The 141,072-nt window shown below is 44.4% G+C and overlaps 5 protein-coding genes and 3 long non-coding RNA genes across 17 annotated transcripts in view; 5 read left to right on the forward strand and 3 right to left on the reverse strand.

The window, feature by feature from the left end:
- The first annotated feature begins 8,250 nt into the window (after positions 1-8,250).
- Positions 8,251-21,103, forward strand: LOC140256638 (uncharacterized). The gene is made up of 3 exons (XR_011904824.1): positions 8,251-8,266; positions 20,803-20,875; positions 20,965-21,103. It is a non-coding gene; the product is annotated as an uncharacterized lncRNA (long non-coding RNA).
- Positions 21,104-29,581: 8,478 nt separating this feature from the next.
- Positions 29,582-33,973, forward strand: LOC140257015 (uncharacterized). Of its 2 annotated transcripts, none has more exons than XR_011904901.1 (3): positions 29,582-29,646; positions 31,371-31,483; positions 32,785-33,973. It is a non-coding gene; the product is annotated as an uncharacterized lncRNA (long non-coding RNA). The 2 variants fall into 2 exon arrangements; XR_011904902.1 differs by having other exon boundaries at positions 29,590-29,650.
- A 4,763-nt stretch (positions 33,974-38,736) lies between these two features.
- LOC140257016 (uncharacterized) lies at positions 38,737-61,170 on the forward strand. 2 transcript variants are annotated; one of them, XR_011904904.1, is made up of 8 exons: positions 38,737-38,800; positions 44,486-44,624; positions 52,245-52,355; positions 56,967-57,079; positions 58,538-58,651; positions 59,683-59,835; positions 59,937-59,990; positions 60,890-61,170. It is a non-coding gene; the product is annotated as an uncharacterized lncRNA (long non-coding RNA). The 2 variants fall into 2 exon arrangements; XR_011904903.1 differs by lacking the exon at positions 38,737-38,800 and having other exon boundaries at positions 44,493-44,624; positions 58,523-58,651.
- Positions 44,572-62,487, reverse strand: MTHFS (methenyltetrahydrofolate synthetase). 2 transcript variants are annotated; one of them, XM_072345992.1, is made up of 3 exons: positions 62,128-62,487; positions 58,584-58,848; positions 44,572-44,795 (listed from the first exon to the last, which is right to left on the reverse strand). In XM_072345992.1, exons 1-3 carry the CDS (start codon positions 62,269-62,271, stop codon positions 44,572-44,574), a joined length of 633 nt encoding a protein of 210 aa, XP_072202093.1. In that variant the 5' UTR covers positions 62,272-62,487. The 2 variants fall into 2 exon arrangements, with proteins under 2 accessions (XP_072202093.1, XP_072202094.1); XM_072345993.1 differs by lacking the exon at positions 62,128-62,487 and adding an exon at positions 61,792-62,067.
- A 1,762-nt stretch (positions 62,488-64,249) lies between these two features.
- BCL2A1 (BCL2 related protein A1) lies at positions 64,250-66,470 on the reverse strand. Its single transcript, XM_072345764.1, has 2 exons — positions 65,969-66,470; positions 64,250-64,481 (listed from the first exon to the last, which is right to left on the reverse strand). Exons 1-2 carry the CDS (start codon positions 66,386-66,388, stop codon positions 64,377-64,379), a joined length of 525 nt encoding a protein of 174 aa, XP_072201865.1. The 5' UTR covers positions 66,389-66,470; the 3' UTR covers positions 64,250-64,376.
- Positions 66,471-89,202: 22,732 nt separating this feature from the next.
- Positions 89,203-121,826, forward strand: ZFAND6 (zinc finger AN1-type containing 6). Of its 5 annotated transcripts, none has more exons than XM_072345882.1 (7): positions 89,203-89,359; positions 91,344-91,438; positions 110,524-110,693; positions 111,888-111,996; positions 113,910-114,010; positions 120,059-120,172; positions 120,796-121,826. In XM_072345882.1, exons 3-7 carry the CDS (start codon positions 110,543-110,545, stop codon positions 120,942-120,944), a joined length of 624 nt encoding a protein of 207 aa, XP_072201983.1. In that variant the 5' UTR covers positions 89,203-89,359; positions 91,344-91,438; positions 110,524-110,542; the 3' UTR covers positions 120,945-121,826. The 5 variants fall into 5 exon arrangements, with proteins under 5 accessions (XP_072201983.1, XP_072201985.1, XP_072201982.1 ...); XM_072345884.1 differs by having other exon boundaries at positions 89,208-89,359; positions 111,885-111,996; XM_072345881.1 differs by lacking the exon at positions 89,203-89,359 and adding an exon at positions 89,577-89,676 and having other exon boundaries at positions 111,885-111,996; positions 120,796-121,820.
- A 2,774-nt stretch (positions 121,827-124,600) lies between these two features.
- Positions 124,601-135,392, forward strand: FAH (fumarylacetoacetate hydrolase). The gene is made up of 14 exons (XM_072345696.1): positions 124,601-124,745; positions 126,185-126,295; positions 126,629-126,750; positions 127,242-127,291; positions 128,080-128,170; positions 128,657-128,754; positions 129,008-129,060; positions 129,589-129,688; positions 130,389-130,519; positions 131,188-131,263; positions 131,833-131,879; positions 132,921-133,022; positions 133,669-133,786; positions 135,133-135,392. The coding sequence occupies exons 1-14, from the start codon at positions 124,665-124,667 to the stop codon at positions 135,210-135,212; spliced, it is 1,260 nt and encodes a 419-aa protein (XP_072201797.1). The 5' UTR covers positions 124,601-124,664; the 3' UTR covers positions 135,213-135,392.
- Positions 135,393-138,961: 3,569 nt separating this feature from the next.
- The window catches only part of CTXND1 (cortexin domain containing 1), a 32,915-nt gene continuing 30,804 nt past the window's right edge, over positions 138,962-141,072 (reverse strand). For all 3 annotated transcript variants that reach the window (XR_011904893.1, XR_011904891.1, XR_011904892.1), the window contains one exon: positions 138,962-141,072. This exon is cut by the window's right edge and continues 1,304 nt beyond it. The gene's annotated coding sequence lies outside the window, so the exon portion shown is untranslated.

The raw sequence follows: 141,072 nt of genomic DNA on the forward strand, positions 1-141,072 counted from the left end.
TGACAGCTTGAAAGTCAAATGGTGCCTTTGACACAGCATTACTCCCAGGAAAAATTTGCCACGCTGAGTGCAGCAGAGCCAGGTGTGATCTTGCCCAGATAAAACGTGTTTTATAAGGATTTGATGTTCTCTAGAATGGAAAAATTCAAAATGTTGCTAGAGGAACTGAGTACCTAAATCTTATAATGAGCAAAAAAATTTATCAGTGCTGCTACTATGGCAGGCAGGAAGACATCGTCAGACAGTAAATCTGTCGTGGTGGTTATTGCCATTTAATATTGAGTCAATATAAGTAATGTCTTGGAGTCTTTACACATAAACTGATAAAGCAGCCAGGACTTGGGCTGCTCTCCAACAGTGAGTAGTTTGAACTTGAGATTTCTGCAATAATTTTTCCTCACTCAGTGCTGAGGAGGAAAGGGGATGTTTAGGGCTAAGAAATTAGCTGGAGGTTTGGGTTGGACTCTTGGCAATGGCTTTGGCTTCCTGCGTGACCTTGGGCAAGTCTTTTAATGGAACTGAGTTGCTGTACAAGGCAGATGGCATTTCTGATCTGATGGAACATCCACTACATCTCTGGGCAACCTGTTTCACGGAAGACCCTGCTAAAGAGTGTTCCCCTCTTTCTTACAACCCCTTTAGATGCTGAGAGGCTTCTCTCATGTCTCCCTGGAGCTTTCTCTCCTCCAGACTGCACAGCCCCATCTCTCAGCCTGTCCTCATAGGAGATTTGTTGCCTTAAAAGTCTTTGCACTTTCCTTTGCTCAAAATGTATTCTGACTCAGTACAACAAAGAGCGCTAATAGGGCAAACATGGCAAAGCACCCAGATAAAACTGTCCCAAAGGGAAATCAGTCTGAATCTGTCTGGTTTGAAAAAAAAACTCAGTCAAAGCTTTTTGCTGAGATATTAAATTGATGCAGCAGTTTAAAAGTTATTTAATATTTATGTATTCATGCCTTGCATTCAAATAGGTCAGGGCCCTATTGTGTAATGGGATACATCCACATGCGCAGCGTCTCCAGCGTACTCTGAAACCATCCATGTTACCTCTCTAGCTGCAAATGCAGGTGCTCAGGTTGTGTTCATGCTCCCGTACACAGCATGCACCAGGAGCTACACAGTCTCCTGTGTTTGTGCACAGATCTGAATAATGCTGGGCTCTGAATATCTGGATGCTGTTATGTCTGGACTTTAGCAGCTTGGACCTTATTGGTCTTTGGGTATCTGGAGACAGGTTTGGCCCAAAGGGAGTTGGAAGCATGCAAAAAAATCCTGGCTGAGGGGAGAGGGAGAAGAATGAAGAGAAAATGCATCTGGTTGCAGCCCCTCTGCTTGCAGCACAGCAGGTAGTGGAAAGTTATGAGCCAGCAGCTCCATGAGGCATAGCACAAGCCCAGAAAGAATAAAATGAAGAGAGGAGGGAAAGAAAAAGGAATTTAAACATATTGTCATGTCACTTCTCTATTCCTGCTACTGCTTCTACCTGCAGCAGTAAATTAGTCACATAATGTCATGTAAAGCAAAGCTGACCAGTCTCATCCAAAAATGGCTTTATCTCTAGGGCATGGGTGAACCAAACCTCAGAGGAGTGATGGGGCTGCAGCAGAGCAGCTCACACAGACAGCAAACAGGCTCGGGTTCATCCCATCAATGCATCTGAGAAGGAGAAAAGAAGAAAAAGTGCTGCAAAGCCAATACAAGGAGATGCAGCTCCCCTAAGGTTTGTTGGCTTTTGCTGGGGCAGGCTGTAAGGGAAGGGGACCAGTCCAACAGAGCTGTGAGTCAGTGGCACCTGTTTCACAGGGGAGCAAATGGACCGTTCTCTTAATTGCAGATTTACAGCCAAGATGGGTACAGAGGAGTCCATATTTCTTCATAGGAGTTGGATGACCGTGGAGAGAAGGCTCCCCAGAGAGACATCTAGGATGTGGATGGACGTTACACATAAATACAGTGAAATAAGTTTCCCATTAGACTGAAACCCAGCAAGGCAGCATGAATCACCTTTAACATGCATAACTCTCCTTATATATCACCACCAGTGAAGCATTAATTAGCCCATAACAACCATCCCCAGCCGCTCAGAGATTTCACTCTTCAGTCTATGCCTGTGTAACGGCTGGAGGAACAAAGTAAAGGTTTCTGGGTCAGACACCAGCCTGTGTGCTTGGCTCTGAGAAAAGCTGCAGTGAGAGTGCTCTGCTCCTCACTGGGGAAACTACCAAGGATGCTTGGGGCTACATGGCCCAGGTGATGGGATGGCTTTGGAGTTCTGTTTGGCTCCTTGTGCTATGTGTATGTGCTTTGCCTTGGTGATGCTACATCTGATGACAGAATCTGGTAAGATAAGGAGACCTGCTCAGAGTATGGACATCTTCCTTTTCTGTTTACTGGCATTATACAACTCTACCAAAGGAAAAAAAGAAAAAAGAAAAGAAAAATCACTTTATCTTGCACAGATTGGTTTGAACTGGGCTTGCAATCAGAGAGAGGCAGCAGAAGGAGCCGAGCAAAGCAAATAAAGAAAAGGTACAAAGCAAATAAAAGGGCTATTTAAGATGGCTGCATCCCCAATTGGAGCTCCTGGTATTTGTGCCTGTGCCAGTAGAAACGGAAGCCAAAAACAGAGAAAGAAAGAGAGCTAAGTGGAGAAGAGATATTAATCCTGAAGTAACTGGGAACAGGTGCATCATTTGGGCACTTGGATGTGAATGTGCTGCAGTTGGTTGCTCTGTTGACTGGGGAATTCAATAAGTGAGGCTGGTGCTCTGATGACAGAGCTCAAAGAATGAAAACCCATGTAAATTAACTGCCATCCACCAGCCCACGCATTATTAAAAAGCACAAGTTGTCAAGGCACTGCCTTGAAGGTCACTGCTCCAGGAGCCTGGGTAGAAGAATTAAAACCTGAACCTCCTAAATGCCTTGTGCAGCTTGAGGGGTCTGAGTTGCAACCCTGTGCTTTCCTTCTGCTGACAGGAGGCTGATGCCTGACCGACTCACTTCTGCAATGGAAATGAGTTTGCTGGGCTGCGGCAAGGGATGGAGGCCATGTCCATTCCGCCTTCTGCATCAGAAGGAACGGCCTTGTCCAGGTGGGCTCTTTCTATTGAGTTGTGGCTGCTGCATGGTGTCCAGAGGGAGATGTGTCATTGTGTGGTTGATGTCTGCTGCTGCACAGCACAGTGCCTTGGCATCCTGACTCCATTTGACGTTTCAGAGAAGAGCTAAGAGCATCATGTCAAATATAATTATGAGACAATAACAGCCTATTAGTTCCAGTGCCTAATTTTAAACCTCAGACAGTCTAAAAACCCTCAGTCTGCTTTTAGAAGGGCTGTCAGCTCCCCAAGGTATATATAAGAAGCATAGAGAATGGATAATCTCTGCCTGTCTTAGGGCCAAACGCCATCTTCCAGAAAAGGTAAAATTCCCATTTCATCATTTACTCATTGAGACTTTTCTTTCTTGTTAAATGTGTGCAGTTCCCTTTGGGATGAACAGGCTAACAAAAGGGATTTATCTGCTTTGCCTCTGATCCACTGTAGTTCCTTGGAAGAGAAGGCAGCATTGTGGATGTGGAACATCCTCCCAGCAGTGCAATGTACTCCTCAGTTATTCCCAGTCCAACCCGTTCCTCTCTCCTTTGAATCACCCCATCTCGCTGCTTGTTCCCTTCCATTCTCCTACCCTCACCCCAACTCCGGTTATCTGCATTCAGGCTCAGATCAGAGCATTTGTACTGAGACATCCTGGGTGATTTGCAGGTCAAATTATCAGCAGAGGAAAAGCTATCATGTGGCCGTGAGCTGAAACAAAGCTTTTATTGCTTGAAAATCTTTAATGTTATACATATGCAAATAATATCTTTTAATTTTAGGGCACTGTTTGGGTTACAGTTATAAACTGCTGCACAAAGCATCCCCCCCCCTCCCCACTCTGTGATGTAGTGTTGATTATCTTGTGTATGAATGATGCATCAAAAGTACCTCGTATACTGAGTCAGGGTATCTTCCACTAATGAAGTCCCTAAAGAAATGCAGCATAGACCTGAGCTGCGATATTCTGATGGCTTGGATATATCAGAGATAGCTAAAATAGCATTAGATATAAGATCTTCCTAGCAAAAATTTGCCAAGGAAGCACATAAACATCAAAGAGTCTTAACTCTTAACTCCTATAAAACATTCTTCTATTTGGATTGATAAGGAAGCAGGGTAATGCCCTAGATGCATAGCTATGAGGATGAGTGTGGCTCTAGCACTGTTGTGGCAGCTTCTTTTAAAAAAAATCACAAGCATTATAAACACTAATAATGCTCAAAGTTTGTGCATTAAATTGGACTGAAAAGCGACTGCTTTTAACTCCCTCTGTATACCCCTGTCTGCTTTCTGTAGTTAAGTGTTGATTCCATTTGCATGAGTGAAACAAGGTAATTCTTTATCAGATCAGACCTTATCTGTTGCAAATAGACATTGTCACAGACCATTCCGCGTGATAAAATCATAAACTCTTATCTTCATTTCCTATCATGAAACAATTAGAATATTTCAGTTCTGCCCCCTGAGTCATAAACAATGATAAAAAGCTACTAATTCAATTAGAAAACAGATTCTTTTTCTAATGAGATGCTATATATTGTGATATCCACGCTTAGTGCTAAGAAGGAAATATTCACTTGCCAGCAGCTCTATTGAGCTCTCTTGAAAATACTGACTGCCTGATGGCTTGATGCCTCGAGTGTTGCCGTTGGACAATGGGATCCTGCTTTTCAGGTGGCTGAAGTATGCAAGTGAAATGTGGGAAATAGGAACTGGGTATGTGTGAAAAGATGCTTCAGTAGCAGTTTCCTCTGTCTGGGTACTTTGCAAAACAGTCCTCCATGTCAAAGCTGATGAAAGCTTTGGATCTCATGGGGCAGCCACATGCTACCATGTGCCAAGAAGCCCTCCATCTGCCCCATGTCTTTCTCCCACGAAGCAATGCTCTGCCCAAGTATGGCTGCTCTGGGTATCTCCTCTCCCCCCAGATCTGCACCAAGGAGGCATGGTGTATGGGAGATTGGTAATCACAGCCTGAACCTCTGATTAATCAGCTGAGGCAAGTATGGGGTCAGCTGTGGGAGCACAGGTGAGAGTGATGGAGCTGTGCTCCCGGAAGGGGTGGAGCTCAACTCCATCCTCTCTGAGACCTCATTTAAGGGCTGACTCCCACTGAGGCAGCATCTCTTGGAGGTTGCTCACCAGTGAGGACTGCCCCAGCTTCTTCAGCCAAGGCACCACCACTGGTGAGTTTCCCTCTTCCTTCTGTACATTTGCTACCATCTGTATATTAACAACCAATACACATGGATATGCCATTCAAGAAATGTGCAGAGGTGGCACTGACAGACACAGTTTAGTGGGCATAGCGGTGACAGGTCAATGGTTGGACTAGATAACCTCAGTAGTCTTTCCAGCCTTAATGGTTCTATGATTCGATGAAATGCCACAGGGATCATTTTGCTTTCTGACTGCTGCGGAGTCCTCATCGCTGTGCTTTAGCACATGGATGGCACTTGAAAACATGGTTCCCAGAATAAGCCTTTTAGCTATAAATTGCACGTATTAAAGATCCATGTGATAATTGTCTTATGTGGCTCCTAATGTGCTTATGATGCTGGGAGAGAGCAGATTGGATTATGCCTGAAATGGGCTCTTCTGTTTTCATAAATCACCCAGGAATGCAGCGAGGGCTCAGAAATGCAAACACCTTGTTTTCAACTGGCTGTGATTTTGTTGAAGGATCTCATGGAAGGGAACAAGCAAACAAACAAACAGAGAAAGGTCTTTTTAAGACAAAAAGGATAGAGAGTTCAAAAATTAAAACAAAGCTATGAACCAACCCTACAGAAAAGCAGCAATGCTACAACAGAGGAGTGCGGAGAATGTTAAGTGACACATCCAGCTCCAACCCAGGATGAATGTTGTGATCTTTTTTCTGTCAAGCCCCACAGTGTCACACTATCCTTGCTCATGTTTTCTGCATGGTTCTTTGGTAGGGCAGTAGCACCTCCTTTCTCCACCGTCTACAATGGGGAAGCCTCTGTGTGCCCCAGGTACAGCGTCACAGAGAGCCTAATGGCAAATCTCTTGTACACTGATGTTCACACGCTGGTCTTTGACTGCTTGGGACCTGCAGGGACTATTACTTTCACTCCCCATCCTCTGAAAGTCTCTGGGAGCCAAAGCCTTCATGGCACAGAGCATACATTATTTTATATGTTTAATTCTAGCTGGTTAGAGACAAATGGGAACAAAAGCATCAGAAGATCTGAATGGTGTTTTAATCTGGGGAAGCTCTTCCAAAATACAGCAAAGTACAACATAGCTGCAATAAACATGAAAGCTTTCTGGGCTCTGGTGTACATTAAATCTTGAGTGTTTGCTTAGTGCTGTCTGTCATATTCCCAACGCAGATGGTTTTTTTCATTTCCACATCTTTCTTTCACTCTCACTCCTCTGTTTGGAGGAAGAAAAGCTAAAATATTTATTTCGGAGCAAGTTGTTGAATTCATAAAATATGTTTTAAGATTTCTCTGCTCTCGTCAGCTCTTTGTAAAAAACCCCTTGGTAAGTTCTTTGGAGATCCTCGGTGGATTTTCCTGCCACCGGGTTGTTCCCAGTGCTCACTGTTGAAAATTACTGGCATTGAGGGGTATACAGGAAAAGGTAAGAAGGCTCCAGCAGCAGCCAGTCTGGATCTTTAGTTGGAAAAGCAGCTCTGAGAGCTCACAGCAGCTCTGGGGAACTGCAGGTGTGATCCTGGGGCTGGACTTTACTAACCAGGATCAGGAGAAGCCGTTTGCAGTGGTTTTGGGTACCAAGGCACCAGCAGCCAGAAAGTGTGGGGCGAGGCAGGAATGCACTGATGCCTCTTCTGCTCACGCTCCTACTTGTGTGAAGGGAAGCCAGGCTAATATGCAGCACTGAAATTTTACTGTCTTCAAGGCTGATCCTCCTAAAGCCAACTGCCTTCATTTTAGGGCAGTAAATTGCTGGCAGCGCAGAATAAAGAGACTGAACTTTCTTTAAGAGCCTAAATTTTCTTTACGGCTCTGCCAAAGAGCTGGGTTTTTTCCATTTGGTTCTGTCTCTCTCAATACAACATTAGGCAAAACCTCTTTTCCTACATCATTCAGGATTATCAGTGTCTTAGCATATGCCCATCTTGTAGCAGTGGTGTCTGCCTGCATGTTGGAGAGAACTCGAGTGACCAGTGGCTCCCAACCCAACCCAACCTGGTGGGAGAACAGGGCTAAAGGAAAGGGGCTACAGAGCTGCTAAAGGGCACAAAGCCAGCAATAAGAGGGCGCAGCGGTTAAATCTTTGCACGTTTCCCTCATTCATTCCTCCTAAGGCAACATCTTTATTGTGGTCTTTGCTCCTACACAAGCCCACACATCATTATAGTTGTTTACATACCATCACTAGCAATAATAATAATAGCTAAGTAATAATTCTTCGTTTGAATGTGATGAACGGCTGCATCTCTCAGTAAAAATAAATACATGGGGAAAGGGAAAATACATCATTGTTACAAGCAAATGAGGCATAGTGTAAGAAATTAAAATATTTGGCTCATGGAAAAGCAGGGGAAAACAACTTTTCAGGGAAGTCTTAAACCAATAGGGGTAAGGATCATTTATCGAATGTAAGAGAAATTAGTGAGGAAAAGGGATAATTAAGAGAGATATAAATGTTTGCTGAAGTTCTGTATAACTGAATACCAGCAGGCATAAAATTAGAGCTCAAATAAGAACATAGATTAGAGCTGCACACTTCAGACAACACAATCAATTTGTACAGTTTATAATTTTATTTTATTTTTTTTACGTTGACATTTTAAAGGCTAAAACACATCCAGGCAAGGCAAACCCCATAAGTTACCCCACGCTTAAGTGCCAAGCTCAGTAATGGAGCAGATGAAGCTAAATCTCTCTTTCATGAAACAAGACACCCCACAGCAGCAATCCAACCCTTGCAGCACCCCATCTGCCAGCCAGGCTCCCCCATTCCACACACAGTGCCCTTAGACAATGTGCTGAGCAGATGAAGCCTGAGAAGTCAGGGATTAGTTCCTTGCTAAGGTTCAAGGGCAGCTCAGGGAAATACTCCCAGGTGAGATCTGATATGGTAAAGCTGTGCCTGCTTAAGCAGGAGGCTTTAAAAGGAAAGAAAAAAGCTAAGGGTGTGGTATGAGAAGAGAGGACATGAAGCTCGAGGTGGGTTATGCTGCGTTGGATTGGCTCTTATGCCTTTGAGCACTTTGGTTCTGTGTTTCTAGGTGTGCCATGACTGAAGTGGCACCTTTCTGCTTAGGCTGTGGGTTTGGAGCTCTTCAGTGTTCTCAGTGATGTGGTTAGTGGGTGTGATGGAGGGTGGGTTGATGGTTGGACTGGGGGATCCTTGTGGTTTTGCAACCTTAAAGATTCTACGACTCTAGGCATGTAGGAAGTCAAATGCTCTCCTTGGTGGAATGAGGCTCTTGTTTTGTGCCTTTAAAGGTTTGGATTTTATTTAGTAATGTGCTGGAGTCTGCCTTGCTCTCTGAAGCTGGAGCAATTGGATTCATGACTTTGATAGAGCTTTCTGCACCAGCAAGGGGGGAAAGCAAATAGATTGGAAATATTCATTTAATAGCACTTTAAAGCAGCTTGTCTACAGACTGCTGCACATCCAGAACATGCAGCAGTGAGGGGGCATAATGTTTCAACCTCTTTTAAAAATGACTTACAAGCTCATGCTGAAAAACTCTCACACTTGTGCTCTCCAGTATAAAAATGCCAATATTAAAATCATGTTGTTGTTATACTTCTAAGTGTTTTTCTATATAGAGGCAGCAGAATGCCTCTGCCAGCATCTGTCTTCAGTTGCTGCAATTTAGCGTGATGTGAAGCAGAGCCCAAGACTGGTCTCATCAAGGGCAGCCTGCTGCTCTGCTTCATGCTCTTCTTCCTTTCCTGACCTGTATACAGATGGCTCCTCAGTCCCTGGTCTCTGTCAACATGTTCCAAACACAAAGCCTTCAGTGGTGGCCCAAAGTAATTCTTGCTTTTTGTCCAAAGTCCTTTTGCTGCTCTGCTAGAGATGAGTTGTGCTACTTTATAATGGTGGACTAGGAATGGAACAGGCATAAGAGCAGGTGATCACATTTAGGAGCTTCTGCTAGTCTTTGAGGTGTAGAGGGCCATCCAGCACTGGGAGCTGCAGAGGCTATTGAGGTGAATTCCACATATGCTTTCCAAGAAGCTCACCTCTACAGACCTACAAAGATGAGGAGTTAACTGCTTCTCCAGAGCTTGCATGATGAATTGCATTATCATTAACAGTTACTACATATTGACATATATCCATGCTGGAAAAAGACTCAGCTTTGTGTTGTGGCCAAGCAAAGGAATCAGCATCTATATTTAATGGAGTTATGTGATATTCTTACTGCTCTCTTTCTGGGTTATTTTAGCATTCGTTTCCTTTTGTATCAGAAGGTGAGAAGTCTCCAAGTATGCCAGTAATTAATCAAGAGCCCAGAGTGTGTTATTTCAGTTTTGCGGAGATTCAGGCTGCGCGTGTTCATTAAAGCTTGGTTCACCCTTTTATTTCCTAATGATTAATGTTGCTGCTGTCACAGAGGACTTTACCCCCACCGTGGTGGAAAGGCTGGGAGCCGGCTACCATTGTAATTCTGTTCTTGTGGCATCCTCTATCATCATATGCTGATTTCTGACCAAAGCACTTTCATTAGGACAATACAGAAGTTGGCCATTGTGGCTTCCTAAAGGGGAAGGCATCAGAGCAGAGAAATGAAGCCTTTTAAATACCACAATGAGAGGAAATATGAGGCACAAGGAGGTTAAGATGTGCAATAAAAACAATGCAAAAAGTTCAGTAGTTTTTGTTAAAATATAACAAAATGCAAACTTTCTCTTTCAGAGACTAGAAAGGACTCATGTAATGAGCAAATGTGCCTCAAATGTTATAAAAGACATTAGGGACACTTCCAGGTGGGAAATCAGCATGTTGTCTCCAGTCTCTCACACACTGAGATACCAGCTGTCCCGCATAGCATGGGATTTCCTGCAGTACGTTCACAAATCCCATGCCCCTCATTAGGTGGCATTACCCGGACTCCAGCAGGAGCAATGTAGACAAACAGACCCAGTCTGCTACGTGCAGTTGACAATGGATGTTGCTACTCTATAGACCTTGTTTATCGTAGAGCGTGTAGGGCTCCCCATTGTCATCTCTGGCTATTTATGGCTTCTGTGCTCCTGTTTGGGGTCTTTTACCTCCTTCCTGGCTGTCATGTTTTCTACTGCATCTTACTTTGCTTGCTGGATCTGCAAAATATTGTGCCATTTTGCTCCTTTTCTCTCCACTCCTACAAGGCAGAATTTTCAGTGGAGCTGACAAAGACATGGAGATTCAGCTTTAAGAAATAAGAAGGTTAGGCCATCTTAATTTTCTCCAAGGGCTCTATAGCCTCAGATTGCAGTGTGGCTTATTAGCAAAGGTCACAGAAGAGAGAAAACCTAGGAGAGAAAAGGGTTTGCAATTAGGAGCAAGTAACTGGAATAATTCTTCAATTTCCATGGATGATGAAATGAATCTGCCCTGGCAGAGTCAGTGTGAAGGGAGGATGTGTTGTTGTATGAGTTTGTGAAATGCTTCTATTATCCACAAGGAGAGAGAAAGCTGTTTGTGTCGCAGCATTTAAAGCAGTGCTTCCATGCTGGATCTGTTCTCTAAAAGTGGTTGGGTATGGCTGTGTTGAGATCCAGATGGGGGATTCACATCAGGTTTAGACCTCACAAAAGGAAAACAGCCCAGAAGGAACAGAACAAAGATCCTCAGCTTCAGGAATGGTGTTGAGCTGTCCCATTGTGGAGATGGGTGAGAGCCTTGAGGATATTCCCTCTCTCCTCTGTGCTTAGTCTTGTGATCAAGACAATCATTTTGGAGTTTCTCCTTGTTCTGAGAGGACGGCACGGGGCCATTCTCATTTTGCTTTGAATATGAATGTTTTTGAGTTTAACACCTGGAGTATGGACCCTTTCTGCTCACAGAAGTCCAAGCCATGATTGTGTTTATCACTTCTGAAAGCTCACTTGTGCTCTTGTAAGGCGTAGCATCCCATTCCTTTTAGCTGAAATATTATCTCTGGGAACAGTTTACTCCTTCTGCCAGTGGATTCTAAGGCATAGGTTCAGCCATGAACAAGGAACTGCACTAAACAGGGCATTTCTCCCACTGACCAGCTCCATCCTGCTGGTGTAGAACTAGCAGTTTTGTTAAGGTGCTCAGAGATCAATGGGGACAGAAGGAAAGGAAATGCGAGGCTGCTTGCTGACCCATCCATTTTGGTGTAAAAAGTATGCAGCAACAGTAGTTACAGTGACAACCTGGGATTTAGGAAAGCTGCGTTCAATTCCCTGCGTTGCCATGTGTGACGCTGCACCTCTGTGCCACAGCTCCAAATCTATGTAATGGGACAACTGTATTTTCCTCTTCCATGGGGCTCCTGGGAGAATAAATGCCTTTAAAGATATAAAGTGTTCCGTTAACCCGACAATGAGATCTTATGAGCGTATTACACAGGTATAGCAGAATCCAATGAAGGCTGCTTTAAAATAATATTAACATCTATCATCTTGAGTTCGATTCTCCAAGAAGAGACCATTCTGTGTCTGTGTTTCAGGCTATTAATCATATTGCTGATCCATCGATTGTTAAGAACATTCCCTGGCCCTGAAAACCTAAAAGAGCTTTGACGTGAAGTGTGTATCAGAATAAAGATTTCCTCCACTGGACAGAAAGCTGGGATCTGCCATTTTCATAAGTGTCGCTTATTTTCTTCTAAACTAGCAGCAGTTAATAATAAAATACAGTGATAATTCTTACAGGGCATCCTGTAACTCTGAGGAATAGCTTGGAGATTTTAACTTTGCTCAGCTTTCCAGATCTCTTGCCTGGGCTCTGGAGATAGGCCAGTTCGGTGATTAAGGAGTTCTGTTAGTATCAGCACTGCTCAGAGTTCAGGCTGCTTTATCTCTGTCTTGCTTCCAGTCCCAGCTGAAATCAAGAGGAGGTAGAAAGGCAAATTGAGTGAGAGTGATTATTATTAATTGCAAGATGAAGTTAAAAAGTTCTCCAAACTTTTTTGGTGGTCTCTAAATATATAAATCAGGTACGTGGCATCTTCAGGTCCTTGTACAAGTTGGTGTCCTTTCCACTTTTATCCGAGTCCATTCAAGCATACCACGCATTTGATATGGGTCTCGTGTAGCTTTATCTGAATCAATTCTCCCAAAGTCTTAAACTGTATCATTAAGCTCATTTCTAGTGACTGGAAAACTGCCACTAAATTTGAAATCTGTCATGGTAATTTCAAGGCTAAAGGAATTAAATTTAACAAGAGATATTATTCCTAATTATTACTCTATCTCCAGCCTTTCATTCTTGCCTAAATTCTCTTAAAGTTTCGACAGTTCCATAGCCACACGATCACCAGAATTTTAACTGATGCTAATCAGGATGTCTGAGCCATGACTGCCCATAGATTGTTCTCTTTGACTTAATAGTAGGTGTTCATATCAAAGCCTCATTTTATTTGCTGCTTGGGGTGACACGGCTTTCATCATTTCCTGTTCTGATATGGTTCTGAAATTGTTTGAATTGAATGAGCTGAATTTAATTTGTAATTTCAGAGTAAATTACCACTCCTGTGTACTATGGCAGTCTTGCAACAGGTTAATCCTTTTTGGAACTGTTTGCTGTTGCCACTTGATACCACATTTAGATGCAGAGCCTGATTTTCTTATCCCGAAATGGTACAGATGAACTGCTTACATTGGCAACATTTTTGTTGGTAATTTAGATTATTTTCCTATTCGCTGGATGAAACAGCTGAGAGGGGACTGAAGGCCCAAGGCAAGGACAGCAGCAAATTCTGGTGCTTTCCCAACACGTTCTCCCAGCACTTAGTCCCAGGTCTTCTGATTACTTTCTGAGCTTTCCCAGGCAATGGAATGGTGTGGTGCATTTACAGGTTGCTGGTGTTGTTGCAAAAGCCCTGATTTAGCAAAGCAGCGATCCCTGCAGAATTCTGAAGGCAGTATAGGAAACAGTGGGCCTTCATGAACGAGGGCTGTGCTTGCACAGGCCAAACACATGACCCGTTGCCAACAGCAGGTGATTTGAGGCTAAACAAGAAAGCAATTATATTTGATTTCCATTAACAAGCAGGAAAGATGCAAGTCGGAAGTTTCCTCTGCTCTCAACTTGCGACCATCAGATAAGATGCGTGCACAATAACATTCAGTGATTAACTGTGAAGCGCTGCAAGTAAAGCAGTTGCATTTGTTCTCAGATAGGCTTAAATACTTTCGTCTGGGCACTTCTTGTTAAATAGCGTGTCCTTCTGCGACAATGTGGATCATTTTTATTTTTTATACGGAGACTTAATTGAAACAGTCTTATTTATAGCGGTGAATATTCATTCTTGTTAAAGGTGGTTCTGAGGGAGGCTAATAAATGTTCTCGTTTCCCTTTGCGTCAGCTAACGATCTGGAAAACAAATATACTGCCATTCCCGGGGAAACATATCTTGCAGTGCTGGATCATACTGGTTAAATGTTGTATTTTACCTTCAATTTATTTACCCTTCACTTCCCCCCGGTGCTTAAAGCTCCTACTGCCATGCATCAAGCAGAGCTGGTGGGCAGCGTACAACCCAGAGATGGCCACATAAGGCTGAGATGAGGGACAATAGATGGAGCCAGAGAGATAAAGAAGTAAGGGGAGATCATTAGACCAGATCCGTCATTGTAACTGGCCGTGGTCTGGGTGCATTAACACTGAGGCAGTAGCGTTGGAAGGAGTGCCCTGTGATGTGTATGTGATACAGTGCTGAATTATCGATCCTGTCGAATAAGATCCTTTATTCAAAGGATTTGATTTGCAGAGGGAACCATTTCCAACGTTCGCAGGTTATGTTGAGCTCAGAGAGAAACAGCTTTGGCAGGTCAGGAACAGACCAATAGTGAGATGAAAACCCTCTGAACTATGAAAGCAGCTTCACTCACGACTTTAACAGTTCTCATTTTGCAAAGTTACTCCCTCTGTGAGCTTTTGCAGTGGCATCTCACTGACCATGGACAATAAAAGGAAGAGAAGGCATAAATTAGAAGCATGAATCATATCCCAATTTAGCCTGTCTCTTCTGCTAATAAAAAGCATAGGCTTCCCGGATACTCCTGTGCCATCAGGCCAGGGAGGAGGACAGCAGGAGGAACGAGAGGGAAAGATGATGGCTTTTAAAATGGACTGGTTTCTATTTTCCTTTAAATAGGAGAATTATCAATTAGAGAATTTTATTGTCTTTGGTACCAAGAATATAGATAAACTGGTTCTCTATTTTTAAGTGGGAGGAGAGCTTGTCCATGTTGTCTTAGTGAACTCGGTGGCTCTGATGCAGATTGTGATAAAGTGTTATGTAATAATCAGCATTTTGCAGATGAGGAAATAGAGTTTGTGGAATGGGCTGTACATAACCATTGCATCAGCAGGGGAACAGCCTGTAGGCTCTGCTAGTTCCTCCTAGCCCTAAATCTCACATCTGATGGGCTTGACAAGTGTGTTAGTATTTGTAAGGGTTTCAGACACCTTAATGATACAAGAAGTAAGCAGAACAAAGGACACCATTAGACATCCATTAAGAATCTAGGACTTGAAACAACAGCAGCTCCAGGCTTCTTTTCTCACATCTGAGATAATGTGGATTAGGATTAGGTCACAGTGCTCAGTTGATAATAGAAAGCCAACACTTGTGAGAAGGCACAGATGTCTTTTAAGTAAATTACATTAAAAAGAAGTGATGGTATCTTAAGCAGAAATGAAATAACCCAGCTAGGATGTGGGCATGTAGAACACTTAGTTTTTCTAAGCCAACTCTTGTGCTGCTACATTACCACTTCTTTTCATGGGAGAAGCGAGGCATAATGTGTTTGCTGAACTGCTCCATTTGGGATGGTGAGGCACTACCACAGGTTGCCCAGTGAGGTATTGGGTGCCCCATGCCATTCAGGTCAGTCTGGATGGGGCTCTGAGCACCTGATTAGCTGTAGGTTTTCCTGTTGGGTGTGAGGGACTTGGACCAGATTGCTTTCAAGGGTCCTTTCCAGATGAAACAGTTCTATGGCTCTCTTGTGCTGCTGCTAACATGTTAGCAGAAGAAATTCTCATCTTAGTTTGTGCTAAAAATAAGCTTCTGGAAAAATGCATCACAGTACAACTCATCGCATTATAGAATCCAGTGACCCCAAGTTCTGCATGGGATGTGGTCAGTGGTGTGCGGTGAGCTGGCTGGGGGTACAGCAGGAAAAAAAAGCAATGGAAGTAGAATCATTTTCCTCTGTCTTTCCAGTAAAGTTAGCCAAAGAGCCAGCAGTGTCCTGCCTGACGGGACTGCAACAAAGCAGCAGTGTTTGCCAGGAATAAGAAATGAAACTTGAGCAAGAGTTCTGGGTTATAAGTAGCAGCGTTTTGTGACAGTGTCTGCACACTTCCCCAAAGGCCAAAGCAGTTCCGCTGTTCCAAGACAGGCACAAATTGGCAAACCAAGAAAAGTGGCATTTCAAACAGTGTAATTTTGCCCTCTAATGCTGCTTCTGCACAGGAGACATACAGAAGTAACAAAGAAAGGACAGCTTCTGGCTAGCAAAAGGGCACCCTGCCCTGGTATTCTCTAGCTGTATAAACATCAGCTGCAACTTCAGCTGCTGCTGTGAGGAATGAACATGGTGCTGTGGGAGCTGGGGGTTCCTCCAGCCGCTTTCCTTGTCCAGAACTGACCCTGTGTTTTCTGGAAGCATTCCCTTTGACTCCATCTGCCCTTGGATTCAGCCTCCTGCATGTCCCAGAGCCTCAGGAGAGCAATAGCACCAGGAATGAGCCTTTCTTGCCACACCACTGGCAGAAGAGGAGTTTAATATCTGCAGGGTGGTAACAAGCAGAGACGTTCAGATTGTGTCCACAAATCCACGTGCTGAACACAGCTCAGGCCAGCAGCACAAGGTAATGAGGGCTGTTATATAAAATACAGCCTTTATTTTAGAAGTTGATGCTCATCTTGTTCTTCGTTAAGTTCTTTTTGTGAAGACAGTGAATGTTCTGTCCTTCCCAGTGCCATTTCAGGCCTGCTGCATGGAGCATATCCTGCACTGATATTTAAGATTTTGGTCCCTTTTATATTCAAATGGCTGAGTCCTCACTTGTAATTTGCTAAAGCCTGACACTACTGGGGGTGAGATGCCAGCAAAAGCCTTCTGGACATTTGTGTAACAAAATGCTGGCACTGATTGTGCAAGCAGGTTTTTAGGAAAGAGATAGAGAAGTGTCAGAGTAGTTTTGGTAATACTGCCATGGGGCAGCTGCTCTCTAAAGATTTGTGCTCTTTTCTTTGTTCTCCTTTCAGTTCTTGTCTTAGTCGTGGAGGCTCAGTGTATGCTGCTTCCCCTTTGTGCCACTTACTAGAATAGAGCACTTGACTTTTGGTGTCTTTGGGACCCTGCAATGCTGCATAAGCAGCTCTGCAGACCAGGCAGACCTGGAGTTTGTCCTGCTCTGGGAAATCATGGAATGGCTTAGGTTGGAGGGGGCCTTAAAGAACACCCAGCTCCAGCCCTCTGCTATGGGCTGGTTGCCCCCTACCAGATGAGGCTGCTCAGAGATCCATCCAACCTGGCCTGGAGCACCTCCAGGGATGGGGAGAACACCTGTGGGCTGCTGATGTGTGAAAAGATTTCCTTTCCTACCTACATTCATGGGAAAGAAGGGCGCAAAACCCAAACGTTTACATCAAAATAAGAAAGGATATATTTGTTATAAAATTAAGAGGGGAAAAAAATGGTGATGGTACTGGTGCTGGGGATCATGAGCAAATACTGAGATGGATGTTCTGTCTGTGCATGCCCTGGGGGCTGTTCATCTGCTGAGAAATATTTTCTCCTGCATGATGGAAGTGGTTTAAAATGCCTTCAGGAAGGCAGCCAGCTCCCACCTTGTGTTGTCCCTCTATAGGAGAGATGTGAAGGGAAGGAAAGCTGTTCCTGCTGCATTCCAAGGCCCCAGACACAGTGTTAGTGCTGGCTCTATGGAATATACTCTGGATTCATCAGCGAAACCTCTTGTTCGCTGCATCTGTTGGCAAGATGTTCATATTGCTGTTAGCACTTTTGGAGGAAAATCTGAGTGTTTGCATGCTCTACCAGACTGATCAAGCATCTAATGCTCAGCAGGTGGGCAAAGAAATAAGGCACAAAAGATTGATTTGGATGTCCTCTAAGCCAGAGTTTCTTTGTGGCTGGACTGGCACAGAGACTTGAAATCAGACAGAGATCTTAACCATCTCCCCATTGAGGTGGAGTTGGCCTCATCTCCCAGGTAACAGCAATAGAATAGGAGGGGAATGGCTTCAGGTTGTGCCAGGGAGGTTCAGGCTGGATAGTAGAGTAGTAGGTAGTGGAGTCACCATCCCTGGAGGTGTTCCAGAATGGTGGGGATGTGGCACTGAGGAACGTGGTTATTGGGCACTATTGGCAGTAAGTAGAAGGTTGGACTAGATGATCTTAGAGATTGTTTTCAGCCTTAATCATTCTATGATCTCATACATTGCTGAGGTGGCAGCTCTGCTTGTGTTTTAAAGGGAATGCACACAGCACAGAGACTAAAGGTCCGGCAAGTCTCCTTAGCAGGCTTCACAAACCAAAGACATTTAAAGCAAACTGAGGGTTGTTCTATTTTGTTCCAAAGGCAGATTTGGCCTTTGGACTGTGTCAGGATCAGGAAGAGAAGGAGAACATCTCTGGCTGGTCTTTGCCTTCCTACAATACCCACGCTGAACAGCTCTTTACTCTGTTAAATCCAATTTCCTCAGTACTATTTCTGGTATAAAAGTAAAGGGTCATTGAAGTTACCCTGATTACAAAACCAGAGTAAAAGAGAGGAAAATTAAGCCTCCTCATCTCTTAGTCAGCGTGTAATTTTTAGCTGGAGTGAACATATTGCCACAAACTTGTCAGCAAACAAAATGAATGGTGATCAGAACTACCTGGGGAGAATGCGCTTACTGGAGTGTGAAATGCCTCGGCTGTCACTCCAGCAATCCTTACAGCTCCAAGGACAAATGAATGGCATCTGTGCTCAAGCTTTTGTGTTTCGGGACTCTGGTTGTGGGGTGGGCCCTCAGCACTCTTCCCTTTCCATCTCACTGATGGCACGTGTGAGAGATCCGCACCTACCCGAAGGTACCAGGATGGGTGTTTTTTTCCCCCTTTACCCAGCACAGCCTCAGGCCAAGTAGATCTCAAGTTTCAGTTGCTGTAAAGCAAGGTTAGATGCTTCATGCTGTAATCAGAACCGGCAGCTTCCAGTGAGTGTTTTTTTATTACTTAAAAGCAGAATTGATTGTATGGTAGCAAAGCTGAAATCACGAAAGAGCAATTTGTCTTGTAATGACCCATCTGGGGTAGTTAGCTGACCTGATCCGTAAGCTCTGATTTTAAAATGGTAGGACAGGCATTCAAGCCTGTAACTAAACCTTGAAGGAATTTCTAGGATCCTCCTGACCCCCCTCAGGCACAGATTAAAGAGCCCCATCGCTCTGAGCTTCTGGATGTGCAATTCTGGCCCTCAGAGCTCTGCCTGTTCTGTTAGCAGATGTTATGCATTGTTTGCAGTCTGCATTCATCTGTCTCTACTTCTTTCTCTCATCTATAATCAAGTTCTTGAGCTACAAATGAGCTACTCAACAACACGCAACCTTATGTTCATAACATAACCCGCTAAGGCTGGCACACTTTGTAGGAAGTTTCTATTTCTAGAAGGGTGGATAGAGGGTTAATAGATGTTGCCCAGGCACAGACGTCTTGTGTTAAGGCTGGTAATCACTAAAGGTGTTATGAGTAGCAATCAGCCAGAGTCATGAGCAGCATATTGACCTGTCAGACTGTATATCAATCCATAACATTTGATTATCCATTTCTTGAATTAACTATTAATTGTTCATTAGTTCTTTATGAAGTATTTATATATTCATCTTTCATCTGAAGTATGACTGTAATGCTAAAGTCTAGTACTTCACTGCTGCATTCAAATGACCCAACAATCAGTGAGAAACAAGTTTTGGGTGCATTCCCATCTCTTAGGCTGAAAGAGCTGCACCTGGTCCCAGATTCAGCTGGATGGGGACATTCAATTTCCTTGTCTATATACTGCATGTCTTGTTGAAGCTGTTTTCCCTCTCCTATTAGAGGAGAGACGGTGGCACTATTAGAGAAAAATAGATTGAATCCATCCATTTCAGACCTCACAGATTGGCTCAGGGTATTTAGATGTCCACATGTGGCATGAGTAGCTTAAATGCCAGCATAGGACATTCATCTTTATCATATCAGGAGGTCAAAGGAGGGTTAAAATTTCACCAGGACATTCAATTCATGGCACAGTCTTTTATCTTTGGCTGTAGCAAGTTTTACACTCTTTCTGGATCTTGACTAATAATAACAAAGCTAATTGATGCTCATGAAAGTATCTTGTACAGCTTCCAAGTTGAGCGCTGCACTCTTTTTAGTGTATTTACACTCCAGTTAACCTCCTCCATCATCTCCATGTCCTACATCATCAGGCAGGAATGCGTCACAAGATCACACATTGCAAACTAAACCTCACAACAAACAGAGCTGAGCTGGGAATGTACAAGAAGAGTATTTTGGCAAACTGGATGGGGAGCAGAGAAGAGCAGCAGATGTTTCGAATAGGCAAAAGCTTCCAATTTGGCCTTGGTCTGTACTCTGGACCAATCTCTAGATAACATCCTCCATCACTGTGCCAAAGGGAACAATGAAATCATTCTGGTTCATCTTTTGATCACGGTGTTGTTCCAGTATTTGCAGACTCTGGTAGAGCTGACTCAAATCCCTCCTAACCTCATCCAAAGATACCCAAAGATTTCATTATTCTCTGTCCCTGACGCTCCATGGCAATCATCCAACACCTCCATTTGAGCCACTGAGGCAAAGATCCAAAACATTCTCAAGGGGAATGGAGTGGTGAGAAGGTGAGAGATGATCTGCTGTGATATAGGGAGGGCAATTCCCTGTCAGTGCATGAGCAAACACAGGTAGCAAGCTGGATGATGGTTAAGCAGATCGATGGGCTTGTAGTTGCTGAGGCACAGCCACCTTCATTATTTGTTCAAAGCAAAGGTTTTCAGTCTGGATTATAGTTCTCTTCTTGTCTGCTCATTTGGGACCATGCTGATGGGATGGATGTTCACTGAGTATGTACTAAACCAGGCAGAGGTCCCACTGGTTCCTCCTTTACATCCCAAACTGCCAGCCCATCTCCCTGTCCTGCCCATCTGCAGCTTACTGGCTCGTTCCATGCTGGCACCTTGAGCCTGGTGCTCAGGCCAAAGGGCTGCTCTGGTGCCAAGGCCTCAGCTGCTGCTTTCAGTGTGGTACTGCTGCAAGGCTGCAGCTTGGCACATGCAGCAGGGATCCCGTGTCTCCTTTGGGGATGCCTTCCACACAGCCTCCAAGCAGGGGACAGACAGCCCCAGGGATGGGGGAAGAGGGCTGAACTTCTGCCCTTTGCTGGGTGCCATGGGGAGGCTCATGAGGGGCTGGAAGTGCTGCCACAGGGATGGAGAATGCTTTAACTGCTGCCTTTAATTTGTACACTCCTTTGTTTCATCCAACAGCCTGCCTGTGTGTCGCCTTTCAAGTGATTTCCCTTGCTGCTTTCTCTAACACAACTTTATCCCTGCCGGAGAGGTGAGCCGGGGATATGTTGAATACAAAAAGAGAGAGGCAGGGTAATCAAACACCTGCTCCCACTAAAACAAAGCCTTTCCTCTTCACAGGCTGTTGAGCACTGATGGGGAGAGGTGAAGGCCTGCACCAGCCCTTGCCCAGCAATGGACCCAGCTGCTGGAGCAGGGTAGTGAAAGCATAAAAATGAGCTTGCTGGCTAAATTGGGGAACATTCTGCAAAGATTTCAAGTCAAATGCTACCGGTGCTGTCACAGGAGCTTCTGGTCCTCTGGCCATTGCCTTCCTTCATCAGGCCCACAGCTCAGAAGAAGGATTTTTTCCATATCAGTTGCTAGGACCAGCTGCTCCAGAAATAAGATTATAGATCATATGGAGCACAGTGGCATCAGCTCTCTCCCATATCAGAAACCTAAAAATCCCATCTGATCTGGACTGCTTTGAATCAATAGGGGCAAAGAGGTGTATATTGCAGACAGGAAAGCTCCAAAGCAAATCTGTGCAAGTCTCTAAAGACAACTATTACTTGAATGGTAACTCAAAGGAAATAGGCTGACAAAATGCAACAGGACTCAGGGAAGGTTCGCATATAGTTATTTTATAGGCTTACCTGCATGGCAAGCGCTTTGCACTGCACATTGCACTGCTCTTCTATATGCCCATGTTTCATTATAGATTTGCCATTTCTAAACATGTAAAAATAGGACGTGCTGGTGTGGTTTAAATGGTGCTAAGAGCACCACAGAGAGGCACAGTGATAGCTGTGTGGGAAATGAGAGAAGAGAGGAATTCTCCTGAGCAAAGAGCAATATCAAGCAAATGCTGAACTGACAACCTCTGCTGCTGAGACCAAAATGCTCTGGCAAGAAGCCACCAGCACGTATATCCATACAGCAGTGAACAGCCCCTCAGCGGAGAGCGCATCGGGAATGTATTCAGCACGTAAAGCATCGGCTGTATGAAATACTGCAGACAAGATAATCCTGCTGTCTTATCTATCTGAGGAAAGTTAGGTTTGGATTTGAAGGGCAAATTTCCAGGGCTTTCCAACTTGTAAATTCAAAGGCAAATGTGTGTACAGTGGTGCACACCTCCTTTAGGTCAAGGATGGTTCAAGACAACTGAGAGGGAAGTCTCCAGGGCTGGGTTTCTGAATATGCTGTTTTCTCTCCAATGCAGCGTGGTGAGATGTTCAGTGCTACCCAAGACACCAGCGTTTCAGCACTGCTATGCCCTGTGCCTGGTGCGTTCTGGTGAGTTCTGTTTGGTCTTGGCATTGATTGTATGGACCTCGTGGTGGTGGTTGTGGGAGAATGAGGATATAACCTCTTTATCAGTGCCCTGATGGAATAAGGATGATGTGTAGCCTGAAGAAAAGAAAGTAAGGAAAGAATGGGTTAGAGGTGACATTGGAGACTTGTTTGCAGGGATTTAATACATATTGGATAATTGGCAGCTGGCTTTCCATTGCCACGTTTTCCATCTCAAATCTTTTTATTTCCTTAGGCAACGTTTACTTCTGCTTTTTAAACAAAGCACTCTCAGAGCCAGAAAATCACAGTGCAGACTGACTGCTTTCAGACAGCTCTCCAAACCTCCTAAATGCATTAAACCACCCTTTTGAGTAGCTCTCGGTGATTTCAGTAGCAATAAGGATGCTGCTCTACCAGGAAGCATTAGTGAAAACATGATCATTCACAAGAGCTGCTCAGTATTTCTGGGCTGAAATTATCCACAACAGTGTTTTTTTAATTCCATTTTAAATCTCTCATAGTGGGAGGAGGAGATGTTGTTCCAGCTCACCATTTAACATGGTAATCTATATTTCCAGTGTTGAGAAACAGTTAATGAAACACAGGAGGCTGAGGCTCAGCATCACAGAAGGATGTTACTGGTGTGGGACTGGTATACAGTCAAACCAGTGCTGGCTGTAGAGACCCAGAGCCTGTTTTTAACACTGCCAGAGTCCTCAGCAGCAGCACATGTTGGATTTATCAGCCTTTATGAGATATGGCACTGCAGAAATTGGCCTGAGACTGCCGGACTATTTACTACCGCTATACCAGAATAATTCTTATGCTTATTCCCTGTTCTGAATACATCCAAAACTGAACCTCCCAGGTGAAGTTGCACTGAATTAAATCCAGCCATAAATCTGTTGCCCCTTACCGAGCCACTCATTTCTTTTTTTTTTTACTGTTTTTGAAGGGCAGGGAAAAAAGAATCTATTTGGTGCAGAGAAAATGAAAGCAATTTTCCAAACTCCTCAGTGAGAGAGAAAAATACTTTCACACATTTGTCCTTTGTCCATATGCATCGAGCAAATCTCCAGCCATTTTGCACAGTGCCATCCCCGCATCTGGCTCTGTTTTCAGTTTGGTTTTATCTCTCAAAGGTTTCTACTTTCTCTCCTATCCTCTCTTAAATTTTCCCCCCCAGCCTCTTGCATAAGGATGAGAAGGAGCCTGGTTTACTTGTCCCCTCCTAAGTGGGAGAGCAAACAAAACAAAGCCAAGTCCCCGTGCGTCTCACTTATCAGAATGTTCCATCACTGCACCTGGCTTCGCTGCCTGCCTCACTCTCTATCCTTGAGCTGCAGCAGTGAGAGCTGACATTTTTCTCCTCTGGGAAGTAGGGAGGGGAAATAATTCCCCAGCAGGATGATGGCCAGATTTTGGAAAGCCTTCCTGAATCATTTTAAGCTTGTTTTTGGCTCCTACTGTTTTCCCATTAAGCAATTTTTTTTTGGTCATTCCCTTCCATGAATAGAAGCTTGTGTCATCCAGTGCTTCACTTCTTCACAGCTTCCATTCTCTCAGCCTTTGGACCAGGAAAAAGGATAGGCTTTTGGTAACCAGCGTGTAGAAATCTTTACATTTGTTTTGCTGGTTTGCGACAATAAAAAAGAGGTTTTCATACTGTAAGTGCGCTAATATATTCTGATTAGCCTTGAACAGTGGTAGGAGGAGATAAGATAAGCTCTCAGTGTATTTCAGAAGTAAACAGCAACGTGTTAAATTGGCTTAACAGCTTTTGCATGAGTTTAAATGAGTCGTCTTTTATTTTATTTTATTTTTTTTCTTAAATGACATGCCAAGAAAAAGATAAAATAGCCCTTTGGTTCTTTGATGACACATTCACTTATATCCTTTAATGTTCTGTGCTACTTCATCTACAGGCATTGCTGTGCAAAATGTTGGCGTTATTGCAATCTATGTTAAATAGCTGCTTTGTTAGCTGTTCTGCTGATTAGCTGAATTTAAGAAGGCAGTTCTTCCTCATGTAATTCTCAGCTGGACACCACGACACCAAAGTCTTTTGTGTAGATCTAAGCGTGGTGACCCACGGCTACAAGATCAGTGAAAATAACATTGAGATCCCCCTGATCAGAATAGTTTTTTTCCAGGTAGGTCAATCTGGGGATGTTTGGATCTTCAGTCCCCAAACCATTTACTCCAGGGCTTGATTTTGTCTATTTTGTTTACTTCTTCCAATTATCAGCCTTTCCTTTGATTGATCATTTCATTCCAAAGCTGGGCAAGCATTTCTGCAGAGCTTGGCTCAGTGGGCCAAAGGGATGGGCTGGGACTTGGGTTTTATTGTGGGTACTGCAGCACCGCAGCAGGCTGAACCCTGCATCCAGGCACACACTGCCCACATCCTCTGGTGTCTGTGGTGTGTCATGAACAAAACAAACCTCCACAACACAGACGCACTGGGTTAGAGATGCCCCTGTGTGAGGGAGTGTGAGGGAACTGTGTGTGGGTTCCGAGAACTGCCAAGATGTCTCCCAGGGAGATACATAGTCTGAATATTTTACTCCACCATAGTTTTACCAAGAAAGACACAATTTGTAAGGAATATTGAAGTCAGGAGAAAGTGATCTTGTTATTTATTTATTACTTTATTCTGGGGCATAGGCTGATAAGAAAGCAACTGGATAAAAAAACGTATTTTCCCCTGTTTTCCATTAAACATCTGTTAGAAGATAGGAGGTGTTTTTTTTCCACGCCTTTTAGGAGTCTATTTCACAGAGATTTTGTCCTGTTTATGAGCTCAGACTTTCGCTCCTGTCATTTCTATCGTGCTTCCCTTAGCATCACATTTTGTTACACACAAAATCATTCTTTTCTGTCTGCCTGAACATAGTAACCGTAGCTCAAGTCATTACTCAGTGAAGCTATATATACTTAGTTCATCATCTTTCCTCATAAATCAATCTTTTCAACCCCAAAATCATTTTAGCTGCTCTTTGAATTGTCTCCAGCTTGTCTGTTTTTGCCTGGTAATGATGTGGCCCAGGACTGAATGCTGCATTCAGGGTAGGCTGCCACCAAAGTAATGGGAACCAGGATGATTTCCATTATCTGCCATTTGACACAAAACTTATTGCGAATATATTGCAGGAAAAGGTCTGTTCTTACAAATGCAGCTGAGCTGGAAACAAACCAGAGGCTGATTCACCTCAGTTCCCTTCAGCTGTCCTGAGCTGTGCTGATCCCAGCAGGGCAGATGGATGGGGCATCTCCCTACAGCAGTGCACGAATTGTTCTGCAGGGATAGGGAGGCCAGAGGGTCCCATGCCTGGTGCAGACTCTGCTTGCACCAGGACAGAGCATGTACAAACATGTAGGTTGCTCCAAAAGTAATGCTTCCTATCTATTTCCACGGAAACGACAGCAGTTGCAAAGAGCACAATAACACTATTTGACAGAGCAAATTCTCAGCTTCAAAAAACAAACAGTTGTCACCTATGAACCTATCCCTGTTTTGTCATCTGCATTAACATGGTGTCATGACAGCATTAACGTGTTGTTAAGTCACTGCTTGCAAAGCACGAGTGTTTTCTACCATTGAAGGGCTGGGACTCAGGATTACAGCACTTTCCTGGAAGTCTGGTTTTACGTTCCTTTGCCTGGCTTTCTCCTAGTGACATGTACTGGAGTGCAGAGTGCAATGTCCTCCTCCTGGCACTGCTTCCCAGGCGGCTGCAATCCCAGCTTCTGCAACAGCAGCTCTGGTTGAGAGTGCCAGGATACAACCGTTCATGCCCTCTGTACTCCCAAATCCAGCTGCTTGGCTGCACTGGGACATCCAGCCCTGGAATGAGCTGATCCAGCTCAGAAGCCGGGCTCAGATCAGCTTTGCTGCTGAAAAGCTCTATGTGTAAAGCCACACCTTAAGGATGCTCTTTTAGGACTAACGTGTCCTAGAATATGTAGGATGAAGCCATGACTTATTTCCTGCAGCATGTTATCAGTAAGACTGAGAAAAGAAGTTGCAAAGTGCAGATGAAAACCACGGTGACATTTCAAATTCCCTCAGGCCCTTTGCAGAAGAAAGAATCATAGAATCTTAGAAGGGTTTGGGTTGGAAGGGACCTCAGAGATCACCCAGTTCCAACCCCCTGCCATGGACTTATTGCCCCCAACAGACCAGGTTGCCCAGGGCCCCATCCAACCTGGTCTTGAGCCCCAGTGATGGGGCACCCAAATCTTCTCTAGGCAGCTTGAAAGGCAGAACTGGGTCCTGTTCCTGACACCTTTCAGGTCACAGGTTTTCTTCTGCATTATCCAGCAGTTCTCTTCCTCCTTGTCATGCCAGAAATGCATCTATCATGTTCTGAAATGCTTCCTCAGCTCCAGCTCAGGTCAGGCCATGGGGCTGAACTCAAACCGAACTTTCTACTCAAAGCATTTATCAATCCATTTTTATGGTGCAGCTGATATTTAAATACAGCACCACCTTCTCTTTATAGCCATGTGGGGACTTGGTAGTCAGTCTAACAGCCCTCTTATTTTGATGTCTAATAGAGCAGCGAGAGTAGAGCAAAAACAACATCAAAACTTGAGCAAAGCAAGGTTCCCCCACCACTCGCTAACAGGATTTCTGGAAGCTATTTCCTTCCATCAGGTTGGCTTGCAATATGCTGGCATGGCGTGTCACATCAGTAATGGGACAGCAAAAATCGATAGCAGGGAAGGAGGATCAATGTGAAAAGAAATGGCAAGTTTTGTTTTAAAAGGTTTTGGCAGAGGGGCTTTTAAAAAAGAAATGATGTCATCTGTGGTATTTCTCTACATCAGCAGCACGGGCTGTGGATAACACCAGTCCCACATCAATAACATCCGCAAACACCGCTTTCTGAGAGGTACAATCAATCCTGCCCAGTGCGCCCCAAGGTACAAAAGTGAGCTCACAAACTATGCCTGCCATCTGCAGCTCACCTCCCTCATCTGAAGCCTGGCATCCTCACCCAATGTGCTAATGAGGCCATAGCTCACAGCATGAGGTAATTGACAGAACGAGTCCAGGGGTTTCCCTGCAGTGATGCCAAAATCCATCGGTTGCATTGTTTTGCAGCTTTTTGGTCTTGAATAAAGTCCCCACGTCCCCACAAACAGCTCTGCATGGCTGTGCCCAGTTGGGATAACATCGTTGTGTGGTTGCATGCCCCATGTGCCCCCCATGGGGACTGTCCCCTGGGACTCTAGCAGGTCCTGGGTGCAGGGTTGAGATAGAATCATGAAATCATTAAGGTTAGAAAAGACCTCTAAGATCACCAAGTCCAAACACTGATCCTTCCCCACCATGCCCACCAACCACATTCCTCAGTGCCACATCTCAACAGTCCTTGAGCACCTCCAGGAATGGTGACTCCACCACCTCCCTGGGCAGCTGTGCCACTGCAGCACCACTCTGAAAATAAACGTTTCCTAATATCCAATCTGAATGTTGGCATGTTGGTGTTGGAACTGGCAGCCCTGCAGCCAGCAGCACAAAACACTGAGAACATCCATGAGTGCAGAGCTGAGCAGTTGTTTTAATTCCAAGGTTTTCTGTAGAAAAGGGCATTTCCCTAATACTGTTCTTGCTTCAAGACCAAACAGATTGGGAACTTTAGTGCAGAAATGACTGTGAGTCATCAGTGAAAACAAAACCAGACCAAAATAAACAGAAATGTGGCTGGTACCCGACCCAGATCACAAGTACCCTATCACTGTTGCTGATCAACAGAGTCATAAATGGAAACCTATCCATCCATCAAGCAAAGGAGTGTTTGCTACCTCAACTAATACCTCCCGTTGTAGCATCACAACAGCACTGGCCAATGAAGGTTTGGTAAATTGGATACACGTCCAAGTTAAAAAGATATGCACGACCTTAACAGTCATGCCACTGCGAAACACCCTTTGGGCACCTGCAGAACGTTGGGAAAATGGAGGGAAAGGGAAAAGGAAAATGATATGATAAACTCAGCTAGATAAAGTTTCATTTGTCAAAGAACTGTTGAGGAAAACGGCTGATGCATTCCAGGCCGTTGTATAGTGTATTACAGAAGCAATCTATTTTTGTTCTGCTATTATGCCATGGAGAATTCATCTCTCTGCAACAGTAGAAGCGATAAAGGAAAAAATTGGCCCTTTTCCTGTAAATCAACTCCAGTGCTTTGGGGGAGGCTGCTCTTGCTTTCTTTGCAGCTGAGTGTGAGCCTGCGCGTTCCCGAAGGAGCTCAGCAGCACAAGCCAAGGTGCTCTTGAAGATCAAGGGCAAAACTCAATGACCTGGGACGAGAGAATGAGTCTCAAAAATAATTTGCCTGAGCTGGCATCTGAACCACAAAGTAAATCAAGCAGTTGGAGCTCTCAGAAGTTCAAAAGACTATAGGAAGGATCAAATCACTTGCCACTGAGCTTCTTTTGAGTCTTTATTTTATTTCATTTTGATGCAAGTCAGTATTTCCAGGAAGCTTTTGCCCTCAGCTGAGTACACTGCAAATTCAGTGTCATTGTTTGGAACAAGAAAGGCCAAAATTCTTCGTGTGAGAGGAGCAGTGATCCTCCAGATATTGATATGAGGCCCCTGAGGACAGCCCAAGCAAGGGCGCCTCAATAATACTGCTGTCTATGCATATGGGTCTTGGCCATGGGCATGGCCCCAGTGCTGAACACAATGATTTGTGGTGTCCAAAAGGCTTTAGCCACCTTTTGTTGGCTGACAGCTTCAAGAATTTCAGTATACACCTGGGCTTCAGGGAGCCTCGGGAACTGGCTCTTTGGGTGAGTAATGCAAAGACAGAGTAGGACTATGGCAACTTTGCGGATAACACTGGTTCTCACTGCTGAGAGTGGGTCCTGGGAGACACAACGGACTCAGGCCTCCCTTTCCTACATGCTGGTAGAGAACAACTCTCCCCCAGGACAACGCAGCCGATAGCAGGTTAGCCTGGACAGACAGTCAGGGGAACTGAGAAAAATAATAAGGTTTGGGTAAAGGTGCAAAACAGTGATATCAACACCCCAGCTCTCCAACCATCGCAGGCTGTAGGTGTGCAAGGCAGTATGTAAGCAAAGAGCCTGCAGCCTCCAGAAGGTCAGCCAGAAACCACACTTGGCAGCAGCAAGGAAGTATTTGAGGCCAACCAGGTAACAAACAACATCCAAACAGGCTCTTACTAGCAGGGAGGCAGAGAGGAGCACACAAACCCCACCATGGTACTGGTGATGGTGGTGATGATAGGCAAGGCTGGGGTGAAAGTCCCACACCATGAGTCAGAGAGGTGGGGAGAATCTACCTCAAGCAGCTGCAGCCCTCAGACACACGTGGGCTGAGTGTTTCTTGATTACAGATAATTCAATTCATGTGGGGATGAAGGGGGAAAAACAATGAAATGAGGGTTTCAGAAGGGACTGTGTTTTTATGTTCTGGTCTTGTAGCTGATGGCCTGGGAGATGCTTTGGGTGCTGGCAGCTAAGGCTGCTCCTGGAACCTCTGTAGGTATATGCAAATATTTTTCCTAGCTGGTTGGGTTTTAGAATCCCAATTTGCATTACAAGCACTTGTACTTTGTGGGGTTTTGTTGTTGTTTTCCTTTGTCTCCAAACATCCCAAGGAATGAAAATGGGTGTTTTTGAGCTGCGCTGATTTTAATCTAACTTCAGATGGGTTGGAAAAGTAAGGTCAGAGTTGTGTCAATGACAGTTCAAATGAAAATAAAGGTACAGACACCAAAATGCTACTGAACTGGGTGAGGCTTTTTGACTGCTGTCATTACAGTTGATGGTTATATTCAGTCACTTTACATTTTATTGATGTATTTTTTCCCAAGCGCTCCGCCCTAAACTTACTTCTCATTTCTAGAAGTCAATAGTATGGATCCTTTGACAAAAGGCACGCAGCATTCTGCCACGATACGTATTTCACTATGGAAGGAGCTGCACATTTTTCTTCTTCTCGGTTCTTTCATCTTGCAAACAAACCCAAACTTCTCTGTTCTGTACAAAACTACAAATCTGGGGAAACCTTTCTGCCCTTGATTCTCTGTACTGAATCATCTGTGCTGATGCCTTGCTTTCCTCTAGAGAATTGTTTTCCCAGAACGCTTCTGCTGGTGATCAGCAGTTATGAATGTGCTTTGAGGTTCACCTAACAACTGGGATTTTTTTCCTCTATTTGGTTTCCCCCCCCCCTCCCCCCCCTTTTCTGGTGCAGGTGGAAAACTGCATCTTGCTGTCTTGTCTGGGGAATGAAAGCACAGGTTTAGCATGGGCAAAGGCTCTGCTCTGCGTCACTGGTGGGCACAGATGTGTTCAGGTGGCTCTGCACCAATGAAGTCTACTTTGGGGCCATGTGTGAGTGGCTGTAGAACGTACTGCCCTTCGTAGCCCTGCTGTGCCTCTGATGGGCACCTTTGCTCTTTCTTTTTGATGGGTGAGGGTCAGATATCCATCCCCTAAGTTTCAATGCCACTGTTCTGTGTTCGTTCTTAGCGAATGTGGAATTTTCAAAGCCTCATCTGTGCTTAAATAATGTCACTGTTTTCCCCTGTCAAGAAAGCTCAAGGGAGGAGAAAGAACAAGGTCAAATCCCTTCTCAACCTGAAGGAGATGAGCCTTCTGGGAAGCTGGGGTGCTTGGGAACACCCTGGCACTATGGATCCCGCAGTCTTTCTGGCTGATAAATAATTTAGGTTTGGGTATTATGAATCCCTATTTTTTTTTTTTTTTAACGAGTAGAGAAATTTATTACAAGTACAGCAAGTCTCACCTTTATAAATAATTAAGCTTGGTTACACACAGTGACTGTAGTGAATGATCTGGAGATGAAGTCGCAGAATGGAGCATTTGTCCCTCTTTTTCGAAAGCAGAAAGAAGGGAGATAAGGGAGCAATAACTGTGTGTACAGAAGGGTGAGCGGACTACATCATTCCTCTACACGTCTCCCTGACCCAATGGATTTGTGAATACAGGTCCATAATTGTGAGGTGAATGAATTCAGCTCAGGAGCAGGAGGGGAGGAGTGAAGGTTGCGGACCCCATCTATATGGGTGCAACAGGTGCAAAAGGACTATTCGCATCTGTATCTCATTACAACCACCACTCAAACAGGATGTCATTAGCAGTGGTGGCACAACGGAGAATGGGAGGGCAGATAAAGAAAGGGGAGGGAAAAAAAAGATCAGGATTGATGTTCTCTTTCTGTATTTGTTATCTTACAGGAAAACAATGGCAGAATACAAATCAATCCACCCCATGCACAGACGGCTGGGATCCTTTGAGGCTCTTGTTTTATGGATGGAATAAATTCAGCTGATGGGGAATGGAAAGCACGGTAAGTGTTTAAAAAAAAACAAACAAAAACACCAAACAAACAGGAAAAAAAAACCCCTTTTGAATATCTTTTTTCTCCAGTCAAGAGCTTACACAGCAGAGTCATGTGAAGGGAGATGCTAAGAGGCCCAGTGGTGGTCATAGCTTTCCTGTTATCAGAATAAATGTACAGATAGGTTCCCTCCAAGGCAAGGCCTTCCTGTAGAGGTCAGTAAAATGACACATAAGGAACTGTAACTCATTTAAGGGGGAAAATGAACTGGCTAAGGAAAAGCACGTGAGCAAAAGTCGTGTTTTGCAGGTTACAGCAGAGAAAACAGCAGTGACTGCTGGTCCTCTGCTTTCCAGCCTGCAGTTCACCTCTAGAAGACAGGTTTGTATGTGCTACTGGCAAAACTGACACCTACTCCTCTCCTAAAGGATTTGGTGTCTCCATGAGAATGTAAAAACACAGGGTGCACCAGACTGGAGATCCCATGTCCCCACTGCCATCTCCTGGCCTGTGGGAGCAGCCTTGAAAGCTGTTCCTCACATTGCACTACACCTTGTAAGAAAGGGACAGCTATCAGCTGGATGCAGCAGCAATAAACTGGGCTGCAAGGTGCTTTCAAGAGACTGGCCACTATAATGATATCACTCACGAGCTCCCAGCCTTTATATTTCCACACTAACAATATCCCAGGGCAGTAGCGATTCTTCAGTCTTCTAAAACATGTTGTGTCCGGAGGGTGATTCTCCATGTAGCTGAGCCCCAGTGCAAACCAAAGGGCGCTTTTCAGACTGGTGATGAAATTCTTAATTATGCAGCATCAGATGCAGCGGTTCGAGGGAGAAGCAAATTCACTTACAAATTATGCACATACATCAAAACCACCCTCTGCTTCAGAGACAAATGCCCAATCAATCCCATCTCTTTTGCCATCTCCAGCAGACGTTACATCAGGCTGTTTTATCAGTTTTAATTTGTCTTTCCTCACTGTGCTCAGTCGACTTGTGGTTATCTAGACCACGGGGAGGGAGCAGAACTATCCCAAATGAAGTGGAGCGCAGTTAAACAAAGCCAGTGTTAAATCAGAAGGTTAAAATAGTTATTTTTCTGCATTAGTTGTAGTAGAAACTGGAGCTATGATGTAGAAAAAGGTCTAAGACAGGCATGAAAACATTTTATTTATGGTGTAGCACAGTTCATTTGCATCTGGATAATCTGCCCACATCTGCATTGTGCACTAGGTGAGAGTTCTGGGGGGTAAAGGAAAACTGATTTTTGTCTCAGTGTTTGTGAGGACTTTCCCGCATTTGCAGGTGTGATGGATTCAGTGGGAGCTGTAATTTATAGCCCTGTCTCCTGGCCGGTGCTTCAGGTGGAAGGAGAACAAGCATCAAGCCTGGGCTTGTGGCAAAACATAACTTGATTCCTAAACACAATGGGCAGAGCCACAGAGGGGGGGCTCTCGATGGAACCAGCTGTGAAGGGAGGATCAGTTGCAAAGCTTAAGGCAAAGCCACAGCCGTCTGAGTTCAGATGGTGCCCAGCTTGTGGGACACAGCAAAGGCAGCACTCCTGTCACAGCACTGGGGATCCTCTGGTGCTACATGCACACAGAGAACAGACAAATAATGGCTGGAAGAAAGTCTGTCTTCAATAATCTTTAAGGAGATCTGATTCTTTATTACATTGCTCTGAGTTATGTGATGCACAGAAGAAAGATTGGGCTTCCTCACTCTTCTATGCCTCCAAACCCAGTTGAAATGCTAGAAAACAATAAAGCTCCTATGTTTTTTTTCCCCCCTCTTCTTTGCTTAATGGAAGAGGTGCTTCATAGTGGTTTCAAGATTTGGAAGGAAATAAGGGTTTCAAAAAGAGATGTATCCCTCTTGGGTCACTACAAAAAGCTGTTTCATTATTGCCTAAAACCAATGGAAATGAAGCCAGCATGTCCTCAGACTCTTAATACAGCATCAGATCTAATTGAATCTTTTGCATCTATTTTTAACGAGCAGCTCGTTTGTTTAATGTGATGGCTACATGATTATGAGTTTGTTCCCTACTTGGGACATATTGCTTCTAATGCAGTGATATTTAATTACTATCTCTCAAGGAATTGTAAGAAACAAGCTGTCAAGGTTGGAAAAAACAGTGATTTATTCCTCGTTGAACAGACTGCAGAGCGGCACAGGCCCTGTCTACCTGGGTGATGATCCTATTGCTGCAGTGTGAAGCCCTCAGGAGGGCACTGATTGCTGCAGCACTGCATCCTGCCTGTTCCTTTCCTGGGCTGTGTCAGTGCACAAGCAGTGATTGGGGAACAGCATCACGCTGCTGATGTGAATTACTGGAGAATTACCATTACTTCCAGCACTCCGTGTAAGTGAAAGCACAAATGGGTAAGAAGCCTTTAGCCAGTGACATTCCAGGGGATGTGCATGGCTTCAGCTTTCCTATGGACAGAGTGGGGCAGGGATCCTGAGGGACATCCAGAGCTCCTATACAGGTGAGCAGAAATCACACCGAGCTAATTGGATTGTCTGTGTAACTGTCTAGTGGGAAATAGGAACAACAAAAGCCACTTCTATCATTCTCATGATTTGTTCCAGTGTAGAATGACACTGAAAGGGACTTATCTGGCTTTCAAGGTTTGTTTTCTGTCCTTCTACCTACCAGTAAGGCACAGTACAGGGCAGCTCAGCCCACAACTCAGGCTTGGACTCTGTTGTTTGAATAACCCACAGTGAAGATTAGAGAAATGAACAATCAAACTGTTCCAGCTTGTCCTCAGTGGATAGGAAATGAATGAAAATACCGTGAAAGATAAATGGTAAAGTTAGTTTAAAACTGATTTAGTGGAAGTAAAAGAGGATGAGTGTTCGTTGCACGCTGCTGATTTATATTTTCTATATCTCAGCCTTCATAACCAAATTCTGTCTCATTAGCTATTAGAGGTTTAATGCAGGGTTGTGCATTCTGTCACAATCCAAGCAGCTTTCAATACTTTAAAGGAACACAATGCTGCATTTTGAAAGATTAGCAAGGGCGTCCTTGGCTGGATTCTTGCATATTAAAATGTGATCTTCAAACCCGAGTTTTTCTTGTGGGATGAGGAGATGGGGAATAATTCAAACCATCTCTCCCTCTTTTTTTTTTCTCTTTCATTGAACTTGGCTTGATGTAAAACTATACCCAACTTGGAACAAAAGGAACAACGGTTTACAAAGAATGAGCTGTGAAACGAGTGGATCTTGTGAAGATGAAACTCTCCAAAATTAGCTGAGGTTGTTGGGGGTGTTTTTTTGTTAATTTTATATGCTTTGTCTTTCAGCTGCTTGCAGATCCTAGGAAGAATGAGCTAATTTTTCCCACTTCTTCCTCTCAGTGTTTTCCGCAGCATAAATAATACATAGCAATAGCAATATTGGTTTTATTTGGAAAGAAGAAAAAGAAATAGAATCTGCCTTGGAGATAGAGCCAGGCTGAAGGCAGCCACAATGAGGATGAGGGTGATGCACCAGAACGAAGCCCTCATGTTACATAGTGAGGACCACAAAGCAGCCACACCATCCTCAGCTACATGTGCTGGAGGAACACCAGTAAATGAATGCATGTGGATGCACCACCTTTTTAGATGAGCAAAAATAAACAAAAATCCTTTGTAAAGCAGGAGGCGTGACACAAACACAGCCCCGAGCTGCCCACAATGCCTTTGCAGTGACTCAGTGCCTTTCGGACCAGATAGCTCAGTCTCCTGTGACTCATCCCCAAAACAACAGTGAGGCTGCCAAGATGCAGTGGGGCATTGCAATAAAGGTTCTAGGCAGCAGTGAGCAGTGAGACCAATCCACACTCTCTGTAGAAAGAAAGGCAGCAATTTTAGGTTACTGAAACTAATGTGGGCTGTATACACACCTGGAAATGAGAGTTTCTTTGCTCCTGTGGGGCTGCTGCAATGGTCAACCAGGGCTAAGTGCAGCTAGCTAGTAATTTAGAGCACTAGAGCACCTGAATATGGTGACAGTGTATGGATTCAGAGCCCTGGAGGTTGATAGCAGTGTTCTCAGTCTCTTTAGCTGCATAAATAAGTAAACAGACAGTTTTCCTACAGAACTGGATGGGCATTTTTAACATGTGGGCAAGGAACAGACCCCCTCTCAAGGTTACTTCAGGACTCCCAAGTAACACAGGATCTTGCTTCTCATGTCTGCATCTTCTCTTCCACCTCTGTTGCCATAAAGCAGCTGTGAGCACTAAGTGATGTTCTGCACCACTGGTCTTCTCATGAGCAATGTGGATTTTCCTGTCCTTAGCAACATGGAGATGTGGGGTCTGATTTCAGTCAATTGATTTTTGATGAGGATCGCAGCCACTTAGCCTGGCTGGAATTGGATGCGCTGGGAGTGTCTCGGTCCATGAATGAACAATTGGACTAACAGTAAGGACACAAAGGCAGCAGATTTTGGGTTGTTGCAGATAGCAGTACCAGTCAATCACCTGCATGAAGGGTTTGTGTTACAGTAAATCCTCCTGCGCTGTGGAGTGAAACCATTTTGCTCCCAGCCCCAGCACTAACTTGTTTCTTAATGAAACTCCACTGGCCTCTGGTTTCCCATGGGAAACCATTGCACTGTAACTCTGTAATCTGTGATCAAAATGAAGGAATGCAGCCTTGGCAAAGGGAGAGCTTTGGGACGTAAACTCCCCTGGTGCCCACTTGCTGTTCCGCACTCTTACTCTGATGAATGAGCATTTCAAAAACTCAGACTGTATTTGCAAGTCTGTAGCAGCTCAAAGTCAAAGAATCACAGGATCATAGAACGGCTTGGATTGGAAGGGATCTTAAAGATCATCGAGTTCCAACAACCCTCAGAGGCTTCTTTAGGTCTCTCTGGGTGGAATCCTTTCCCTGGGCATGTTGACCACAACACACAGCTTGGTGTTATCCACAAACTTGCTGAGAGTGTGCTCAACACGGGCACTTTTCAGGCTATGGTGAGTAGGGCTCATCCTCCCCAGAGAATAATCTCCCAGAAATCGACACATGACATCGAAAGACAAATGAGAATGAAAAGGCCTCTCAAATTTAATAGCCTCCATGAATTACGCTGCCTTTTGTCTACATGAGCTGTCACTCTTTCCATTAAAGAGTCACTGTAATCAGTAATCCATTTTAAGATTTATAGACATGGAGATTTATAGACTTACTGTTCTTATCTGCTTTTTTACTTCTTTTTCCCCATGCATCTCCATGAACTCCCAAAGGATGAGATCCTGTCCTAAACCGCCACTCTGCATCTGGAAGAATAAAATGGTGCTGGGGTGGCAGGCCTCTGAACTGGAGGCCAACAAAAGCATTAATGCTGATAAGGACAGCAGGAATGGTAGTATGGAGTTGGAGAAGAACAAGAAAGAAAGGATAAAAGATGAGCAGGAGAAAATTAGAGAAGCAGAATCCAAGTTTCTCACTGTGTAAGTTCCACAAGTCCTTGAAAGAAAGGATATAATTAGGTTATTTTACCTATCTGGCCATTTTTATAATGAAACAAAAACCCTGTATCCTTGAAGTGAACATGCTCGGATCTAACTTTCACATACAAGAAGGCCACTTTACTCTGCTCACAATAAAGAATGTGCTCAGGTGGGAGTATGCTGACATTACAAAGTCTCTTCAAACAGCCGAAGGAATTTCAGTACAAATGAGCCTCAAGCCACCTGCTTTGCATATTTTTATCTGATTCTGGGGCAGCTGAATGGTTTGCTCTGATAGTAATTGAATATCCATATGTGGATTAATACCTCCAGCACGGAAGAATTTAAATCTGTGCTGCTTGAAACTAGTCTGCATTGAGCAACCTGATTCTGGGTACAACTGCAAGTACTTAAGTGACATAGAAGTTAGAGTACTGTTCAAAAGCTTCTAACTTGTTCTGAGGCTGGTTTGGGGAAGTCTGTGTGAGAAACAGATTTACTTACCTTCCAGATATTACACTGACAGCAGGCAATATTTGAGACAACTCTGACAAAGTAGCATTGTATGAAATTCCTTAGGTAACCTCTAACACTTCTGCTACGTATTGCTTGGTATTTTTGTACCTGCTTGTCTATAAGGAGAAACAGGACAAAGCCTTTTCTGAGTCTTGTTCCTGTGCTGAAGAAAGCTGCTCTATTTGGTGACCTATGGAAGAAAATGCTTTGGTACAAATGGGTATGGCGTAGCACAGTGGAAATCGGCAGGCAACATTGTCCCTGTATATCAAATATAAGGCTCTCTTCCGAAATGCAGATTTTCTTAAGGAACAGAGAACTGCAGGGTCTGACTGTGTAATGCATTCTAATTAGCCATTACCACAGGCTCACATCATATTGGAAACTGTGTCTGTGCCAACCCTTCACAACAGGCACACGTGACGGCTGTCAAAATAATTATCGGCACAAACTTGTATTTTCCAGTTTGAGACAGAGAGAACTTCAGTGGTGGGTTAATCTTTCTGTGCTCTTGGGAAAAGCAGAAGAGCACCGAGACTCATTTTAAATTGATCGTATTCAAGCTGTTCAGTAGATAGGGTTATGACCCATGAATTCAAGGGCTGCCTTCCTGTGCTCTCATGTATTACGCAGGAAGGAAACCATGAATTCAAATCTGTTCGTCTCCTCCTTGAATAGTTTCCTAACTAAGTGCCTTGGATTCACTGCCTTTGATAATCCTTTGGCTGAATGTCATTGATGTGTTTGTATTTTTCTCCCAGCAGCATTGCTCTCCTGCTAAACAATCCCCATAGCCTCAGAATCATAGAACCATTAAGGTTGGAAAAGACTTCTAACATCCAACTGTCCTCCCACCACCAATACTGCCCACTAGGCCGTGTCCCTCAGTGCCACATCTTCTCTTTCCTTTAACACCTCCCACCACCTCCCTGGGCAGCCTGTGCCAATGCAGCACTGCTCTTTCTGAGAAGAATTTCTTCCTGATATCCAAAGGGAACCTGGATCCACCAGGGGATGTTTGTATTGTTTTGTGGCCTAAGGACTGATAATAAAGCAGTGTAGGGTTTGTGCATAGGTCCAGTGCCCTGTTGTGTCAGAAGGCAGGCAGTATGTGGTGGCTGAATGGCTGTGCAGTAGAATTGACAGGCCAGGGTCTGAAGCGATGGCTGAGCACCAGCCATGGCTCACCCAGGGAGCTCAGGTGCAAGCAATGCACCTGATTGATTGATATGAGTGGAGCTTTGATCCACCCTTCCTCTCACTCATTTAAGGACTAGCAGCTGAGGGAGCCACATCTCTACATGCCTGCACTCCTTTTGAGCTGTTGCTGGTCACTGGAAGGAGGTGAGTCAGTTTTTTTCCTTGTGGTCTTCTTCTATAGCACTTGTATACCAGGATAAGGCTCTGTCATTGTCACACATGCTTATTTTGGGCAGCAATCTAGAGATAGAGGTAGGAGTTGTCAGTTTAATATTTAAACCATTTGTTTCATGTTTAGACCATCATGTTAATGATATGTGTGTCACCACAATAATCAAGTGGGGTGGGAAGCTCACTTGCAATTAGCTGTGCCTCCTGTCACAGCCCACTCAACGCTGATGGTGCCATGGGTGCTAATTTTAGCTAAAGGCTTTCTTTAAAATGCAATTTGCGTTTGGTTCTACCCAACAAGGAGCCCACAAGTGCTCATGTTCTCCAGGGCTCTGCCTATAGTTCTCCCTTCTCATAGCTCACAGGGGATGATCAGGGTCAGGCCCAGCTGCAGAGCTTGGCCTTTTCCTGTTCTGCTGGCATTGCACTTTGCAGCTCCTTGTTCCTCATCCTTGCTGCCCAGATGGATGCATTCCTCTATTGCATTTAAGCTTTTTACATTCAAATACCCTCCTCTTGCCTCTTTATTATTCTCCTTCAATAATCTGCATTGTTCTGGTATTAATCCCAGCCAGAAGCCTGTTGTGCTGGAGACTAAGCACAAAGTCAAGGCTGGTGCCCTGAAGAGCTTAAAACCCACTTTGGGGTTGGGGTATTTTGGGGGTGAATTATGCAAAACAAAACATTGACAGCATTGTTCAACAAGCTGTGGAAATTCTTGAGAAATTTGTATTACGTCAAAAAATTGAGCAGGACTCTTAAATAAAAGCAAAAACAATCACCTCACTGCGTTTACCAGCAGCGTTTACCAAAAGCAACTAGGATCGTTTGACAATAGTGGAGAGCATTTGATTGATAGCCTTGCTGTTTACCAAAGCCCAGCTCTGCTGTGGTGGAGACCAGAGGAGCGATATCCACAGCAATGTGCTGCTGTGCCTCTGGAACATCTTTATTAATGGCATACAGCTGAGCCCCTGCCGCTCCTGGCTCTTACCTCCAAATTTATGGCTCGCTTCCACAGCCTTTCCCACTACTCTTAATATATTATAACAGCACTGCTCATACATGAGCTTTTCCTGTTAGGCAGACAGCAGCACGTTGGTAGAGCTGCAGCAGGTGAAGTCCCAGGGGAAGGCATGGGTGGCAGGCACAGTTTATCTGTAATCAGTTTTTTTCCGACTGTATCCAGAATGAAAAAGTCATACATATTTTAATATCATCTGATAGCAACCATTTCATGAATCTACGCTATTTAATAGCAAGCAATCTTTCCAATATCTACTTTTTAGCCACTCTGATGGAATTTCTTTATTAGTAAGTTTTTATTAAATCTGACGAGGTGATAACAAAAGGCTACAGGAAAGTACTGTGTTTTATTGTAGTCCGTAGTTCTCCTCCATAAAGGTTAATGTGGACTCACCATTCCTATTAATTAAATAGCAATGCTTCTGCTGTGAATAGCCAGACCTCACAGTTCTGCCCTTCCAAGAGCAATCCTTCATTTTACGTTTATACTCCACTTTTCTTCTGTGGTTTTCCTTACACTTGCAGAAATGTAGCTGTCTTGTTTTTTCCTCTCCAAGTACTACTGGATACATTAGAGTAAAATACAAACTAAAATCGACTGATTGGGACAATTCTAAAGCTGTCAACATATTTTGTTCCCTAACTGTACATCCAAATCATCTCCAAGGTATTGCAGTCGTCTCTTGGAGTTGATAAGCCATTTAATGTATTATTCCGGTGACAGAAAAGATGGCATTTGCTACAAGCGTTTTTATGATTCAGTAGTTTTCATAGAGACTAGAAAACTAAGCAGCAGATTTACACTATAACAAAATAAAAGCTGAGATCTCATCTGCCTGATGAATGACTAAAGCAGTTTTCATCCACACATTTTCAGCTGCTTCGCCTGAAGGTGGAGAACTTATTGTTCAGGACATTATAGCAGTACCTTGAGGCTATAATCAAATGGCATGTGTTGAAGACTGCATGCATGCAGGGAGTAGAGATGCTGCTAATTGTGGGGCAGTTTCCATCTAAGCCAGGTGTGTGGAGCTCAGTAAATCTGAAAAAGGAGGCACAAGGTAAAGAGAAGTTCTATATGCTTGAACACGGACTGATGCACCAGAAATGCTGCTTTGCTCAGCCTGTTGGCTGCCTGCTCACGGTGTCACAGCAGAGGCTTTTTCATTTTCAAAAGGAAGTAAAAGCAAGGACAAAAGCAGTTTAGAAGGGCTATTATATACAAGAGATTTGGCATCAACAGGCGGGCAGATAGAGTATTACTGGCTGCCTTACTCCTTAGCAGACATATTATCTAATGGCCTTCTCTGCCAAGCGGTGAGTCAGTGGTTGAAACGAGAGGAGGGCTTCAGCCTCTTGACTTCCCTTCTCCACATCTGACCGGGGATTGCTCCAGCTGTCTTCCAGCAAGGGTCAATTCCAGAGGCCAACTTCAGTAGCAAATGCTTAAAGCATATTTGACGTGGGAGTGCAAGCAAGTCAGGCTTCACCTGGGCTTTTGAAAAGAAGTGTTTATGGTACCTTCTGGCAAGGGTTAACCAGGCTGTTTGGAGCCCACAAATGTCAGCTCCTCAAATAGCTGTGAGGATGTGAAGCACCATTAGATCTGAGCCCGTGGAGTACATAAAAGTCCTCTGAGGCCAGTGGAAATCCTAGACAATCCCAGTGACCGCATTTCTATGCGTGGACATTTTGGTGCTTTCCCATATGACTTTTAGGCTATACGCAATGCCAGCTTCCAAAGATCTGCCCTATATTTGAACTTTACTCGCAGCCTCCCACTTGCTTAGCTGCAAACATGATTGTAACAAATCCATTTCAACCCCTCGGTTAATTTGTTTCTGAAGCCTTTCTCTTCCAGAGTGTGTAATTAAACTAAAAGAACCTGGAAATGCCCCTTACAGTAAATAATTTACAAGTTCCTCCCTGGGGATGTTCTTTAATTGTGACTCCTCTGGTCAGATCTTACTGAATGCTCTGAGATAGAATTCCCTGCTGAGAACCTGAAATATAATTAACTTCTTCCTTTGCTCACGGTGCTTTTCCTTAAACTATCCATATCTTATGCAGGGCAGGCAGATTTGTTTATAAACAAAGTAAGGCTTGATAGACGCTTTGTCACGAGAATAGCAATAATGACATTCGCTGCAACAGACAGGGGCACGTCCATTTGGGGACAGATGATACTGTTTGGAAGCAATTTTGATAAATCCTATCCTGACAATCCAGCCCTGATACAAGAGAGCAACCAGGCAGCCCAGGCTCCTCTCCTTCTTGGCAGCCTGCCTTGCTCCCCGAGTGCCATTTTATACAGAGCAAACGTAAATAATTCTGACGCACCTACCAACCCCCTAACCTTTGTGCTTCAGAAACGCTGTTATATACCATCAAACTGACAGTGATTTCATGTTATGTGGCAAAAAGAAAAACCCAGAGCGACAGCAGCAAGCTTCGAGTGCCAAATGAAAGCTGTCACATTTATTTAGCTCTATGATTCTCGGGACAATATTCATAAATATTGTTTTACTGTCCCCACCAGCCAAATGTTAAGGGCTATCTGCATCAGCCAGGGTCTTGTGGCCGATGATGCTGTGATGATCTCCTTCTGATCCGGGAGTGGCTGGAAAGAAACATCATGCCAGCATCTCTTGCTCCCAATGGCACGGTATATTAAATAGCTCCCTATTTATTTCTCATTGCATTCTAATAAAACGCAGTTATATATATATGTATGTATATATATATGTGTGTGTGTATATATATATACATATATATATTTTTTCAGTTTCAGAACCAAGCATTGCAGCTCATGGAATCACAAAACCATGTGATTGTTTGAGCTGGAAGGGACCCTTCAAGGCCATCTGGTCCAACTGCCCTGCACTGAACAGGGACACCTACAGCTGATCAGGTGCTCTGAGCCCTGACCTGGAGTGTCTGCAGGGATGGAGCACCCACCACCTCTGTGCCAGTACCTCACTGCCCCAACTGTAAAATCTTCTTTCTTATATCAAGTCTAAATCTTCCCCCTTTTAGTTTGAAGCTGTTTCCCCTTGATTCAAGCTTCTCCCCAGCTTGAATGTAACAGCAAGAGGTCATTAGCATCTGGTTATGTTTTGTTTTGCTGACATGGTCTCCTGATTTGTGCCAGAAGTGGTATAGCATTCATGCAGTCATGCTACCAAAACCATAGAACCATGTCTCAGAATCTCTGCTAAGCCTCCAGGATTAGACCTTGAGGGAAGATACCAGTAAAAGCACACTGATTTTGGTGGGCTAAAAGGATGTAGCTGCTTGAATAGGGCTGGATTTAACACATGCATTTAAAACATTTATCAGAATTGGGATCCAGGTTTCTGCTGTGAAAAATGCTGGCATCAGCATAGCTTCGTTGATGTCCAAGGCAGGAACTGCCATATGGCACAGGGCTCATCCTAATGTGATCAGTGAACCCTGCAGACAGACCTGTTATGCACGAAGCCTGCCCCATCTTCTCTCTGTTGCTCTCCATATGCCAAGAGAAGTTCAGAATGAAGAAGGGATTAAAGCACTGCCAGGACAGAAACTGTGGAAAAAACAACAAAACCAGCCTGATTCTCTCATTGCATTTATTCCCCAAAGGTCTTGAATGGTAAGAGTCTGCTGCCTCCTAGAAGGCAGCACAACTGACAGAACTGCAGAGATGAGAGAAGCTGGAGACTGCTCTGCTGCATGTACCAACACTCATCCCAACGCACGAGCACCTCTCTGTGTAGTTTGCAGTGGACCAAGTGAGAAAATGCTCCTTTTGTTTGGTTGAATGAGCTAATTTGATACAGAACCGACAGATGGCCAAGTCTGATCACCATCATTTTACTGAACAGCCCACAGTGCAAATTGCAGCCAGCTCTGTGTTCAGGTTGCAGCTTTTCTGTACACACTGGTGGGAAGCCCAGCAGGTCAATACTAAAGGTGAGCCAGGCTCTTTCACCCCATCATCACTCTTAAGGTATTGCACTCATAGCAACTTTTGTCTGCACAGGAGCAAGTTAAAACCTCCCACCCAACCCCTCACTCAGTCCATAAAAAGTGTTCTCTGTGATACTTAGTGTCTCATCCTTTAGCGTATGGTGACACCACAGTGTTCTGGGATATCCTGAATGGCTTGTGCAAAATCACATAAGTTGAAGTAACGTTGAATATTATTTTACCAAAATAACTGAGAATGCACTGATCACTTTTAGTTATTAGCAGACATTGCTTTTATTGTGAGACCACTTCAAAGAGCCAAACAAACAACCAGTGTTATTTGAATACTTTGAAATCAGCTTAGGCTTTTTTGGAATCACCTTTTTCAGCCCAGCATGCTGTAGGTCTTCTCCATAGCAATACGCAGCTCACTTGGAAACTGGAATAGCAGAACTGTGCTGTATCACGTAGCTTGTTCCACAGGTATGATGAGAAGAAATGATTCTTATTTAATAAAGTCGCATAATCTTATTTCTATTGGTCCTAGAATAAGAATTCACTACAGACAGTTGTTAATTAGAAACAAATCCATGCAATTTGCATTACCGTTACCACACTTACATTGTTATGCGTTGTTGTTGCTGCTGCTCAAATACAAATCATGTATTTTACTGTTCCCAGCAGCACGTATGACTATGAGCGAAGTTACGACTGACGGGCATGAAGTCTTTGGTTGGTTGCTCTGAAGGCAGGATGGTATCAAGGCACTTCTAGCAGTCTTCATAAAGGATTTCATCTACTTGGACATCATCTTCTGTCACAGGTACAGATTCACAAATCTGTTCCCTAAATGCCAAGGCAATTGTGTAAGGCTTTCCACTGGGATGTTTCATACATCTTCTGAGATAGGTATCGTAATATCCTTTCCCTCTTCCCAATCTGTTGCCTTTTTTATCAAACCCAAGGCCTGGCATGAAGATAAGGTCAAGACCCCCTATAGAAAAATAAAATACACATTAATAGATGCAATGTGGATTTCCTGATGGCTGGACTACATCTGGATAACTTTATGCATAGCAAAAATGCTAGCTTTGTGTTTTGCAGAATGCTTCCCTTTCTTTGATCAAATGAAAAATACTTTGAATGCTAAGCCTGTGAATTTACATTTTCATCTTATCAATTGGATACCAGCTCAGCTGTAAAATAATCAGACCTTGAAAAGCTAGAAAGAAAAAAATCTACCTTATAAGAAATTTATTTTATCACTTTAACCTCGCACTTGCAAATACAAACGATTATGACTATAAATCTAGACAGAGTTTGAACTCAGAGAAATTAAATTCAGGAAGAATCAGAAAATCAAATGAACTTCAGCATTTGCCACAAACATAGAGAAAGAATAAAGAAGAGAGAAGAAAGACTCGTAAGTGAGAGAGAGCGCCTTCTGGACACAGCTGTTAAGATGTCATGAACCTCTGAACATTCAACTTCCCAAAACCAAAGAGGCCTGAAGACAATATATTCTGCAAGTTCTTCTTTGCCAGGTCAGTAAAGAGAATGGGTTGACATGCTGAGCAACCACCAGGCACAGAGGCAGCCACTCTGAGGCTTCCTATCCCTTACGCAAAGCTTGTTCTTTGGGTGTTAGAAGTCATGTAAGGACATTCTCTGGACAAGTGAGTTTGGTTGGCTTGGTACTGACTGCTGAACCCAGAACATATCACTTACTAGTTTCACAGTGCAAATAAACTCTTGCATTACTTGCTGCTGGAAGGGGAAAGCTAGCATGGATAAAAACACAGCTAATATGAGCCTGGAAAGAAAGCAAATGCTGCATCTCCTTCCTCTGCTTTTTCCTTTATAGGAACAGTAACACATTAAGAAGCATGTTTCTAATTCCCTTCTGCTTTGCTACCAGAGCTAGAATGCATTAGGTATTTTTCTGCTTTTCCTACATCCAAACCAAGTTTCTACTGCTGTTTTGGACTGCACAGCTCTCATCACATTTAACTGAGGAACACGACTCAGTGCTCAAGGAGATGCATGGGAGCATGTACTGAAAGAGCTAGAGCTAAGAAGAGCTTTTTAGTTTCCAAGGAACCCCAAGTGAGACCACATAGCAACTCTGAACTCAACTTGAAAGAGTAGACTGAAAGTGCACAGAAGACCAACTCATTTGCACACATTTCTCAGGCTCCTGAAGACTGTCTTCCCCTGCTCATCTTTCAGAGAGGAGTCACTGATGTGAACACCTATCCATCACAATCTGACCAAATTAGAACATGGATATAAAATATGCAAGGCAATGGAGTAAGAGACCCTTAGAGAAGATTAATCTTGCAAAGCTGGCATGATAAAGCTAGCAAGAATGTGTTTTGTTTTTTTTTTTAAAGGTCAAGGAAATACAAAGAGGGAATTAGCCAAAGGAGAGGCTACATAACAATACTGGTTGATGTAAAAGGGAGCCCGCGTGATTCACCACTCTGCAGTCAACTTTTGTTTCGTAAGAAAGACAAATTTTGAATAACAAACAAAGAAGAATAGAGGCAACAGTGAGAAAATACAGTCTCCCCTGAAGACGGATGCCATTTTTATGGTATTACCATGTAGACCATGATGTACCATGGCAGTTTGTAAGCATAAAACATTTGACAATTGTCAGGTCTATGGACTAAAATGTAGGAACCAGCTGGTCTTTCCTGATTGGCATGATTAGTAACAGAGATTATGCATGTCAAGCCCTCCTGCAATTAATATTATGTTTATTCCTTGTTCCATCCATGACTTGCCTCACACCGGCAATCCAGATGCATTCAGGTGGCCCAAGAACCAGTATCTACCAACCATCAACCATACTTAGAAAGAAACACAATTTGGCATACAGTTGTTTTGAGCTTTTTCCACTCCATGTGTCTCTGATGGCAAAAAGAAGAAAACATTTGCAGTTGCTACTGCTAGTAGGTAGGACTGTACACAAGGGGCAAATTTGCTAGGCAAAAAGGTGCCATTTCTCTTTACATCTATATTACAGACAGAAGAAAAGCAAGCCAAGGGAAGCACTAAAGGAAGGAGGAATTGGCAGGAACAGTGCTGGGAAGAAATATATTTTCTGTGTCGTTTAACTGATAGCACAGGGCACACTTGAGTGAATGTAGATGCATTAAAGCACTGTTTTCTTCTGGGTTCTCTGGAGAAATGGAGTCTGTTTTAATGAGTCAGCTTCCTCTATAATCATGGAATTTTTATGCCAAATAACTCAAACGAGCTTGTGCAAATCTCAGTATGAAAAACAATGCTGTAAATACTGTAACAGTTATCCTCATTTTTATACATATATTTTTTTCCATTGGAGCACTGTGATACTGAATGCCTTTACTTTGACTCACTACACACTGATTGATATCCACACAACTCGCACTGCACAAGATTTAAGTAAAATAGCAAGCAAGACTTTCGGTAGAAAAATGACACAGCTACGCTGCGTGGAGCCTGAAGGCACGTCAAGAAGAATTTGCCCCCAAATCCAACTCTGGGAGCCAGACTGAATGGAAGAAAGCTGTATGGAGAAAACACTTCCCCTCCGCATAACCTGGGGAGCAACAAAACCTCTTGTGGTGCCTGCGGCTGCACGGGGGAAGAGCCGTCACAGGATGAGAGGTGACACACAGATGAGACCAAGATTGCAGACGTGTAAGATGACTATCAGTGGCAAGCAGACATCAACAGGATGGCAAGGGAGGGTAAGGGCATCTTAATCCTAAAGGCATGTGCCCTCCTCACACTGACCAGCCCTTCCAGCCCTGCAGGATCACAAGCTGCCACTTGGGATACCCTTCAGGCTTGTTCCTTTCCCACATTCTACTTCTCTCACTTTCACTCTGTGAAATGGCATCATTGTCCCTGACACCCTATCAGTTTTTATGGCCACTGTAAATGAGGCCTCATGATCTTCACCCATGTGCCTTCTGTCCTTCACTAAAGGCTTGTGGATCCCTGTGACAGTACACCAGGAGCCCAGGAGAGAAAACCAATACTCACAGTACGCTCACTGTTGAGAAGTCTTTTGCTGTAGGTAATCTGCAATACTTACAGAATGTCTGCAGATCGCTAAGGGCTGAGAACAGTCTCAGGCAGCAATACACTGCACTAGCCCAGGTCTCCTATGAAGAGAATACTAATGCTTCTTATAAACTTTAATTAAGCTACAGGGTATCCAAGTAAGGTTGGCAATTACAATGACTATCACCTAATACTCGCAGTATCTGTGGCATGAGCTCCTGTGGCCACAGCTCCTTCTACTGTATAGTACTGTGTGTGAAATAATATACACTGACTTATCAATGTGGGCATGCAGCCATGCTGACACGGACACACAGCTTTCATTTATACAGCTAAATAAAGCAGGGCCAGAAAGCAAATTCATTTACAGGATCACAGCTCGTCCATGCTGTTCAAGTACCAGCACACTGCCTGGCACTAGGAGTGACCAAAAAAAGAAGAGAGATCAAGTTCTCTGTAGTGGGCACAGGACTGCTCTGTGCTGCTTGGTCCTGCTTTATTTAGCAGTTTGCAGACACAGCTTTCAGAACCTGCCACGTGGGTGTACAAGCACACTTTGTGCACACATCTATGTAGACAAACCTTATGTCACAGAGAAATGAAATGACTGGCCCAAGGACTACATGCAAAAGTGCATGCCCCCACTTAAGCAGCAGACCAAAACATTAGTACCCTCCTCTCTCTGCTGTTTTAAATAGGAACACGAAGTTTTGCTTCCTCTAGGCAGCTGGTGAATTTTCTCCCTCCAGCAATGCATTTCTCATTACCCTTTATGATGATATCAGGTTTGATTTGTTCCCCAGGGAAAGATTTTCTCCTTGCATCTCATTACTTCTCTTCCCCTTACTCTGATATTCCTATTTGAAATGCCAAGAGGCATTTTCAGAAGCAATCTTGACAATGGTTAATTACAGAAGGTCCATCAGAGTGCATGGGAATGGGTCATAGAAGGGCTGCTGGGGCCTGAGATGGCCTCTGCCATCCATGTGCCACAGGTAGTTGGTCTACTAGCACAACTTGGGGCAGCTTTTGTTATTACTTCGGTAAAATATTTTGCAGAAAATAGAGCCATCAGCAGAATCTGCAAGCAAGCACTGAGCAACTCAGCACTTATCTTTCTACTCATCCATGTCTGCTTTTTGTGTCAGCATGAAACATTGGTCTCACAGTTCACACTTGCCCCCCTGAACTACAGTGTGATAACATACTTATACTTCTCCCTGAGAAGCTACATGCTAGCCATCACTCATACAGGTTTAAGACAATGGAGCAGCAGTTATTCTCTTTATTAAACCTGCAAAACACACTAGTAGTTCCTTTTGATCAGCTTCTGTGCTGTGAAGCTGCAGTAAACACCCTCCTTCTATTCTGAACTCATTTAAAACAAAATTTAGTGCCAATGTATTTGAGAGGTTAAGGGCACTGCACAGCATCAGCTGTGGTATGTCAGCACTGCACAAACAAACCCGCTCTGCTCCGAACTATCTCTTCATGTGTCATCAGTAAGGCAAGTGTATAAGGCTAAGACTTGCAAATTCGAGCTGGGCTCCCAATGTGGGAAGGCTATGTGAAGCTATAACTATCACACTCATTTCCCCTGAGGTTTAAGTTGCAGTCAGATGAGGTCTATGTCTCATTTTCAACATTTGCCAAATGTCTACCCAAAAGAAAATCTGAACAAGTACTTTTCTATTTCACTATTATTCATCAAGCTGGCGTAAGCACAGTAAATTAACCATAATCACCCAATGCCTCCTACAAAAATGCCTGGTTTTGCAAATTCAAAGTAAAGGAAATCATTGCCTAGAAATGTTTGAGTTACCAGCCTGTGAAAATTAACTTACCTATTCCTGACATTCAGAGACACTTGAGCACAGTTTGAATGAATTGATTGGGAAAGCATAGGAAACAAAAGATTTCTGGTCCTAAGGGCTGGTTGTACCTTCGTTCTCCTTTGTTTGTAAACCACCACAATGCTCTGAAGCAAGATGTACAAAGGAACAACTCCAAAGAGAAGACAAACTGCCTTGCAGCTTCTTTAGAGTACATCAACACATCTTGTTAAATCAGCAAATGCCAGCTGCAGTGCTACTCCTTCAGAGCAACTCAGGAGCCATTGGTGCATGAACTGTTTGTGCTGGGATTGTTGGAACTCTGCTAAAACATGAGAATCTTTGTGTATCTCAATGTGAGCTTACGTGAGATTCTTCCAGATTTTATCAGCTACTTTTAACATAATGTTTATCTAAGGACCTGTTTAAATATTTTAAAGGCTTCCACTTGACACATGTACACATGTGCTTCATTTCTTCTTCTTCTTTTGCTTTCTGCTGTCTGGCTATTTTTAAATCCAAATATGTCACAAGTGAATCATTTGGGGATTTTTTTTTTTTCAACACATCATGTATCACTATCAATATTTCCAACCTCTTTGACTCAGTCAGCAGATAGTCTAGCAAAACATACCCCAAATTGCTTGTTAAATGCGAACAGTTAAGACATCAGCTGTGTAGAAACCTGCAAGGAGCTACACCACTTGACAGAAACATTAGACATGCTTACTGGCAGGGTTTGCTGAACATGTAGAGTCAGCTGGTTTGTAGGTAATGGCACCTTCACTGTTAGTGTCAAACATGTTAACATCACAGCAGCTGAGAAATCTGGCTTCTTCCATCACAAGATTTTGGGTTTTTTAAGCTTGCACAGCTTAAAAGATACCACAAACATCTGGAATTCTCCACCTCCCTCACTCCAGTTGCCCTGATTATCTACAAATGTTGGTTTGGAGCACTTGCTTTCTCCTGTGTGTGTGACAATGCGGGATGAGACTTCAACTACAGGAAAACAGCCTAAATGTCATCAGTGCTCCAGAGTAAATCTATGGAATACTGACACCTGCCGGCAAAGGGCTTCACATCACTCCTGGACAGCAGTTTGCTCTCCATCTACACCCAAAAGCTGATTCCCATGCCGTAAGCACAGAAGGCATCACAAGTAGGAAATGAGTGCAGTTATAACGCCAAAATGAGGACCATACATGTATGTGGTTATACTGTGAAGCTGCAGAGAGGAACTCCTGCCCCCTGGAAGCCAGTGGCTCCCTGCCAGGTCCAAGGCCACTGCACTGCGAATTGACAGTGCATTTTGAATCTCAGCAAAGAGAGCCAGGAAGACAAATTCTTCTGTACACTTTAGAGTCACTTGCAGTGAGTTTAAAGCCTGTGCCTATGTTGACTTTAGTTCTGTCTCAACTTCAATTGATTACCGGAGTAATCTTTTTTAGTTGTTTTCCTGAGTGCAAGGAGAATGTTTTCTGCAAGAAGGCAAATGTGGATGTGACAATTAAAATTACAATGAAAAGCACTTTTAAAGCCTTAATGAACTTTATGTAAGCAAAAAAGCCTTAGCATTATAGAACTCTCAGACCTCTGAGTTCACTGCAGGATATCTTGCACAGGAATCGTGTTAAAATTAAATCACAGTGTTCATGGTTTAGTTTACACCAGGTAAATTCCGGATGAAAGGTTACCAAAGGGCATTACAAAGTGATGACATAGAGACACACTGACTTTCCCATTTAGGAGTTGTTTTTTTTTTCCCCCAAAAAAATCTTTCAAAGAAAGAGACTCTTTGTAATGATACCATACAGAGAATCATAGAATCATTAAGGTTGAAAAAGACCACTGAGATCATTTAGTCCAATCCCAGCCCACCCCCACCATACCCACACATCCCTCAGTGCAACATCCCCGCAGTTCTTGAACACCTCCAGGGATGGTGACCCCACCACTTCCCTAGACAGTCTGTGCCAATACATCACCACTCCTGAGTTCTTCCTAATATCCAACCTGAACCCCATCCTTGTGCAATTTGAGGCTTCATCAGTTCTAAGTATAGAGAGACAGTCACTTCCCTAGTCCTGCTGGCTGCACTATTTCTGACACAACCCAGGATGCTGTTGGTCTCCTTGGCCACCCAGGCACACTGCTGGCTCATGCTCAGCCTGCTGTCATCCAGCACTCCCAGATCCTTTTCAAAGAGAAGTACTGGGAGAAGTTCAACTAAAAGTATGGGTATTCAAGTAGCAAATTGGGTGTGGAGTGGAGTGTTACAGGGCTGTCTCAAGAGAGCTGTGGCAGCTGTGCAGCACCACAGGAAGGGCAGGCATCACTGCAGGGGAGAGCGGTCCAGCGCTGGAGATGGCATCACACATCTTGCAGCTGAAGGTTGAGATGCAGAGAAACCTTGGGGGGGAGCAGCTGATGCCACAGCTGGGTTCAAACCCTGAAATATTCATTTTTCCAAGCAAATCTTTTCCTAGCATTTCTTGTTAGGGAACACACTATGCAGAATAATTTAAGATTATCTCTGGTCTATTTTACAGAGCTGGAGTAACGTAACAGGCATTTGTGTCACAAGCTGTAGTTGTGGGTTACCTATATGGAAACAACCAAGAGAGACCTACCCAGAGAGCTGATTTCAAAGCGGTGATATGGTATGTACAGAAAGAATTAACTTATGTGCTGTCATTAAACATATTTCACAATGTTTATTCACAGGCATAAAATGGTATCTTGGGCATCTTTTCTCCAAAATAACATAGAGAAATTGCAAAGGTTGACAGACCAATGGGTAGAACTGCTACAGATGCAGGAAAGCTTTCACATGAGAACAAGAAAATAGAAAATATTTGGCAAAGAAGAAAACGCTATTGCTATAATACAGGCTTAACTAAGCAATGAATAATAAAAAGAAAGTAAATCAAACATCCTTATTTACTATTTACTTCTCATCACAGAAGAATGAGGTATCACTTGAAAGCAGCACATTTAAATTGAATACAAGGAATGTAGTATTTCACATAACATGGGAACATAATATAATATTAATGTAACAGGGAACATAATGTTTCATGTTATGACTGAATACAACTCGCTGCTGTCGGAAGGCTGCAGAGCCAAGGGCTTAATACAAATAACATTAGACGCTTATAGGCACGACCAGAGCGCATACAGGTAAAGCACAAAAGAGAACTTGTTTGTAAGGGAATAAGCCAGGACCTGCATGTGTAGAAGTAGGAAGAAATCTCAGCTACTGCTACAGAGGTACAAGTTGTGAGATTTCCTGCACCTTGTAAAACCCCGTATGCTGGACTGAATGCCCAGAGCTGTGACCCAGCACTGTGTATGGATCTCTACAAGCAGACTCATCACCAGAACGTTAACGCCTCACTTGCACTGAATTTGTTCTCCTTATGCGTATCAAAATACTACGGCTCACTGTCTCCATGCAGAAGTTCATCCAAACTTCTGATCATTTCATTAAAAAATAGATTACATTCAGAACTAAGCCTTGATTTTCAATTTTGCTTCGTCCTAAGGTTTCAGATTTTCTTTTTTATGACCAGTGCAAAGAGACTTTAAATTATAAACTAGCTCTTGACAGAGATTGTAGCGTAAGTTTTAATCAAGTCTCCCAGAGGAAAAGAAAATCTAACACTATCCTCAATCACTCCACAATTTTGTTTGGGGTGTTTTTCTTTTTTCTTATTAAACAGCAATATTTATCATGTCTGCTTTCCACAAACCCGTATTTCATTTATTCCAGATAGGTTTCCATATGTTGCAGCAGGGCTCAAGCTGTAAGGCCAGAAAAATGTAAGTAACCTCAGAAATTAGCATACAAGGCTTATGTGAAAACAAAGCAGCTGTAAATCATTGCTAGACATATGTTAGCATTTCCTCACTTCGTATGAACTTTGGATTTTTCCTTATTACTCATAAATAACACACTTTCCAAATTGTGGATTATCTAGTTAGCATCTCACTAATTATTCTGAAGGTACAACACAAACACTGCGATCAGGAGCTCATTAAATTTCCAATACTGAACATTCTGGAAGTCTCTATAGTAAATTACAAGTCTAGTTCTTTATACATTCATTTCTGGGAGCAAAAATAGTTATGTTTCAGGAGAGTAGCTGCAGCTTATTCAGCATGGCCCATTATCACAAGACGCTATATTTCCAAATGACATTTTCCAGCCTGGGTATTTCTGCCAAACTGAGGTTGTTTTGTTCTTTTGTTGTTTTTTTTTTTGTTTAATTTCAGACAAAATGGTTCATCAGTTTCTGAGAACAAAAGCTAGCAAAAATGTCCAGGAAAGCTCTGCAGCTCCATGTTTTGAGGCAAGAAATCTCGATCAGAGCAGCCTTTGTGTCAACGATGTGGCTGTAGCCCTTTCAAATGCATTTGAGTCGGTCTTATAAAATGCTGTTAAAACCTGCTGTTCACATGGGCTTAGGAAAGATTTGTCAGGATCAGTGCTGCTGGAGCTGCAAACAGGTGGACAGTCCCACAACTTTCCAGGAACCGCTGCCAGTTTACACAGGACATTCCCTTCATTCCGCCTACCCCATGGCCACATGGCACACTCAATCCAGCCCCTTATGTGGGTTAAAAAATCCCAACAGGCAGAGAGGAGGCAAATATTCTTCGTCCAGTTTATGATGGGGAGGCTGGGGTAGGAGCATGCTGCAATTACAGGGAAGGAATGTTCCTAAAGCCAGCAGAGAGAGCTGGAGCTGCAAGCTCAGGCTTTCCAGCCTACAGCACTCCAAGCCATGAGCAGCCAGGAGGGCCCCCATCACTGAGCCTGTAAAACTGGGGCAAGACTGGGAACTGAAACAGGGAAGGAAATGAGTGAAGTTTCACCAGCATTTCTTCCAGTGAGCCACCAGTTTACACAACCCCTCACCACCAGCTCCCTACCAAGCCTGTAGCTGCAGCAGTCCAAATGGCACATGGCCCTGTCTGAGAGGAGAGCCTTTTACTGGTGGTGGGCTAGTTCTAATGTAGACAAGGAAATGAGTAAACTGGGACAAGGAATCTTGTATGTCTGGACTCAGACAAGTGAAAGAAGAGAAAGCACATGATGTCCTCCCTTCTGGTGGAAGGAAGCTACTTGGCCCAGCTGTTCATGAAAAGAAAGCCTATGGCTGGGAGGAAGAGGAAACAGGGAGCAGGGTCAGAAAAGATGCTTAGAAATGGAGACTCAGACTTTTGGGCAAAGAGCTGGTGGGCTGGAGGCAGGCATTATGTTCACAAAGAAATGATAGGTTTGAAAAGGGGCTGTATGGGACTTGCTAAGTCACAGCATGAACCAATGATTGAGCACCTGGTGAAGGGACACAGCCAGCCCAGGGAGCACAGGTGAAAGCAGTTCACCTGTGTAACTGGAATCAGGCTCCACCTCTCCCTAAGCCTCATTTAAGGGCTGGCTGCCCCAAGGGAAAGATCTCTATCTGGAGATCCTTCCTACTGGAGTATTTGGCAAGGCCTGATCCTGGGGGGATTGGTAAGTAACTCTTTCTTTCTCAAAATTGTGACCATCAACTTTTCTTGAGGGTAATTTAGAATGGGTTATCTGCTATTGCCTTTTCTTATAGGGGCATCTTATCACATGGACATGTTGAATCCAGTCATTTTTTTCAAGTCCCAAGAAGAATAACCTATTCTTGTGATGAGTAACTTAGCCTTTTTTTTCTCTTCTTATAGCTCTCAAAGCAGATTAAAATAATAATAAATGATAATACAAGTGAGGAAACCTATGTCCAGCCTGCTGAACCACACCGCCTCCTTAAACCACAGTGAGATGAGAGCTGCTGGTGAAGTACCCTTTAAATCTCTGTAGGAATCATAACAAAAAACAAACAGGGGGCATGGTTTTATCTGATTGACTCCTTCTGAAGTTGTGCAAGGTGTCTGTACTCCCACAGTTATTGCGGTGTGTAAGATCTTTCATTAAATGTACTGTTTTGGCAATGAACTATACTAGTACATGTTTGTACTTTAGATGGGCAAGGATATAAACAAGTGGATGGGCATGCACTGAGCAAATGTACCAATGGCTTGTTCCAGAGGTTGTTGAGACTTTTTTCAGCAGATATAAGTAGGAATCAACAGAGTAATGCACACATATTCATCCCTACCCCAAACAAAATGTCCGGCCCTATTCCATATTTGTTGCTTGTTACCATGTCAATTTTTCCTGAAGGAAAGAACTCTTCATATGAAAATTAGTTATGCTGAAGACAACAGACCATCTACTACAAAAACTGCAGCAGTTTTTGCTATGCCAACAGTGTGTAACACCATGTGCTGCCAAGATGAAAACAGGTAAATCCTGATCCAACAAAAAAGGACAAGGCAGGGTTGATGCCTAGTATTCACAGCCTGGGAAGGACTACTGAAGTCTAGGAAACCTGATGTGAAAATTACACTCAACCTTATATCTGAGCTATTCTTCACAATAACCGTGCCTGAAAAAAAGGAAAGAAGTTTGAAGGACTATTTGAATTCAAGCTTTTTGTCATGCAAAATGAATACACTCAGTAGTGACATGACTTATTTATGTACCTGCAGGGTATTCCTTGGAAATTACATAGCAACTTATGAAAGCAATGGGAACATTAGTAATATAACACCATGTCATCTCATGATATCAATGTAAATGCCTTGGATCATCACAGTGTTTGATAACATCACAAAGATAAATGTTTCATCCATGCATAATTCCAACAATGGAGGATGAATGTAGCAGCAAGATGATTTGCATTCCTGCAAGTGTACCAAAGCTGAGTAGATATAACTGACATAAATGTGGCAGAAGTATTTTAAAGAAGCACTGAAAGACAACATCTGTTTCTGTGGGGTAAGACTGAGGTGAATGTGTCCAACCATGCCATAGAGAAAAAACCAAACTTACTCTATGGTTTTCAAAACCTATCTGGGGGAAAAAGGATGAGAGTCTGACTTCCAATCCACAATGAATTAATTACTTCTTTGTTACTGAGTACAGGTAAAGCTTTAGGTGGAGCAACTCTGATGTGGCCATGCACAGGTGATTACAACAGCTGGTTATAAAGACTGAGTATCATTATAAAAGTTAAATCAAAACAGATGTGTCTGAGAAATTTTGAGCAAGTACACTCTCGCCCTTCTATGTTCCTTAACACATAACACACCAGACCTTTCACTGCCATCAACAGCCTTGTTCACAGGACTATTATGGCTTTTTTTTTTTCTGTGCCCATCGTCACATCCAGGTGCAGAGGATGAAGCAGCTCCAGAGATACCACAGCTTGTTCCTGCATTCTCCATCTTCACAGCTCCACACAGGTCATCCCCAAGAAGTCCATCCCTATGCACTCTACACCAGGTAATTCTTGCTCTCATTACAGTTTAAATTGTGTGTTTACTCTGTGACCTCTGCAAGAGACTTGTTAAATTCAACTAACAGCAGCTCTTTGGCAGTACAAAAGCCTGTTTCAGGTATCTACACCAAGCCCAGTCAATAGAACCCTGGACTTTTTATGGGTCACCTTCCAAAGTCCTGAGATACCACTAATGATATCTGCAAATTTATGATGAAAAACCAATAGGAAAACAAGTAACAGTACTAAATATTAAATATGAGAAACATAGGTGTATGAAGCAGTTAAATCCCTTGCTAGCTGTACTGCAGACACAGACGGGACTCTGGATTAAGGAAGAGGTAATGATAAATTAAAAGAAAGGGAATCAAACAGTGAAAATGCTGATAAATGAAGGCTATGTACTAGAGCTAATGCTTACAGCAATGTTTGCCTAAAGCACGGCGTTCAGGGAAAGCACATTAGCATCCTAAGCTGAATGCAAAGCCCAGTTGAACCAAACAGCTTGATATTAATTTTATGTTTCTGTATTGAATGTTCAGAAGCTGGTAAGCCTGTGAGGTGTGGAAGCTGTCTGCATGCTAAATTTCCGTCTAGAGAAAATTTCCCCAGACTGAGGTTTCAAGCACAAATTCAACACGAGTTTTCTGTTAACACCACTAAAAAATTCTGCAGATGTTTCAGGATGATGTTATTGTTTATAAAAAAAAGTGAAAATAGTTAATGCAGACACAGAAAAAGTATTGTTGTTTACAATTCTTTAGAAACTGGGGAATTTTATGGTAAAAAGAGGGTTATTTGGGGATCAAGGCAAACCCGCATGAATTTTTCAACTCTGAAGAATCAGTGTCTGAGACACCACGCAAGACTGCAATAAAAGATGTGAGGGTACAATGATTGAAAAGAGTTTGCAATATTTACCCAATCCTACAAGAAAGTCATTTTATTTTCAGTCGAAGGTCTCAGTCCAGAGAACTGTTCTGCATGGGCAGCACTGTGCTTCACCCATGCAATACAATTTTCAGGATCAAAGATTTCAGAGAATTCTCATGTCAGCCCATAGGCATCACCTGAAAAGTTTCGTACCTTTCAGGCAGTGGAAATTAAAGTTCTCAGAGTGTATCTGAAAACTGTGAATCCCCATGACTTTCAATGGCAGCTCAAGAGACTCCTGGCAAGGCCCCTGCCTCCTTTGTGAACCTCTATGCTATGCTTGCCAAGATTGCATTGAGCCTGTCTCTGGAATAGGACCAGGGAGATGATTTATCTGGAGGGATGGACTTATTTCAGTTGGATCAACTGTCCAGTCTTGCTCTTGCCAGCTCTGCTGACAGCGGTGGCGGCACAGAGTAGCAAGAGCAAACAGCACCTGCTAACATTGACTTCAGCATCTCTACCACAATGTGTTAAGACCAAAACAAAACACTTAGTTTCATTCTTGTGATCAGGTTATTTCCTACCAGGCTACTCCTGCTCAACAACCCAATGATGTATGATGAATATACTCACCGCCAGCAAGAGCTTCCTCTCTTGTGCTGTCATCATCACTAGGCTGAAGAATATTCCAGGATGTCAAAGTAAGTGAAGAAATGTCTTCGGCTGATGACAACTTTAGCATGTCCATGTGATTGCTGTGAGGTTTGTAACGTGGGATGAAACACTCTTTGCCTTGCTTAAAAATGTCCTTAATGATTTCTTCTGTCTGGATTTCATCTGGCATGCTTAGAAAGATTGCAATTCTTTTGGACTCTTGGTACTTGGAATGGCCAATCACCTATAAAGGAAACTGCCATCATCAGTTCAGGGGAAGTTCACAAAAAGACTGACTTCAAAGTAAAAACACCATTGGAGGGAAATACCCATTGGAAAAAGTAGGGATACAAATTACCATAAAGAGAATAAAATGACTGTTTCCTGTTCCAACATTTCTACCATCAGCAGAATCACAATAGGTGAGTTTTTGTACCCAGATAAAAGTAAAACAGGTTGAGACCATCAAGAAATGATTTTGGAGCCAGTCCGGATCCTTTAAATTCTTATGCCATACAGCACCAGTATCCTCAAACACCCCAAACACTGGGGACTGACACAGCAGGTCAGAACTGCCAGCTTATTCAATACGTGAGGTTTCTGCTTTCCTCTTATTCCATCTTTTCTGCATGCTGCGCTTACAACTGAACCTGGGCACGATGAGAAGCACATTGATTACAATAACCCAAAAGAAAATGTGCATCAGAGCAGCTGACTGCAGAGCTCAAAGCCTTACAAGGTTGGGCCCTTCTTTTGTTAATCTGGAATGCCTTTCCAAAAGCAAGCTTAGATATACAGCTACAAACATCACCTACTTGTGATGAGTGATCTTATGACTGCATGTTGTTCAGAGGCTGAAGGAAAGATGGCCTTGCTGGCTTTTTGATTTTTCAGGAGGTTGCCTGTGCTGGGTTTAGGAAAGACTGAATGTAGGAAGGAAAACAAAAAGCAATGAATACAGTGGAGAAGTCTTAACAGATTCACGCCTCACTGTGTCTCTGCCCAACTCCGGATTAAATCCCATATCAAAATCTGTGAGTTTTTGGGTTTTTTTAAGGCTTGTCTTCTTCTTTTCCAGTATCTTACAAAACAAAAGCAAATGGGTTCCTTGTGAGTTAAATGTGAATTCTACGTGCTTCCAAAAATCCGTCAAGAATATCTGGTAGTTGAGAAACAGTGCTTATCTGCAGTACAGAGAACAGCGGATCCTCTGTGTTTGCCTAACTGCAGGGTAACTGCCCTTCTGAGCTTTAGCCCTTGACCTTTTTAAAGAGAGAGACTAACATCTGAGTTCAGAATTGGTTTTTATTCCTTTTTATTCCTTCTTTCTAGCACCCCAGTCATATACCCAGATGAAGAATCAAAAGACTGATATATTTTCATAAGGTAAGATATATTGAGATACTCCAGCCCAAATTATGGTTATGCTCTGCTTGGCAATAGAAGCACCCAGCAATTCAAAAGTGTATTTTATTTCTCTTTGTCATTTACCCAACCTTATGGATTTTTTTTTTCCTGCTAAGTGATTAAGCTCTTAAACAACAGAATTTCCATGGCAGCCTTTGAAAGAACAGAGCACTGAGTCAAATTGCAGGCTCCAGACAGTGCTGTGATTGGTGTTACTGAGGGGCTCCAGCACCTTCTCATGGGTTCAGAGAACAGAGGAAAAACACACAGCACTCCTGTTTCAAAGCGGTGCTGTGGGCACCATACAGGCCAAATGTGTTCTGGCATGTCCAACAACGCACTGATTCTGCAGTACAGAAAGAAATGAGGTTGGAGATGTAAAACCACAAGCTACCAGGAAGGCAAAATTTCTGCTGTTTTCAGAAACGTGAAGATGAAGCTGCTCTGAGCCATTTCTGAGAAGAGTGAAAAAAATATTTCCACGCTTGAAAATATTATGTGCCCTCTGCTCACCTGCTGATGGCTATTACTGCAGAATCAGAGCATGCAAACAGCAGGACTTCAATCATGAATGTGCGCATTAAAAAAGAACAGTCATCCAGAAGCTAATTAAACACCAGTGGCTAGGCCAGCTAGCGTAGCAATTTCAGTTTGAACTTAAAGATCATTTTGAGATGAGGTTTTTGCTTCGAAAAAATATTGTTCAGGTGCTATAAAATAACGTGCTCGCTTTTATTAGCTGCCATTTCTGATATATATTATGAGGCTGCACTTTCAGCCTCACGCTGTTCCAAATGTTTTCTCAGCACTTTCAGAAACTTAGTGTCTATATTGCATCCCTTTCCCATGAGGAAGTTGACTGCTTTCTGTCATTGCAGATTGCTATCCTGTCTGAAGCTCAAGACTTTCAACTTGTGTCACATTAACAAAATGCCATGGTAGCATGAAATTGTCATGTTTTCCCCAGCCTTCCTTTTAAGTAAAGCAAAAGCTTTACCTTTTAGCATGCTCTCGCTGCCAGGAGTAAGCGTGGTGTTGCTGAGTGTACCAGCTGCAGTCAGACCAAGGCTGAGGGCTCCAAATGTTCCGCACTACCTGGCCTGGCTGCTTATAAGGTTGGCTGAGGCATTTTGGGAGCCGTGTTCTAAAAAGCTGTGAGGTTTAAGGGTAGGATGTGAAATGACTACATTGCAAATATATTTTAGCAGGATATTATATAACAAAGAATGAAGCGTTTGACCCATGTCCTAAAGTTTCTGTGCTGCTGTGTCATGTTCATGAAGTGGCTGCACATCACTAGTGAAGCTTATAAAATGATTTCAGATCCTTTGGCAAGAAAATGACTGCAGAAATGCAGAATCTCTAAGGTCCCTTCCAACTCGCACAATACTATGATACATGCTGGTGTTGTGGGGAAAAAGAAGACGATTGTGTTCTATTACATGCAGTGACTGCAAAGTGTCCTTTTACTGTGCTTAATAAAATGATAAAATACAGTGAAACAAAAATTTGGTCACCCAAATGCAAGCAGAACGTTGCAAGAACACAGCTTGGCACCGTGCTGTGCCAGGACATGGGTGAGGTGAGCCCTGCTTGGTAGCTTTAATGCATTAAAATTACATTAGAAATAAAACAGCATGGAAGAAACACACTGAAAGGCACGAACGGGAAACGGCAGCCAAAAGGCCGCGATAAGTCAGTTGCAAAGTTTTTAGATGTGTTTTACTGGGCGCTGGCTGCATAGTGAGAGCGATGTGACAAATGCAAGACGAACACCCACCGCACAACCCCGCTGCTCTGGGCTCTATTGCAGAACTCGCCTCCGGTCTCACCACCTCCCAGCAGCCACCCACAGCACGAGCTTCCGATGAAAGGCCCCCTTCAATCCCGGCCCCGCTGCCCCGCTCCTTCCCACAGCTGCCAGGCCGCCGGCAGGAGGAAGGAGGAGCTCGTTCCTCGCAGCGCTGCAGGAGGGGGCAGCGCAGCGGCCGAGAAAGCAAGGGGGAATCCGGGCTCAGCGCTCCGGCCAGCTGCGGGGATCCCCGCGGAGAGCCGGGCCCGGCTCCACAGCCCTCCCCCCTCGCCTCTGGGCTCCGCTCTTCCTGGAAGCACCCACCTTGCGACTCAGCAGGCGGGACTGCCGCTGCTTTTCCGCCGCGCTCAGGGCCCGCAGCCTGTGCCGCAGCTCCGCTCGCAGCGCCCGCTTGGCGGCCCCCAACGCCGCCGCCATTTCGCTACCGCCCTCCCTCGGCGGCTCCATGCGGGCCGCAGCACGGCCTCACCCCTCACCGAGCTCTCGGCCTGGGCCACCCCGCGGGTTCCAGTTCGTCTGGGAGGGGACTGCGGGTTGCTGGGCCGGTACCCGGTGGCCTTTGAGGGGAGTTCATCTTCTGTCCTCGCTCGGTCAGTCACCTGCGCTCAGCGCTGCCTGCAGGGAGCTGGGCAGTGCCGTGGTTTAGGCCCAGGGAAGGGTCTGGTGGGCTCTGGGCATGGTCTGTGTTTCATTCCGGCCACCATAATCTGTGGAAGATGCAGAATCACAAAACCTTGCGGCAGTTGCAGAGAGTTTCCCCTGCACCTCCTCCAGACTCAACCATCCCAGATCCCTCAGCTGCTGCCTGTAAGACTTGTGCTCCAGGCCCTCCACAGCTTCATTATCCTTCTCTGGACACACAAGGGTAAGCCTGGTGCCATGCCAAAGCATCTATCTTCAAGGCCCATCATTTCTTTCTTCAGTCTAGCATCGATTGCAAAGAATTTCCTCTTTCTTAATTTTGTTGTAGAAAGGGAAATTACACTTCGGCCGGATACTTGACCGCTGCCTGCCAGATGGTTTCACATCCCTACAGACCCTGGTGGTGGCTGGAGGACCTGGAATGAGGATGAGATTTTGTGTGCTGCGAGGAACAGAAAGCGCTGCACCCACAGCAGCTTCACTGTCCATGTGTGCAGGGCTGGGTGATGGGCTCAGAAGGGAGATACTGCCCATGTCCTTTGGTTTCCTCATTGTTAGGGAAGTGGGAGCAGGCATTGTCATGCATCAGTTCTGTGTGTTAATAGAATCATTGGAAGGGACCCTTAAAGGCCATCTGGTGCAAATCCCCTGCACTAAACAGGAACACCTACAGCTGATTAGGTGCTCAGAGCCCCATCCAGCCTTGGGTGTCTCTAGGGACAGAGCATCCTCTCTCTGGGCAACCCGTGCTAGTGCCTCACCATCCTTATTGTAAAAAAATACTTACACCCAATCTAAATCTCCCTTCTTTTAGTCTGAAACCATTTCCTCTTGTCCAGTCTCAATAGACCCTGCTAAAGACTCTGTCTGCTTTCTTACAGACCCTCTTTAGATATTGAAAAGGAGGCCAGCTGGAGTCCAACTATACATGCTAAATCATCTCTCTTGCTTTCACAGAAGTAGAAGCAATGCAGTTACTGGCAGATGTTAACATCTGTGTGTGTAGTTGAAGCCACCAAGTTGGGTGGAGAACCCATTACCATAAGAAGGCTGGTTCATTCTGCCAGTGTCATAAAGCCTTGATGATACAGAGGATTTATCTTGGAATATTGCTGCTGTGAGCCACAGCTCTCTGACAGCTTTCTTGAGTTACCCTAACCAGGTAGATCTTCTCCCCTCCCCCTTTCCCATCCTACAGGGTTTGTTTTTTTCTTAAAGAGATGAGGCCCACCATAAGATTCAAAAATACATCTTTTAATTTCTTTTTCCCAAAAATAAATCAGTCTATCAGTGTAGATAGGAGCAATTAAAAATAGAACAAAGAAACACAAACCATTGCGTTAACAGTGAGTGCGCATCTTTAAACTGCTGGCTTCCACAAGTTGTTCTTCCCATTAAGACTGCTTTGCCTGGATCAGTAACTTGTACCCACTTTTACACTGCAATTTGCATTTCTTTTTTCTCCACAGAAATCTCCCCCTCCCCCCCGTTTTGCTTATACAAATGCTGCAATAAAAATGCATTACAGTAGTATTTCATTTACAAAACAAATGAGATTAAAACTTGTTTCCTAACCCATTGGATTGTATTTCAGTAAGACAATGTCCTTTCATTGGAGGTGCAACAGAGATTCCAAGAACCATCTGGCTGCAGAGGACTATCTCTCTCCCTTGAAGCAGTTGTGCCTGGAAAGGCTGGCTTGCATTGCTGCACATTGCGGTGTTGATTCCTCTTTAGAAGCATCCTTTCTTTAGGTTTGACAATTAGGACAGTGTGTTAGACATCGCATTAGTCAAAATAAATAGAAATAAATTAAAAAACAAATTATACAGGGCAGTTATTTTCTAGTTGATACTGCTTGGAGGAAAACTTAGCAATGAAGCTTGTGGCAGCAAGCAGGTCCACTTATTTCAGTAGTACTCTCTGAACAAGGAAAAAACAGCTGCAAATATGTCTGTGATTGTAGAGAAAGATAGTGGTGATCTTCTTTCAAACTTTGTTAGGAAACCTTTTTCCTGTAGGAAAGAACACGCACAGTTAGGGCCGGCTTAGGATGTGTAGGAGAAATGCATCACTTTGTGCTAGTATCAGAGTGACACTGCTACACCTTTGTGCATAGAGAGGCAGCTCTTCACAGCTTTCCCTCCAACAGATGAATAGGGCTTCAAAATGAGTAGCTGAAAATAGCTCAAAAAATGAATGTTTGTTTTATCTCCAAGGAAAGATTGTGCCCTCTCTGTGTAAACAGAAAATGAGGGTGAACTGCATCATCTGAGCCCACACCTTAGAGGAAGATACAGGTACTGTGTTGCTGATGTAATAATATGCTCATAAATATCTTCCTTGAACATCCCTATTCTGTTGCGATAAGCCACATGTTATGACAGAATGCTGCCTGAAGTTCATACTTTTCCTAAATAAAAACAAGTCTATTTGCAAGGGATGCGGAGAGGAGCATTACAACAAATCTGATGCATCAAGGGTCATGACTCACTAGCACCATTTTTAACGCTACCAGACAGAGAAGGATGAAAACAAGCGGAATAAACACTAGAAAATATGTGAAGGGAAAAAAAAAAGAAATGGCAAAGAGGAAATATAAGAGAACTGAGTCTGGAAAGGAGTGGAAAGAGAAAGTAACATTTACAAAGAGGTAAAAGAAAAAAAGTACCAGGGAAATAACTGCCTCTGATGTCAGTGATACTCAGCTTCCCCCAGAGTGCAGTAGTGAAAGGTGCTGTCAGGATGAAACTATGCAAAGCAAAAGGGACCTCCCCTTTACTAGCAGGAGGGAATTTCAGCAGCTTGATGAAACTAATCCGCATGTTCACAAATGCTTTTCTCTGCTTTGACCATTGCTGTATGCGAGTTCTAGGATTATCTAGTCCAAACAAATAGAAAAGATTGGACCCCCTTGTGCTTACCTGTACATTTGTTTAAGTAAACTGATTTGGAGGATTAAACAACAGCTTCATGAGATCCACAGCAAAAGTACTGACTTGTCTGTGAGAATGAGACTTGTGTATTCTTTCCTTGCCCTGAACATCAGTGTTTTTGGACCAGCTTGCTTCTATGGAAGCAAAATTGCTGCTCTAACCATAGGATGCATTCACTTTTAAATTTAGTAATAGGAAGTGTGATGGAATGCCTTATTTAATGTGCTTTGAGCACGAGGTTGGACTAGATGGTTTCCTAACGTCTCTCTCAGCCCATATTACTGTATGATTGTATGAGTCAAGTCTCACTCTGGGGTTTTGGCTGTTAACAGAAAGTGCCTTTCACAAAAGAAAGATGTCTTTTAACATTGTTCTATTTAAAGCAGAAGCAAAGTTTTCTCTGTAAGTCTCAAGCAGCCGTTGCAGACATCATAAATTAAGTCACCAAATAAAACCCTGGATAAAATGTTTTTGAAAGTGTCTGTAACAAAAATTTCCCTTAATTAAGACAAATCTTTGAATCTACGCTGTGCTGGAAAACGAGAAGACACCGAATTGAAACTTACCCAGCCACCGTTTGCATCTATCCACGCGGCTTTGTTGTTTATGATGTACTCTGTGATGAAATAAGAAATCTGCTCCTTCTCCTCTCCGGTGAGCTGAACTCCGTGCTCTTGAAGCTTCTTGGTGAGAAGACCTCCAAAAGTAAATATGGTCATAATTCTTCCCCAGTTCGTATTTCCATCAGCAAATTTTTCTTCCATGACTCCATTGAAAATTCTCTTGGCAACATCTACGGAGGTAATATCGATCCTGTCCAAGAAAGGTCTGAGAGCCTCCTCTGTCTGATCTTGGAGTGAAGATGCAATGTTTCGCAAGACATGAGCAACCCTGGTTTGGGCTGGTCCAAGATGTGATTCCTGAAGCACATATTGCAGATAATCTTGAGCTAAATAATAAACGTAATAGAACTCAGCGGTTTCCATTTAGTACGAAGCTCAGAGAGCAGCGTGCTGCTCTTAATCAGGGTCAGCAATGAGCAGCCGCAGGACATGCACACAGCTTTGTATCTTCTGGTTTTGATGGAATTTTTTTGGTTTTACCACGAAGTTCCTGTTCAAATGTAATGACTTAATGTTCGTGTAGGCTGTGGAATATGTCATAGCGGAAATGAAAGACAAACGTCTCGGAGGAGAAAACAAGTCATCTTGAGTGATTTATTATTGTTCTACACAGTGTGACTCTACAGCTGAACTCTGCCATCTTTTACCACGTTCTTCAGCAGTGTAAGTTTGCTCATTTCCTAGGGTCTTTTGCTATGTAACGCTAGTAGAGATTCAGCTTAAAAACACGTCTTGAAAGATGCATGCTATAGGAACAGGCAGTCTGCTCTGAACCCCCACCATTCTGCACCCCACATCTCTTCATTGCCAGTGGTTAAAGCTGCAGTCTGCATTGCAGGCATGTGGGTTAGTTCTATGTCACACATTTTGGAAGGGTCTGGTAGAAGTTTGCAACATGGAGAAATGAATAAAGCTTTTCCAACAGTCAGGGAGCTTTATGCAACGACTGGCAGTGGTAAAAGTATGGAAAGCAAAAGGGGGAAACCAGCTTTATAGCATGATCTCCTTCTCCAAACTTTCCCACACTCTGTGAGTGCTCTTCAAGGTCCTTCTTTGAAGATTTGAATGGATGGCTTCAAAGATTTCTTTCCCCTACAGGGAATTTGGTGTGAAAAACAATTTGAGTATAAAAGACAATGCTAATGCAGTCAGTGTGTCAGAACAGGAGGTAGAAAATACAGGGAGAAGCTGGTGGTGTGTGATACCATCTGATTCTTTCTTGACAGATAACAGAATTAGCATGATACCTACAGTGGCAACTCTTCAGTTCTAAGTTTTGATCAAGCAGTTATTTGGGGGGAAAAGAGGCAGAGGTGTCAAACCTGCTCTTTCTTGACAAAGCCAGTTCTGATTTTGCTAAGTGGTGACACTGTGGCAGGAGAGCTTCACCCCTCTGCAAAGACTTCAGAGCAGCTGATCACACTGGAGCAAAGCCTAACCAGAGCTGTGATGCAAATGTGCTGTATTTATAGCTCTGGTTCGTCCCCCCCAGACTGTGTTTGCTGCTGCTCTGACATCAGTTTTGCAGAAAACCATTGATTAGAAAAGCGTACTTTCCACTTCCTTCTAAGGGCTTTTCTTCTCTATGTGGTGAACCTGGCTCAGAATCACACAGTAATTTTCCATGTGCAGCGAGGTTTGAAACCTCAAGGCATCACCGGTGTAGCACAGTCATCAATGACTTTGGTTTGCCTCACTTTCTGTTGGAAGCAGAGCTGGCTGGTGCCCTGTTCACAGTGCTCAGAATGGGTTTGAGAGGGAGGTGAGCTGGAAAAAACTCATGTGTTGGATGCTACCCTATGGCAGCATTGGGTTGGGGCTTGAAGCTAGCTGTCCCCTTACACCACACATAGCATTCTGTGCAGGGTGTGATTCCAGGTGCTGGATGTTTAGCAGCTGTGACAGTTGCTGTGTTGTTGTGAGTGTGTGTGTGCCCTGCCTTCCCAAGCTCTGAGCACTGTAAGAAGTCAGCTTTAAGTCTCTTACCTGCATCACAGTGCTCAGACTCCCATTATCTACACTAGGCAGTGCCTGCCTTTATCCTACCAGATTTTGTAGTTACAAGCGAGTACCTTCAGCATGATGTATCTCTGCTCTTCTCCCTACCTGCTCTATCTCTCAGTGCTGCATACGGTGCACTCTTGCTGCTTCCTGTGGACTCTTCTAAGGCAGCCAGGCTTTGTCTGGAGAACAGTCTTGAGTTTTTGAGAAAGTTCTTACAGATCTTTTTTCTGGTTTTCTTCCCGTTCTGATGTCCAAATCAGGACTTCTCTCTCTGTGTGTGTGTGGTATTGAATTTCATTGCATTGCTCAGCTCACTTTTAACTTTCCATCTGTCCTGCACAGCCCTTACGTAAGACTGGGAGGTTTTGCTCACTTCTGCTCGACTCCATTTTCCTACAGATCGGGATATGCAATCTGACTTTCCTTCCAGCTGCAGTGGTTGGCTCCCGCTGAGGTCCCGGCTCGGTTTGCCCAGTGGAGTGCTGCCACCTAGTCGCCGCCGCCTTGGCTGCAGGCTCAGCTCCTCGTCCTGCTTGGTTGCCAGCTCCAAGTCAGAGCTCTGGGACTCTGTGCAGCAAAGAGCCATAGCACTGCAGCTCCTAGATCTCATATTCTGTGGCAACTGAAACAGCCAACTTATGCTCTGTGTATCATCGTCAGGAGATGCTGACAGAGCGCACAAGATGAGCTCCAGGAAGGAAAGGAGGGCGCAGATATATTTGCATCTGTTTGGCCAACTGAGATATTCCAGGCCAGCTGGAAATCTGGAGCAGTCCCCAGCGTACACTAACCAAGGAGCCTAATTCTGCTGAGCTGTAGGGCAGTGCAGAATAGCCCTTGAGTGCTGAGCAATACAGCACAAGATCCATTCCCCAAATACCACACAGCAAGTTGGCTGTGTTATTCAGTGTCCAACCACTGCCCTGTCACTTCCTCTGGTAACTGGGCTCGGAACTTGGCTTCTTCTGGATCCAAGCCTCTCTCATCATCATGATGCATCATGAGTCAAGGGAACAGCCAAGCACACTGCTGCACCGTTCGTGTGCCACGTGTCATCATGCACATGTGCACGGACACATGTTTTGCTCGAAGTCCTCACAAGCCTTTCCAAATGTTTATCCGGGATTAGGATAATTTGAACAAGGAGTCATAGATTGTTGGTGGTGAGCCATGGACAGTAAGGCTACCTGAACTTCAAAAAAGCAAGGCTTACCTACCTTCACCCAGTCTTGGTTGAAGCTTAGCAAGGCCTTGCAGATCCCACTGGAACACTTCAGGCTGAATCCAGCTTCATTGCTGAAAATTCATCTTCCTTGGAGTGGAAAAAGGAAAAAAGGAAAAAAAAAGAAAAGATCTGATTGTAAATATTCCTGAACAAAGTCAAGGGCTCAACATGATAACCAGAATCCTGTGCTCCCCGCTGCTGTAAGCTCTTGACTTTTGGCTCATCCCGGTCTAATGTCAACATGTGCAAGGTCCGTTTGTATTTTGATGTGCAGTTTTGATTTTGATCTTTGGATGTAATGATATCAGGAGAGACAGGCGTCCAACATCGGCTGCATCAGTGTGTTAAAGACACTCTAAATTGTAGTGACATTTACAATGCGGTGGCACACATCTGAGACAGCTGTGGCCTCGGCCCTCCATGATTGCTTCCATGTTTCTCCCTCATTTAAATCAAGCCTGCATCTGCTCCTGATAATACCAGAAACCTTTGTGCTGGCTGAAGGGTTGGTGACTCATAGATTAAATACGTTGCCTTTAGAAGATAATGTATCTTTTAAATGAATCATTTTAGTCCCCTTTTCATGATATCCCCTCTGTTCATTACTGTATAAAAGAGAGTTGTAGCAGCACTGGTATTTCTACCATAAGTCACTCTTCGGGGAGTTAGTTTGTTTTACATGCAGGGTCCGCTCTGAGAATGCAGTTATTTTTATTCCCCTTTCAAATTGTCTTGAATTATTTTAAATTATACTTAAAATAATAATAATAATCAGTGGCTGCAGATAGTTTTGTCTCTTATAATCAATCTAGATCTGCTTTGAATAGGGATCCTGTTTAAGATATGAATGTGTAATGTGAATTTAGCAAGTTTCATATGCTCAAAATAAATATCTATGTTAAAACACAGTTCTGAACCCTAATCCACTAATTTTGCCACATTTTTACCTCCTTAACTGTATTTGCATGAAGCCGTTGTGGTGCTCAGAGCCTGGGCTCTGATGTTTTGAAGTCCTTGACCTAATGTAGCAGGAAGACTCAGACTACATTGCGGTTTGGTAAGACATTCAAAGAGCCTAAAATTTGATATTAAATTAATTCCATCCACTTACAGCTTAGGATATGGGACTATTTATTGTAGAATAACATGTCCTGCATTAACCCAGTGCCAGGAAGAACTCTGAAACCTAACATCTCATCGTGTCAGTGAACAGAGCCCTTGGTTCATCCAGGGAATGTAGCATAGGAGCTGGAAGTGTGTTAGTAATGGTGCTGGTACTGGTGTCTGTTTACACCCTCAAAAGCTCTGTCTTTCAGAAACACTTTCAGTTAATCCCTATGCAAAGTATTGGGTATTTGCTGTTTGTGTTAAATGAGTGCTCCAGCTGGAAGCACGGATTGCCTTGTTCTGGCTGTTTGACCCCTGAAATCCAAGAGGAGTCTCCCACCTCAGCTCATGAGTGTGGGGAGAAGTGCTGAACCTATTCAAAGCACCAGGCTGGCTTCCCAAAGAAACGGACACAGGACTGTGGTCATCATTCCTTGCAATCGCATTTAATCAGTGAGGCATTTTAATGGCTATCAGTAGCACGAGCAACTAAACTCTGCACCAGCAGTTCAGCACACGTCATTTGGAGTTTTCACAATAAAACCCCAGAACACCCGTTTGTCCTTAGCAGACTTGCCTTTGTGTCAATTTGGGACTAGATTCTTGGCATGCCAGGGAATTACGCATCATAATGACTTAATCAAGGGCTCTCATAGTTTATTCTAGAGCAGAGAAACCTTTTAAAACCCAAATGCAGATGGAAGCTTGGACCCAACAGCGAGTGCTTTGCTCATGAAATCAGAAGAGCTCTGCACAGACTGAACCCCTTGTGCCTCAGTAAAGCTCTATTGATTTCAGTAACTTCATCTGTGCGGAGACGTGAATCTACCTACAGGAAGCTAAAAATGAAGCCTAAAGTTATTGATTTTCAAGGGAAAGGAACTTTATTTAAAAGATCTCTTCCTTGTTTTTGTTTAGTTATTCCTGATTCTGAAATACGACATCACAGCAGACTAATAAAAACAGGCAGTTTCATATGGTTTACTGCAGCAAGGCCAGAGAGAATGGAATCGACTGAGTTAGACAAGGTTGTTAATTGTTCTTTGTGCTGGATAACTGTTAATCTCTCAATGAGCAATGCACATTCAGTAACCAGTGCTCAAGCAATGTAAATGGTAGCAGCATCCTTGCTTATCCTTTGCCCTTAATCTCCTTCTGGAGGCTTGACAATAAACAGCCAGTCTCAATCTATTTTGCAACTTCGAACTCAGATCCAAAAAGCCCCCATCAAAAGTAATTAGTTTGCTTTACATTCATCCTTTATACTCTCGAGCTAATAAATGGCTCCCGCAACTCAAAGGGGAGTTCATTTTTCTGCCTGCCTATGAGGGACTGAGAAACTGTTGTCTCTGGTCAGGACAGCTTAGTTGTTAACTGAATGCCTTGGCAGGGACCAGAAGGTCCCATCCACAAAAGGTAATGAGACACAAAGTGTAGAGCCTTTATACTCTGTGGAAAAGCTGGTGTTTGCATGGTCTAGCAGAGCCCTTCTGCTCTGCTACAGAGGACAAAAAACAGGAGAGTTTCTGTTTCCCCATCTGTGAGATGGGCTTCTGCAAAAGATTTGTTGATTCAGCAAACATTTTCAACTTATGCCACAGCTTTGACCTTGAGAGAGCCATTAGCCTCTGTGTGAGTCACTTCCCCACTTCTAACATAGAGGAAATTAGGGAATTGCAGTCAGGTGGCTGCCTTTTGCCTGTATTTAGCAGCCTTTCCAGGAAGGTGGGTTGGTTGGGAGTTTGTAGGCATGTATCCAGCTGAGCTGAAGCAGGTAAGGGTTGACTCAGAGCTGTATCATTCTAGCTCTTTGTTTGCTGTGTGTGAATCAGGGCTCCAATATTTTTCTTCTGTTCTTTGTTTGAAGTTACTGATGCTGTTTAGTTGCCTCTCACTGACACCTTGATCTCTGCTAAGCTCGTGCTATTTATAATAGCATTGCCTAATGTTGTATGCTATAGGGTGAGGTGTTGGTTTGGGTATCTATATGGTTGTTGGTTTATTGGAACCCATTTTTCTCCTGTGTGGCACTGCAGGTTGCAAATGAATCTTCCCTAAAGATGCCAGAGCTGCAGAACTCAATTCTCCAGGCATGTTTTGGAGAAGTTACCAAAGTCTGAGAGCTGGTTGTGTAATCCAAAGGATGGTTTAGTGCCTTCTATCTCTTCCAATTACTTCTCTTTCACAGTAAGCTTTGCTAACTGTGAGATTGTTCTGTGAAGCTGTTATTGGTGTCTGTGTCAATTTGTTTTCCTATGTGTTTATCTGTGATATGAGGTCCTTGCTCCTGAAAATGCTCTTCCTTTTTAACTGTTGTATAGAAGCTACTCTTATATAACTGGGAAATTGCTGTAGAACAACTTATTTTTCAGTCTGTCCTCTGTTATTTGCTAATCACTTCTCCCAGAGAGTCAGTTTGAGTGGGTTTCTATTCAGTCATGGGAAGATTCTTTACAGTGCTTAGTGTACTAAATTGACTGGTGTGGTTCTCCAAAGTAGTTTAAAATGGTAGATCTCATAAAAGGGTAAAATCTCATTTTTAAGTGAAGAAATAGTCCTGTCAGTATGTAATGTTCTGCAAATGGAAAACTGGAAGTAATTGCAATAGCGATAAACCGCATTCATAGTTAATTAACTTGTAATCTAATAGAAGCTAATCTCTCTTAGATGGTAAAAGCACAACGTGCTTGCATGATGTAGCCCAGTTTTCTGTTATTGGCATCCAGCTGGATGCTCCACAAAGAAAATACTGGGTTTTATTGTATTGCTTTGCCAAGCAAGGCTGTCTGCATTAACTGTGGCCTCTGGTGAAATCAGTGGGAGTTCTAGGTATGCCGGGGGTCTCTGGCTGTTATGCCTCTTTGAGAAACTGATGTTTTCATCCTAAAACATCCACTCAAACGTTCCTCTTGTGTTCTGCAGATTCAAGGCCTGGCCTTGTAGCCTCTCACACATGTTTTACTGTCAGTATGACAGGAGAGGAGGGAGGCAGGACCTGTAAAGGTGCTCTCTCCACCCTAAAAAAGCTGTGAATACTTCCATCATCTTCTGAGAAAACAGCAGGGCAACAAAGCCTGGAATAGGGCTCAGGTTCAGCAGACCTCTTCCCTGACTTTTGGTAATGCTAACGAGATAGGAGTGCTGAGGCAAATGTTTACAGCCCCAATAATACACTGCAAATGGTGTTCTGCTGTGACAAGGGACTCAGTAAAAATGTCACTTCTAAGCTGCAGGATTATTGGCTCTCAGTGAGGCCAGACCAAACGCGCTCTGTTTACAAGCAAAAATACAAGATTTATATATTAGCCACCAGCCATAAAAAGGGGTTGCACTCCCACTCTGCTGCCCTGTACCATGTGTTGTCATCTCTCTCGAGCAGCGCTGCAGTTACGGCTCGGTCTTGTTTTGCTTCTACTTTGCATTTACATCAACCATGTTGCAACTGGGTGTGAATAAAGTCCAGATAGATTCCTTCTGATTAGTATTTATTTTTAAGAAGTGTGTACTTGAAACAGACTGTCTGGTCTGCCCTATTTGCTAATACAAACCACAGAATTTCAATTAGTGCTTCCTTATGTATAGCTCATAATTTCCAGCTAAGGCAGCTCTGCTAGCTGGATGAATCCCCCACAGCTTTACAATTTTGTTCTTTTTAATGGTTTTGCAGAGCTCTAACAATGCAGAATGGGGGCTCTGATTCATGCATGCTGATGACTTGCAAGAACTGCTGTGGTTCCTATTCTCTCCCTTCTTCCATCCTGTCCCTACTGTGGAGGCAGCTCAGCTTCTTGTGAGAAGCAGAATCTGAACTGCTCCAGCTTGATAGATCAAGGTGGACAACATCAGTTTGATATCCTGGGTACAGGTGGCACTTGCATGTGCTTTTTTTTCTTTTTTGGAGCTGTCTGAATGGTGATGCAGTGGGATTTGAGGCAGGAATGTTGTAATCCATCTTCCCACCTTGAGATACCTGTTTAGTGCTCCTTGAAAGCTTGTCCTCTGCTGCCGATGCCAGGGTATGTTTTGCAGCAGGCTCAGCTGTTACGCAGCTAAGGTGGAGCTCAGCACCTGCAGTGGTGTTGTCTGTCTATGTCTCTGTACTGTGTGTGTGTTAGGATGTGATGCCAAGGTGTCTGTAACAGTTTACACAGACTAATGCTGAGGTCTCTCCCATCCCCATCCCTTAACGGAATTTGGGGCTTTAGTGCCTTTTGATGTATTCAGACTAGGAAGGATGCTGAGTCGGTGCAGATGGACTTGTTATCCATTGATTTATTGCATCAGTCGCTGTTGACTCTTTAGGAATTTGTACAAATTTATTTTGAGGAGAGCAGTTGGGTTATCAGTTTCCAAAGGGCTGATCAATACCAGTCAGTTCCTGTTATTATGTTGCTTTTAATTTGACACATTTGCTTTCCGTCATACAGCATTACAGGGTTTCTTCTGGTTAGAGGAACCTGAAGGGAGTATTGACTCTTGACTGATTAAAATCTGTAAAGCTTTACCTTCACTTTGTCTACAGCATCTCTGTATAGACAAAACAAACTACTGAGAAGACTATTAAGGCAATACCGTGCAGGGAGATCTTAGCGCAGAGGTTTAGCTGTGCATGTCTGGCCACATTAATGGGAATCCCACTGCTAAAATCCCTGCACACCCTGCTAAATAATTTGCCTAATGATTTTGGTTAAGCACAGATAACAAGCACCATCTGAAATAGCATCTGACACAATGGAACCCAGAGAGAAGATGCAGTGATGTGGATGCCTTGTTCCCAGGGTTGTGAGCAAGGGGAGGAGGCTGGAGTGAAGATAGAGATGTCTTGGGATGTGAATGCTCTCCGTGATGGATACTTGTTTAAAAGGATGGTCTGGTCAGTGATATTCCCTTCCTCTACTGTTCCACTCGTACAGTGGTGGGTTATATAGGTGACATGATGTGGTCAGTCTGTCAAGAACTATCTGCTCATAACTAAATATAGAAACATGGTGAATGTGGAAAATAACAAAATAGGAGTTTCTCACTTCTCCCTGTTTCTCTCTGATCTTCCCATCTTTTGACTATGTGTCACAGCTGTTTCTGGAGCAGAAGATAGAGCGGGCTGTGGGAATGCACTGATGATGCATCTCTAAGTCCAGTAGATAGCTATAGATCCTCCTACCACATTTAGCAAGGATTCATTGTGCGTTAAGTAGTCTGCTATATCTGCATTACAACTCAGACATCACAAAGTGCCTACGCCTCTCTGGCTGAAGGCTGCTTGTCACGCACCTTCCCACGCGTTATCGCTTGTGTGGACTGCAGTGAGTAAAGCTGTTATGCCAAAGTCCTCCTAAGCCAAAGGGAGCTGGGCTTCACAAGTCACCATGCTGCTTAGGGAGCTTCCTGCAGCAAGTTCTGTGCTGTTAGAAGTGAAGTTTTTACTCCCCGAGTCACAATCCTGTCCCTGGGTTCAGCTGGGAGTGATGTGCCAGCTGTGATGGTGGGGAACCTAATGCTGGTGGAATGGCTGTCTCTCTCAAGTGATGAAACTTGGCCCACAAACTCCAACTCAAGCAATTAGCTTGTGATATCATTCTTTGCTTATTACCTTCTGCGCTCATGCAATGCTGCAGGATGGTCACCTTTCCTCCAGCTTAGCAGCAGTTACCCTTTATCAAAGAGCTTCCGCAGCACCGCGGTTCTCTTCAGGATGAATGATGTAATGTAAACGTAGAGGATTATTTAGAAACCCATTGTGAACATTTCTGGCATATTAGCCATAGTAATGGTCCGAGTGTTTTATTTGGCAGTAACCCAGTTCCTTTGTCAAGATACGATACCTGGTGCACATCCTCACAGCCTCATAAAATAGCAGGATGGTAAAATGATTAGGAGAAACAACAATCTGTTTTTATGTTGCTGTAAGTTATGGATATGTAATAGAAGGGGGAGGTGAAGTTCTCGAGCTGGTGAGCATAAAGGTGAGGGCTTTATTGTGGCTGTAAGTTCTGAAGCATTTAATACACAATGATGTTTAGCTGCCCAGACTGATTTTGTGTCTGTGTGTGTACTGAAATAATGACAGTAAGTGTAAATCAGGTAATTTAGGAGTTGGGAAATGTAGCAAAGCACTGTTTTCTTTGAGATCACAGAGAAAAGGAAAGTAATTTAAGTGGTTACCAATTAGAAATGAAAAAGAAGGGCCTTCATAAGAGCACTAATGAAACATTGGCCTGAATTCATTCTTCATATAGTTTATTAGAAATCTGAGGAGGTATCAGCAGCTTTCCCCTTGTATTTGATCAGCATAGGCACGATCCAACAATTATAACAAATCTTAGTCTGTATGAAACTTACTTTCGAAATCTAGGGCCTGTCAATTAATCTGCAGCCCTTTGGATGCAGTGTCTTGGGCCTGAGGATAAGGACTTTCAGAACCATCTCCAGAAAGATACTGTGAACTCCTCACCTTCTCTACTGTTGCTTCAGGTATGGGAGAGGTGCTCCATGGTTCTCAGTCACCTCACCCCAGCTACGCTGGATGAGGTGTCAGTGGGCTCTTAAACTGATCAAATCTGAGCTCCAAACCTGTTTCTGTTCATTTGCTCCCAGTAGAAACTGGTCCCTTTATCCACAAGTGGCTCAGCTAATTGAGAAATGCATTAGGCATAGACCTAATTAGAGAAGCCTCAGAGTAACTGCGCTGACGATGCATCATATCTGCTTGTTTCTGCAGCAGTACTCATTCACGTTCTATGATCTTTGGACTTCTTTACTTCATAAATAGTGTCACCAGGGAAGAAAGTGTTATTCAACATGAGTAAATGTGACAGCATCGGTGTCTATAGTTAAGTCAAACCCACTCTGAAGTGAGAAGTGAAGAAGCCTAACCCTGCTCTGTGAGTCACTGGCAGAATCAGGACAAAATCTCTTGTTACCAGCTCTGCAATATAAACTCCCTGTTGTCCCAACCTTTCGTTAACGCAGTGATAGCGCTTAGAGATTCAGTCTGTTTTTCTCAGGATAAACTTTCACCTATTCTTGTGTTAGACAGGAATTCCTCGCCTCTCCTTGCTCTTCATTAACTTTCTCTGCTCTCATAAACACTAGGAGTGCTGGGTTCCAGCTGCCTGGTGTGGGCATGAAACTGCAAACGCTGGCAAATGCCAAATGTTTGTTGCCTACCGGGCTGCCCCTGGCCTCTCACCTGGGTAGGCATCCCCCCCCCCTACAGCTCTTCCAGTTGTTTTCATGTTTTGTGGGATGCTGCAACCCAACATGAGCATATTAGAATGCTGTGAGTCAGGCCTCCTCAAAAAGTCATGCATGACTTAAAATCACAAGGATGATTGAAAACAATAAAATGCATGTTTTCTATTTGCCTTTGGGGTTTCTAAAGTTAAGGCACACCCACGAAGGCTAGAAACTCAGGGCACCTATATTTCATGAGCTCCACACAACGCCTTTTCTTTCTTCCTTTTTCACTTTTTGACTGAAGTGCTTACAGTAAAATGACCAGAACGGCCAACATTAGTGCTGTATCTGAAAGCACTCAGTGAAACCAAATGAGGGATTTATCTTTTTCATCTGAGATGTAGGATTTGATTTTCACAACAACAAAATAACTCCATGTTTGGATGTACAGATCTACTTTAGGAAAACATAGGTAGCTTTTGCTAAGACTTTGTTTTTTAGGTTGTTTCAGTGGATTGGTGTTGGATGAAAGTCATAATAAGGGCTGCTTGTCCCCCTGGGACTGTACCTTCAGCATGTGGCTGACTGCGCCATGGGTTTGGTTTGACTTGGCACATTCATCTCTTTTTGCCTTCCCTTGGCTTGGTGCAGTTAGGTTGGTCACATTTTAAGCATCATAGAATGGCTTGGGTTGGAAGAGAGCTTTAAGATCATCTGTTTCCCAGCCCCCTGCTGTGGGCAGGGACACCACTAGATCAGGTTCCTAATGTTCTCCTTCCAAGCTTTCTCTAATTTTTCTTCTCTTAATGAATTCTGAACCTTATGGCAAGATGCTAGAAAGGCTGAGCTTGGCATACCTCACCATTCAGACTAATCAACTGGCTGGCAGCTGTGCTCTTGGATAAATGAGATGCTACAAAATGAGTGTGAAGCTCAGCCAGGTGGGTGAAAGACTTCTTCCAAGTCTCCAAGAGCAAGCAATGCATTCCCTTGGGAACTTGCTGCTGTCCCTAACACCATCACTCTGTGCTTCCTGTGCCAGATGCAGTTCCTAGAGTTTAGAGCTCTTCCTATCCAAAACTGTGATGGTATCTGCTAAGACATTCAGTCCTCCCCCTGGAAAAAGAAAAATAAGGGATGAGAAAGCAAACTACATATGATGGATGTTAGTCATGTTGCTTATAGCGCTTCTGGCACACTCTCCACCTGGGACTCCTCTACTTACATCCAGGATTTAGGATGAGTCAGACATCCTGTGTATGTATGTATGAGCTGAGCATATGCAGAACATAGTGGGGACTTCTTGATGTCTCAGCCTGCTTTTACTTCCCTCTGTGCTGCAAGATGCCTGTAAATCTTAGGCAAAGAGTCTTTTTTTTTCCTCTGGCATGAGGTTGGTGGATGGAAAAACAGAGTGTGCCTACAGGGAACTTCATGTATGGAAACATCACTTCATTTGCAAATGGTGCCAAAATCACAGAATCACAGAATCACAGAATTATAGGGGTTGGAAGGGACCTCTAGAGATCATCGAGTCCAACCCCCCTGCCAAAGCAGGCTGCCTACACCACGTCGCACAGGTAGGCGTCCAGGCGTGTCTTGAATATCTCCAGAGAAGGAGACTCCACCACCTCCCTGGGCAGCCTGTTCCAGTGCTCCGTCACCCTCACCGTAAAGAAGTTCTTGCGCACATTCGTGCGGAACTTCCTATGCTGGAGTTTCAGCCCGTTGCCCCTAGTCCTGTCCCCACGCACTACTGAAAAGAGACCAGCCTCGCCACTATAGCTCCCACACCCCAGGTATTTATAAACCTGGATCAAGTCCCCTCTCAGCCTTCTTTTCTCAAGGCTAAACAGACCCAGTTCCCTAAGTCTCTCCTCGTAGGGGAGATGGTCCAGGCCCTTCACCATCTTTGTGGCCCTCCGCTGGGCTCTTTCCAAGAGATCCCTGTCTTTTTTGTACTGGGGAGCCCAGAACTGGACACAGTATTCCAGATGAGGCCTCACCAGGGCAGAGAAGAGGGGGAGGATCACCTCCCTTGACCTGCTGGCTACGCTCTTTTTAATGCACCCCAGAATGCCATTGGCCTTTTTGGCCACAAGGGCACACTGCTGGCTCATGGCCAACCTGTCGTCCACCAGGACGCCCAGGTCCCTCTCAGCAGAGCTCCTTTCCAGCAGGTCTTCCCCCAACCTGTACTGGTGTATGCAATTATTTCTACCGAGATGCAAGACTCTACACTTGCTTATGTTAAACCTCATCCGGTTTCTTAGTGCCCAGCTCTCCAGCCTGTCCAGGTCTCTCTGAATGGCCGCACAGCCTTCAGGCGTGTCAGCCAATCCTCCCAGCTTCGTGTCATCAGCAAACTTGCTGAGGGTGGCCACTATCCCCTCATCAAGGTCGTTGATGAAGATGTTGAACAAGACTGGACCCAGCACAGACCCCTGGGGGACACCACTAGTCACAGGCCTCCAGCCAGACACCGCTCCGCCAACGACAACCCTCTGCACTCTGCCAGTCAGCCAATTCTCGATCCACTTCACCGTCCACTCATCTATCCCATACTTCCTCAGCTTTGTTATAAGGATGTCATGGGGGACCGTATCAAAAGCCTTACTGAAATCAAGGTAGACTACATCTACCGCTCTCCCCCCGTCCACCCAGCTAGTGACATCTTCATAAAAGGCCACCAGGTTGGTCGAGCACGACCTCCCCTTGGTGAACCCATGCTGAGTACTCCTGATAACCTCCTTTTCTCCCAGTTGTCTGGAGATGGCATCCAGCACAAGCTGTTCCATCACCTTCCCTGGGACAGAGGTGGAGTGTAGAGTTTCACTGCAAGCCATGTTACTTGGTGGTGATTTTCTGCTATCTATGCTCTGGAGTTGTGTTATCACCCAAGAATTTCAACCAAACAAATTTTCCAGCTTCCATGTTTATAAAATAAGGTTGGTTTTGTATCATTTCCTGGAGTATCAAAATGTGTGATAAATAAGAACATACCGAATCTCTATTTTGGAAACCAATTGTGTGGCTTTGAACATCTTGTGGTGGCAGCCTCATAATTTTCCCTTAACAGCTATGGCAGTGCTTGTGCAGTTTGGCTTGCAACACCTTCCGTAACAACGAAATCAATGCCCTTAAACTTTGTTCTATTTTTCCTTCTAGGCCTTGAGTCACTAACAGTAGAGAGAGAACATGATATGCAAGGCAATTCAGGCATTGTAAGACCAAAAGATGGAATATATTTCCCTGGGAAGTAACGTTTTGAGGTCTTTCCACGCATTTAAAAGGAATGGGAGCTTAAAGTCTGCTCTGGTTTCTTGCTTCTAGCAAAGTAATTCTTTCTTTCTTGAAAGCAGGAAGGTTGTTAGATACATGGATTCAGAAGGCGAAAAAGCCTCTGAGCTCAAGTAACGTGTTGATGGGGAAAATGTTTGCTTGCCTTTAGTTGTAGTGCCTTGCTTCCTTAAGGCTGTTTTACTGCAGGCAAAACACAACAACATGGCAATGAATAAAATATTAAATACTGCTGAGGCTTTTATAAGGACATTTTTATAGTTCTACCAGGTGCAGCGGCATCCTTTTAATTACCCTGACATGACAAAGAGTGCTGCAAAGCTGAAGTGTTGATTCTCTAGTGTACACAAGGCCGTAAAAGTAGCAGCCAGGGAAGGGATCAGCTGCAGCTGGAAGGTTCATGTCCATGCACAGAACTGGTCAGTGTTATTTGTTCAGATGTGTTCTTAGTCATCATCTTGCCAGTGGGAGGAAATCATTTTAATGCAAATAAAACCCATCCATAAAAAGACACCACTCGACTCAGCCAGCTAAGGAATTCAAAGCACTGATGTCTTCCTAAATTCCATCACTCTCCAGTGCTTCCTATTGGGCCTTGTTTTATTTAACATGCATGATGCAGTAAGGAGCAATGTGCCCAGTGCTCCCTGTCATTGTCCACCTTTGTAGCTCTGTATTAGACTCTGAATATCAAACCCCCATCCTTCCACACCCCCTGTGCGTCTGATAACTGCTCTGCTTTGTTAAATGAGTAAAGCTCACCCGCAGTTACTCCTTGTTGTCAGTCTTTGACAGGACCTGACCCCATAGAAGTTTTACTCAAATATTTCCCCAGACATTAGCAGGCTCCCATTCCTCAGGAGCAGAATCAACCCTGATCCCACTGAAATACTTCTTAGGTGTGGTGCCAATGCAAATGATCAATTTTCCCACAGAATATTAAGAGTGAAAATGCTTGCCCTTGTATTAACCCTGCTCCAAGTGTGCTAGGAAAAGCTCACTACGTACTGTAGCAAGGTCATGCCTCTTTTGTCCTGTGAGATCTATTAATCACATGCTGTACAGGAAGAAGTAACTTTTGCTGTTAGATATGGGCCGATACGCAGGTCTTGAAGGTTTATGGCCTTCTCTGTTTTGCTTATTGCTTTGCTTTCTCTGATTTACCCGTGACTTAATATTGATTCTGAACTGCACTGAAATGTTTTGTTATCAGGCAGCTTTTTGTTTTATGGCTGGTAATTCTCCCAGTTCCTCACTTCCAAGAGCAAGGGCTCCAGCCCATCAGCTCCAGCGTGTTTCACAGCGGTGCTTTCAATGATCAGTGTCTCCCCCAGTATTTTTCTTGCTGGACGTTACTGACACCAGCATAAAAGTAGCACAAGAGGCTGTGTGTCTCGTACCACAGTACATGGCCCAGCATCTCAGCCCCAGCACATCTCTGCCAGCGTTGTAAGCGGGGCCATCTTGATTCTGAGCTGGATGACCATCCCTTCCTCCCAGCTGCTTACTGGTAGCATTCTGGTTTCATAACCCAGGGCTTAGCACAGGACACAGATATTTATGGGGTAATTCTGACTGGTTTTACAGTCCACGCAGCTCAGCGTGGCTAAGCTGGTAGCAGTGCCTGCCATTTAAAGGCAGCTTGAGTGCTTCTGTGTTGTTTAACAGCCACATCAATGGCTGTCAGGTAGATATAACTTAATGCTTGATGTTTTCAGCCGTATAATTAGGTATGTCAGTGAATTAACAGCAGTATATTAGGCATAATCCATAGCGAGTGCTGGTGAACTTGATGAGGTGTGTGTATTATTCTGTACTAGTAAGGACAAAAAAACAACAACAAGTAAGGTGAATATTGTCAGGTTGATTCCCAAAAGTGCAATGTAAGAGAGCAAAGCACGATGTAAAGTAGGTTTTATAAAGCAATATTTCTGAGAAATATGAAGTACTCGCACACTAAAACTTCCCCGTGACTGGGATCTGTGCTGTGCTGCCTTGCCCTCTTTCTGCAGGATTTGTTTGTTGTGGCAGCTCTGATAATTAGTCCTTTCCCAAAGGAAGGAGAATTTTGCAAGCCTGTGAAATGTCAGAACGTTGTCAATTGGCCATTACTGCGAAAATAAGACCGTAGCAGAAAGTCATTATGAAGACTGAGGGACTGAGGAGGAGCACGAGGCACAACTATATCACAAACTTTAGAGATGGTTAAAAAGGGGATAAAATCTCCCCCATTTCTAAAGAGAAAGCTATTAAATGCATACAGGGAAGTTATGTCTGTGAACGATCGGCACAAGAAGCACCATGTCACCAAATTCTGTGCATACAAAACTCGTGCCAACACACAGGGATGCATTTAGACAGTGTGTACATTGACCAACTTGTCCACAAGAAGCAAAGGGGAAAATGTAAGTGGAGCAGCAGTGATGCTATAGGAGAGGCTGGGAGAATGTGTGTTTCTAATGGTCTGATTTTCCTCTTTATTTTCTGAGGGGGAAAAAGCAGAACTGGCTGGAAGGATGTGATGCATTGCTCTGATGTCATAATCCCCAGATTATCGGTAGGTCATAATCCCACTACCCAGCAGTAAACACTTTTCAGGGCAGCAAGAGAGGGGGAAGCAAGCAGCAGAGAGGGTTGAAAGATGGAGGTAGAAAGAATAGTGGGAAAGAAAGCAGGAATCACAGATGGCTGAAGCTTCCCATTGACTGCTATATGTTAAGAAGCATTAGCTGAGCTGTCTGTAGGTAGTGTGAGTGTTCTTGGGAGTGTGATATTAAGACAAAGCCTCTCCTCACCTTTTGACTCATTCGTGATCCGAATCTCCAACTTTCTGCTCTGGAAGAGCATCCAGCCGCTTTCTGTGTAACGCTGGTAAGTTGCTGGTATGTGTTTTAATTTGTTCTGTACGGTGCACAAGATGTTAAAAGGTAATAAAGGGAATCGGGCACCAGAATTTCTTCAGATCCAAGTAAATTAAACATTACATGAGCTGAACCAGATCTAGTTTTACAGCATGTAGCAGGGATAGGATAGGAACGAGGTGGGAAGGTCTCTAGCGTTCCCTGACTCTATGGTTGTGTCCCCACATGGGCTACAGCTGCAATGTTTCAGGTCCATAGGCTTCTTTCCCCAGGTAGGACACCAGCACAGCAGCCATCCCCTTCACATTTGGTATCCCCTGCCAAAGTCTGAGGCAGCTCCAAGCTGATCATGACAAAACAGCTGGCTGTTGCAGGACAAACTACCTGATCCAGGTGTCTTAAGGCTCCAGATTTTCTCAGGAAAAAGATACAAATGTCAAATGCATTCAAAACGTCTGTGAATGGAAATGCCCTGTTTTATTGCTTTCTCCAATAAAACATGTTGTTGTTTGTAAATCCAGCAAAATCTGATGACGTTTTGACAGCAAAGATTAATTATTGCACTTAGGAGGCACTGATCAGCTCTGCTTTGCCGTAAAACTTTTTACTGGTTGCAAATTTCAAGTCATTCCAGCTATCCAAGGCTGCTCTAGAATAAGACTTGAGGCATTATGATTTTACAAGAAGTGAATAACAGCTCGGAGATCTTTGCAAAACAAATGGCTTCGTTCTGAGCAATCGAAGCGCCGGTTTAGTTTCTCTAATGAGGTATTTCCATCAAGAAGCTGGAGAATACTGACACCAGATATTCCCTCTGTTGTTGTGGCAGATTTCTCTGGCACTGACAAATAGCCTGTCTGAAACAGCAAGGTCAGATGGACAGGAACAGAACAAACAAGAGTGTCAGACCTGCCATAGGCTGGTGCTGTTGGCATTCCTGAGCAGGCAGGTAGATGGATGGACAGACATCTTTGTCATTGCTATCATCTACATCCTTGATGGCCATGTCAAACGTGCTGCTGTTTGCTTTCCAGATGCCCCGCTGTGGCCAAGCACCAAGGAAGGCTATTTGCACAGAGCAGGCCAGTCACTTCTTTGTCTCTAAATCCAGAAGTCCAGTGACATGATTTACTAAGAGCTCTGCTATGTGTAGCGAAGGCAAACAAAAATTGCAAATGTAAAAACTGGCCCAGCACAGCCCTGGGGATGCATTAGAAAATGCTGTTAGAACAGCAGGGTGAAAGTCAAGCCTATGGCAGAGGCCTTTGGGTTGAGAGGCTGCTGATTAGGGGAGGACTGAGGAGCATAGAGGCTCTCAATGAAGGTGGTGGTTGCTGTGCTAAGGACTAGTCCCCTCAGAGGGGACTGCACAGAGAAAGCAAATGTAGGAGGGGAAAAAGCACAGAGGTACCAAATAGTTTATTTGTGTAGTAGTTTATTTGAGTAGTTACTCGTCAGCTAAGAATGGCCCACTGTTGTCTTGAATACCAGAACACGCTCAGTGATCTATTTAATGTGGATATTAAAAGCTTAACTAGGGAGTTGCTAAGTCTTTAAAAGGCCCCAGCCTGGATTTCCAAACAAGACTATCTGGAAGGAGGCTCCCAGATTTGTAATGGTGTGGCAAAACAATCTGCCTCATTTTGGACAATGTAGAGCAGGCAGGGCTTGGTGCAGCATCTCCATCCTACGCTGTGTCCTGTTCAAGTAAGACACTCAGCAGTCAGTTTGCTGCAAGATCCCCTGTGCAGCTCCAAGTGCCGGTAGGCAGCTGGCTCTGAGGTGGTGCCATGATGGCAGACATGCTGCTCTGGCTGCCTGGCAGTCAGGTGGGCTTTGCTGGGCGTCCCACCTACCTGCTCAGTCCTACTCAATGGAGTAGGTTTGATCCTACAGGTTTGATCTGTTCATGTTCAGTCTCTACCTTTGTTTGCTCCTGTTGTTCTTTGTGACCATTCAGCTTTCCCCAAGGTGTGTTTTCTGCTCCCACACCTTGAGAGAAACAAAAACATGAAGCTTTTTTTTTTTTTCAGGGAGAGAATCTGATAGGGAAACCAGTGCACCGAGAATAAAAGCACAGCATTTAACTTCTTTTACATTATTAGACTGATTTTCTTATGACCATTGAATCACAGGTTGGATGAGTAAGACTCCTGAATGCCATAGGAATGCTAAGGAATGGTGCATTTTTTTCTGGTGAGAAATAATCTCTGGGTTGTTTTGGAAAATGCACACTGAAAGATGGAAATCCTAATGTTGGCTTTATTTCTCTAATTTCTATCTGTGCATCTTTCTTGCAAACTATATCACATCAGCACAGCAAATACCCTTCAAGTAATATAAAAATGAAGTGCAGCATGAAGTATGCTGTTAGTTTTTGATGATAACATCATATAAACAGAAGCGTGAGGGAATCTGAAAATCTTGGGCCAGTTTTGGCTCTTGGCTAAACTCCTGCAACCCCCTTGAAGTCAACAGCGTTCTGGGCTTGCAAATACAAGCAGGATTTGGGCTCTTATTCTACAAATCTCTGATTGTGTGCATTCAAAGAGAGAGCTGGCATTGCTGCTGATTGGAGGGCACTGCCAAAGGGCTGTTGGGCCAAATTTTCAGTAGGCTTGGATAACAAACTCCAACTCATCCCATTAGTGAATGGAGTGGAACAGAGGTCAGAGTGACCACAGAGAGATTATCCATCGAGATTCAGAAGGAAATCAAATCTCATTCGAGACTCAGCTGTTCACAAAAGTTTTGGGGTTATTTATTTTGGATTTATATAGGCTGTCTCGCAGGAGGCAGAGGCTGATTCCTCTCTCATTAACGCCATGGTGAAATTCTCAGCAGTTTCAGGGGCTGCACGCTGGGCCCCAAACAACTATGTTATAAGAACTGAAATGATGTTGAGGCTGAACACCTGATCCAAAGCCCACTGAACTGAAGACTTTCTGTTTACCATCTCTGAATCTACCTCAAAATGAATACATGTATAAGATTCCTCAAGTAATTTCCAAAGTTTTAGTGAGAGAAGAAGTAACAAGCTGCTATAGCAGAAGGATACATAACAGGAACCAAAGGAAAAGGTTCTATGTGCTGGTGGATAGATTAAATGTAATGGGAAGAAGGGAGTAAAAATTAGAAGAAACTTATTTCAGATTTTTTTTTTTTGCAAATGTTTTCTAGAGAGGCAGATGGCCCTTAAGAATATGGAAATAAATTGTGCCAAGCTATCAAGGTGACAGGAACCTTAAAATGCAACAGATATCTAAATAATGTGGGCCTAGGCGATTAAACACTGTTTCAGCTGTGACACTGTAAATGAGGTAGTAGCATTCATGGGTTGTTCCATCTTGCCATACATCATCAAATCACTAGCAGACCTGAGAAGCCTTTCATCCCCTCCTTTGGTCTTTCAGCTTGCACTAGGAAGCCCCACTTGAAAGCGTGGAGCTTCTTTTTGGCATCTTTTTCACAGCAAAACCACGTCTGTTAGAATTAGGTTGTTGGGGTGTTCTTCTCCATGCATTGCCTATCAAGCTCCATGTGCTTTTAATGACCCTACATCCTGCTGAACACTTGTGTATTCTTAAAAATGAAAGCTATTGCTGTCATCAGCTTAGGTGGAGAAATAGCCTTTAACTTCTTTTCTGTGCTCTACAGAAAACAGTTGTTTTCATCTACTGACCATGTTTAACCTTCCATCCTCTTTAGCTGATTTCTGATCCCTTCCAAGTCCAGGAGGTCCTTCTCTGCCTCTGATCAGATACTTCCCTCTTACTTTGTTGGCCTATCAGTCTTGAGGTCGGTCTTCACATGAGAAAACTTGAGCTCTTTTTCTTTAGTATATCTTCTACTTGTGGTTGCTCAAGACGTACATTTGCTTTTTAACCTGCATCCATTGCTCCATCCCAAGTATCTCAGCCACCTTTTTCATTATTTTTCTCTCTCAGCAACAGTTTGGTTACAGGCCTTTCTGCAGATGACACGTGACTCTACGTTCCCTGTTTTCCACTTGTTTGCCTCTCTTGAGCTGTGGCTTCTGACCACACCAAATATACTGATTTTGAGTGTTTCAAGAAATCCACTTGTCTCAGCATTACTGTGACTAAGCCTTTTCATTCTGGCACATCAGAAAATGGACGAGCTTCATCCACAATTGAGCAAGATCACATCTGAACATTCTGCTGCCCCCCTCGCCCCCCCCTTGACATTTGATGCCCTAACTTAACATTTGTTCCACCATGTGTTGCTGGTCAATAACTCCTGGCAGGAGGTATCCATCTCATTCACTGTCTGCATTTCCCTTTTTATTCTATGCCAGCTGTTGCGTTGGTTGCTCACAACTGCAGCAGAATCAGCTGGCCTTTCCCTAAACAGTGCGTGCTCTATCCTTCTAGTGAGCCTCTATCTCTAACAGCGAGACAAAACCTGGCACAAATGAAGTAGTTTGAGATGAACCCAAGGGGTTTCTTGTTTTCTTAATAAAAAGAAACTCTATAAAAGAGGCGACCACAGAGAGGCTTGGAGGAATGTGATCATCACTCCCCACAGCTCCTTGTGATTACTGCCAAGGCCATGAAAGCACTCCAAATAATGCTGTGGGGAATGCTGCGATACCCACATGCAATGCAGGTCATCTTCTGCTCGTGCAACCTGGCACTTGGAAGACGGATTGCATCAGCAAAGACAGCCAAGTGTGAATAATCTCTACCAAAATAGCTAGAAAACTATGTTAGCATTTCCATGCTGGTCGCAGAAGCATTTTTTTTCCTGCTGTTGATCCAAACTCAGATATTAAAAAAGAAAACCCAAAACGATAACAATGAAGGGTCTTCTTGCCATTTGGCCAGGTTAATGGGTCTGCCTGCTGGGCTCACACAGAGAGCTGGTACTGGTGGAGCATCTCTTCTGGGACTGTCTTTGTGCTGACACCCCGTGTCCTCCTGCAACGCCTTTCTCAGGATAGCCTGATTCCTCTGAATTCTCAGATTCCTCTGCTCTAAAACAAGCCCGTGTTCTGGAACATTGTTAAACGTCCTGATAAGAAACAGAACTGTTCTGCCCATCTGCCTGCCTTGCCCCGCTCCCTGGAGCTTCACAACAGCCGGATTTCTCCTCCCAGACTGCGCTCACCTGCTGCTCTGACCTCCCTTACAGCTCCCCCGGCCTCTGCCCACAGATAACATTCCTCTTTTATTTCTTCTGTTTCTTCCCCCTGGAATCCCGTCCTTCCCCCCCCCCCCCCCCCCCTCCTGCTAACAGCGAGCGGCACATCGCCCTTCATCGCCCTTCAGTATCACCCCACGACCATCTGTGAGGCTGTAGTGCAGGTGCAATACACGAGAGCACAGACAGCACTATCGTGTGACGTATCGTAAGTCGTGACAGAACCCAAAGCGGACGCGCAGCTCCCCAGGCCGCTCACAAGGGCACAACGCACGGGACAGGCCGCGGTCCCTTTAAGCAGCATTCTATGGTTCACGTCGCCGCCGTCTCCTTGCGCTAATTAGCACCGCCCCTTTTCCTCCAGGCCTTCTGTCGGCGGCTCCTCCAATCAGCGCCCGCCCGCGTCACTCTCGGGGTAAGGAAACACGGAGAAAGGAGAGAAAAAGTTTGGTGAAGAGCGAGCGGGGCCGGACCGGGCGGTGGGAGCAGCGGCAGCAGGTGAGAGTCGGGGCTGCGGGGCTGGCGGCGCTGCCGAGATATTGCGTTGTTGCCCCGCTGTGCCCGGGGCTGTTTTTCTCCCTTTTCGGGTTGTTTCTTCCTCCCCCGCCCCTCCCGCCGGGCAGCTCCCGGCTGCGTGCGCAGAGCCCTGCCGGGCCAGAGGTGTTTGTACGCGTGTCCTTGGGCGGCGGGGAGCGGCGGCCCGGTGCGAAGAAGGGAGCTGCCCCGAGGCGTGCCGTGCTGCTCTGGAGTCCGTTCCCTGCGTGGCTGTCCGGGCTTGTCCCGCACGTTGCACAAGAGTTACAGGCAGTTAAGAGGTCCTTTGGTTCTTCTGAGGTTCTGTGCTATTCGCTGTGCCAAGCTCTGCTGCGCTGCGGGGAAGGGTGCAGTGCTGTGAGCTGCCCTATGAACTTTAAGGGGGGGGGGGGGGGGGGGGAGTGGAGGAAAGCAGCTGCTCTTTTGCTCCTTCTGCTTCCAAGCAAGTGATTTGGCCTGATGTCATCTGAAATGATTCCTTTTGCAGAAGGCTGATCCTCCCCTGAGCTGTTGATGATGGTAGCTCAGCGATTGGGGGAAGCAAATATGTCGATTCCTTCCTTGCTCTCTCTCCCGTGTCTGCTTTAACTTCTGTCTCTTTGCTCTTTGAGTTCTGCCTGGTTTGTTTATCTGCTGTTGCAGTACATACACCTGTTCTTCCTATTAATTACTGCCCAGCCTCGAACAAGGGGCCTGGCTCTGGCCTCATCCCTAATATATTTGTTCTGGCCTAAATAACAGCCTGTTCCTGTTAGGTTTTGTTTTGTTCCTTATGATACTGAGTATCAAAGTGGACACATCAGTGGCAGCACTCCTTGATTTTACTGCTTTCCTGATAGCGTCTTCAGCAGGGAAGGATTTCCTCTATCCCGTGTGTGCTTCTGAGGATACCTCTTAAAATAGCTTTTTGCCTTACAAAACAAGGAATCATTAAAATAATAGCAGATTAAAATCAACTTACCTAATCACGCGTTGTTGACACGGATGACAAACTCTGTGTTTCATAATGCACCTTGGAGAGAGCGATCTAAGAACGTAAGTTTACATTTCAGCTTCTTGTTGTTTCACGGTCTCGGATGGTGCATAGAAAACCTTGTACAAATAGCCTGAAAGAGATAGTGGTAAGTTATCGGGAGAGCAGCACTGACATAAACTAGTGAAAAGTTGCCATGGTTACAGATAAAGGTAATCCCTGTTTCTGTGAGAGTGTGTCCTTCTGTAACAGCTGTATTAATCAGTTTGATTTCAGAGGGGATTAGAAGTACCCAAACTCCTGGCTCCGTTTTCTTGCCGGCTAATAGTTGCTCAGCTACCTTTTAATTAAGTACTGAATAGACTTGGACTTGTGCTCAACGTTTAAGCTGCAGAGAGTATTATAGCTTATATACAGATGCAGGTGGAGCGTGCTGAATTAAGCAGAAACTGGCTTCATTATTTTTGTTATCCACCCATGAGTTACCTGATGACAAGGGAAAAAAAAATCTTTCCAAATCCTTTTTGGATCCTTTCTCAGGTACTCTTTGAAGAGAGATCTATGGCATCTCATGCTGGAGCCCTCAGCTGTGTGTCTGCACAAGATGTAATTTCTCGTTCTGATCTTAAAAAAATACATATATTAAAGAAACTTAATAATGGCAGCCTGGCAGCTGCTGGGTGATAGGAAACAGTTATGGTTGCACAGCTTGTATGTGAGGAGATAAGAGAGGAGTAAAAAGGAGAGAGAGGGAGAAACTTAAATAAATCAAAGCTGTTCACTTACCGGCTTATTCCCCACACAGAAGGAAGCAGTTGGAGTGAAGAAGCTTCAATCAGTTCTCATGGTAGCTCACCTGTGGGTGATCTGAGATGAGCTACTTGAACTGCAGGGCCTGTGGCTGTCCAGGCAACTACTGAGCCTGCTCTGGTGGAGGCCTGATATTTACCATATGCGCCTCTCTGTTCTTTCCAGGTTCGGTTATTGCTGTGCGGTGGTACATCTCGGATCAAAAGCAGCAACAGAAATCTCAGGAAGTTCTTGAAGATTACAGCAATCTCATCAGTCTGGTATGTTGTGCTCCCTAAGCTCCTGGGGTAGCAAGTTGCATTCTTTGTATGTACGAGCCTCCTTAGTTACTGCTCAGGATAGTGAAGTTTATAGGCCTTTGGCTTGCTACCAGCAACATTATTCTCAGGAAGCAGTATGCTACCCAGAGCTATGGAACTTTGTATTGCTGGGGTAGTGCAGAAGATCACTTTCAGTGGTGTTATTCATACCAGGGCAATGAACCCGCGCTCCAGAACCTTCCGTCAACATACACTCTGAACCTGTTTTCATTTTGCCTGTCCTGCTTTGCGTTTCCAGGCGCTTTTGCAAACTCTTTAAACTAAAACTGGGTTGGAAAGAAGCTGCCCCTGACTCTCTAGAGGCTGCACGATGGTTTGCTGAAGAATGTATAAGAATATGGAAAGGAATGTTTTTCATCATGCAGAGGTTTTTTCTTGTCCTTATGTAGACACGTTGTTTAGCTCTAGTAAAACCAATTGCTGACTTTTGAAGTCGTCTCTCAAATGCCAAAGTTGTGAGATCCCTCTGCTTATGTGCTTTACAAAATCAGCACATGCTGTAACTGATCCAATTGACAACAGGAGGGTGAAGTCCTCTTTTACAACTCAAGCTCAGTGTGTCAAAGCAGCACTTCTCCTGCTTTGCTACTTATTAACCTGTTCAAAATCCAGAAGTCCTGGATATTGGTGACCTGTGGAAAACGGGTGCAAATTGTGAAGAGAGCTCCTGTGATTCAGTGATATGGGAACTGGATAGCAAGTAACCATCTCTGTATGTGATCCCTCCGCAGCCATCACATGCAGCTTTTGATCACCACTTTGGAGACCAGAATAGTAGTAACTTAAAGATGAAAGGCTCTGGTCTTGATCTCTTGAACTGTCAAGTCCTCCAAACTTACTGTCTTCTGTATATTTAAGATTACAGAACAAATGGGCTTTTAGCCGTTCCATGATTACAATAGTCAAATGAGAGTCAGGTGCTCTCTTGTTGTCCTCAGAGCAAAGTTCAGTGGCAGCAAACTGAATCTCTTTTACGCTGCTGTCAAAGCTTCCCTGTTCAGTGTCCTTGCAGCTGCAATCTGCTGGTTTATTTTTTCTTCATTACTGCAGATACTGTAAGAGTAGCAGAGTTGTAACTTCAGCCTAGACCTTAACATGATGTCTCTGCACTTCCTGTGTAGTGTGGCTGTGTTTGAAGAGAAAATAGATTACTTGTGCTCAGAAACTGAGCTTATACATCAGGCTTTTTAGTGATGAGTTTCACTAGATTTCAGCATGGGACATAACTAGAGTAGTGGGCAGTGCTATTGCGAAGATGTGCAACTTCTGCTGTTGTTGTTGTAGGCCTAAAGTTAATGTGCTCTAAATTGGAGCTTTCCAGGATTGGTCACTGAGGTACTTGGAAGATGCTTTGCTGGTATGCTCTATTTGCATGAACTACATGTTTGGTTTTCATTGCTTCGATAGCAGTAGTCAGAAGAGCTGTGTAAGTATGGCCTGCTGGTTGCCCTCAGGGTAACCTGAAGTCCTATGGAGCACTGGATTCAAGCACAAGGGTTGACAGCTGATGCTTTCAGCTCAAATTTTAGGTTCTGTAGGGAAAGTGTTGTGAATCTTGTTGAAAGTAACTCCATTCTTGTCATGCTTTGTGCTCATTAACTGAACAACTGCTCAAACTGTTGCTTTCCAGTTCGGTTTGTTGTGGTGCGACAGATCAGCCTGTAATATAAGGTAGCATGGAGCATATGGGACTGTTGGAAGGGGAATTAGACGTGCCTTTAGAAGGTGCTTGTGCTCTTTGTGTGGTGTTTGTGAAACAGCAGCGTGCTGAGCTGTGCTGGACTTGGTCACTGAGCACCGGGGGAGTGAAGGTGGGTGTCTGTGCTGGGGGTGGGGGGAGCATTGCCTGGGGGAGAGGTGGGAAGAAGCAGAAACAAGGAGCAGCTTTTCCCCTGTACAGCATCCCAACCCCAATGTGTTTCTGCAGGCAAGCGTGGTAGCTTCATCTAGCTTTGTGTTGATAGTTACCTAGAAATAAGCACTTGAAACGGCTTTATATAAGGCAACTTTAGTGAGGTAGGTATTGTGTAACTGCTGGTACTTGGTGGGTGTATGAGGGAAGTTGCCGTGCTCTGGCTCACCCCGGGCTTGAAGTGGAGCAAGGCTTGTTCTTCCAATGGGATGTATCAGCGCTTGTGAAACATTTGTTACGCTTTGTTTCGTTTTGACTCTTCCTGTACGTACCTTTGACGGGCAGGGGAAACCCTTACAACACCAGCGCCGGGTTTTTGCTCAGCACGAAGAAGCTGCGCTGTATGGAAACGCGGTCGGCCGTCGGAGCTCGAGCAGCGCCGTGCAGATGTGGCGAGCCGGGGGAAGGCTGAATAAGCACGAAAAGTTTTGGCAGCGCGCAGCACCTCGCGAGCGGGAGGCAGCCGCTTCCTGCCTGCGCCGTGCTGACTCACGCCTCGAACCGGGAGCAGTGTGTGGAACTGCTCTCTGCGCGTATTTTTAGCCGGGTTACTAATCCGGGCGGCGTGCCGGCTTCCCGGGGCAACTGCGGTGGCTGCAGGGCCCCGAACCCACGGAGCTTCTCGTCTCGCACGGTGCCACGCGTGACCGGGGTCGGGCTCGCTGCGGCAGCGACTCGCCGTGCTCCCGGTGCTGCTCGACGCCGCCGCGCTGTTCTGAGGGGCGGCGCCGCGCCTCGCGTGGGGGCTCCGGCGGAGCACGCGTGGGGCCGAGCCTCGCGGGGCGCTGCCCCTTTAAGAAGCCGCTCGCCCAGGGTGCTCGGAGCGGGCCAGCCTAACCTGCTGGCAAGGAAAAGTTCTTTCTATAATGGATACGCGGCTCGGCCAATCGCCGGGCGTATCCCGGCCGGGGGAGGCGGGGCCTTCTCTCTTCGTCCAATAGCGATGAGGTAGGCGGGGCGCCGCGGCCAGGCTCGGTTGCTCCGCAGCACAGCTCCAAGTGAAGTTAATCTGGGGTGAAGCGAACAGCAAATTGTGGCGATCCGTGGGTAGGCATTTTCCCCTTCTAATCGCGTCGCGTGGCCGCGCTTCGCCCCCCCCGGGGCGTCGAAGTGCACGCGCGTGGGGCTGCTCTCCATTGTTTTGCTTCATAATGATGGCAGAACAGGAACATTTCAGCAGGGAAGCAGAACAAAAGGGCTCTTTAGGCAGGAAATCGGGTGCCGGGCTCAAACTTGCCCGAGTTTCTTTTGTCGCCGGGCGCCTCGCAGCGCATCTCTCTGCTGGGGAAGGTCGAGCCGTGCCCTCGGCGCAGGGAGGCGGCGAATGGGGGGATATCGGGGGGCGATGCGCCGTGCCGGAGTTACACAATGTTACGGCCGGGGAGAAGCTCGGTTTTTTTTTTGGCCCCAACTTGGCTGTTTGTGATGAGATTGGAGCTAACGAGCGCTGACAGCTGCCATCGGATCATTCGGCGATAGCGTTTTGCTCCGAGCCGTTTTGTCTCCCTGCTGTCCATTGTTCCGGCACCGCTCGGCTGCTGCTGGCTGCGCTCTCGGCGAGAGGAATCTCGTCGTGCAGCCCTCAGAACAAAGATGTGCACAACTCCACGCGAGGCACGGCGGGGTTTTAATCGGCTTTGCCCAACAGCCGGGGCTGTCGGAGCCCTGATGGCACACGCGGGCAGGGAACGGCTCTTGCCCTTCCAGCAGGCTTCCCTTCGGGGCCGAAGCCCCGGGAGCCCCCGGTGTCAGCGGGTGTCCGCTTAGACGGGGATTATTTTTAGTCCCTTGTCCCAGACGTAGCGTTTAAGGCCTTCCCGACACTATTTTTAGCGATACTTTGTGCGTCGGAGGGATGTGCGGGAGCAGGATGAGCCCAGCTTGCCAGGGTGGCATGGGACAGGGGAGGGAGGGGAGCAGGAAGTGCCAGCAGGAAGTCGGGGCTCCTGTGAGAGTGGGGACGTGAATCGCCATCCTTTTGGTCTCTGGCAAGCCTGTTGGATGAGGGCACATACAGAACAATGCTTCCAAAGGGGTGAGCTTATTTGCTTGCTTCCCTAAGCATTCCTTGTCCTTTTTTCTTTTTTCTTTCTTTTTTCTTTTAACAAACCCACTTGTCTGGACACAGCTCCTCCTGGGAGTTGGAAAGCAATGCGTATGGCCCTAATACCTGTTGAGCCTCAGTAAGGAGTTTGGTGGGATTTGTCTGCCTAATCGAGATAAGAGAATGGCTGTGGAAAGCCATAGTTGAACCTTGCACTGCGTGTAAACCCAACTGTGGTTATTAAAGCGTCCCTCACGCTTTCGGTTTCACACTGAGCCCTTTTGCTTTCTCCCAGAGCGATGGGTACAGTTTGCCTTTTTGAACCTACATCAGAGCATCCTGACGTGGTGGCATCTTGCTGTGCTCCCATGGCTTATAGCTCTGAATTATCACCTTTATATATATGTATGTATATATATATATATATACATCTGTTCATAGCATTTTTAATGCTGGAGATCATATTTCTGCCTTGGAAATACTCCTATAGAATTGAATACTGACTATACGTGCTCGAGGGGTGAGCCAGTTCTCTGGTCTAAAAGGAGGTAAATTCTAAAGGGTTATGTATGTTTGATGAGAATCATAGGGTATCCCAACTTGGAAGGGACCACTTGTGTGCTGTTAAATACTGTGTTTGGCCAAAGGCTGGTTTTGCTAAGAGTCAGAACAAGGCTGTGTCCATCAGGGAGTATTTTGGCTTGTGGTGCTTGTTGTCTGAGGAGCCATCCTTCTCTGGTCCCCTCCACCTCTCAGCTTAGTTAGGAAAGACATGTTGTCTGGGATCAGTTTGTTGGGTTCATTCAGCATAGAAGTGAAGTGCTTGTCTCTCACTGAACACGTACAGTTCTAATACAGGCTGTTTGTAGAAGGCAGATCTGCCCTGAAGGATCAACGTACTGCTTTGCTGGCACAGCTGTACAGCTTCTGTATTTGGGCTACAGCATTCGGAGCTGGGGCTGGCCTGTGCTGTCCCCATGCTGATTGGTTGCTCCAGTGCTCCTTGTTCATAAAACCATCCCTTGTACATGCTCCATCTGCACATCTTAAACCTTGTGAACGTGCTGTGGGATTTGTCTGTTGCTTGTGCATCCCATTCTGGTACATCTCTGTAAGAAGAGATTCTTACAATGATTGTAAACCTATGTACAAATTGCAGGACCAAATGTTATCTTGTTGGCTATGTGGAGGGGGTCTGTTCTCACCAGTTCCCAGTGCTGTGGGGTGGGTGCCTCTCTGCAGGGTCACCCCATGCTCTGCTTCTGGCTAACGTGACTTAGTGAAGGTCATGACCTCCCATGGGATGATCTTTGTAAACCAAACCCTGCAGCCTTAAAGAAGGCAGCGGGTTGTCCTGCAAACAGCAGCTGGGCTCAGGCTCCTTGCTGGGCTCAGGGTCCCTGCTAAGTGCCTGCTGCTCCCCAGCAGAGTGGTCCTGTGGGTGCTGCTGGCAGAGCCAGCTACGCTCGCTTGCATTGTTTTAAATGAGCGGCCTGAGCCAAGCAGGCTGACTGTGCTTCCCTCTTCTTCTTCCCCCCTATTCCCAGAGTGGTTTAGTGATCATTTCTGTTAATTGCTTTGTGCCCAAGGCAGAAAGGGGTAGGAGGGAAGGGGGAAATAATGTCATCTTAGAACATTTCAGCCCTACCAAAACCAAAACAAAACAACCCAAGTAACATCTGTCCGTGGTTTCAGGCATGGGGCTGTGCCTGCTCACTGGCTGGCTGTTTCTAGGAAGGACATGGTGACAGAGAGAGCTGATACTTGTAGCTGGGTTGGTGCTGGAGGTAAGGCCCCAGACAGGTACGGGGCTCCTCAGGACATGGTTGGCCTCCTGGGTGGGGCAGCTGATGAGGCTGGCCATGTTTACACTGTAATAACGTTTGGTGAAAATAAGCAGTTAATTACACATGACCTACAAAGGAATAAAAATAACCGAGGTCTGTTCTTGCTTTAAAATCCATTTAACAGAGGCATGAAAGGTTTGGGCTTTTTTAAACCTGCTTTCCTCTCCCCCCCCCCCACCTCTTAGAAATATCAGGAACATTCAGTTTTTTCTTCCTTGTTCTTGTTGGATGTCTCAGATGTGTCATAAGCTTCTCAGCCCTTAATTGAAGGGGTGGGGTGATATATTTTTAACAGATCCCTACTTCCAACTGTGTTTATAGGGCTTTTGAGCTAAATCGATTAGCAAAAACAAAGCTGTGACAGCATAGAAAACAGTTTTTCCTCAATGAAGTTGTATCTCTTTGCTTGTTCTTTAGTTGCTGACAGAAGCTCAGGTGATAGGTCTTTTCATCTGAGAAGTAACTTTTCTGGCTAAAATATGCATTAAGTGAGCTAAATCCTTGCTTGATCCATCTTTTGTTCCCTTTGGATTGACTTTAGACCATCATTTGTGTGTTATTTACACTAAATGCAGAAGTATATTTCATAAAAATAGTTCCTTTTTGAAGCAACAGTTTCATTATATGCGTGGCTCTTCCTTTAAGTTAATGGCTCAACAGCCTTAACAGAAGCCAGCGCTGCCTCTGAGCTGCAGACCACCCCTGCTCAGCCACTCTGCCCTGTCAGGATCCATTTGCGTCACAGTGCTCTAACCTTCAGGACGTGGTATTTGTCAGCCTGAAATGTAATAATCCTGTATCTGTAGCCCTGAAGTATAAACAGCACGGCTGCCTTGGCAAGCCCTGGCAACCACCTGAATGCCTTCAACTGGCCCAGGGTTGAAGCCGACGCTTTGCTGGCATGTCCTGTGATTCATGGTGCTGATGCATTCTCAGCCATGTGAGGGATTAGGGAAGAAAACAAACTTTGTTATCAAATTAGCATGGCAGCTTCATAAACAGTGTTTTTGAGGGCAGAAATAAGGTGCTCTCAGCTTGTTTAAATGTTTTGCGTGGAGCGTCTTTTTGTTTGTTTTTTAAACAATGATTTAACTGTTGGCCATTAGCTTAAACAAGGCAGGAGAGCAGACAGTGTGTGCCATCAAACTATAAACACAGAATTGGACTGATGAAAGACAAATATTGCATGAGAAAACAGATATTTTTCCAGTGAAGACTTGAAAGTTTTGGAAATAGGAGACAAGAATCTACAGGCTTATAAGAGACTGCAAAGAAGTGGAATTTGTCTCTATGTAAACTTAAGATGCTTTCCTGAAACGCTCATGGAATCAGAACTTTTAGTGCAATTAAATGTATCACGAAATGGAATATTTTCTGTGTGACAGAACCTCTGTCAAGGTAGGAGCAAAGGGGCTCACTGTGTTCTGGGAGTGTTTAAAAAAGGGTGGGAAGAATAACCTCTTAACGTTTCCAAGTTCAAGTTTTCTAAGGGAACATCAGCAGACTGCTTATGTTGGGACCTGACCATCCAAATATCATAACAGCGTGATGCTCTGTTGGGTACTGGTGTTAAGTCATTGAGCGAACTGGTTGTATAGGGGTGAATTAGAACCAGTTGTCAACCCAGTGTTATCATCTTGGTGGAAAGTAGTTGTTTTAGGGCTTTTTGATATCACTGTGGTTTCACTTTGCAGCTGCAAAAAACAAGTATTGATATGGAAGGACTTACCTGGATGATGGTTTAGGTAAGAGGCTGGAGAATTGCTCAACTGGGTTGTTTGGATATCGGTGTGTTTTCGTGGGGGTTGTCTGAAGTATCATGGAAGAGCAGGAAGGAGGTATTAGTAACGATGGGTCATGGTGGGTGTGTTATTAGTTATGTAGCCAATACTATCAGCTGAGTGTGACAGGCAGAGCAGGGCCTGGGGCCAACCCCCAGATCAAGGAGCATCTGCATTGCATGCACTGGCCTCACAGCCCTGCGTGGATGTTTTGCCTTCCTAAAAAGTCTCATCAAACTTGGTTCAGTGCTTTGATTCCACCTGAAAACTCCCAAGTGCAGCAGCAGAATAACTGACTCACTTTTATGTTTGTTTTTCATCTTTGGAGGTGGGGGGGGAGGGAAGGGTGAACAACCACATCACCCCTCCCAAGTAACAGAAGTACTGAACAACTCTAATTTCACGCTGCAGTCGCTCAGTGGGTTGTTGCCTTCCTGCACTTGCTTTCTCTAACTTAGTGTCTGTGAAACTTCGGGCTGTTTTGATCTTACTTATTTTGATCTGCCTCTACTGCAACAATTAGCTTGTTCTTCAAAGTCGTGGTGTGACCCGCTGTCTGAAGTTTATACGTGGCTATTTGGTATGTAAATAAATCCCTGATGAGTTGTTACTTATCCTTCTGCCTCTGGTCCCCCACCACACAATCCTGATGCTTCAAATATCAGTCTGTTCTATTGGGAAATGCTTCTGTCCTTCATGCAGCTGTGACGGTACTTTCTTACACTGTCAAGGTCTGAGGTGAAGAACTTGCTGGGATTCCTTTGCGTGGCCTAGAAGCTCTGTTTGGTGAACTTGCACAGGGTGGTATATATGGTGTGAAAAGCATATTGTGATGTTGCTGGGTTTCCTTAAGCAGCTCTGGTGTCGTTTGTTAGAACAGGTGAAAATCTTCTCATAAAACCCAGAGTTCTGGGGCTGAAATTGGTGCTGGTGGGTTTTTTTGTTTTGTTTTTTGATGAAAAGGATAAAAAGATTCTTCAACAGCGGTGGTTCTTATTTTGTGTTCCCTTTGGAAAAGGAGTGTGAGGCAGGAGGGACTAATATGAGACAATGCTGGTGCATTGGACTTGTGTTTTTCAAGCTGCAGCAAGCAGGTGTTACTCATGGAATTAGCCTAGTATAAGGCAGCAGCTGAGGCTATGGTGCATGTGAATGTGTGTGTAGGTCAAGTTGAAGGGCCTTGGTGTTGCTGATCTCTGGGTATTTGTAAGCTTATGCCATAATAAATGGGAATATATTGTCCTCTTTATCCATTGTTTCCTGGTAGAAGTCCCATTGGCTGGTGCTTGTCAGTGAAAGGGAATGAGTGTCATGATAAAGCCACGCAGCTGTCCAAAATGAGTTTTGATATCTTGTGAGCAGGCTTTGAATCATACTTTGGAATGGATGAAGAAGGAGAGCAGGCTTTAGTATGCCAAGCAAACTAACTGAAGTGAGGTCTGGCTTGTTTTCCTTGCTTTCCTATTTCTTTATAAGATGAATTTTCCTCTCTCTAAAAGGTGTCACTCTGTCGTGTGTCAATGTATTCCACCAGAGAACACAATCACTGTGGTAAGAGGAGAAATCAGATGTACTGCAGAAAGAAGTATGAAGTGTTTTTAAAGATGTAATTTCCTTATATGCTTGGAGGATAAAGGGGGAATCCCAAAGCACTGCTTAACAGCTCAGTCCCTTTGGATACAAGTCCCTCCCTTAGTGCCATTTATGGCTGTATTTTTCTATGTAGAATTGTAGAAAGAACTCTGTACAAAGGTACCATCACAACAAATGGGAGACAGTGGCATCCAGCCACGCTATTTTTAGGCTATTGTGCTCCTAACTTGCTGATCTAAGTGTTCTGGACAGTAAGCGGGAGAGACATTGTACTAGAAATGCATGCTCACGTAGTAAAGTCTTGTCTGAAAATGGAGTGAATAGCAAACTTGCTTGTAAGAAAAGCAGTTTAGTGTTGTACCTGAAGCGAGTATTAGTAAAAAGGAGATGCCCTGGTACTTGCAGTGTAAACTATTGCTTGAAAGCTGGCAGTCAGCTCTGGCTCCCATCCTGTTCAGGTTGAGGAACTGAAATGCATGCGGTCTCTTCTGTGTGGTCTTGGAAGTATTAATAAAAATAAAGATTGTCTGTTCTGTGACAGCAGTGAGGGGAAAATGCCAGGTGTCATCAGTTAAGGTTCTTCCAAGAATTCTTAAGCTTTTCCTAAACACTGGCAATCTTTCCATCTGAGCAAACAGTGTAGTTCCAGAAACCTTCAGAATGGAGAATGCCTTACGCCCTGCAGATTGCCAATTGTTCCTTAACTCCTTATGTGTTAATGTGACACTGCCTTGGTCACTTAAGGCTGACACAAGGCAACACTTGTACTTGGTTGTCCCTCTGCCCTCTCGGTGCCATGTGCAGCTTGTGTTTCTCCTTTCACTGTGGCTGGGCGGTGGTGTGGAGTTTGGTTCTCATATTGATTCGATAGTTCCACCTTTTTGCTGTAGAGCGCTGCTGCCTTGACTGCCCTGGCACAGAACTGTGGAGCTGCACCAGGAACCAGGTGCAGGAATAGGCCCAGGCTTTTGAAGAACAAAGTCTTCGAGGCAGATCGGTGCCTGACACAGCAGGATTGTGTCAGAAGCATCTGAAGCTGGTATAAAGCCCCAAATACACATATCGTTGCATTGGTCACAGGGAGATGTATGTTGGATATACCTGTACTTGTTGCACTTGGCCGTTCATGTGCTGCGGTGTTTCAAACAGCGTAAGTGACAGCTGAAAGAAAGGTAAGGAAAGACACAGAACTTAGTGGTTAGCATGAGTAGTTAGTTGATGTATTCATCCATTTGTCAGTAAATATGAAGCAACAGATAAATGCCAGTTGCCCAGCATGGGGTTTGCTGATCAGCTGTATTTTCCAATGTTTTCTGCTGGGTGATTGGTTTGGATATTTATGTGTTCAGTAGCTTGTTTGGAGATGTAAGCTGTCTCCTCTTGTGCTTTTTTTTCCCCTTAATTATTATTTCAATCACAACAACAACAGAAAGCCTAGAATCACATTGGGGTTAAAGCAAAGTAGCACCTTGGAGTCTCTGGCTAAATTTAACTGCGTTCCAAAAGACCAGGAATGCAGCTTTGCCTCAGGGAATATTATACCTCTTTTGGCGAAAAGTTGTCCCTAAATACCCTCTTTGTTTGGTCGGGCTTTAGCTTTAGGTTAAATTCCCCATCGAACCACAGTAAGAGTATTGTATAATTTTGAACACTTAAATTAGACATAGCGCATAATTCTAAATGGAACAACACGTCGTGCATGGTAATCACAATGTTCTTGGAAGTTAAGCTGAATTCAAGCTGCTCTAGCCAGAAGTGATGATGATCCTTTTATTTATTGACATCCAGGAACCCTCATATTAAAGCAGGACCTCCCTTAGCATTAGGCCCACGTAGAGCTGTAGCATTATAAGCTAATTAAAATTCTACATAGTGCTGTTTACAAAAAACAAATTATAATGTGTTTTGTGCTTGCTGCCAGTTCTGAGCAACAGGTGTTTTGTTAGCAAGAAGCTGTCTATTTTGGGAAGTCGTGTTAAGGCAGCTTTTATCTCTTCTGGGCTTGATATGCTTAAAATAAGTGAAACATGCTGTATTGAGAAAAGATTACTTCTCACTGAACCTCAAAGGAAGCGATTAGTGAATCCGTGTCTGTTCTTTTGATAATTGTATGGGGAATCTTGTAAATGCTTGAATCTTCCTTAAGTGTTTTTTATGTTTGTAAACCCAACCCTGTTCTAAAATGGCATCAAAGATAGTTTATGGAGTTGCCTTCCTTGTTCATGCCTCGAACTTCCATCTGCTGCCCAAAGGGGAATGTTGGGAATTCTAGAATCCTCTGATTTTACACATCCACTGACTTCTGAAATGGCTGCAGTGCATGATAGCATGGCAGGCTGCGTGTAGCTTTGTGCTGCCTGCTTCAGAGCAGCTTTCTCATCTCTTAGAGGGCATCTTAAAAGAAGGCATTTTTACAGCTTCAAATAAGCTCTGTGATTGGAAATACAGGGAGCAGCTCGAGGACTTGTGCTGTCTTTGGCCTCAGGCTCCTCGGTGCTAAAGCTCAGCTGTGAGATAGCCCTCCCTGCAGTTTGTGCTGGGGCAGGGAAGAGCCCATCAGCAGTGCCTGATGTGGTGCAGCTGTGACTGGTGTGAGTTGGGAAGTGAGAAGCTGAGTTGGTTTGCTTTTCTCATGAGTGTAACTCCTGAATCTTTATTGCTTTCGAGCAGTGATGCCTGAGCTGCACTACCTAAAATTAATGCTCTTTTCCTAACAGTGGTGTGTTCTATCATCAGCGTAACTTCATGGGAGGTTTCTGTGGCACTCTTGTTGCAGGGCCAGCTTCCCAAGGGGGAAGGCAGACCTTTCAGCCTCCTGCTTTTAATCATGGGAGGGTTGAGCTGAGCAGCGCAGCCTCATGCCTTGGTTGAGAAAGGGGCTTTGCTCTCCTTTGACCTGTGTGCTGGTGGTGCTGGGAAGGACAGTGTGAGCATTCCTTGGGCTGCTTCCTGTGCTTCTCTCAGCTCGCCCAGATATATCAATACAGAAGCATAACATGCTGACATGCTCTGTTTTGGTTCTCTCTTCCTTGTCGGTAGTTCACTTGGAGGTTGTCTTTCTTTGTGCAAAACAACTGTGTTACTGTGTTGCTCTTGGTGCTTTTAATGTTTAACCAGTTCCCTTCATTGAAGGTCCCTGTTGTGTCTTGCTGTAAACAAGTGCACGTCCTGCTCTGAAAGCTATCTGCTCTTTTTTCTCTTCAGCCCTGAAGTGATTTTTGTGGTATGTGGGTTTTGGGTTTTGTTTGTTACTTGCATGCAGTTTGACCTCTCCAGAAAGGGCAGCTTTTCTGATAAGCATCACAGAAGAGCACAGAACAGAACATGTGGTGGTGCTGTTCCTGAAAGCCTCTGGGTGCTTCTTTGGGCTGGGGTTGCTTGGGATTGCCTCCAGGTGCATTGAGCTTTTGGGAATAATGTGAAGGAACTGATTCTCAGCTGGAGAAAAGCTTTCTTTGAATCTCACCAGGTCTGGGTAAGGTCATGCACAAGGGTCTGATGCTGGTAATGCTGCACTGTGAGTCTTGGTGTAATAAATAATAGAAGAAAGAAGTACTAAACATAATAAACCTTGGTGTGCTTTAGCATCTTGACTTGGGATGGTTGCTTTTCTTCCCTAGGACAAAGATTCTTGAAGGTTTTACACAGTGTGCTGCACTGGGCCCTTTTGGTACTGCAGCACTTAGCAGATGTTACCCCAGCATCACACAGCCAACAGCTCTGCATGGCAGCTTTCTGGAATTCTGACACCTTCATGAAACTCCTTTTGTCTGTGCTCTGCCTCTTTGAAATCCCATGTAAACGCATTGTGATTCCTCATAGTAGTCAGTGAAACATACCTGTTACTGCACTTGTTATTTTTAAGCTGCAGCAATGAACATTATGGAGTTACCCCTTTACTTGTTATGATGATGGTACTGAAGGTTTGGAAATGAAAGCAGGAAAATTTGCTTTGGCTTCTGCTACCTGCTTGTAGGTGCAGTGGTGACTGCAAGTAACTCAATGCTTTTGTTTGAGGTGAATGAGAGTTTCAGAGGTGCCTTCCTGTATAGAAGCTCTTTGATTCTTGTAATCCCTACTTTACAAAAATGGAATGTGGCCACAAGTAAGTAAAGTAGCATCTATAAATAGTGTATGCAGACAAGCGCGAGAAGCTGAATCCTCCTTATCGGTGATCTTCTTGATACCAGTATAGTATCTGCATCTTTATTTTTGCCTAGTAAGAGCAAGAGGATTGTGGTGGAATACTTGTCTTGTTCCTGGTGTAACCTTGAGTACAAGAGCAGACAGCTGGAGTTGACAGTATAAACTCTTTAACACCGAGGGCTTTGACCGTACCAAGTGTTCCTGGCTCCTGCAATGAGGTGACACTGTTGGTATGTTTTCTGGCTCACATCAGCTGAGAAAGTTACTGATACTTCTTCCCTTCTGAAGACCTGTGCTGTGCTTTCTGTCCACCTTCTATTTCTGAGGCTGCATTTTGTGTGTTGTTGTGGCTCCTTCCTCCCAGTGTATGGTTCTGAGCCATGCAGGCTCTTGATCTGTTTCCCATCTTAAATCTGGGATGTACAGTGTGTGTGAGTGTGTGTGTGTCGGGGGGCTGGAGGCTGCTTCCTTCGGGCTCCAAACTTCTTAAGTAAGGATCTGACCTTGCTGCCTACTTAGATATAGAAGTGGAGGAAAAAGTTCCTGTAACTCCTTAATTCTCCTGTTAGGAGCATGTAATAGAAGCACTTGTTTTTTAGCCTAAAATAAATCTATGCATGAAACAAAAATAAAAAGCTGTTCAACAAGAACAGACTGGAGCGTAAGTAGATATTAGATGACTTGTCAAATGAGTTGCGAGAACACGTTATGCAAGTCTTTGGTCACTAGTTTGAATATTATGTTTTCAATATGAGGTCATTACGTAAATTCTGCTTCAGTAGTTCAAATCTCAGCTTAAAGCCACGTTCAGCTGGGAGCAGGAAGAGAAGGTTTGATGGAATCAGCGGAAAGCTTTACGTGCCTGGGATCTCCTGCTGGTACAGGAGCTGGAGGACTCCTGTGTGCAGAAACACGCAGCAGCTGTGTGCTCTGCTGCTACACAAAGAGGTCACTGCCCTTCTAGATTTGCTTGCATAGTTGGTCCTTCACTATACTCACTTATTTTTTCTTAACCCAGAGGATTCTGATGAAACTGGGTCAGAGTGTAACTACACACGCAGCTACGCTGGCAAATCCGAACCAGCTGTAGCGTTGTAGGCAGGGTGAGCTGTGGCTGGAATGCCATGTCTGCTTGCAGCCAAAGTGCAGGGCTGGCTGTAAGGGCTGAGGCCCCTGCTCGGCTCTGCCAGCTCTCTTTGGCTCTGCAGCAAGTTGCTGGGACAGAGCAATGCCTTAAAGCTCCAAGAGACTGCTCAGTGAATATGAATTGGAACCTTCTGGGAGAGAGCAGTAGGGTAAAAAAGACAACGGGGCTATTTTGTAGCTTGCTATTAATCTGTGCTCCTGGGGCTCCGTACCCTGTGCAGAGCCATGCTTTCAGTGGGGCACCTGAGCAGCTGCTCCCTGTTTCTGTGGCTTCTACTGTGAACTGGTGTCCTGTAGCAATCAGTGCTTGGGAAACTTCTGCAGCAGGACTCAGCACAGCCCTTTTCTTAGGCCTTTATTTTCCAGTTGTTTGGATAAAGAGTACGTTGAAATCTGTCAGTTCAATCTTCCTTGACAATGAAGAGCACCTTAACCTCAGCTCTCTGCTTTCTCTTGGGGAAGCATTTCCAAAGCTGGCACTGTATGGTCCAAACTGCATTTTGTTTGGCTATGCATCTGCTGAATGATGTCTCAGTATTGACAGTGTTGAGTAAGACGATGTAAATTGCAATAGGAGGAACTTTAGGATGGGGTGTAAGTAAATGCTGTTGAAGTGGACGTGTCAGAATGGGAAGGAGGTAAGAGGACAACTTGAATTCAGGAGATCTTTTCCTTAAGGAGAGCAGATGAAGGGAAGGCTGACTGCAGCCTGGCATTGTTTGGGTTCCTAAACCTTGTGTATTTAATCCGACTAAACGCTGCTCTCTGATCTTACTGATTAACATTTCAAGCCTATAAAGCTAGAGCCTCAGTTCTTTGAAATGAGTAGCACAGAAACATTTTAATTAAAAGAAAAATAGGGTAAAAAAACCCAACAGCCGCAGTATTGCAGTGCCTGCTCCGTGGGGAAAGGATGATCATAAATATTTTGTTACTTTCTTTGTGGATTCATGGGAGAGCTCTCTTTTCTCCCAGAGAACCCGATGTTCAGGAGAATGTAACCAGCTTTCATGTTTCCACAGCCTCAGCTCAGTATGTTTTATCATCACTGGTGTCCTTTATGTGGTTCTTTGTTGCTGGTTGGGCAAAAGAATTTCCCCTCTGAGGATGTGCAGTAGTGAGAGGGGAACAGTTGGACCTGTACTAGTGGTGGAGAAAGGGTATGAAGGAGAGGATTTAGCACCGTGGCACGCAGCTCTGCAGGCTTCTTTTGACAACAAGAAGCACTTCTGAATTGAGCACTATTATGAAGTCAATGGGGGTAATCTTAAGTCCAGTGAAGGTTAGCTAATACAAAAAGAGGCTATTTCTTCTATAATCTTCATCAAAGTGGGTGTGCTGGGGCTGTGCTGGTTTAAGGCTCTTGCCATTCCCACAGTGCTCTTCCCTCATGTTGGTGCTCCCGCAGCTGGCTGTGCAGCTATGCTACAGAGCACTGCAGGGAACGTGCCTGAAATATCATGAAGAGCTTGGATGCTTTGTTGTGTTTTTTTTTTCCCCAAAGATGAATCAGTTCATGTTCAAAGTAACAGGGTGACCCTATGAGCATTGTGGTAGCACAGCTTGAGGGGGAAGAACAGGCAGAGCTCAGAAACATGTCCAACAGTGTTCCAGGCTCTGTGTTCTGTGTCACCTCAGTGGGTCGTGCATGTCTCCATGCTGCTCCCAAGACCTTTTTGTCACTCCAGCTGTGACGTTTATTCAAGTTTTGTATTCAAGCCAAGCTTGTAGACAGTTGTGAAGCTGCAGATAGGATATGTCTTGCAGTAGGCTTAATTTTTGTTAACAGCTAACTTCCATTACAAATGACCAGTCCCATTTGTAATCTTGTCACTTTTCTTGCACCGTGTGCCGGATTTCATCAGACCAGCGAGCTCCCCAGTTCACCTGCACGGATCTTGTTGGTTTTCCATCACACAAGCAAGCTACTCTGACTCACCATGGGGTTGCCAAGAAAGGAAGGGGTGGGAGCCCAGCAGGGGCTGTGGGAGCAGGCATACTCCTTTCACAGTACTTCTCAGGGTGCAATTTCCATGACAGCCCACCATTACATGTGATGGTTGGGCTCAGTGACTGTGAATCTTCCTGCATGAGGAATTATGGACAGTCCCAAAACGATCTTCTGAGGCTGAACCAGAAGCTGCAGTGGGAAGGTCTTCCCTCCCCTAAACAGCTGTTCCACTGCCTCATGCTGTTAGTGCCTGCTAAGATGGGAGCAGCCCTGACTGCTGTGCTCACTGCTGTTTGGCTCCAGTGGTGTATGAAGGGTGAGGAAGAAGTGCCACTGAAGCATGTGCTGGGGCCTTTGGTCCCTTGTGTTCTCAGTACCTGCTTTTGGCCAGTGGTTCTCCTGATGCTTGAAGTCAGCTCCTCTGCTGAAAGGAGTTGTTCAAAGCATCTTCAGCTCCTGTGTCTCCCACTCTGACCCCTCTCTGTTCCCCAAGAAGCACATGTGACAAACAGCTTGGGTGATGTTGTTGGATTTCTAGAGCTGATTGCTTCTTTGATCCCTTTTAGTGCCTGTGAGCACTGCAAGGGAGGGAACAGCATGGGAGAGGGAGTGAGAAGCTTGGCAGCAAGAGCTCATTATGCTGGTTTGGCGTTGTGTGGCTTTAGGGTTCAGATGGTTCAGGTCAGCCATCTCATCCTGGAGCTTGCAGGCTGCTAATGAAGTGAGGCGGTGGATGCAGTTGCCCCTTTGGAATGCAACAAGCTGTTGTGCTGTTTCAGCTCCTTTCTCACTGAGTTTTGTACTGTTGCATCAGTTCAATACTATCTCTTCTTCATTTTATTCCCAAAATATTAGCAACCAATATAGGAACTTCCACTTCCTGTGGTTTTTATTGAAACTCCAGAGGCATCTGTGGCACTTCCCTTGTTGATCAGCACGTTCTGGAGCCTCATGCCATTGGCTCGCATGCACCTGCTGGCTGGATCCTCTGGTTGAGGAAATCAGGAGCTGGCTTTTCTAGTTTTTCTTCTGGTCATCCTTGTGCGCCTTTCACAATTTGCTTATTGAAATGGTGCAGACTTGAAGTCCATTATAGAGATAGTTACTGTGCAACTGCTTTAGCACCTGCTCTGTTCAGCAGCTGTTCTTTGGGCAGTCAGAAAAAAAACACCCAGTAATGTGCTGTTATTGAGTTCCTAATAACTGCTTGAAGCTAGCTGCTGAATGGAGAGACAATCAGAGTCAAACTTGAGATTTAGTCTGGTAGGTTTTTAATCTGAAATTAAGTGTTGTTCTTGCCTAGCGAATGAGACTTTATTAGCTGTTGAAATACTTTGTCCAAAGGGGTTTTTAATTAGTTTTTCCATCTCAAATACCGTATGCCAGCAGTGACTTGTGTAAGGTTTCATCTTTAAAGTGGTCAAAGCTACCAAAACGCAGACAACTCGTGTTAACTTACCCTTCACTCACACAGTGCAGCTGAAGATTGAGCCCAGCGTAAGAACTGAATGCCTGCATAGGTTATTGCAGCTCCTTCTACAGGGTTGTCTGGAGAAAAGGCAGGCAGGAAAGTGCCCTTTCACTTGCAGGTGCAGTACTTCAGCAAAATCAAATCTAGCTGCCGTTTGAGGTCAGTGGGGGCTTTGTGCATTACAAGCAAATGCTTCTGTATTGGTGTGGGTCAGGCAGCTGAAAGAAGCTTAATTGCAGGTTGAAGCTTAATAAGTTACTGAGATTTTTTTGTCTTTTTGCCTGTACATCTTTATTATCTTACATCTTGCGTACTTTGTTGTCCTCAAAGTAGAACACTTCACTGCTGTGAACAGGAGACTTGGCTGGTGTTCGTGTTGCTCTGAGCTTTGCAACCCAGAGATTTACTTTTAAGTATCAGTTCCATATGCTTTTGGAATAACGAACGCAAATTGCAGTGGATGTGTGATTTCAAATACATCCTATGTAAAAGGAAGCCTTTCTACCCAGGTGTATTTCTGACCGTAGGCTCATCTAGTTTTATAGCTAGACAATTGGTGAAATAGTCAAGTATCTTAGATCCTCTTGCCCTCTGGGTTTTCTTTTCTATGCTTTTGATATATGTGCTGACATTACTTGTAGCATTGATTTTTTTTTCAGTGATGCTGCTCATCTGTCTTCATTTTGTCCTACAAGAATTGTCTGTGTTTCATCCTAATTTCTGATGAGGATGTATATAATGGTAGACCTCAGCAGATCTTGAATGAAATAGCTGATACCTTAAGGTACTTAACTCACTAATGAGGAACTCTTCTTTGGTAACTGGTACAAAATTGGGCAAGTGTGTGTCTATATATATATTTCTCTCTATATATTTCTCTCTATATTTTTATATAGTTTATTTTGCCTCAGTAAGTAACAGATATCAGAAACTCATCTACAGGTTAGGTCATTTGAGAATAGTTACGAGGCTAAGAATACCATTAAGGAGGATCAATTGTGGTAGTTCTACTGATAAGGTTTAAGGTTGGCCTTAAGCATCTTGATGGAGCATAGAGAAAGGTAGAATTCCAAATATTAACTGTAAAAGAGTTTTTCTGAGGCCTCTAAATAATGGGAAATGTATCAATTTCAGGTGCGTAGAAGAAGAGAAGATGGCTCAAGAAACCAACCGTAGCCAAGTGCCTATGCTCTGTTCCACTGGTTGCGGATTTTATGGGAACCCTCGAACAAATGGCATGTGTTCAGTATGCTACAAAGAACATCTTCAAAGGCAGAACAGTAATGGTAGAATTAGCCCTCCTGGTAAGTAATGGTGTTGTGCTGCTGTTTGAAGACTTGAAATGATAAGCTAGGCTGCACCTTGGCCATGGCACAGTGCTAAATACTCAGAAGCATTAGTGCGAACCAACTGACTGTATTTGTGTATGTATTTTACCTGATAGATTGAACTCTGATGAAATGCTCACGGTGTTATTGTGCTGTAATTAATCTGCTTCAAGTTGCTAATATGTAATATATTATATTTATGACTGTTTACAGTTCCAAGGTAAAAAATGCAGAGAAATGCTAACACATATTTCCCAGAGCTACTGATAGTGGAGGAAACGTCTGTCTTAGGGAATGATTGTGGAAAGCGTTTCAAGTACAGGTTTGCAGCCTGATGCTGAAGGATTAACTCCCAGATGCTTTTTCTTTTCTATTTTAAGAAAGGCTTTTCCTCCTTTTTTTTATTTTTATTTTCTGGCCCACTGCCCAATGTATTTGTTCTGTTCTACAGCACTGATTTCCCCAACCCACTGCAATCAATGCTATCTTCCTACATTCCCTCTCTAGGAGAAAACTGGGAGGGCTCTTCCCCCTCAAAGTTAATGGTGATCCCCTCAGGAAAAAGAACCCTTTCTCTGTTCTATTTCATTCTTTCAGCATGTCTTGCTGTGGAAAGGAGTGCAAGGAAGTGCACCCCTCTAGAATCTAAAATGCCTATTCCGGCTTGCCTGGATATCGACACCAAGCTTCTCATGTTGGGCTCTTTTGTGAACTTTTTCTATTTATTATAAACATAATTTTTACTTGGAAGCTTCAGCTTTCATTGCTGGAAACCTAGAGATCGAGGTTCATACAACTTCCTAGTGTATCCTAAGGAGATGTTGAGATGCTACAGTGCTGTATCTCCTATCCACCCTGGTTCATTGGAACTTGAGTTTATACAGAGGAGGCTGTTAGTAGATGCTCTCAGTAACAGCAAATAGTATTTTAAAGCTCTAGTTTTGCAGTCTTGTGCTGTGAAACTTGCAGGGCCCTGGGGCTCAAACACGTTCGAAATATGGCCAAACATAATTACTTCTTTGTAAAACTATTTTTCATTATGATGTAGGCTGAGATTCAATTACTTTCCTGGCTGGTGTGGCGGGGGTCAAAGAATAGTCGTGTTGTGTAGTTTATGTAACCCTTGGAAGCAATGTAACACATTTTACATCCGTGTCTTCCTTTCAGCAGCTTCTGTCAGTAGTATAACTGAGTCCTTACCAGTTCAGTGCACAGAAGGCAGTGCCCAGGAAACTCAGTCAACTTTAGATTCTTCATCGACTCAATCTATGCAGCCAAGGTAAGCTGTCTCTGTCGTTCTGACTTTTTTGCATGGAAATGTTTTAGCGTGATGAAATTAAGTGTGCTTTGATTCTCCATGATTAAATGCTGAGGACCTGGCTTAGGAAACCATCTAAGATTTAACTAAGAAATTTAAAGCACGATTTCACAGTAAATAGTAGAGGATCTGTTAGCTACATCTTGCATTCAAATGCAGATTTCTCTTTAGAATTTAGCCTCAAATAGGAGCATTGCCAGCTTCATGGCTGTTCCACAGAAATTTATCTGGCTAGTCTTCCAGCTCCACAATTTGCAGTTAGTTGTATCCTTACCAAAGGAGAGGTTTTTCCATCCCAGACACTTGAGGATTTTGTAAAAATGGCAGAAAGTTGTTGACGAGTGCTCTCATAAATGTATGATAATGTGTTAACAAACTGGTTGCTTTGCAAAATGTGCAGCATGCAGGGGAAGGATGCCTAAATCCTAGTACAAGTTGTACTGCTGAACTGATGTCTTATTAAACAAGTCATTTCCAACTGGATTATTCAGGGAGACGTAATGTCCTCTTGTAAATCACTCAGACTTACTAAGTGCTCTCCATTTGTGAAAGCTAAATATTTATTTGCTTGGTGGCCGTATTTCAGTTACGGATTGGTACAACCAACAGCAACTTTAGAAGTGCTCTGGAAATTTGTTTGGAGTGAGGACTGTTAGCTACGTGATAGAAGTGAAATGAAAATTTGAGCAAATACTGCTGGTTAAAAAGAGAAATGCAATAAAGTGCAGACCAAGGGTAAGCAGGATTTGGTTTCTTTAGTCATCGCTGACTGATTCTGTTCAGGCTCTTTTCTACCCCATAGCTTTTTATAGGAGGTGCTATCTCTTGCTTGCATCCTGCACATGAACTGAGTTCTGGGTGCTGTGCTTGATGTCATATTTTATCTTTTTATTCTGTGACTTCTTACTGAGGTAGTAAGTAAATATTTTACCCTGTTACAACAATTACAGTGGGTATTTTAAAAATAAATTAATGAGAAAAGAACCATCCAGGTCAGTACACAGAGGTGAACCAGTTGAAGTGCCTTGGGTTTGTTTTCCCACCCAGTCTTTATTGAAAGGAACTGTATATGATCACTAGCTTGTTGGCTACAGAGGAAAAGAATGGCTGGTTGTCCTGAGCCTTGTGTGTCAGAAAATCAACATCTTTTTTCTTTCTTCTGTAATAAAACTGGGGTTGAACTTCAGTCTCCAGAGAAAGAAGTTGGGCAAGTGGGTAGTGTTACCCCTCATCTGAGACTTGTGGCACAGAAGAGCTGATACTAATCAGCTTTGCTGTGCCTGACTGCTAGAATTAAGTCTCTCCCATAACAGTCCAGAGTATTTCACTGTGGCTTTTCAGCTGCCCTCTGGTTTTAGCAGTATGGCTGGCAGAGTTGGCCATTACTGTTTTACACTTCACAAATGTAAGTTCTGTGGATGCTCTACTGCTGGAAGCATTGACATGCTGCAATTTTCTTGTTCGTATCACTGGAACACCAGAGGTAGCTCCCCTACAATTATCTCGCTGACTAAGGTTTCGAAAATCCCTGTGTGTTGAATGCTGCGTAGTTGCTTCTTCTCTATGGAAGGCTAAGATACTGAACTATGATAAATGGCTGGGGGGGGTGGGAGATAGCACATTTTTTTGTTAGTTGAACTGGTTTATTGCAGACAGTGAATGCAAAAATGTTTAATTTTTCATCAATTCTGATTTCCTAGTAGTCTTAATTGTACTTTTTGTTCATGGTTGCAGAAAAAATGTTGAAGTGAAAAGTATTGGCACACTATCTTGTCAAGACTTACTCTAACGTATTTCTTTCAGGAATGTTCCATAGGAAGTGGACATGCTTTGTGTTAAAAAACAAAGTATAACTTCTTTTCATTGCCTTTCAGCCCTGTATCAAGTCAGTCACTTTTAACAGAATCTGTAGCATCATCCCAACCCGATAGCACGGCTGTGGACAAAACAGTACCTGAGACGGAAGAGTTGCAAGGTTGGTGCCTGGCTTTTGGAGATGGATCTTGTGAATGTCTTTAAAACCTTGACTGTTTGTTATACGCTCCTGTTCAAGAGATGGCCCGTTCTCAGAACTAAATGTTCTGTGAAATCAGATGTAAAAATAATGATAAACTTCATGTAAGAGTCTTGAACTGCAGATTTCTGACTTCAATTGCAAATTTCAGTAAAAAGTGTGTTAAGTGAGGTTGGAAATACACATCATAAATGAATGCTTTAAGTCTCTATGCCTCAGCTACTACGTGAGGATAGATTTGGGAGAATGCGTTACTTCTCAGGTTGGTAACTTGCAGGTTAGGCAAGTACCATGGAAGTTTCACTGTATTTGTTACAGGGGGTGTTATGACAGCTAAAAACAGTGTCAGTGTAAGCATGAAACGTCTACTGAAAAGCTTTTTGCCTGGGGACTTGTTTGATTTTTTTAGTGTATTTTATCAAAGATAAAATTACTCATCCACACACTCTGGTTGCTTGATTTTGGGTGGGGGGGAAAGGAAGAAAGAACACATGAAAGGATCATTTCAAGTCTGGTCTAATGTCCTTATGTCCTTATTGTTGTTACAACGTAAAGAGATTTTGTTGTTGTTGTTTTGGGTTATTTTTCTTGGTTGATTCTTCTCTCTATGCCTGTGGAACTTAAAACTAAAGTGTTTAATAGCGGTTCTTAGGAAAGTGCAAAAATCAGGTAGCGTACCAAATTTGTTCAGGCCTGTAATCCACTGACTTTATAAAAGGTACTGAAAGGTAAGTCAGGAAGTATTCTGTGTCTTCTCCTGCTGATGCAGCTAAGACTTCTGTGTCTAGAGCTCTGTTTCTGCAGACTTGAAGTAGTAGTTTGGGTTTTCCCACAGACACAGTGTGCTGTTTCACTTAATTGCTAAATACAGGTTCTTTCAAAACTTATGTTATTGAAGTTTGGTGTTTCAAGTATTTTACTAAATCAGTTATCATCCCTTTTTGTAGGGGAGGATAAAAGAGTCCATCTTTGTGGCTGTTTCCTGTGCTCAGTAAAGTCTTTTGTCATCACTCACAGTTTGTGTCACCAGGGAGGTGGGAAGGTTTTAGTGCTTAAGCTGTTTTGTACTGCTCTTTGTATTTCTGGAAACCTGTTTACATCTAGAGTGCATCTTTAAGATTATGCACTAGCATCTATTGCTTCATTTTCCGGAACAGAATAACTCAACCTTGACAGTGTGCACAAGGCATGCTCTTAACATGCAGATCAGTCACATCTGACCTTACCTAGCCTGAGAGAAGACAGTGGCTATGAGGGCTTATAGGTGTCAAGTTGTGGATGTTTTCACAGTGGATTTTTTAAGGTATATCTTGAGTTGTTGTACCTCTGAGTAATATGTGCGTGGCTTTACTTTTATCTCAGTTCTGTAGTATGGAGAAACTGGGATGCGTTGCATGAACCCAGCTCCTGTACAGGTATGTCCCTTGCAGGTGACCTCATAATTAGATCAGTCAGGTGCAGATATCTTGTACCACGTGTGACTTCCATATCAGAATAAGCCTTTATCAGGCAATATAATGTCAGTTTTTTAGGCTCATCACCTTCTACTGCCATGTTTTTTCTTCTCACTACTTCAAAAGCTTCCAGAACCTGTTAGTCTCATGATTCTTTTTCTTCCATCCAGAGCCTGGATTAGTGTCTCTGTCTACATACGTATCTTGCTTGGCTTAACTGTAAACTGAAACTCTGGGTTTACAGCATGTACTGCTGTTTCTCTTGGAGGTAGGGTAATAGTATTGTAATTTAAAATAATCTTTGCTTTTTCTGTGATTGGGCCTCTGTAAAGACTTTACTCTGCAAGCTTTCAGAAGGAAGTCTCATCTCACATCTAGAGAATTAGAGGGAACATGTATTTATCCATCTCTAAAGCTAATTCTCCCTGTGAGAAGATAGGAACTAGAAACTTTGATTTCAAGGGTGTGTTCCTATATTCCCATTTTACAGAATGCATTTCAAGGGTCAACCTACGCCAGGTGTTTAGAGTGTTTCAGTGTCCTTTTCTTTGTACCTGAATAGTTTCTAAACCGAGAACATCAGCACGTAATTGCAGTTCTAAATTACAGTCCCTATTTATAACTCACTGTGGCAGGGTCAGCCCCATTTTTCTGCAGATTACTTCTGTGCTATCCCTTAGCTGAAAATCATATATAACGTAGCCTTTCCAGTCATAATCTTCTGCTTTGAAAAGTGCAAGTTTGAAAAGAAAGCGACTTGTATTGAATGCTAAGTGGGCTTTATGGCCTTGTCATAGTTTTGCATCCCAAAGATTGTCTTCCACATCAGTCAGAATTTGAGTTTTAGGCTTCTGACAAAGGATGTGTGAGGCAGTTAGGTAGCATTGCCTAGATGTGCAGCATTTACAGTCTCAGTATGCTGGGAGTCCCAAAGTAAGACCTTACAGTTCTTGTGCTGTCTCTGGATGGGGGTGTGTGTGGGGGATTTTCCTATTTGATCACTTGCTCAGCATTTATTATCCTGAAAAAAAAGCCCTGCTTGTAGAGCAAAAAGCCCAGACACTAGATAGTGGCTAATAGGTACATATCCTTTACATATCCTTTAATTTTTTTTGTTCTAATGAACGTATCATTAAAGGTGACCTAAAATGAAATACACTGAAGTAGGTACAATCCAGCTCTTGTAGCAGCTTTCTGCTATTTTGAGCATCTCTCCAACTCATTTTAGATTACCTTGTGGACTGCTGTACCTTTCACTCAACATTACAGCTGTGTTACAATTAGCCAGTCAGGATTCCTTGTTTGTTAGGCACTGGGTTAATTGGGCTGCCTTCTGGCAAGCCTGCAAGCGAGTGAAAAAGGTGTTTCACTGCTCTAGGCTTAATGAGTTTAAAATAGGCAGGTTAGGATTCATGCTTCATATTTCAGGGAGGCTTTTTAAAAGGAAATCAGACTTAACCAACTTGAGTAACCAGCTGAGAAGCGCGTGCGTGTTTGTTCTCATTTAAGCCAGCCGGTTTTGCTCTTGCTTGGTTTTGGTTGCGGGGTTGTTTTCTTTGTGAGGTATCACCGACTGAATAGAAAGCTTTATTAGGAATAGCTGCTGTGAAATTTTACAGGGAGGTAACCTGGACCTAATGGGAATGCTGTTGAGCCGAAGGTTTATCAACTGCAGTGAGACTTATCAGGGCTGTCTCAGTAAGCAGTACTGGAGTGGGACTGGTGGCTACTAAATGTTTTTGTGGCGGTACCAGGGACGTGGGTGTGGAGTGTGCTTAATGTAGAAGTGCAGAATAACGCAGGATATTTTGATTCACTGGAGGAATTCTCTTGGTGTAGAGGGGAGGATGATAAAGATTTAAACTAAATTTTATAGGCGAGTGTGCTTTTATTTTAGTGCTATCTTATGTAAACTTAGTGCCTCCATGCTCTAACACTGTATGCAAGGTCTCTCAGTAGGTATACTGGAATCATGTTTTTTTAAACTGAAGAATTTCTGCTTTACTCCCAAGGATGCTCAAGTATCATGGTGATTTTATTGTTTATTGTGATCTTTACTTTCTAGCTTATATGCATAAAGAATAGCTTATGTTTATCATCAGCCAACATCTAGAACTCTTTCTGCTTGTGGTGGGTCAGGCTAGCCTACCCCCAGGTGAGAAGAGAAGCCTTTTTAAATGGTATGGGCACCTAGCACAAAGTGCAAATGATAAGGTTGATTTCTGCTTTTGTTGCATCTTTAATTTTGAGGCTGAAACAATCCTTCTCATTTGGGGGGAAAATGCAAACAGGACTGGAACACAGCAGCAATATCCTCCTGTTGTTTCTTTGTAGGTACAGTATGTGTCAGGCTGGTCACTTCAGCTCATTGAGAGTTAGTGATCTTGTGTTTAGGATTAACCTTATATATTTAATTTCTTTCAGAGTGGGTATTCTTCTTCTTAGGTTTGGTCAGATGTGCTTGAAAGGTAAATATAGCTGTTAGTTCTCTGCTCATGGGAATGACCTTTTTCTTTCAGAAGCTCTGCCTGGTAGTTGAGGTGACAAACATAAAACATCCAGAGCTGGCGGAGAGAACAGATGAGGTGTCAGCAGCTTTGCAACAAATGTGTGCAGTTCTGTGTTGAGCCTGCAGGGATACAAGAACTCAAGTGTGCTTTATCTCCAAGGTGTTGTTTTCATGGTCGGAGTGTGCTGAAGTTCAAGCAGGCTTGGCACAAGCAAAGCAGTAGCAAAAGCTGCTGCCTCTAGGAGGAAATCCAGGCTCTGGTTGTTTTGATCGGTTAGGAACACACTCTGTAAAGCAAGGAACTAATAGGGGGCAGGACAACTTGTCACCTCCTGAGAGATGAGCATTTCTTCATGTGCTTTATTCCTTGTTGGTTAGTTGGCAGCCTGTCCTGGTACTGCTGGTGCTTCTGTTCCCCAGCAAAAGGCAGGGCTGGGACTGGGGGAAGGGAGGGAACCAGTTCCAGCAACACAGGCAGCAGCATCCTGGAATCCAGACAAAATACAGCAGCTGGGAGTGGTTGCAGCATATTTCCTGTGAGCTCCAGGCTGGGTGGCATTGCATTTTTACCTGGCTTTTTTCTATTGTGTGTCATGCTTAGCTTATAGACAGAGCACTGACGCCCTGTTATCTGAAGGTGACTTACCAGTTGGGGCATTCACGATTATCAGAGAGGATCTTCAGTCAAATCTATCTCCTGTGCAAAAGCAAACTGAGAGGCAAAATGTCTAGTTAGTACAGTAGATACTAAATGACTTGTGGCAGCAGTAGAATCTTCCCACTCAGTTCAGCAGCAAGCAGCAGCCCTTAGATATTATTAAACCTTTCTTTTTCCTACTGTGTGAGTCTCATGCACAAAGAAAATAAGTGTATGTGTAGATTGGAGAGCCTTGTTATGTGGGGAACAGTGCCAGTTTTCCTTAAGTTTGCCTTACAGTTACAGAGGCTTTCTGTAAAAACTTAGATTGAAGTAACTGGATTTTGCTGCAAGAGGGGAAATGCAAGCCTGAGTTGTTAGCTGTGAAATGGCAGTTCATGGCATAAAGCTTTCTTAATGAGTCAATAAACACAGGAAGGTAACTCTTACCACTTCTGATACATCCTGTGTGTCTTTCAGTCCTTACTGCTTTCATGCTTAGGTTGCAAACCTCTCAAGCCCTTCTTGAGATCGAGTTTGCTCTGGTATCTATTTTTGTTTTGGAAAGTGAGGAGTGTGCAAATACTGAGGGAAAACCAACCAGTTTCTGTTTTGACCTGAGTAAGGCAAATAGTGCCATTACTTTTTGTTCTTCCACGCAAGCTGTAAGCTCTCCTCTGTATGTGAGGGAGCAATGAAGTAGTCTGAAAGTTGTCTTAGGAAATCTCTCCGAAATGAAAGAGGCATTTCCCTTCCTTGTGGGTTTCAGAGTAGTGAGTTCCTGTAGTTCTGAGACTCCAAGGCAAAGGAGTGACTTCCTTGCTGGAGATGTAGGTGAGCAGCAGCATCCACAGTAGTAGAGATTGTTCTGAAACACTGCACTTTGTATGGCCTCATTATTGCAGCCTTCAGCAAAAATAATGGCATTACAACATTTGGAAAGGAATATTTTTCTCAGCGTGTCCTCATAATATACAGTGCTGTTAATGCTGCTTAAAAGCTTCTTTCTGTATTTCCTGTTTTAGGGAAGCAGACCAGTAACACTGATGGGAAACACTTGGTGCTGGATGTTCATTCTCTCCTCAAATCTGGCAGCTCAGACTCCTAATTCTTAAACCTATTTTTACTTACTCTGATATATAAAGGGACGAATATCAAACCTCTTAATTTATGGTATCTTAATACTGTGAATTCTGTAACGGCATTCAGTGAATTCTCTCCTTGAATTGGACTGAAGGTTTGAAGGGAGGGAGTGCTGTGAGTTCATGGCTCTTCACATACTGAAGTTGCAGCAAAATTGCGAACCCCACAGCCTGAGTTGACAGTATGGGCTTTAGCTTATCGTATCGTTTAAACAGAAGAAGAGAGAGTTGTTTTTTCCAGTGTTCTCATCAACTTTTTAATGTTAGCTTCAGTGTCAGAGAACGCAGAGCCAGCACCTGAAGAACAAGACAAGTCACTTGACAAACCAAAACAGAAAAAGAATCGCTGTTTCATGTGCAGGAAGAAGGTTGGACTTACTGGTAAGCAATGCTCATTCTGCTTTTTCTTATAAAGAAATTTAGGCTTTGGACCTTTGCAAACATCTGCTCTTAGGGCATAAATGGGGCACGGCCACTTCTTGATGTTGTTGACTGGGAGAGCCTTTGCCCAAGTTTTGTTTCTGTCTTGAGTTGTACTAGACTTAGTCCTTCATGTATTTGTTTTGTTTTTCAGCTTCCTTTCTCTAAGCGAAACTTAGAATTCTAAATACTACTCTTCTGAAGTCTGCTTAGCTGGGGGTTGGCCGATAGCTGGCTGCCATTATTCGCTGACCACCATTGCAGTGGGTCAGTGGAAAGGCCTGAGGAAGCTTGGCTTCTGTGGGGGTAATGGTTCAGAAACAAAGAAAATGATCCAGAAGTCTTCAGGACTGTGTTTTGTACTGATATGTAATGCAACGGGAAGGATCTGTCGAGTCAAATCTTGCTTTTTATTGCTTAAATGTATTATTTGTGATTCTTATGCTTTCTGCAGCAGAGCTTCTCTTTGGCTGATTGACACTGGTGACAGATTTATTGATAGTGAGTGAACACATTCAGGATTTAAAACAAACGGGTGTGCTTAAGGAATACTGAAGTGCCTAAACTGATGTTTCTGTCCGCAGGGTTTGAGTGTCGGTGTGGGAACGTTTACTGCGGCATGCACCGCTATTCAGATGTACACAGTTGCTCTTACAACTACAAAGCTGATGCTGCTGAGAAAATCAGAAAAGAGAACCCTGTAGTTGTGGGGGAAAAAATCCAGAAGATCTGAACTGCTGCTCCTGCTGGAATACAAAACCCTTTGACCATCTGCAGATTAAATTGACTTGAGCTTTTTATTTTTTCCTTAGTCATCGGGAATGTAGAGCAGTGTACCTTGCCTAGACCTTTTAATCATGCATGTCATCAGATGAATAGATTTTGTTCTTTTTGTTTTGTTTTTTTTTGGAAAATGACGGAACATTTATTTTTCATTGCAGTTTTCTGTGGCTGAAGACTTAAGTAAAAAAAAAACAACAAACTTTACGAGTATTATCCTTTAAGATCATCTTAATTTTAGTTGAGTGCAGAGGGCTTTTATAACAAATGAGGAGACAAATATTGGAGGGCTGTGCTTTTCCAGGATAAAACATGCATGCGTTAACTTTGCAGTTTATTTTCTTGTTGTATATAGCATTTCTCTGCAGCACAATTTCCTTTTTTTTTTGGGTTTTTTTTGATAATGCCTTGTACGGCACAACTAGTTATCAGTAACTGAATGTATTTTAATCATTATGGCTGCTTCTGTTTGTTTTATTTTTTTTTTCCCCATTAACGAGAGGTTATACATGTTCGCATATTAGCTTGTTTGCACCCTCTACCTATTTATGTATGAATCATTTGTAATGAGAGTGTGTGCTGAGGTTGTCTGTGTGGTTTGTTTTATTTTGTTTTTCAATTGGTTCCTGTGTGTATGGGGGGGGAAGGCTGTATGCACTTCACTGACTGCAGGTTTCATTGGTAATTACATCCATCAGTCTGTCTGTACACGATATGAAGAATGATCTGAAGTACCTGTGCTGTATTTATGTTTATCCATGTCTTAACTTTGATTAAATAAAATTAAAAAAAAAAAAGAAAAAAATTGGAGCCCCTTGTGGCTGTCACTGGCATCAATAACCCGGATCTCTCCTGCTTTGTTTGTGTGGGGACCTTCCATTGACAGTTCCTTTACTTACAGTGCATTTCTCCACAGGCTGTATGTATCCCAGTGCTGGCTACACTCTGTTCTTATGTTCTGTGGGGTGTCGTTGCCATGTGCTGCAGTGGGGTTATCTGTGACGATGTCCTTAAGTTGGGATGTGCCTACTGATAGGTAAAAGCAGCGTCTCCAGCTTTATTGGTGATTAGGCCCTGGAGCTGTGCGTGTGTGACTGCAACCCTAGAAAATATTGCTCTGGGTTTTATGATTCACTGTGATAGAGCACTGCACAAGCTTCCTTGAAGTTAGATGATAGAACGTGCCCTGAGAGAGCTTTTCCAGTGGGATTGTGTTCTCAGGTTTGAGATCCAAGTGCTCCGACATGGAAAGCTGCTGCAGCCACCTTCCATCTGCATCAGTAGATCTGCAGGTTTGTACGTAATCCTCTTCTGGGGGTATAAAGGTTGAGTAGTTTGTGTAGCAGCATGGTAAATTCAGGCGCTGTTGCTTATCACAGGACTTAATGGTACACCGAAGTGGACTGATTCCTCTCCGTGTGGAACTTCAGCCAGGGATCGGTACCACGTGGTGACTTGCTGCTGCCTTTGGGCACTTGTGAAAGAAATGGGATTGTGTGGTTTTATTTAAAGCGTTAAATTTTTAATCAAAGCTGGCTGCCTTCTTTACAATTCGGAATGCTCTTTAAAAGCTATGGATGGTGATTAGCAGATAAAACACTACATTTAGCGCATAAACACTACACAACAGAAAGAGCTTTCTCTATCAGCTATGGAGAGTAATTTGCAAGACCCGGTAATAAATGAAGTATCTTGTGCTTGCAAAAGTGGCTTACACACAATTGATGAGACAAAGGGTTTTTGCCGTAAAGGAGGGGAGCAATGACTCCAAGTTTCAGTAGCAGTGTACAACTGTGGGTCAGAGATCTGTTTCCTCAGAGCATTTGCTAAACTTCCTCTTACGTAGCACAGGGAACGGGAAGAGCAGCTGTGTCTTTTTTCATGGCTGTTTGTCCTTCACTTGGCTACTGCTTTACTCTCCTCTATATATATGATATAGAGTTCTAAGTTCTGGTATCTGAGAGACTTGACAAAGAAAGGGCAGGGAAGCAGCTGCCTTTGGAATGCACATAATCCCTTTACTGCTGCCTCTTATGAAGCAATAACTCTGCTGGCCCTTGATTATACAGTAGGAAATGTGACTGTGCCAAGAGGAAACTGGACTTGCAGTGCGATGGCTGTACTGACTGGCAGGGCAGTGTTGGGTAATTCTGTTTCTACATGTATCCTTCTCAAGACGACCTAATGAATTTGTTTGTGGCCTGGCTCGTTCAGATTGCTCCGAGTAAAGAATATGGAAAGTTAATATGGTCCTGATACATGAACTTGGACTGGAAATCCACCTTCCCCTGACAGTGAGTTGGTGTTTGCTTTGGCATTGGCTTTGTGTTATCATGGTGGTTGATCTGCTTCTCAGTCTGGATAACCAGCCGTGCTTTTCATATTCTGTCATCGGCGTTAGGTTAGCAGATGAACATTTTAATTAATACCAGCACATTCACAACACTGCAGCAGCCTTGCATGAATCTTGTTTTTCAAGATGCGCGCTGCGTATTTGATGCACGCTATCAAGCTGTTGTTTTCTTCTTGGAGTAACGCAGCTTACACACAGTTCCTGTAACCTAGCATGGAGCCTCTTCACGGCGTTAAACATTTGCAGCCATCGCTGGCACAGAGTCGTAGCTCGAGATGCACTGAATTTGCTTACAGGGAATTCTGCAGGAGTTGGTGCGAGGCGTTGTATTGTTTGAAAGAAGAACCCGTTCCAGATGGCACCACGTGAGCTGTCTTTGCTACTGGCGAAGAGCTGTCACAGATGGGCTCTCGTCGCTGGTGTTGTGTCATCTTGCACTGAATCTCTGCCTTTCCAGCTTGCTCTGTTTCTTCTAATGAGTCTTCTCTGCCAAAAAGAAAAGTTGAGCAGGAAATAAGTTCTTTGCCTTGGCTGTCACAAGCTGTCTAACCGTGCTTATTGGAAAGGTGTGACCTTTGCTATTTGCTTTCAGTTGCACAAGTCATTCCCTCATTGGTTTCTGTTTTTCCCAAATGTGGCTGTCCCGTGCACGGTGTGACAGCTGGGTTGGGGATCAGAAGATGCCACAGGTTCCCCTGCCCTTCTTCTGTTGTTTGCATATACCTGTTTTTGAGCTGTTGGAACTGGTGAAAACGTAACTCGGATGCAGCATTACAAAGCTAAAAAGGAGGTGAAGTGCAGCTGGAGGTGTCAGTTGAGCACTTTCCCCGTGTTGCTGAGCTGCTGGCAGAAGAACTGCTCCACTGAGGTTAGATGGGGACATCATTTTCCCACCTTGCTGTCAAGTAAATCACCCCATGGAAGGTAAAAAATGGATGGCATCTCTGGTCTCACCGCCCCACATGGAGCTGTCTGCATGGATTTCCCCACCCACGAGGATGTAGCTGGTAAAAAAATGGCCTTGGTTTCACATAAGGGTTTTATCGAGCAGGAAGAGCCTGTCTGTGTGCTGGCCCCATACCTCAGCAGGAACAGTTACCGGCTGCTGACTCATGCAAACCTCTGGCACTAATTAACCACAGCTACTGCCAGTAGGATGAGGGGTGGGATGCGGGCAGAGCTGCCATTGGTTTGGGGCTGCGGATGGAGGGTGGGATTTGGTGCTGCTGTGCTCCCTGTTACAACATCTGAAGGGGCTCTTCCTTTGAGGTAGGAGCGCAGAGGCCCAGCAGGTCGGGGCTGTCTGTGTGAGCATTCAGCATGTCTTTCATCCACGTGGACAAGGACTCAGATTTCCCTCTGCAAAATCTTCCCTATGGGGTTTTCTCCACGAAGGAGGAGGTGAGTAAAAGCACGAGTTGTCCTTGGGCTGTTGTAACTGTGTGGAACCTGTGAAATGGAGGAACTCCAGCAACATGGGATAAAGAAAACACTTCTGGATGATGCAGGTTGCTGGTCTGACAGCAGAGTGGCAGCTGCTGAGTTATCTTTTTTGCTTCACATAGGGCTTCTGGTAACAGCCTCCTTAAAACTGTACTAAAGGATGGGAAGTGTTAGTAGTTCTGAGGAGCACTTTGGCTGCTGCATCCTATGGTTTTTGTGTGGTTTTGACTATTGTCAAATGAACTGTCTCCTGCAATAGCTGTATTTGTACGTGCCACATTCTGGCCTTTAGCAGCCTGCTCTCACCAGCTGGGTGGGGTGGTTGCAAGAGTACTAAAGCAGAGCGCTGCATGCACGTGTCACTTCTGTCTGCTGCTGCCCCATTATGGTTTGTTGGGCACAGTGCTGCAGCAATGTGTTCAATGTGCCCAAAGGCTCGAATCAGCTCTGTTATCTCAGAGTCATAGAATGGCCTGGGTTGAAAAGGACCACAATGATCATCCAGTTTTAGCCCCCTGCTATGTGCAGGGTCCCCAACAACCTTTCCTCATAGGAGAGGTGTTCCAGCCCTCCGATCATCTTAGTGGCCTCCTCTGGACCTCTCCCAAGAGCTCTGTGTCGATCTTGTACTGGAGGCCCCAGGAAACGTGGCTCAACCTTTCCCAAAGAAGAGAGCTCCCAGTTCCTGGGTGTTGAACCCCGTTAGGCAGCTGCTGACCTGAAACCTGCAGCCACCCAATGCCTCAGAGCAGCTGTAACGGGCCCTGGAAAAGAAGAGATACCTGTGAAGGAAGAATTGGAGGACTAACACTGAAACTTCATTACTATCTCCTGGTTGCTGCTGTCTCTGCTTATCGATACTGGTTCAAAAAAGGAAGTTAAGCTCAAAGATTGTGTTTTCTGATCTCCACGGATCAAAACGAGATGGTTCGTTTAATCTTATCTAACAAGTCGGGGTTATTTTTCCACCTTCTGACTGTTCACGGGAGAAAGCATTTTTGCCAAGATCTTATTAGAAGGCAGGCGAGGGTTTATGGAAATCCTTTGGGGGAATAACGTTTTCAAACTGGCACCATGTCCCCATGATTTCCAGCTATGGTGGTCGGTGTCGTTACAAATTAACCTGGCTCTCTGCAGGGATGTTTGCTGAATGAATCCTTATCGCAGCGGGAATCGTGCTTAGAAATTAAAGATTAAGGAGTGTCTTGTTTGGAAATTCGAGGTTAAAAAATAGGTTAAATGGCGTGGATTTTCAGCGGTGAGTTTTTCCCTTTTGTTAAGTTTGTTTTCCTAGTGATGTTAGACGCTGTCCTCATGGATTCAGCTCCCTGTGATCGCTGGAGGGTTTTGGGGTACAAACATAAACTCCTCTTCCCTCCACTCTCACTGCTTTGCAGCCTCGGCACAGGATTGGGGTAGCGATTGGAGACCAAATCTTGGATCTCAGTGTCATCAAGCATCTGTTCAATGGGCCGGCTCTTGCCAAACACCAGCATGTCTTTGACCAGGTATTTATCTCAGTCCGTAGTTTGGATTTCTGTGCGTTCTTAGACGAGTGAGTGAGAATTTCCCACTGTTCTTGAACACCTCCAGGGATGGTGACTCCATCACCTTCCTGGGCAGCTGTGCCACTGCAGCACCGCTCTTTCTGATAAGAGATTTTTCCTAATATCCAACCGATCTCTGTGACAGGGCACAAATTTGGGGCATCTCATGAGGAGCGTGGGCCAGCACCCTTGGCTGTGCTCTGCTTAGAGACAGCCTGTGGCTAAGGGGATGCAGTGGGGGCATCTGGGTGCTCTTGTGAAGCAAAACTCAGTCTGTCATCTCTTGCCCATCAGCCCACCCTTAATGCCTTCATGGGGCTGGGCCCCACAGCCTGGAGGGAAGCCCGTGCCCTGCTGCAGTCACTGCTGTCAGCTGCTGAGCCAACGCTGCGGGACAACACAGGTCTGCGGAAACGGTGAGTCAACCTGGGCCTCAGGCAGCTGCCCACCATCTGAATGGGATCCTGCTTGGGTCTAATGACACCTTCCCACCCCTTGCTGTGTCTCTGGTTAGTCGCTTCATTGCCTGCAAATGCAATCATAGAACCATTTGAATTGAAAGGGACCCTTAAAGGCCATCTGGTCCAACTCCCCTGCACTGAACAGGGACACCTACAACTGATCAGGTGCTTGGAGCTCCCAAGCCCATGGGGACACCTGGAGCTCCATGCAAAACAACTGCCTTCATGGGGGAAGTGGCTGTGGGGCCTCCAGCCTGTGCCTCCCCCTATCCCAACAGTGCCCTTGTTTTTATTACAACTAGAAAGGAATTGCTGCAAGGCTTTGCAAAGCAAAATAAGGAAGGAGCTGCTTCGAGAAATGCTCAGCCCCTTTTGTGCTTGAAAACCACTTCAGGGTGAAAGCCTCAAACTATTCTGAGAGCTGAAGCCTTTGTCTTTTATTTCAGGGCATTTGTACCTCAGGCTTCTGCTACCATGCACCTGCCAGCACACATTGGTAAGCTTTGCGGGTTGCCGGCTGCTCAGCACTGCCCTTTGCTCCTGCCTGAAGGATCTGCTTTGTTTCCAGGTTGCTCAGACTTAGCATAGCCGTGATGGGGAGTGGGCTTTGTAAGAGCCAGAAGTAGCTCGTTGTATGCAGTGAATGGTAGGTGGGTGCTGTCTGTAGTGCAAGAAGAAAAGGCCGGGGAAGCTCATTATCAGCCAGAAAGCTCCTGGATGTGGTTTAACTCCGGGTTGTCTTGTGCCATGAAACCCTTGCTGTCAGATTCACAACACCAAAGGCCTTTGTGGCTGTGATCCTCACACACCTTGCTCTCTAGACCCTTCATTATCTTCGCTGTCCTCCTTTGGATGCCCTGATGGTTTTATTTCCTTCTAATGTTACGGCACCCAAAGCTATTCACAGCATTAAGAGTTCGGTTGGCTGCAGCGAGGCTTCCAACACAGCATCCCCCAGCAGAGGGCAGCAGCAGCCCGCCCGCTCCGGCAGGGGCTCTGCTCGCTCAGCCTCGTAGCAACGATTCCAAATGCTGCTGAGCCTCCCTGCATCCCTCCCTGCATCCCTCCCTGCATCCCTCCCTGCATCCCTCCCTGCATCCCTCCCTGCATCCCTCCCTGCATCCCTCCCTGCATCCCTCCCTGCATCCCTCCCTGCATCCCTCCCTGCATCCCTCCCTACATCCCTCCCTACATCCCTCCCCACTCTTTTCATCAGCTTTAGTCCCAGCACACGAGAGACTCTCCTACCTTTGCTCCACGTCCTGTGCGTTTCTATCCATGCAGGAGATTACACCGACTTCTATTCATCGCGACAGCATGCCACCAACGTTGGGATCATGTTCCGGGGGAAGGAGAATGCTCTGATGCCCAACTGGTGGGTTATGATGGCTGTGTTGTGTGCTCACCCATAGGTATATACGTGTGTGTTTTTAAAGGTCGAGGCAGCCCTTTGGCAAAACACTGATTTCAGTTCATGCTGGAGGAATGAGAAGCTGTGCTGCCAAGAGCTTCAGAAAAGAGCCCCATTTCTCCAACCTGTGCTGGTGCATCTGTACCAACCACAGTGATCCTCTGGTTCAAAGGCATATTCACCTAAGAAACTCTGTTCTGCTAATTGTGTTCTGGGTTCAAGCTCTGAGCAATTAAGCAGAGCAGTGGCACCGGAGTGCATTTAGCACAGCTACATGCTTGCAGGATTTTGTATGTCTGTATCTCAGAGCAAGGAAGGTGCAGCTGTTTTTGCCCATTTGTGCAGAGCCTGCTCCTCAAACCTTGCTCTCTCTTGGCCTCTGTCCCATGAAGCTGCTCTGGGTGCTCTGCTCCCTGATCTAACCCACACTCTGTGATGCTCTTTCCCAAGGCTACACCTGCCTGTTGGTTATCACGGCCGGGCATCTTCTGTTGTGGTATCTGGGACGCCCATCCGGAGACCTGTGGGGCAAATGAAACCTGACAATGGTGAGTCCGTGGCAGGCTTTACATGTGGCTCCTTATTCCCTTCTTAACTATCATTTTTCCTGTACATTGCAATGTAGGGTCTGTGATGCTCCAGTTGGGGTCAGAGCAGAGAGCAAGGGGAAGCCCAGAGCTAAAACTGCCTTCTGTTTGTATGCCAGGCAGCACTGGATGCTTTGTTTCTCCTGAACAGTGTTTTCATTGCTCTGTCTGCTTTTCTCCCACAAAATACTCCTTTTTTTTTCCACACCTGCAGATAAACCTCCAGTGTTTGGTGCTTGCAAGCGTCTGGATATTGAGTTAGAAATGGTAAGATGGGCTTTTTTTTTCCCCTGCCACTTTAATAGAGAAACATTAATAAGAGGGAAGAAAAGGTAGGATCAGCTTCTAAAATGAATATGACATGATCCACTTATTCCTTTCCTCTGATAAATGAAGGCAATGAAGATTTCTGTGGTGGAAATCTTCCCTTCTGAGGACAGCAGGGTATTTTAGATCATCTGTTGTTTTGTTAATGCAGCTTTCAGGCTGGAAACAACTTTGGGTTTGGAAACAACTGGGTTTTGTAACTAAATACCCTTGGACAGTGCATCTTCTTGTGGCTTAGCATGGTCCCAAAGGATAGAGCTTTCTAGGGTTCCCCGTTGTGATTTATATGATCTATGTTGTTTTATATGGGAGTAAGAGAGATGCTAGGACATGGTAGACACCCACTGGGGACATTTCCCCACCACCTCCTCTCACTGTAGTCTTCCACTGAGCAAAGCAACGACTTGAATCCTCTTTTATCTTTTCTACCTTCAGAAACTTAACCAACGTTTTGATTTTCAACTTCAGGCATTCTTTGTAGGACCTGGCAACAAGCACGGGGAGCCGATCCCAGTCAGCAGAGCTCACGAGCACATCTTTGGGATGGTCCTTATGAACGACTGGAGTGGTAACCAGCACCGTGGGTGGGGTCAGAGCATTATGGGGTGCCCTAGAGGTGGATAAATGATGCGTTTTAAAAACACATTCATGGGCACTGAAACCACTGGGTATGGCTGAAAGGGATCAAAATGAAATGCTGCCTGCATTTCTTAAGCTCTTCCTAAGCCCATCTTTGATCAATCAGTAGAACCCGTGAATGCTGCCTAATGAAGATTGATTTACTTATGAAAGAGCTAATATCCATCTAACAGGGATCGAGCAGCGCTAAGGATGGTGATCTCCACAGAGGATTGATTTCAGTGTCAGGATTAGGGAAAGAATTTGGCAATCACAAATCACTCTTTTTGTCCAGAGGTTTAAGCAGACAAAAGCGTTGTTACTGAGATGAAATGAACCCTCTGACCGGTGCAGCTCCCTGGCTGGGTGTCACAGTTAAACTAAACTGAGGAGGAAAATATGGTTATCTGAGGATGACCTGGCTTGCTTTTATTATCCCTGACTACCTAATCTAGCCAGTCTGAGAACTTTGGCTTGAGAAAGGGATGGAATTAAATCAGAATTTGGGCACAATGGCTGTAAATTGGTAGTGAGGATGTTTCCAAGTCTACACAGCTGGTTCTGTAGCTGTGCAGAGATCTTCCTCCAGTGCAAAGGCTGTACAACTCCAAGTATGTTTAGTGGCATTACTTTCAATTTTCCCTTTCTAGCCCGTGACATCCAGAAATGGGAATACGTTCCTCTGGGCCCATTCCTGAGCAAGAGCTTTGGCACAACTATCTCCCCTTGGGTCGTCACCATGGAAGCTTTGATGCCATTCCTGCTGCCAAACCCTGTCCAGGTCAGCAAGAGAGAAAGGCTTGAATCTTCAAACATTTTTAAGTGATCCTGCTTCGAAGACATAAAGAAAGCTTGAGCCCTTTGAATCCAAATGCTGGCTGATGCGGCACATCCAGGTGGTGTCTGCCATCCTGCCTATGTGAGCGGGGCAGAAATATCACCTCCTCCAAAGTGTCTTGAAAATGAACTGATCATTGAGCTGCTAGGTCGTGTTTGTTAGTGCTTAGCATCCAGAAAGCAGGAGGGAGAGAGGGGATTCATGCCAGAGCACTTTGTTCAAGCATCTGTGTTATGTAGAATTGTAGTTAAAATGGAAAAAGGCAATGGAGTTCTTATAGAGAATTTACCACCCTCTCTGAACGCGCACAGAGCAGAGGTGTGCTAGCACTGTATTAGTTTTGGATTAACATCCATGCCAAAGAGATGGAGAGGGCTTTTGGAGCCCAAGTGCAAAAGAGGAAATCTGAATCTGCGGGATATCACATCTGCTCAGAAAGATCCTTAAAAGCATGTGTGTGAGAGCAAGAAAAGCAATAATCTGAACAGTAATAATGGTAAAGTAAATGGAGTGTGCAGCACAGCCTGCATAAACAAGAACTCACTGGGATGGCACATGGAATTTTTCCTTTTTGCTTGTGTAAACTGTCACGTCTTTTATCTGTATTTTAGGATCCCAAGCCACTGCCCTACCTTCGGGATGAAGAGCCCTACACTTTTGACATCAATCTCTTCGTGGCAATAAAAGGTATGGAAATGCGGAGCAGGTTGTAAAGCTGAAATCACCAATTAAGGACTGCAGAACCCCCCACGTACATAAGACAATTTGCTCTTGGCTCTGCATTCCTCTTTTCTTGCAAAGCTCTTCACACTCCCCGTTGGCCAAGCAGTGATGCACCCAGGAGGGAATGCAGCCCACCTGAGGATTGCAGATAATCAGCTTACAATGAGGAGTCCCAGTGGGGGCTGCCTGCATGGGTAGGTAAAAGCTGGGCAAGAAGGGAGCAGAAGTCATGATGTCAGCCCAGCGCAGGGCTCAGCTAATGGCCTTGCTGAGCAGAAGGTCCAGTTGATGCTCATATTGTTGCTCATACAGTAAGGGAAATGATCTGAATCGAGTAGCTTGATGTGACGCTGGTGCCATCCACACACTTGTTTTCTGGCCTTCTTAAGGGAATGGAAAATGTTATTGCTGCTCTGCTGCAAGGGATTGTAATGATAAAGGGAGTCATCCATCTATAAAATGAAAAGACTCCAACATCATTCATCCAACACAAATGAGTTGTTTACCCATTTCTTGCTTTTTATTTTCTGCAGGAGAAGGAATGAGCACGCCAACTACTGTATGCAGATCCAATTTCAAGGTAAGACTTTGACCTCTTTCATTTGCTTGAAATCTTACTGATGCCATCAGCTCAGCTCTCAGGCATCTTCAAACACTGATTTTTGCATTAGTCAAAGATCAGGTCAGGTTTGGGTAAGGTTCACAGAATCATAGAATAACCTGAGTTGAAAGAACCCATAAGGATTATTGAATCCAGCTCCTGGCACATCACAGGACCTTCCAAACATCAGATCATAAGCAAATAGAGAGAGAGTAGCGGATGGTGGTGACATCTTTCCATTGAGATGGAAACTCTTGAGCACTGAACAAGAGAGCAGCTCTTCCTGCTGCTTTGAATTGAGGCAAAGGGGCTCTTGCTGTGCAACTGTGTGAGACAGCTTTGCAGCCACAGCTGGTACTTCCCATAGGGACACAGCCGTGAGCCCAGGTCTACCCTAGTGCAGTATTTGGGCTAGTGAGGCAACTGCAGCACTTCAGTCCATTTTGAGTTCCTATTTGGCTCTGTGCATCTATGGTAATTAGCCCAATCAGTAAATCAGCAGTCAGCAGAGCAGTAATGAGATTTTTCTATAAGCCTGTTAGAATACTGGACCTGATCATGGATCCTGGCTAGTAGTGCTGGCCTTGAAGAGAAAGAAGAGGATAAATGGCATCTAACTGAAACAGAAGGATTTTTAAGGGGCAGAGTTACATGTTATAGTCTGTTTATGTGCATGCAACAGCCCCTTGGTCATCACAGGCAACCTGGTCTAGTACCAGATGTGGAGGTTGGTGGCCCTGCCTGTGGCAGGGTGGTTGGAACCTGGTTGCCTTCCAACCCAATCCATTCTATGGTTCATCCTATGATTCTATGATCATATAGAAAGCTATCAGCCAGGTCACAGTAACTACTAGAAATGCAGTTGTGGGCATTACTTTTGCGCTGCTGAAGGTTCCTGATTAAATGCAGAAATGTCTTTAGGGATTGCCTGACCAGCATCATCCAGAACCTTCTGCATAGGTATGTGAGAAAGGTTTGTCCTTCGTTGCTTTAGCCTCCTCCTCCTCCTTCTTTGTGCAGCACATGTACTGGACCATGAAGCAGCAGCTGGCGCATCACTCCATCAATGGGTGCAACCTCCGACCTGGAGACCTCCTGGCATCAGGAACCATCAGTGGGCCCGTGAGTGTTCAAGTGCTGATAGCACCAGTAACCACTTGGCAGATAGAAAATACTACATCTACAGACCTAACTTTGCAAGCTGTTACTCTTGTACAGACAGTGTTTGCAGTGTCTGAGTTAGGCACTGGCACTTGCTGAAACATCAAATATAATCACTCTTCGTGCTGTCTCTTAGACAGCTTCAGGGTAAGTGGTTTCCAAACAGGGATACCTATCCTTCCATTCTGAAGTGCTTTCTGCTTCCCCTAACACACTGCGCTGCAGACTGACATTCGTGATTTACAAACCTTTGCCAGCTTTGCTTTTGAAGAACAAAACATAAATGGAACTGTGCAATGTGGTTACATGAAAGCACGGGTCCTCAGGAATGCCCTAGGTTTGTTTCTATGCTCTCTGTAGCTGCCTCAAGCAGCTTGTAAGGAATTCAGGGCTGTTTTAAACGTACCAGATGAAGCCATGACTGCTTACAGAAGGAAGGTATTGTAATGCAAAGGCAAAGCAATAAGCCAGTGTTTTACCAATGAAGCAAATCACCAGCAAAACTCTGTTCTGTGTGCTAATCTATTTGTGAATCTATTTCCAGCAGTAAGTAGCTTAGCAATAGGACTGCTAAGAGACATTCATTTGTTGATAACTTTTGCTGCAGGAGCCTGAGAGCTTCGGCTCCATGCTGGAGCTTTCTTGGAATGGGACAAAAGAAATTGCTCTTGGCCATGGACAGTCTCGTAAGTTCCTGCAGGATGGAGATGAAGTCATTATAACAGGTAATGGCTGAGAAATGCTCTTAGGCTGTACCAAGGAGGTGTTTCCAGGGGTTGGTGACAGCCTGCTGTGAGGACATGGCTGTGCTGTGTGTGCACGCATGCAAGCCCAGCTCTTTCCATTCCTCTAAAAGGGCTGTGCTTGACAGCTCTTCCATGCTGGGCCGTGGTTTTAATTGTTACTGAGGTACTTGTGTCTGCATCTCTCCTAGTGCTGGTGTTTGCAAGAGCACAGGCCACTTTGTTTTCCTTCTGCACTGCAAGCATTTCCTTCCCACCCCTTATTGTCTTTCAGTTAGACTTTTCCTGGCCTCTAGCAATGATCCAGCTACCAACCCTGAGCCTTGCAGGAAAATTCAATGGGCAGAAGCAACCATAGGACTGTGGCATGTGCTAGCAAGCTACAACTGCCCAGACTAGTTAATGCATTTAAAGCTGAAGGTCTGTTACCGAGCTGTATCTCTACCACAGAAATGTTCAACTGGTGAAAACCCAACATAGTAGAGCACAAGGGCATCTAAGCAAAATGCGAGGCTTATAGGAGCAGTGTTTGTGGCAGTGCTAAAATGGATAAGCTGACAAGATCCAGCATGCAGCAGTGCTGCAGGTTGGGTCTGACTGCAGGAATATTGCACATCTCAGTTTGTTCTTTGATCACATTCACTGAACTTGCATATTGCTGAGTTTCACCAACATTCCTGGCCTATCTGAAACTCCTTTTTCCCCAATTGCATTTCTTGAAGTATATATTGAACAGTCAGATTTCAAGACTATTGTGCTCAACCCACTTTACTCACAGTCTTAAGTGTAGCAGCACCTGAATGAGAAGCTGTCCCACATCACAGCTCCATGATAAGGAGGGACAGTGCTGAAGGAAGGTCAGACCCAGGTTCTCCTTGTACTGGAGTAGGGGTCAGCCTCTGCTCCCAGGGAACAGCAATAAGATGAGAGGGAATGGCCTCAAGCTGCATCAGGGGTTTCAGGTTGGGTATTAGGAAACATTTCTTCTCTGAAATAGTGGTGCTGCAGTGGCAGAGCTGCCTGTGGAGGCAGGTGGTGGAGTCACCATCCCTTGAGGTGCTCAAGAACCATGGGGGATGTGGTACTGGGGGACGTGGTCAGTGGGCATGGTGGGGGTGGGTTGATGGTTGGTTAATTTCAATGCTCTTCTCCAGCCTTTGTGATTCTATGGCTTTTCCTGACAAGAGGGACCAAACCATAAAGCCTCACAGTGTGTGCCAGGCCTGGGCACATCCATCTCAAATATCCACACGAGGATCATTCTATTCATTCATGGTGGAACCCCACTGTCCTCACAGTACAACCCATCTCCTGTTTTCTGCCACCAGGTTACTGCCAAGGCAGTGGCTACCGTGTGGGGTTTGGCCAGTGTTCAGGCAAAATCCTCCCAGCTGTGTCGGGTCTGTGATGTTTGTGGGAAGGGAACATCCAGGAGGAGGAGTAAAAGAAGGAGGAAGATAAAGGGAAGGAGAAGAAGGACCTCTTCCCCGCCTCTCATACCTGCACTACTGAATTCAGATGTATTGTTTTTATATGAGTGATTGGAATCTTTACTAGTTTTAATTATCAATAAATATCTTCCAAGATGAATGTGTCTCTCTGGCGTGATAAGAAAAGTTTTTCTACCCGAGCTTAAGGTTCTTGAGATGAGAATAGGACGATTTAAATAGAAAGTGAGATTTTTATCTCCTTTATATTAATATTTTTATCACAGCTATAAAAAGGTGTTCAAGTAAACTGAAATATTCACTGGGTTGGTGATACCAGCAGAGCTGGAATCCTGGCTTCTTTTTCTTGCAGTGTTCATCTTCTGGGGGTAAAACCCCAAAGGTGGATCCTAAAACCTGTGGACTATTTGGAGGGAGATTGCTCCAGGAGCACACCATAAACCTACACACAACAACACAGCTTGTGAACGTGATGGTCAATGCAACTGACAGCAAAACAACAGGGTGTTAAAGGAGCAACCTTTTCAGAAGGGTGAAAACAGAAATAAGGCTGTACCAAAGGGGGGGGGGGTGGCAGCCCCAGCACGGTGACTGCTACTTTGTCCCCTATCAGGGAACAACAGGGTCCCGGGTGCTGGCAGCTCCTTGCAGCGGGCAGTGAACAAAGCGCATGGCACTGCTCTCCAGTGTAAAGAACATCTGCCACTGTCCCGTGGCCTGCAGATCAATTTAACGCCATGGCCTGGTGCCAAATCACATCAATTAGAGGATATCACTGACTGAAGGAGCTTGGGAGAGCAGATAATGAACTCTGGTAATGGTGCAAGGGAATCTTACCAAATATCTGCTCGGTCCTCCAAGTGAAGGGGCTGATGAGGCTGTGGGTTCTGTGCAAGAACAGCAGTCCCAGGGCTGCAGCTGCATTCCCAGAGCCAGGAGACCCTCATGCTGGGGTTGGGGGCAGCAGGAGGGCAGGCTTTGAGGTCTGCTTGACTCCTGACTCATGGAGCTGCCTGTAGGAAAAGGTCTGTGTGCACCCACCTTCAAACCTGGGTGTCAGGACATGCTGATATTTAATATCACCCCAAGGGAGAGCGCTGTGTGACCCCCTGGCCAGGCAGGAGAGAAGAGTGAATTTGGAATGAAGATTGATGAACAAATGTGACAGTGCATAAATCATTACTAACGGGGCATGCTCGCTGAAATGGGATCTCTCCCATGCAGCCTCAGCGTGCAACAATAGTAGTCCCTTTCAAGAATGATGCTGGGAGGATCATCCTCCAATCAATTTAAATGTTTAGCTTAAGACATTCCACTGTTGGCAGAAGGGATGACCTGGGCAGGAAAACAGTGCATCCTTATTTATATTTAAAAAAAAAACACCAATTTTTTCTTCAGGCTCTAGTGGATGCTCCGAATTGATCTAACAGACAGATACTTATTTTAATGCACACTGACTCAGATGGCAAATGACCTTGACGGACAACCACAAGCTGACACGTTCCCTCTTGGATTTGGAAATAACTCATGTGATTCTTGATGCTAAAGCTGTGACAGCCCCATGTTGCCTCTTGCCACGATGCCACCATCCCATAGAAGCACTGCGGGGGTTTGTATGCTGGGAGGAAGGCTGCTTTTATAAAAAACCATGGAAAAATCTCTACTGACAAGAGCTGATGGAGGTGTCAGGGCAGTACATTGCTATTCATGGGGTTTGACCTTGATGCAAGACATTTTGCAGCCAGGAAGGACTGCAGCATCAGTGCTTTTTGGGTACAGGAATACTTGTTAGAAACCATTAAAACCATTGTGCAAAGCCAGTGCAGCTACATCTTCCATCCCAGGGATACAAATCCCAGTTCCTGGCCAAATAGCTTTATAGCATGGTAGGGGCATGCAGGAGGTGACAAGCTGTTCCCATCTCCCCATGGGTGCTTTCCAATTTGATTAAATCTGAGAAATCCCAGGTTTCCAGAAATGGATGTTTTCCTGCCCAGAGCTCACACAGCTCTCTGAGCAGATTTTGGATGTGGGCTGGAGGAAGTCCAAAGCTTTGTTAAGGACAGAGCTCAGAGGCATCGACCGCCTGCTGTATGGCCAGAGGCCAAAAGTCCAGCAGATGCTAAAAAAGGGAGAGGAATGGTTTTTATGGCCAAGGTGACTTTTTTTTCACCTCCAGGATAAAGATGTGGGCTCGTGGTGTTGGAGGTATCTCCACTTTTGGGGGAAGGCACCTGTGAGGGGGGAAATGAGGTGGAGCAGGAGGGTGCTTCAGCCTGGGGCCATTGGTTCAGTGCCTACACCTGGGGCTCTTGGAGCAACATCTGCACCTGGTGCTGGGAGGAGTTTGTTTCTAAAGGGCCATTTAAAGTGGTTTGACCCTCTCTACAAAAAGCTTCCTCTTCAAATCTGGAAGCATCTGTTGCAATTGGATTAGAGTGTGGCTCTCTTTGCTTCTGGAGTTTATTACTTTTAATTCAAGTCTGCTTTTATTAGGTTTGTCATATAGTAGTTTTCAGCAACAATGAATGATGTGAAGCTTTAAACCCAGAGCTCCTCTGCTTTGTCGTGGCTCTGAGACTGTCACCTGAATGGAGAAGAAGTAATTCCTGAGTGGATCTTCAGAGACCTGGAGGAAAGGTAAACCCATCACAGAGGGGTTTGGGACTATGTGGTGTGGAAAGGGAGAGACACCTTCCCTGGGCAGTGGAAATGCTCTTTCAGAAGCTGTTCAGTTAAGGCAGTGACTCTAAGAAGGGATGCTGTTGGTAGGCAGTATTTGCATCCACTTTCTCTGTAAGAGGCCATTTCTCAGGCTCAGAATTGCCACCTCTGCTCAAGGTGCCCACGCTGTCATTGTTAAGTGAGAAAGAGAGATAATTTCTGGGCTCTAAAGTTGATTGAAAGCTCTGGATGTGTTTGGCAGTACGTGAGGGACATGCTGAAGCTGTGGCCCTGTGCTGCCCTGTACAAAATAGGATCGGTCTGCAGATGGTTGTTGCTTGAGAAGCTCGTTTGACTCTAAATGTATTTTAACACCCTTTCCTTTCCTTATGGATTCAGCACGCTTAATGCAGTTTTAATACTTTTTGTTTGATTTCTGATTTCTTCCTGGCCAAGCTGCAGTTGCAGAAATAGGGAGCTTTGTAATTAAGCACATCACTCAGTGCTTCAAAATGCTGTTGTGAGCTGAAACGAACACTGAAAGTAAACGTGACTCAAGTCTTAAACTGTGCATGGCCTTAAAAATGTGTGTGTGATTGGTGTTTTCCTCCTGGGTTGCAAAAAGGAGCAGTGGCCAGGGGATATCGACTGCCTTTAATGAATGGAGTTTAAAAAGAAGTGAACATGCAGAATAATATAGTTTGTGATGAAGTATTCCCATGGCCACATTAAGGAGTAGTTAAAACTGGGGATTTGGTGTCCTTTATTTAGATCGGTTTACCTGGGCTGTGCAGAACCAGAAGACAGCCATAGCAAGCAGGGCAATGACCATTAAGACTGGGCTGGTGGAGCTGGGACGATGGCAGGAAAGGGTGGCTGGGGTTTGGATTCCTGCCCATGCATGGAGCTCTTATCCATCCAGGAGCTGCTCTTAGAGCAATGTGGTGACTCCAGCTGTTGCTTCTGATGCAGGGAGCAGCTCATCACAACTTGTGCCTGCATTGGATCCTGGCAAGCAATGTGCTGCGACACACGCAACTTCTTTCCATGTTGAAGCTGTTTATTGCATTAAGTAAATACATCTGCAGGAAGTTTGCGTTATTTCCTCTGAGTGCAGTTGCCTGTAGTATGGCATAATGATTAAAAACAACAGAATTGGCAGAGGCACTTGTTACATGCAGCTGCAATTAATACCAAGCAATGCAGCCTATACTGATACCCAACTATCATTGCCCAGGAGCGTGGCTTTGCCAACCGGACTCCCAGGAGACGGAGTAACAACCATGTCCTGTGTGGCCAGGTCAACCCAGAATGCAAGCAGGACGAAGCTTCTGCTTTCAGCAAGATGTTTGGTATTGCTTTTGGTTCGAGTGGTGAGGCTGTGTTGATAATCATTGGTGGAAGGCAGGAAGTAGTGAATATATATATCTTACAACTATAAAAAGCAACCCCGGTGGTGTTTAGGTAGTCTTTGGAAAAGGCTTGGTGTAGGGGAGGTTTTTGTGAACAGAAAGTGAAATAAAATCTTATTGTGTTTTGTATAGATGGACAGAGGGGGGAAGATAATCACAAATATTCTTGTGAAGTGAGCCTATTTGCTTCCCCAGCATTCATAACCCTTTGCTATCATACAGGTTTCCTTCCCCCTGATGGCTGTGTGCTGCTGTTCCTGCCCAGCCAAAGGCACAGCATGGGGCTGTCCCTGGGGAGCTCAGAGTTTAAAGTATGTGTGTAAATCCTTAGCTGAACAGGGGTTATACTGGTGGTGTGCAGCAGAACCAAAGTATGTGGATTCTCCTTGAGAAGAGTATTGGCACCAGGAGTAGTGACAAGCACTGTTCTTGCTCTGTGTTGTTTGCAAATATAGCCAGATAACCTGAAATCTGTAAGTCTCTGTAGCCTAGAAATGGTTACTTAACTACTACTTGTTTTGTATATTCTGTAGCTCTGCTGGTATCAAAGTGGGATATGGAACTCAGTGACAAAAAACAGGCTCTAAATGTTAAGGGAACAGAAGCAATGCCCTTTGAGCTAGAGCATTGGTTCCTGTGGTATGGGTAGGTACATCATGAATAAGAGACCTATGTATTTGCTCAGGGAGTGTTGGACTTTAACATTCACACTTACAAAACTTCTGTTACTAATGGTTAATTGGCTAGCAGAACCTGAAGCTGAACAGCAGGCTGGTGAGCAATCCACAGTGGGTAACTGAAGCAGAAGTCTCATGGTAAAGAAGAGCAGGATTAAATCTGATCCTCAAATCTCCTACCTCCTGAATGGGCTCTCCTACAATAGAGATTAGCAGAAATTGTACAGTTGAGCCTAGGGCAAAAGGTGCATGCTAAGTTTCCATATGTCTCATAGCCTTTTATTCTGTAGTCTGCGCTCCTTGGAACTCAGTGGGAGTAGGTAATAAAATCAGGTGCCGTCAGGATGACTTGGGATGTTCTGACCTTAATAAAAGTGCACGGAGGTCTGCACAAGCTCTCAGCTGTGGAGATTTTCCTTTCTCTTTTCCCATTCTGCACACTGAGATTCAGACCTTCCTGATTAGTTTTACATGAAGGAGCTGTAAATCAACATCTTATTTCCATGTCCCTGTCTAAGGCTCTTCAGGTGCTTAGATAGTGGTATGATATAGCTGAAACAGGGCAAGGCAAGTGAACAGTATTGTACCAATTTTACATGTTTGAAGACTGAGACAGAGAAGGGACTTGTGCAATGGTCAAACAAATCTGTCAATCAAGAATAGCGATCTACCAAGTCTATATCCAGCCTACATCCAGTCTATGTCCTGGTTCCTTGCTCCAACCTTCTTTTCCAGCTTTTTTTATCTGCTCTATGTTGTCTTACGGCAATAATGTAGAAAACAAGACGGTGAGGAAGAAGAGAAAATGAAGTGTCCTTCCAGTTCTGTGCTCTCAGGTTTTGTCTATTCCTGACACCAGTGGTTGCAGTACCTACTGCTGATCGCTTCAGCAGCTCTTTACGATCCCTTAAGCCAAATGTGTAGTCGCTCAAGGCAGCTGTGGGCAAACCTTAGAACTTAAGAAGTGTAGGATGTGGGAAACCTTCAATTACCACTCTTCAAAATATAAATAATAGTTTTCTTAAGTTCCCTTTTCTGCTTCTTTCACAATGGCTTTCTTAATGCAT

The sequence above is a fragment of the Excalfactoria chinensis genome, chromosome 10 (assembly GCF_039878825.1).
Source record: "Excalfactoria chinensis isolate bCotChi1 chromosome 10, bCotChi1.hap2, whole genome shotgun sequence".
In the NCBI taxonomy this organism is placed as follows: Eukaryota; Metazoa; Chordata; class Aves; order Galliformes; family Phasianidae; genus Excalfactoria; species Excalfactoria chinensis.

Bases quoted from the DNA above. Each gene is read 5' to 3' on its own strand.
- MTHFS (XM_072345992.1), bottom strand. From the start codon at position 62,271: ATGGAGCCGCCGAGGGAGGGCGGTAGCGAAATGGCGGCGGCGTTGGGG. The intron at 58,849-62,127 runs GTGGGTGCTTCC...TTTCCTTTATAG, and splicing joins CCCGCCTGCTGAGTCGCAAG to GTGATTGGCCATTCCAAGTA. The intron at 44,796-58,583 runs GTGAGTATATTC...ATTTTTCTATAG, and splicing joins AGAGGAAGCTCTTGCTGGCG to GGGGTCTTGACCTTATCTTC.
- BCL2A1 (XM_072345764.1), bottom strand. From the start codon at position 66,388: ATGGAAACCGCTGAGTTCTATTACGTTTATTATTTAGCTCAAGATTAT. The intron at 64,482-65,968 runs GTAAGTTTCAAT...TCTTTCCTACAG, and splicing joins TAGATGCAAACGGTGGCTGG to GAAAAAGGTTTCCTAACAAA.
- ZFAND6 (XM_072345884.1), top strand. From the start codon at position 110,543: ATGGCTCAAGAAACCAACCGTAGCCAAGTGCCTATGCTCTGTTCCACT. The intron at 111,997-113,909 runs GTAAGCTGTCTC...ATTGCCTTTCAG, and splicing joins ACTCAATCTATGCAGCCAAG to CCCTGTATCAAGTCAGTCAC. The intron at 120,173-120,795 runs GTAAGCAATGCT...TTCTGTCCGCAG, and splicing joins GAAGAAGGTTGGACTTACTG to GGTTTGAGTGTCGGTGTGGG.
- FAH (XM_072345696.1), top strand. From the start codon at position 124,665: ATGTCTTTCATCCACGTGGACAAGGACTCAGATTTCCCTCTGCAAAAT. The intron at 126,751-127,241 runs GTGAGTCAACCT...CTTTTATTTCAG, and splicing joins AACACAGGTCTGCGGAAACG to GGCATTTGTACCTCAGGCTT. The intron at 133,023-133,668 runs GTGAGTGTTCAA...CTTTTGCTGCAG, and splicing joins CAGGAACCATCAGTGGGCCC to GAGCCTGAGAGCTTCGGCTC.